Raw genomic sequence first — 105,202 nt, 5'->3', positions numbered from 1 at the left:
ATATAGAGGATCGGAATACTGAATGAAGAAATTTTGGCAACACACACACACTCTTAAAGGGTCTGCTGGCCCCTGGCTCTTTCTCAAGCCTCCCTTCTCTCCCGGCCTGCCCAGACTATTGAAAGCAGCAAGTTAACAGTAAGCAGCCAGCCCATTCCGGGGCCTGGATCTGCCTCTTCAAGCAGACACTGCCAGAGAGCTGGGGGTACTTGGAAATTTGAGTTTAGGCGATGGAAGGTGATTCACCCAGAGGCGAGATCCTAGCCCCGGGTCCAGGCGCCGGGGGGCAGTAGAGATGAAGCCCTGGATGCTACGGGTGCTAGTACACCAAGGGAGCCCTGGTGGGACACGACCCTGGCGGGACTAGGACAGGGGGCGGGGTGGAGATGGAGCGCGGCCAAGTCCAGGACAGGGGGCGGGGCCGAGGCTGGCGGGGGCGGGGCCGAGGCGGGGCGGGGCGGGGCTCCACGTGGGAGGTCCCCGAGCCCCGCCTCTCGAGTCCCGCGCCCCGGCCTCTGTGCCTCTCGCGGGAGCGCGCGGTTCCTGGGTGCAAGGCTAGGGCGCAGGCCGTCATGGCGCTGCGTGCGGCCGTGTTCGACCTGGACGGGGTCCTGGCGCTGCCCTCGGTCGCCAGGGCCTGGGCCCGCACCACGGAGGAGCTGGCGCTGCCCAGGTAAGGGTGCCGGCGCCCGGCCCGGTGGGTCCCTGTGGCAGGGGCGCGACCCCTCCGTGAAGTTGCCTTTCAGGGCTCCCAGCCCTGCTTTCAGATTGCTGTATTGCGAGAGCGCTGGGAGAAAGGTTAAAACAATTACCCGGCCCCAAAATACCAGTGTGTGTAAGTAGATCCATTGTCTTTCTAAATGCCGAGTAATTAAATCTCTCTAAGGACTCCAGAATTGCCCTTTGTACTGAAAGCTTTTCCTGAAGTAAGAGAAATTACTCGCTGAGCTTTCTGCTGCCCGCTGAATTCTGTGTAGTGGAACGGGTTTGAAAGACCAGCGCTAAGGTTTCTAGAGGAAAAAATTCCTGTGCGTGGAAGAAGTATACCACAGCATCCCTGGGATTATTAATCCCGGATGGGATTATGAATGATTTTCTTTTCTACTTTTTTGTATTTTCCAGTTTTGCACTTATGAACATGTGTTGCTGTTAAAGTCAGAAGGAAGGAAAGCATATTTATTTCCAAAGTTATCAAAGAAAGAAAGATCAGCCCTGGCAACACCCAAGAAAGAGTAAATTCTAAAAGCTACTGTCAAGGTTAAGGTGCAGGGTGGAAGCTTTAAGAGTTGTGAGAATTCTACCCATGTAAGGAGTTCTAGAATTCTAATGATACCAAAGAGAAGCAGGGCTTTTTGACCTGTTATGCTGTCGAAATCACAAAAGTCTGGTGTCTGCCAGCATGCCAAGTCAAAATGGGCCCAGCCTCTGGAGGGAGCCTCACTTTTCCAGATGCAGAAACTGAGGCCTCCAGAGTTGGGTTAACTTGCTCCAGATAATGCAGTGGTTATGTTAAAGCAGTCAGATAGCTAGATATGAGCAGAGAAAGGTGGGCACAGGCCAAATGGCAGGAAATCACATGTCTTGCAAACAATGGAGGTCCTTGGGCCAACAACAAAAAGCAGAAACCTTTGGACTGATAAGAAACCATACATTTTGGGTTGACAAGTGTCCTGGAAGGCAGACAAAGAAAGGTGGGAAAAGGCAGGAATCTGCAGAGTTCGAATGTAACCTTTTGCTCATTATGCCCACATTACAATAAAATTAACTTTGCAGACAAGAAGTACCCATCATGTACCAATGCCAGGACAATTCTTATCAAGGCCAAATAAGGACAAAAATTCCTCCTCCCCTAGGGAAGATGGAACTGGGATGAAAATCAGGAAATATGACCCTGAATCCCTCCCTCCCCAATGAATATTTTGCCCATTTGTTTTTATGCCTCATATAATCAGCTTGCCAAAGAAACTCAGAGAAGCTACTCACCTGAGTCTGCCCACTCTTCCCTTGAGCGTTCACTGTCACCTTGTATTAAATCCTCACTTTACTTTCTTGTCTTGTCTCTGAATTCTTTCTATGATAAGACAAGACTACTCTCTGGTAACAATTAGACGTGAGCAGCTATGGAACTCATTTTTCTGCCTCCCAGTTTAGGATTCCTGTTCTGGAAAAGATGTCAATCTGTAGAAAGTGAGTAAATGCATCAATAATAAATATGTCAGTAGTAAATTGATATCCATAAACCAGCCTCTGTAGTAAATATATCAATAGTTGTTTGTTGTCAATAAACAATAGTAAGATGGCTCCAAAGTCCCCAATCAGAATAACTACATGTGGGTAATTAGGATTTAACCAAGACATGGAAACAAGCTAAATGTCCTTCAACAGATGACTGGATAAAGAAGCTGTGGTATATTTATACAATGGAATAGTACTCAGCCATAAAAGAGAATAAAATAATGCCCTTTGCAACAACATGGATGGACCTGGAGATTGTCTTTCTAAGTGAAGTAAGCCAGAAAGAGAAAAAAAAATACAATATGATATCACTCATCTGTGGAATCTTAAAAAAAAATAAAGACAAATGAGCTTATTTACAAAACAAAAGCAGACTCACAGACATAGAAAACAAACTTATGGTTACCAGGGGGAAGGGGGCAGGAAGGCATAAATTGAGAGTTCGAGATTTGCAGATACTAGCTACTATATATAAAATAAACAAAAAGCTCCTACTATACAGCACAGGGAACTATATTCAATATCTTGTAGTAACCTATAATGAAAAAGATATGAAAACGGATATATGTATGTTTATGTATGACTGAAGCATTGTGCTGTACATCAGAAACTGACACAACATTGTAAACTGACTATAATTCAATTTAAAAAAAGACATAAAAGGAGAGTAAGCTATGAGGTATGTTTGTTCCAGTGACGTCATCAATGTGGGAGTGAACATGACTTGTGAATATACTTGAGAGTATAATTGTGAGTAGACAAGTCACAAGTATACAAGTGTGCAAGTGTGGGGAATTTCAAAGAACTCTGGTCTCCGAGTCAGACCCAGGTTAAAAGTCTCAGTTCTCACACTTAGTACTGGGTGAATGTATGTCTTTACCTATCTCAGTTTTCCTCAACTCAACTGAGACCTTAGTTGTAGTCTTAATATAAGAAAATACCTCCCCTAGGAATTTTTGTGAGGATCAAATTAGATGACACAGAAAATGGTAGGCTGCTGTGTTCCTGATACGCTTCTATATTTCCAAAAGTCTCACGCACATGCAAATTAATGTCTTGGGCATATTCTGTTCAGCTAGAGTTTCACGGACTCACACACTCTCTGTGACCACAAAGGATTGTTCCCAGAAGCCATAAAACAGGTTCTAGCAAAGCTAGAACCAGGAGGTCGGAGTCCATGACTTTGACTTTATTAGCCTATGCAATCTGTGGCGGTATTAATTCAGAAGGTGAGCCTGAGAGCCTGCCTTGCACCGGGCATGTCCAACATGCTTGGTATCTGGTATGAAAGCTCAGACATCCACAGATAGCCGAAGTTCAAGATGAAGGCAGTGCCAGAGGAGGTAAAAAGTTCTTAGGTGGTTCAAAAGAGGGAGAGATTAGGGCTGATGGGGGAGTCAGGAAAGCCTTAATGGAGGCAGACCCTGAGAAGATCAACAGGATGCTGATGGGGAGAGATGTGAAGGGAGATCTTTCCAGGTGAGGGAACAGCATGAGCAAAGGCTGGGAGGGGAAAAGCATGGAATGTGCACAAATGCACTGGATAGTCCAGCCTAGCCAGACAGGAGGGGAGGCATGAGAGGGAAGTGGGGAAGCTGGCCAGGCCTGCACTGTAGTGCAGCATGAAAGTCAGGCCAAGCATGTACCTCATTTGATAGCCAGTGACTCGGAGGGGTTTTGGGCTGCATGGAGAGGGAGTAAAATAATTGGTGCCCACCATCAACTGCGGTGATGGGTCAAGTATCTTGGTAAAAGGAAAGGGGCGCCACTCCAAGTAAGATTCGAGAGTTCGGCAGCTTCGAGAGGAAGCAGTGTGGAGTGATGGGTGAAGCCTGGTGGAGATCTGAGTTGAAGCAATTTCTTGAGCTAGGAGTTTGCAAGGTCATTGGCGTGGAAGATGGGGATGAAGATGAAGCTGAGGAACCCAGGCTGCGGGGCTCAGTGAAGGACAAAGGAGGCTGGTGAGCCTGGTGCGGCAGCTGAGAGCAGATTTGGGGTGAGGTCCCTGGACATCTGTAAATACCTGCCTGAGGGCAAGATGATGGGGGAGCCAGTGGCTGTCATGAACTCCAGAAGTGGAGAGACTGTTGAATAGCTTGGGGGAAACAGGGAGGTGCAGGTTCTTCCAGGATCATACAGGGGACGGAGGGAAAGCGATGCTCCGCTCTCATTTGTGATCATCCAGACCACCACAGTCTGCTGAGGGTGAGCATGCTGGAGATGATGGTACCTTGGCAACGACGCTGACGTGACCTGGTGGAGCCAGGATGGTCTCTGGAGATCTAGACCTGACACACGTACAGTCATTGTGTGCTTCATTTGTATTTTCTCACACAGCCTCGTTGTGGAGGGTCTGCCTGGCACCAGTGGACTGAACATTTGGGATGGCTAAAGTGTCAATATCTTTCAAAAATGTGTACTCTAGAACCCGAGGTGCTTGCTATATGTAACGCTCAGTAAATGGGTCCTGAACAGGAGAAACAAGTGATCAGCAGTAAAGAAAGAGGATTTGAAACCTAGGACATCTTACTCGTATCCTGTGTACTATTTCTGGAAGGATATATTGGCTGCTTCTAGGAGTTTCTGGGGCAGTTCCCAGATTTGTGGCTGCTTTTTGCACCTCTGAGCTTTTCTCTACTCTCTGAAGCACATTTCTTCATTTTTAACTTTGCATATGGGTTCTAAGTATGCAACTAATACATAAATACATTCTTATTATGAACATATTCAAATGAACAGAATGCTCTACCACTGAGTTATTTACCCTCCGCCTCCCAGTTTCAAGAGTTTGGTTGGGTAAAAATCATTAATAGAGACTATAGTAGATTAAATTTCATATGTAGTTAATATTTAGTGAAAGATTGAGGAGGTTACAAAATGTATGCCATATAGTCTGATTTTAAGTGATGACTGAAGAAGGAACGGGGAGTTATTGTGTAACAGGTACAGATTTTGATGACATGTAGTCGTAATTTAATAAAGCTGTTAAAAATAAGACAACTGATGGCAAAGACGTACCAAAGGCATTGCTGATGCTGGAAAGTTGAGACAGGCTAAAAATAGTATGGATTTTTTTTTTTGTATTTTGTCTAATGTTGATCATTATTAGCTGCAAGAAGGTTAATCGAGTAAAATGTTGACTTATCAGATATGAAACTCCCAGATATTTGTCCTCTTAGCATGGGGATGGTAAATAACTTCTAACTGGCTTGCCAAACTCAGTCCATTGTAAATATTTGCCTGGAACACTGTACTTTTTTTAATTTTTATTTTTTATTGAGGTATAGTTGATTTACAATATTTCAGGTGTATAGCAAAGTGATTCAGTTATGTACATATATATAAATGTGTATTCCTTTTCAGATTCTTTTCCATTATAGGTTATGACAAAATATTGAATATAGTTCCCTGTGCCCTACAGTAGGTCCTTGTTGTTTGTCTGTTTTATATATTTTAGTGTGTATCTGTCAATCCCAAATTCCAAATTCGTCCCTCCCTTCTCCCTTTCCCCTTTGGTAACCATAAGTTTGTTTTCTATGTCTGTGAGTTTATTTCCGGTTTGTAAATAAGTTCGTTGGTATCTCTTTTAAATTCCACATATAAGTGTGTCCTATGATATTTCTCGTTTTTTGACTAACTTCATTTAGTATGATAACCTCTAGGTCCATCCATGTTGCTGCAAATGGCATTATTTCATTAGTTTTTATGGCTGAGTAATATTCCATTTGTTTGTTTCTTTGTGTCTTCCAGAGATTTTCTGAATGAAGCTTTCAAGGGAGGAGGCCCAGATGGTCCCAGTGCCCGTGTGATGAGGGGAGAGATCACGTTTTCCCAGGTGAGGTGACACCTCAGAGAACCCCTTGAGAAGGCCTTCTGTGCCTACACTCCCCCGCTGGCCTTAAGCTCTGTGAGGACACAGCCGTGTCTGCTTCACCCGTTTACCCCTGGTAACATTTGACTCACAGACCGGGCTGGAGGCCCGGAGACACACAGAGACATTCAAGACTGAGTTGTTATCTCTTTGAGCCAACCAGAGGGGCACATCTCAGGGACTGGGAAGTTTCCAAGCCCTCGAAGATCTATGCCAGGGAGTTACAACAGCCACACTAGCTTTTAAAAATTTTCTTCCTTAAGTTGTGGTAAAATACACATCACATAAAATTTACCACCTTGATCTTTTTTGAGTATACAGTTTGGTAGTGTTAAGTATATTCACATGGGGTAACCATCACCACCATCCATCTCCAGAACTTTTCATCTCACAAAACTGAAATGGGTATACCCATTAAATAACCACTCCCCATTCCTCCTTTCTCCCAGCCCCTGGCCACCATTAGTGACCTTCTAGTTTCCAAGTATTTAGCTACCTTAGATACTTTTATATAAGTGAATCATACAGTATTTGCCCTCTTGTGACTGGCTTATTTCACTTAGCGTGATGTCTTCAAGTTTCATCCATATTATAGCATGTGTCACAATCTCCTTCCTTTTTAAGGATGACTAATATTCCATTGTGTGGGTGCACTACATTTTGTTTCTCCATTCATCCATCAGTGGACATTTGGTTTGCTTCCTCCTTTTGGTTGTCACGAATAATGCTGCTGTGAACCTGGGCGTACAAATATCTGTTCAAGACCTTGCTTTCAGTTCCTCTGGGTATATATCCAGAAGCAGGATTGCTGGATCATATGGTAGTTCTGTTTTGAAGTTTTTGAAGAACCAGTACATTGTTTTCCAAAGCAGCTGCACTGTTTTGTATTTCCCAATAGTGCACAAGGTTTCAAATGTTTCCATATCCTTGCCAACCTGTTCTTTTGTGTTTTGTTTTTTTTTTTGCTAGTAGTCATCCTGAGAGTTGTTATTTTCAGACAGGGCCACTGGGTCAGGGGCGGTTTTGTTAATTAATAACTGGATGATGGATGGACTTTGGAGTCCAAGGTCAGGGTGTGAATCTTAGCTCCCACTTACAGACTGTGTACAGAAGTCATCACCCCTCAAAGTCTCAGTTTTGCCATCATAAAATAAGACCAATAACACTCTCCCTTTCATAGGTTATTATAAAGCTTGAAAAATGTTTAGCACAGTGTCTGACAGGTAGTAAGTGTTCAATCAAAAATGGTTAGCATTGTTACGAGAACCTCGGGGCTTTTTTTCAACCTCGATTATTTTTAAACAAAGTAATAAAAATCTAAAACCATTTGAATTCTCAGTTAGTGCCTCAAATAAGAAAGGCTACTGAGAATCTACTCTGTGAGCATACAAACAAGACAGTCTGTATTTTAAACAAGGTTTATGAATTACAGCCACTTATCAGTCCAACAGGGAACGCGGGGCCCACTGTAATAGAAGCAGACGCCCACCTTTCCTAGGAAGTGTGGCTTAGCGTGGGGAGGATAATGAATTGCAATCACTTTAAAACTCTCTCTCTCTCTCTCTCTCACACACACACACACACGCACACACACACACACACACACACTCTTTGGCAACTCATGGATGAAAACTGTAATGATATCATTGGGGAAAAAACTGAAGCTTGAAACAATAAAAAAAAGTTGCAGTAATATTGTCGGAAGGTAAGGAAAGAGGGAGGTGCTGTGTGTGTTCAGTGAACATAGGAATTCACCCAGAGTAAATTTCTAGCTATTACTCTGAAAACCCTGCACCCAGTCAGACCTCTTTAGTCTGTGTGCAGCTTCAGGGTTACTTTAATGGTCAGAGGAAGAGTCTGAAAACCCAAGCTCCACCACAATAAAGGCAGCTTAGATTCAGTTTGTCTTTTAAAATGCTGTACCTTGGGAATGAATGTCATCTTTTAACTTTCCATGTATGTATACCATATAAACAGAGAAAGTGTACGGCTTGGTGAATTTTCAGACTGAATACAGCCAGGGCACCAGCACCCAGATCAAGAAATAAAACAGTATCAGCGGTAGACACCCGACTTATGCCCTCGTAGACACCAGCCCTCCAAGAGTGACCTGCACCCTGGCCGTCGCCCTTACAGACAGGTCACTTTTGCCTCCTCGGTACTTTGTGTCAATGGAATCGTGCGGATGAACTCTTCTGCATCTGGTGTGTTTCCCTCCACAAGACATGTGTGAGACTCACAGCTGCTACCGTGTGCAGTTGTAGACAGTTTTAGTCTCATGGCTGCATGACATTCCATTGTGTGAACACACTCCAGTCTGTTTATCCAGTCTCCTTTTTTTTTTTTTTTCACCCTGAGTGAGATCGAAAGGCAGGGGGAGATTTTGAGCATTGAAGTGACATTATCTGACTTATATTTTTAAAACCTCACTCTGGCTGCTGGGTGAATAGACCAGAAGGGCAAGGATTAATTACTGTAGAGAGACTACTTAAGGAAGCTACTGGAAAATCCAGGTGAAGTGATGGTATCTTAGACTAAAATAATACTGGTGGAAGTGGTAAAAAGTGGTCTAATTGTGGGAACATTTTGACAGTAGACGCAACTGGTTTTCCTGATGGATTGAGTGTGAGGCATGGGAGAGGCATTAAGGGTGACTCAAAGGTTTCTGGCCAGAGCACACTGGAAGTGTGAGTCGCTGTTAATCGGTCTAGAGATGCCTGCTGTGGGGTTGGGGAATCAAGTGCTCAGTTTGGGATATTTTACTTTGAAATGCTTACTGATATCTAAGTAAAGTGTGAAATAGGCAGCTAGATGTACAAACCCAGAGTTCAAGGAAGAGGTCCAGGCTGAATAAACATATTCACGGCACATAGATGGATGGTATTTTTAATGCCAGTGTGTTCAATATGATCATGGATAAAGGGATATAAACAGAAGTGGCCAGTCCCCGATACGCTGATGTTCAAGGTCGGGTTGGTGAGGAGGACTCAGCAGTAAGAGATGGAGAATGAATCTCCACTGATAAGAGGAAGATCAGGAGAGCGTGGAGCCCTGAGGGCCGAGAAGTTACCAAGTTTCAGATGAAGAGAGTGATCGACTGTGCCAAGTGCAGCCGATAGGTCAAGTCAATGAAGACTAGAAGGGCCCATTCGATACAGCAACACAGCATGGTGGCCACTGGGGACCCTGACAAGAGAAGTCTCTGTGGAATGTAAAGGGGAAAGCCCAATGAGAGTGTGTTCAAGAAATAAAGGGAGGTGGTGGTTTGAAGACCGTGTGAAGTGTTGATGCAAAGTAGGGCAGAAAAATGGGGCAGTAGTGGAAGAGGATCAGGTCAAAAGAGGTTTTCTTTATGATACCAGCATGCTTGTGTGCTGATGGCAATGATGCAGTACGGAGGGAAATTGCTGATAGAGGAATACAGAGGGGAGAGTTGCTGGAGCATGTCTTTGAAGGTAACAAAGGATGAATCTAGTGCTCAGGTGGAAGGGTTGCTATAAAAAGAGCTGTGGACCATCGTCTCTTAATCAATGGCAAAAGAAAGGAAGGTATTCTTGGCCACACCTGGTGGGCAGATACTTGTGATGGTGGGAACTTGTGAAAATTCTGTTCTTATCATTCTCCCTTCCTCCAATCCAATCCATCCATGTCTCTCACTGCTTCTAGGATGGTCTTCGTAAAATGCAAATCTACTAATGTAATTCTTGCACTTAACTTTTTCTTTACTTGTATAATAGTCTAGGGCTGGAGGGTTTTTTTTTATTTTTATAGAAAGGTAAATTCTTTCATTATTTTTCTGACCTTATTAATGGTTTTAGGTGATTCACATTTAATATTTCATCTTGCATCAATTTTGGCATTTGTTTACTTTTTTCTTTTTACCTTTTGACTCCCCTTCACCTGTTTCTTCCATCCCCCACCAACCGCCTCTGGCAACCACCAATCTGTTTTCTGTATCTATGAGCTTGATTTTTTTGTTGTTTGTTTTTTTCTTTATTTAGATTCTACATATAAGAGAGATCATACAGTATTTGTCTTTCTCTGACTTATTTCACTTAGCATAATGCCCTCAAGATCTATCCATGTTGTCGCAAATGGCAAGATTTCATTTTTTGTGGCTGAATAATATTCCATTGTATGTCTGTGTACCACAATTCCACAATTTCTCTACCCATTCGTCCATCAATGGACGCTTAGGTTGTTTCCATGTCTTGACTATTGTAAATAACACTGCAGTGAATGCGAGGATGCATTTTTTTTTTAAGTTAGTGTTTTCTTTTTTTTGGATAAATACCAAGAAGTGGAATTGCTGGATCATAAGGTAGGTCTATTTTTAATTTTTTAAGAAACTTTTATACTGTTTTCCAAAGTGGCTACACCAATTTACATTCCCACCAACAGTGTACTAGGGTTCCTTTTTCTCCGCATTCTTGCCAACACTTGTTATCACGTATCTTTTTGATAATAGCTGTTCTAACAGATGTGAGGTAGTATCTCACTGTGGTTTTGATTTGTATTTCTCTGATGGTTAGTGATGTTGAGCATCTTTTCAGGTACCCGTTGGCCACCTGCATATCTTCCTTTGAAAAATGTCTATTCAGATCTTCTGCCCGTTTTTATAAATCATATTATTTGTTTGTTTGATATTGAGTTTCATGAGTTCTTTATATATTTTGGATACTAGCCCCTTCTCAGATATATGATTTGCAAATATTTTCTCCCATACAACATGTTGCCTTTTCGTTTTGTTGATGGTTTGTTTCTTTGGTGTGCGGAAGCTTTTTCTTTTGATGTTGTTTCACTTGTTTGTTTGTTTTTTTGCTTTTGTTGTCAAAGTCAAAAAATCATCTCCAAGACCTGTGCAAGGAGCTTATTACCTACATTTTCTTCTAGGAGTTTTATAGCTTCATGGCTTACATTCAAGTCTTTAATCCATTTTGAGTTAAATTCTGTGTATAGTGTAAGAGAGTGATCAAGTTTCATTCATTTGTGTGTGACTGTCCAGTTTTCCCAACACCATTTATTGAAGAGACTGTCCTTTCCTCATTGTATATTCTTGGCTCGTTTGACATAAATTAATTGACCATATACCTGTGGGTTTATTTCTGGACTCTCTACCATTCTGCTACTGATGGGTATTTGGGTAGTTTTCAGTTGGGACTATTACATATGAGATAAGAGTGCTGCTGTGTTAGTGTGTAAATGTACCACAGTCCGTTCTGTTGTTAATGGCCGTGTTGGTTTGCTAGGGTTGCCGTAACAAAATGCCACAGACTGGGTGGCTTAAACAACAAAAATCTATTCTCTCACAGCTCTGGAGGCTAGAAGCCCAAGATCAAGGTGTTGGCAGGCTTGATTTCTTCTGAGGCCTCTTTCCTTGGCTTATAGACGGCCGCCTTCTCCCTGTGTCCTCATAGTCTCTGCCTCTGTGTGGGTCTGTGTCCTGATGTCCTGTTTTTATAAAGACACCAGTCCTACTGGACTAGTGCCCATCTCATGACTTTATTTTATCTTACGTACCTCTTTAAAGACACGCCCTCCAAGGACAGTCACATTCTGAGGTCCTGGGGGTTAAGACCGCCATATGAACTTGGGGGAGACACAGTTCAGCCCATAAGAGGGGCATCTGGGTCGTTTCCCATTTGGGCCTCTGAGGAATAGTGCTGCTGTGAACATTTCTGTACACGTCTTCTGGTGAACACATGTGTAGACCTTTCCGTTACATAGGAGTCCAGGAGTAGAGCTGTTGGGGCACAGGGAATGCATGTGCCCAGATTTAGTAAATGCTGCCCAAGAGCTTTTCCAAGTGGTTGTGCCCGTTGACAGTCCCTCTTCAATTTACTTTCACAGTGGGTGCCGCTCATAGAAGAAGACTGCAGGAAATCCTCTGAGGACTCCGGGATCCGCCTGCCTCAGGATTTTTCCATAAGTCAGATCTTTGGCAAAGCACTTGCAGAAAGAAAGATCAACCACCCCATGCTTCAGGCAGCTCTCACTCTCAGAAAGAAAGGTAAGGACGCATTACTGGCCATTTTCTGACCCAGCTACATCAGAACCCTTGAGAGGGTCAGGTCAGCATACATTGAAATGTGCGTTGAGAGCACGAATCTTCTGGGCCTTGATGGAAAGCCATTCTTAAAACATAGTCTCAGAGTTGGGGGAAGGTATAGCTCAGCTGATAGAGTGTGTGCTTAGCATGCATGAGGTCCTGGGTTCAATCCCCAGTGCCTCCATTAAAAACAAAAGAAGTAAATAAACCTGATTACCTCCCATCAAACAACAACTACAATAAAAAAAAAAAACTAAAGTTTAAAAAAATTATTAAAAAAAACCCAAAAAACATAGTCTCAAAGTAAGTTTTATCAAATGGCAAAAATCAGCACTATCAGAATAGCTGAGAAAGTGAAATGATTGTATTTAATGAAGCAGTTTATGCTTCGTGAGCAAAATTTTCTCCCTCTCATGGTACTAGTAATGACCCGCATGACCCAACCTCTTGCCACAGGAATTAAAAAACAAGGCCTTTTAAACAATTGTGATTTTCTCAGCCTCTGGATATCAGAGTGGCTGAGCTATGAGCTGACTGACGTGGATTCAGATGGTGTCAAATGGTCTAGGACATGAGGTCATGTTCACTCAGTAGGCGTTTATTTAGTGTCAGAGCCCGGCTCTTTTTCACGGGCAGGTTTGAGATTACCCCACACGCTTAGCAGCAGCCTCACCGGCTGTGGTGAGCTGTCCCATGTCCATATTCCCCACAGGTGTTGCATGGAAGGGTCTCGCCATTGACTTACCTTCATCTTGTTTCTAGCATCTCCTGGTTCTTGCCCTGTCTAGTTAGGCAGAGAAAACCAGGGGATAATTTTGTCTCTATTTGCATTTCTCTAGTTTTGAAATGGGTGTGCAGTCTCTGACAGCCAAGGCAAATGTTCTGAAGTATATGGTCCAGAAGGGTTTGCAGGAACATAGACTGGGAGGAGGGGCAGAGTGACAGTGCAAAAACGGGATTCTGGGCATGGCCCAGCTCTGCCTGCACTGTGCGGCTCTGGACAGCTCGTAATTTGTCTGAGCTTCCATTTTCCCATTGGTAAATGTGAGATGATAAGATCTGCTCTGCCAGCCCCAAAGGTGTGAAAGTCAAGTGAGCTGACGAATATCACAGCCTCTTGTCTACAATTGTGAGGGATGAAGGGATGTAGTGTCGCCCTCTGAGAGCCCTGAGGGTGCAGCATTAGCTCGCTCTCCTGTCTGTGCCAAGGGGCTTAAGGGGAAAGGTGGTGCTTTTCTAACCTGTCAGTTTAGAAGCCAGGCATCAGAAGATTGCTGTAAGTGAGCAGAACCCTACTTGGCCCCATTTTTGGGGCACCCGCGTCTTCTTAGAGCAGTTCTGTGGCGGATCCACTCACTGGCGACTTTTCGCTCAGGATTTACGACCTGCATTCTCACCAACAACTGGCTGGATGACAGCAGACAGAGAGGCAGCATGGCCCAGCAGATGTGTGAGCTGAGGCCTCACTTTGACTTCCTGATAGAGTCGTGCAGGATCGGAGTGGCCAAGCCTGACCCCCAGGTCTACAAGTTTATGCTGGACACCTTGAAGGCCAGCCCCAGTGAGGTACGTAGACACTGGCTTTCAGTGGAAAAGAATGTTCTAGAGATATTGCCATCAAGAAAGATGAAGAGGGTGTGAGCAGATGGGGGACAGTTGGAGCCTGGCAGGGTGGTTCTATGTCCAGTGACAGAAGCCACTTCTCCCAGACTAGGACTTCTAGGGCTCTTACCCAGCCCTTCAGCCTAGAAAGTTCTACAGGAAGTGGGTATCTGACCCCTCTTGGTGGCTCTTACAGGACCTGGGTCAAAACAGGTATTGTCAAAAGCTGCCAGATCAGCTACCTCAATTTATCTATAAAGAAACATGGACCCTGCGAGTCTTTCCCAAAACTACAGGCCAGTCAGGGTCCCCTCCCAGCAAAGGCTGAGCAGGAACGGGCCCCAGGACCACAGAAGTCTCCTTATACGCAGCCCCGCACCCCTAAATTCTGTCTTCACACTGTCTCCAGACAGTCTAGTCTAAAATGCTGTTTTCGCTCGTTCCCTGTTCTGCTACCCTAATCTTCAACAAGGCTGGACCGAGATGGAAGTCCTTTCCCTGGCGTGTCTGACCCTTTCTTGTTAACCCCACCACCCACAAGCTGATCGAAGGAAGTTCACATCTGCTCAGTCCCAGAGCCTTTCCCTTCTCCTCTCAGACTTGGCTGCTGCTCTTCTCAGCCCCTGGATTAAGCGTCAAAACAGCGCTCTAAATTTTAGTATGCTTATAAATCAATTTTTTCATTTATGGCTTTTAGACTAGATGAGCTGCTTTGAAGTGTAGGCCGGTCCTAGGTTATGAATAACTGCCCCCAGGCTTTCTTCGACAACTTTAAGAATCTGGTTTTCTTTAGTTCTTTTAAAATTTAAATCTGTGATCCATTCAGACTTTCTTTTGGGGTAAGATGGGAAGGAAGGATCTACTTTTTTCCCCCAAACAGTTGAAATAATTAAATAATCTTCTTCGTTACAGATGGGATACAACACTTTTATTAGAAACTAAGTTCTCATTTATATTCGACTCTGTTTCTTGACTTTCTTGTGTTTCATTGATATATTTATTTCTTTTCTAGCGTCAAACTTTTTCTTTTACCTTTTGTGGCTTCATAATTTGTTTTATGATTGGTCCTTATTGCAGTTCTTTTCTAGACATTTTTTGGGGGGTCTTATTCATAAATGTTGATTTTTCTAGATGCATTTTAATGTCATTCTGATAAATTTATACCCTTCCTTAAGTCCTCTTACAGTTTCAGAATTCAGGGAGTATGTTTATATCCATTTTCTCATGTGTATGCTTACGTAATTAAATGTTTTAATTTTGAGAGTAAATAGTTACATGAAGAGAAAAATAATTCTTACTCTCTAATCAATTAATCTGAGCATGAGATTAATAATTCTTAATCTCAACCACTGTTTGCATTTTAATGTGTTTCTGGCTGGTGGCCCTCATGCGTGAGTTTTGCTTCGGTGGAAGGGATGCTAGTGTCCGTGTTATTTGCGTCCAGGTTGTCTTCTTGGATGACTTCGGGTCTAATCTGAAGCCGGCCCGTGACCTGGGAATGGTCACCATCCTGGTCCGCGACACTGAGACGGCCCTGAGGGAGCTGGAGAAAGTAACCGGGGTGCAGGTAACTTTCCATCTGCACCTAGTCAACTTTCCTGTTGCCCGTTGGGTTCAGACATGCAAGTCACAAAACAAATGAGGGGAGTTCATGGCTCCTGGCGTGGTCCCCTGGCGGTAGACCTCTTATGTGGGAGCCCATTAACCGTTGTGCAGTAAGCGTGATGTCTGTGAAGAACTTGTTTCCACCTCTGCAGTTAGTGAACAGGGGAACGGCGCTCCGAGAGCAAGAACCTCTGCAAGCCAGAGTCGGGGAACCCAGACTAGAGCAGGGACTTCAAAGCCACCCATTCAGAGTAAATACTGAGAATGTAGCTGCTGCGTCTGCCCCCAGGCAGGGGCGGGGAGGGTGGTCCTTCCCTGATCCACCTTGTCCTGCTGCTGGCGCTCAGGTAGTGGTTTGGTCCCACGTGGAGGGTGGAAGGCTGCACCCTCTTGGCAGTCAGAGGGAAGGCTCCTACGTAAACCTGTCTTGGGCAGGTGACTGGGACATCAGTAAGGAAGCGCCCCGGGGTCTGCCTGGGATAGCCTGCTCTGCCAGAGCTCAGGCACTGCTTGTTCTTCTGAGCTTACCCCAGGTCACCGGTCCCACTGAGTCTGGGAGGGGCAGTTTCGTAAGCCTTTTTCTGTAAGACTTTGCTTGAGTCAGAGTGATGGGCGAGGAGGTGGGGGAGCCGAAGCCTTGACTGAGCTGGATGTCAGAGGTGCCACAACTTTTCTCAGAGGGAACCACGTTCGTTTCTTAGGACTGAGGGGAAGGAGCACAGACTTGGTGTCTGAGACAGCAGTCTCGCTGGGAGGCTGGAAGTCCAAGATGAAGTTGTTAAGGGTTGATTTCTCCTGAAGCCTTCCTGCTGTGTCTTCACACGGTCTTCCCTTCTGTGTGTCTCTTCTTATAAAGACACCAGTGAGATCGGAGTCTGTCTCCAATGGGCGCACTCTGATGGCCTCGTTTAACCTTAATCACCTCTTTAAAGACCTTATCTCCAAACACAGTCACAACCTGAGGTCCTGGGGGTTAGGACTTCAGCAGATGAATTTAGAGGGGACATAATTACGCCCAGGTAACAGGAACGACTGACTTTTCATCTTTAACAAACACATGAAAATGTGTATCTAAGGACTTGGTAACCTTAAAGCGTCTCGCCCAAGCTTGATTTGTCCTTCTGCAAACCCGGAAGTCTCGTGCAGCGGAAAAGAAAGCAGCTCAGACCAGGAATCAGAGCATCCTCCTTCTCCTCCCACTTACCAAGTTCCTCCCCATGTCACATCTGAGCCACAGACACTTGTCCCGTAAAATTGGGAAAGTAAGCCACGCTGCACCCTCTTCTCCTCTGGGGCATGAGGAAGGTGTAAGGAAAATCACTCCAATTTAAACAGAAAAGTACCTCTTGTCTCTCAGGAAGGCTGCAGGAATCAGTCATGAATGGGCTTTGTAAATGGGACAAACACTGGGAGAACCATTAGAAAAGGAAACCCTGGAAGCTGGGGACATCCCCTGGTGTGTGACCTAGGAAGTCGGGGAAACATCAGAAGCAGGACCCCGAGGGACACTGGCCCTTGGTGGGTATCTTGGCTCCTTCCTCATCATCAGAGGCACCCAGCTGCCACATCCTGCATCCTCTCCAGATGCCACAGAGGTGGGGGGCCCAGCTGTGTCACCCTTTGCAGATGACCAGGCAGACTCTTCCAAGTTTAGAAGGAAGTGAATTTCATAGTGTCCTCCCTCCATTTTTGAGCTCAGAAAACGGGGTAGCAAGGAGAATTGCTTCTCTCTTAGGTCTCACCTTTGAGACTCAAGATGAGAAATCTAGCAGTGGCAGTTATAACGCTCCTCACGAAATGTGCACTTTCGTGTGCTCAGTGCCCTCTTCTTTGTCATTTCTGTCTCAAGGAGATGGACACCAATAAGTTACGGACCCTTTGTTCAGGATTTTCCTGTTTACTTAGCTGTCATACAAAGATGGGCTACCTGTCTCCCTGGGGCTCCAGAGGACAGAACTGGGGCCAGCAGACAGAAGGCTTGGTCATCAGCTGAATCATGTCCCCCACCACCACCAAATTCACATGAGGTCCTAACCCTCAGGACCTCAGAATGTGACTGTATTTAGAGAGAGAGTCTTTAAAGAGGTAATTAAGGTAAAATGACGTCATAAGGCTGGGCCCTAATCCAGTAGGACTGGTGTCCCTGTAAGAAGAGAAGATTAGGACAGACACCCAGAGGGAAGGCCATGTGAGGCCACAGGGAGAAGGCGGCCATCTGCAAGCCAAGCAGAGAGGCCTCAGGAGGAACCAGCCCTGCCGACATCTTCATCTCGGGTTTCCAGCCTCCAGAGCTGTGAGAAGATAAGTTTTGTTGTTGAAGCCCCCAAGTCTGTGGTGCGTTATTGTGACAGCCCGAGCTGACCGACAGAAGGCACAGAGAGTTTGATCTTGGCCGACTTGACGGAGAAGCCCTTCAGCGGAGCCATTCAATGGTGGGAGGGGTGCTTTGCGGACTTTGCCCTCCTGGCTGTGTCCAGCAGGGGCCTGGGTGATGCCCTGCCAAACTGTGGCAGAGAAGACTCACAGTCATTCAAGTCCCAAACCTCAGTGTTTGAGAGCGAGTGGTGTTTATGCCTCATTGATGGGAAGTTCAGTGGGTGGTGGCCAGGGGCTTGGCCTCCCTCCTCTGGGACCCAGGTTGATGGAGGACCCCTGTCTGCCACCTGTGGTTTCTGAGGTCGCACTGGACACCAGCTGAAAATGGGGCAAAAAGAGAGCATACAGACTCCTGTGGGCATTTTCATGGGCCTGGTGGTCAGGCCATGTGCTGTGGTCTGTACGCCATTGGGCACAGCTCAGTCACTGGACTCCACCCACCTGAGGGGAGGGGAGAGGGGAGGGGATGAGACCTGGCTGTCAGCCTGAGAGGAGGGGGAGCCTGGTTGGTCCATCACCAGTGGGACTCGGGAGGCCCCAAGGGTGACCCAGGGGATCTCTTCTGGTGAAGTTTTGTGCAGCCCCTCTGAGGACTTCTCCCGGAGCACGCAGAGCCGCCCCCTCACTGTGCCTCTTGCTTTCAGCTTCTTCAAACCGCAGCCCCTGAACCCATCCCGTGCTGTCCAAGCGACATGAGCCACGGGTACGTGCCGGTGAAGGTGAGTCGGCCCTGTCACTGAGCCCTCGCTGACCAATGTGGTCAGACTCCCACGGCACAGGAGCTTTACGGGGGCCCCGATGGAGCACGCGTTTCTTCCGCTCGTATGCCCTTGGCCACAGCTCAGTCACACAGCCACTAAAAGGGGGTCAGGGGGAGCTGGAAAACACCAGCAGGAGCCGAGGAGAAGAGAGGAAGGTGGATATCCAGCCCCACTGTCTCTGCCGCACCCACTGAGCCCAGAAAGGACCAGAAGTGTAGCAAAGCTTGCAAAAGATTTCATATTTAAGAGATAAACAGCTCCTAACAAAATAATCATGGTATTCAGCACCTTAACATGAATGTTATGCTCTGCACAAAATCAGCCCCCAGTTTAGAATATTGAAAACATGTCAAACAGCACCAGAAACTCTGCCAGGATAAGGACCTCTCAGGGAGGAAGGCAAAGTTGTTTTGTTTCATTTTCCAAAGTTATACTCATTTCAGGCTTCTTATGTTACAGTGAAACCACCTGTTTTCATTGCACAGTTTGGCCCCGTGTCCTTCTCAGACATTTTCTTCTAACGTTGAGGTCTTTAGCTGAGAAAGCTGGGCCAGGCGACATCTGGCAACATCCTGAAATGGCCCAGGGAGAGGTCTGCAGAAGAGATGCCTGCCCCGCAGCCTGGCACTGCAGTTACTCCCCGCTTACCCATCTCTTCTACAGCCTGGGGTGCGCTTGCATTTTGTGGAGCTGGGCTCTGGCCCGGCCGTGTGTCTCTGCCATGGGTTTCCTGAGAGCTGGTTCTCTTGGCGGTACCAGGTAAGGGATGTGGGGGAAAGGTACACCCTGCGCAGGGTGAGGGGAGAGAAGAGTTGAGATGCGTGACCCAGTCTGGATGTCACTGAGAAGCTGCCACCTTACCGTGGAGCATCATCTAAGTTATGTCCATGACACCTCAGAAACGTTGGGGCTGGAGGTCGCCTGTGAGCTCAGAGCTGTGCTAGTCCGTGTGCCACCAACGCAGACTTCCTCAGGATCCTTTATGCCACCTGCTGGGAAATCTCTGTAATGAACAGAGAAATAGGCAAGATCTTCGCTAGGAAAGGTGCTGTCCTAGGTGTGGCATTAGATGCAGTGCACAAGCCCTACCACCATCCACAGCAGCCCTGTCTCAGCGGGCTCATTCCAGCCCCACGGTGAGGATACCAGCTAGTGCCCTGTGGCACTTTGAACTGAGCCATTTTCCAGAACGGGGGCAGAAGGAAGCGAAGATGGAGTGTCAGCAGGAGACTGATGAGACCACTTGGAGCGGGTCTGAATTGTTTGTTTTCTAGATCCCTGCCCTGGCCCAGGCGGGCTTCCGGGTCCTAGCCGTGGACATGAAAGGCTACGGAGAGTCATCTAGCCCTGCTGGTGCGTGAGCTGTCTTACAGCGTCCTGTGCTGGTCATGCCTTCTGACTGTCTGAGCTCTCCAACTGCGCCATCTACCCCTGGCCCGGGTCGGAGCAGGCAGCCCTGCGAGGGGGCCTGACTTTGCCCCTCCCCTCCTTTCCCCTCCCCTGCATATCCCGTGTCTCTGCACTTTGGGCCTCAGATGTCTCTGCTCCTCATACTCTGAATGAAGAAAGCCAACGGCCTGTGCCCCAAGGGCGTCTCCTGCTAGTCAGTGAGGATGGAGGGTGGAGGAGGTACCATCCAGCTCCAGACCTTTTTTCATCTTGCAGAACTGGAACTCTGTTCCCATTAAACAGTGACTCCCCAGTCCCCCTCTCCTCTGCCCCAGCGGCACCCTTCTGCTGGCTGACTCTATACCGCTGACTAGTCTAGGTGCCTGATGTAAGTGGGTCATAAGGCATTTATCCTTCTGTGGCTGGCTTATTTCACTTGGCATGTCTTCAAGGTTCATCCATATTTAGTACGTGTCACAATTTCCGTCCTTTTTAAGGATGAGTGATAGTCCACTGTGTGTGTGTGAGACAGTGTGTCTATCCATTCATCTATTGATGGGCACTTGCGTTGCCTTCACCTTTTGGCTCTGGTGAACAGTGCTGCTGTGAACATGGGTGTACAAGTATGTTCGAATCCCTTCTGTCAATTCTCTGGGATCTATACCCAGAATTGGAATTGCTGGATCATGTGGTAATTTATAGGCCAGATTCTTAACCCAGTGTCTCTGGATCCTGGTGCGAGTCTATCCAAGGATGGGTGTCAGGGGTCTGTGGACCCCTGAGACCACATGTGGGTTTATGAGCATTTTCCTTGGGAAGAGCAGAGCCCATTGTTTTGGTCAGTTTCAGAGGGATCCCCAGCCCCAGACCTTTAAGAACCCCAGGCAGAGGCAGGAGCGGGAAGCAGCCAGGTGTGCACAGAGTCCCTGGTTCCTCCGGTGTCAGCGATGCTGTTGGCAGCAGTGGCTTAGGGAGCCAGGCCAGCAGCCCCGCGCCCTTTCTGAGCTACTTCCAGCACATTCACATCAAGCCTGCTGTGTCGAGTGTGAAGCCAGCTGACGTGGGCTGTGGCTCTCGGTCACTCGGGTGGCCACCACCAGGCCACTCAGCCTGTCATGGTAGGGCTGTGCTTCCACGGCTGTTCCCTAAATGTCACGGTGTCGACTCAGCGCCGCTTACTGCCTCTTGAACGACGTGGAGGCATTTTAGACAAGAGGAAGGGCTTCAGTGCAAATATTCAGGAAAGGCATCTGAAGTTTTTTTTTAATTTAATTATTAAAATGTTTATTTTTATTAAGCTGTACTGCAATCTTCCCTGAATTCCCTAGGCATACCTTAGTAATATAATTTATTGTTCAAACCAAAACACTACTGTAAGTAAAATAGAAACTATTAATGATAAACTAAAACTGTCCTGGACAAACTGGGGCTTACAGTCATACCCTAATTATAACTTTTTTTTTTAAGAAAAATATAATTTACATATTAAATATTGTTGAAGAGTATATTTAACATTAATTCTAAAGCCAAGGGCAATGATTTGGAATGCATGTATTTACATTTCAGATCATTTGTGTATAAATTTCAGATCATTAGGCAACAGATTTTAAGTAATAAATTATTTTCCGTTAAAATATTTCCTAACTTCCCTTGTTGCTACTTATCAGTCTGGTGCCATTCTGACCCACAAGCTTTTCTATGTTACCTTTTTTCCCCCTTACTCTTGTCACTTTTAGGATCTTTATCTGTCGTATTCTAAAATGCTATGATACTGTGCTATGATTTGGGTCTTTTTCCATCTACTTTGCTGGGTACATTTAACTTTCAGTTCTTGGAAATTTTCTTGGATTATTCCTTTGATAATTTTTTCTTTTGTTTTTCTTCCTTTTTTTTTTTTTTTTTTTTTTTGCTTTTGGGAATTGCTATTATTGGTCAAATGTCCATACCACTGGAAGTGCTCTACAGTTTCAGTGGGATCCCTGCCGAAATCCCAATGGTATTTTTTACAGAAATAGAAAAAACAATTCTGTGATTCACATGAATTCACAAAAGACCACCAACAATCAAAGGGATCTTAGGAAAGAGCAAAGCTGGAGGACTCATACATCCTGATTTCAAAATACATTACAAAGCTATAGTAATCAAAACAGTGTGGTATTGGTCTAAAGACAGACATAGAGACCAATGGAATAAAGAGCCCAGAAGTGAACCCTTGTGTATATGGTCAGATGACCTTCAACAATGGTGACAAGACCATTTAAAGGGGAAAGGACAGTCTCTTCAACAAATAGTGTTGGGAAACCTAAATATCCATATGCAAAATAATGAAACTGGACCCTCATCTTACACCATACACAAGAATCAACTCAAAATGGATTAAAGACTTAAAATTAAGAACTGACATTAAAATTCCTATAAGAAAACATGGTGGGAAAGCTTCACAACGTTGATCTTGGCAATGATTTCATGGATAAGACGCCAAAAGCACAGGCAACAATAACAAAAGTAAATAAGCATCAATCTAAGCATTTAATAAGATGTATTTTTTTGGCAAAGGGGCCCTTTTAGTTTGTTGGTAGTTTTCAATCATGCAAATTAAATTAAATGTATTTCTTTTACTTTTAATTGCAGAAATAGAAGAATATTCCATGGAAGTGTTATGCAAGGTAAGAAGGACCTTTGCGTAAAATCTGTAGCATCTTTTCCATCCTTGTATTTTCACTGATGTAAGATACAAGTGTGGATATTCTTTTAAATCCTAGGAAAGAAGGATTTCACAGCATCTGGGTAAAAATTCTTTCAGAAAGTTGAAATATTTCAAAATAATAGCCAACATATACTGTATATCGAGTATTTTCTGAGTAGTTGATGGAGAAAACTGAGTCACATGGAGGTCAAGTAATTACCTGAGGTCCATGGCATGTAGAGCCAGATTTAAACCCTGCATTAGCCCCCCATCCCTCCTCTTAACTCCACTATATTGCCTTTTCATCCTGAAAATTTTTTAAAATCACTTTATTTTGGTAAAGACGTTGGTTAGACCTAGGGAGCATGTGGATTGGTGACTGCAATGGTGTTCCTATCCTAAGACAGGCATAAGCACCGTCAGGGAGGGGGACTCTCATCTCAGAGCTTGCAGGGGAAGCCAGTCCATGAACCCCTGGCAGTGTATGCAGAATTGGAGGCAAAGGCATCCATGAGAATGTTCCTGGGAAAAGACCCATGGTTTCCATCAGATCCTTGGAGAGGTCTGAGGAGACTGTGGTTGGGGGAGAGGGGTGAGGGAGTATCAAGACATATCCTGTCCTCTCCTCTCTCTTAGAAAATTAAAGTTCCTGCGATCAGGGGTTTTGTCTATTTTGTTCATTGCTGCATCCCTAGTGCTTGCAGTATCTGACTCCCAGCGGGCTCTGTGTGAGTGCTAATTGTGAAGATAGATGTTGAAAGAGGGGAGCTTACTGGGTTGGCGATGGTGATGGAGGTACTTGGGAGGGAAGAGATGGACTTGCAGGTGCTTCCTGCTGTCAGAATGAGGGGACCTTGACGCGCCCAGATGTGACCCCACTTCTCTTGCCTGGCCCTGCGGCAAAGTGCCCTTAGTGAGCTTTCCAACAGACAGTTTGCCGGGTAGGCCCCTGGGAATGTCTGTGGACCCTGGCCCTGCTTTCTGGAAATGATTTCTCCAGGACCAGAGGTCTTTCCAGGAGCTGTGAGCATGAGGCTGCTTCTTGTTCAAATCAAAATGGTCCCAGAAGCAGTATGAGATTCTGGCTGCCTTGGAATATGTGACCTTGACTCCACTTTGGCCTGTAAGTGGCCTCTCTGGAAGCTGCTGAAAAGCACAGCTGAGCAGGGTTGCTCTGCAAACAGCAGCCGGTGCCCGGGCAAGTCTCAGGGGCCAGTTTGAGAACTGCGAAGTTAAAGGAACGATAATGAAAGTGGAAAGATGAATAAAACTTTAGTGCTGAGGGAGTGGTGTGAACCACAACATCACCTGGGTGTCCCTAGAAGGAGAAGGTGAAGGGGTCCCTGCATTTATTTCAGTCCCCACATTCCTCCTTAATTACTTCTTTCACTGATGGGGGACTCAGGTCATCACCCCAGTCCCTGTAGCTGGACCACGATTCTGTACCCCTCACCCCTTAGAGACCCTGCTACAACGGACAGTCTGTTGGCTCCTCATCAGGAACCTCATGTCTTCCCCTGTCTCCTTCTAGGGAAGAAGCCATGATTTCTGTCTTATAAAGATGATGGCCGGGTTGGGAATGTGTACTAACATAACCTGAGTAATTTGCTATGCGTGTTGGGAGTCTGCCTGGTTAGGAGAGGATGCTGGCAGGGGATGGGAGATTATTCAGAAACTAGGGTGAAATGATGGGACGTGGTGTTATTTCGCTGGGGCTGCAGTAAGAAAGCACCATTGCCTGGCTTAAACAACAGAAATTTCTCTCTTGGCATTCTGGAGGCTGAAAGTCTGAGGTCAAGGTGTCAGCAGGGTTTCATCTGAAGCTTGTAGAGGACCGTCTGCTACCTTTGTCTTCTCATGGTCGTCGTATGTGTCTGTGTCCAAATCTTCTGTTCTTATGTTGGATTAGGGGCCACCCTAATGATCCCCCTGTAACTTAATCCCCTCTTGAATGACTCTATCTCCAAATACAGTCACTTTCTGAAGTATCGGGGGTTAGGGCCTCAACCTATGAATTTGTGGGGTGGAGAGACACAATTCAGACTGTAACAAAGGCAAACACAGTCATTCTAATCTTGAAGCAGCTGAGGTAGATGGATGCAGTTCTGATTTTTTTGTGTGTTTTCTTTCTTAGGACATGGCAACCTTCCTGGATAAACTGGTAGGTCACTATTTAGAACTGATCTCTTTGGAGAATTCTGTTTGGGACTGGGCAATTAGAGAAAAGACGTAACCTTTGAAGGTGTGAGCTGTTGGAGCCCTGGGGGCCTGAGCAGGGAAAGGCAGGCTTTGGGGCAGTGGGAGGAGGGGTGGTTGGTCAGGAGGAACCACAAAGACAGAGAAGGTTTGGAGAATATAGAGATGAGTTTGTTTTGGGTTCTGTTTCGTGAAAAGCATTTTCTAGGGAATAAGATATCTCTGTTGGCTTTGAACCAGGGTGGAGAACCTTAGTGCCAGGTTAAGAAGTTTGGGAACTACCCCATAGGCTGATAGTTCACAACTTTTTAAAACATCCATCCCTTTTGAAATACCTGAAATCTAATGGCTTCATTTAACATTATTTGGAGTGTCAAACCCCAATGAAAGTAATCAACAGGGTCATCTGAGAACGTGCTTCTGCCGAGCACACACACATTCCTGAGACTGTGACTCAGGAAGGCCCTCCTCCCATCCTCCATCAGGTCACGTGGCAGAATGGAGACACCGCAGCTTGGTCGGGGGACTGAGGGGGAGGAGGGTTGGGCCAGAACACTGACAGTGCAGGCGGAGCTAAGAGAGGACCTCAAAGCAGCGGGATTTATCACCTGTTGATTGGATGTGAGTGTTGAGAGAAGATTCTGAGATGACTGAGAAGTTCCAGATCGACAGCAAGGCCTGGTGTAGGAAACGAGGTGAAGGTGTCATGTCCCCACCCTCTGCACAATCTCAGTCACATGGGACTGGCTTTGGAACTTTTGAGTCTGATGGAAGACAGCAAAGAGCTTGTAGCCCAGTGTGGCTGCCCCAGTCCTGACTTTATCTAGAAGATTTCCAGCTGGCTGGGAATGTCTCTTACTCAGTTTGTTGAAAAGGAGCCTCTGGTTGCTGGCCGGCTGGGTCAGGTGTCCACCCCTGGTCATGACAGGGACACATAGAAGGAGGCTGGGCCAGCCTGTGTGACCTGGATGACCAGATGAGGTGGTCATTGAAGCCACTGGAGTAAACGAGGTCCCCAAATGCAGGCCTGAAGGTTGAACCGTGGGATGGTCCCATGTGAGAGGTAGAGAGGGAATAGACCTCGGGAAGGAAGAAGAGTCTGGAAAGCGCAGTGTCACAGAAGCCCAGGGAAGAACGTTTCAAGGAAACGCCTGGTGCTGCAGAACTGTCAGAGGAGTGAGAACCAAGATGGGGAAAAAATGATTATTTGTGATGAATAGCCTTTGAAAGGCGAGTTTCAGTGGACTCGGGGTAGCAGGGAAGAAGCCAGGCTGGAGGGCCTTAAGAAAGTCATTCAGGAGGCAACTGGTGTAGGCCATTGTAAGACACGGGACAGCACAGAAGGAGACAGGATGAGGGCAGAGAGCTGAGTCAAGGGCCCACTTGTCCAGATGGTAGTGGGGCCGGGGAAGATCTGAAGGCCCTAATGTGGTCAGCTCGGGGGACAGATGAGAGAGCCCGATGTCAGGTTGGGAGACCTGGGTCTGATTGGTGGCTCCACCCTTCACCATCTGTGCAGACTTGGGCAAGTCACCTAACTGCCATGAGCCTGTCTTCCTGCTTGTAAAATGTATATTAGAAAGTTACTGGAAGATTCCAGATAACGGATGTAAGCACGACGCACGGGGCCTGGGACACAGTCGTTCCTTCCTGGAAGGGAGCAATTGCCATTCATGGTTATAGCAGCAGAGGAAAGGAAGGCATGGATGGCAATAGGGAGATAAAAGGTGCTTCTGAGGCTTTGAGGGAGAGAAGGTCCCAAAGGGATGGGAATAGAATAATATCACTCAATGAAAGATGAACATGGGAGAGGAGGTACGCCATAGTAACTGTAAGACAAAAGGGAGGAAGAGAGGTGAAACCAGTTTTGATTTGAGGGAAGGTAGTGAGGGAGAGGGAATTCGTGGGCAGCGGCCTCGGTCTTCTAAGAAAATTTAAAAGGCCAGTCATTTGTGTGGAGGGTCTGGGGGGCTCGTGTGTGGGAAGGGGGGCTTCAAGATGGCAGCCGTTGGGGGTGGAGGCGTCCCCAGGAAGTGAAGGAAAGAAGGGGCTGATGACTAAGGGTGGGGCCTCAGGCGCTCAGCACCCATCCCCCACCCCCCAGAAACCTGCCCACACCCGGCCCCCGTCTTTGTCCTCCTAGGGCATCTCTCAAGCTGTGTTCATCGGCCACGACTGGGGAGGCGCGCTGGTGTGGAACATGGCCCTCTTCTATCCTGAGAGAGTGAGGTAATGAGGCCCCGGGCATCAATGCTTTGGGAACACTGGATTTGGATTCCCATTAGCATCCTTCCTCAGATCTTGAATTCCAGCATACTTCTCAAAAACAACAGGTTGTCTGGGAGGTCACACCCACACTTCTTCGCTTGTTGACGCATCAGGAGGGAGGGCTTATGAGCTCATGTCTTAGGCGCAAGGCACCTAAGTCACCAGGACGAAGAATTCCTGTGTAGCCAGTGGCAATGAGGCAGGATGAGAGTGGACTTGGAGGGAAGTGGGTGAGGCAGCAGCGGGTGTCAGCTTCATAGAACTGACTACCAGGAGAGACTGCAGCCCTAGATAGAGTCAGCAAACGTGGCTTTCACATTTGCCCTGAACTGCCCAGTGACAGATCATTTCACCCGTTAGGCCTTGGTTTCTTCAACCACAAAGTGGTAATGGTAACTCATGCAGACTATTTAACCAGCCAAACGCTGGACAGACGTCGGGTTAGAATGGCATTTCACGATCACCATCGCATCACCGGTTATCATTCTCAGAATGGCCCCAGTGGGAGCTTTCAGATGATGGGTTTTGAATCTGGGAATCAGGGGGTCTTTGTGGCCACACCTCATCTGAGCTGGCAACTGCAGTTAAACCCACTGTCAGCCTCAGATCTTAGCAAATTAATGAAAACATCATCCCTAGCAGCCATCTCTGTTTCCCTAAGAGAACGATGAGTGTGTTGTTAAAACCAGAGAAAGATTGCTGAGTGCACGTATTCCAGTCAAGGTTGATATACATGTCGTGTGTGTGTGTGTGTGTCTTTGTCTAAGGCAAGTAGATAAGAAATGCTGCAGTTCAGTGGGAAACAAACCACGGTGCTGCAAGCCAGGAAGTGTGATCTCTGATGCATGTGAGATCTTGCATTTCGTGCTTTCCCGCTCTGAGCTTGGGTTTTGACATATAAGGTCCTTTCTGGTCCTTGCAGACTGTCTTCTTATGGGGTCTGTGTCTCAGTGCCTCTTCTTTCTGCAGGGCAGTGGCCAGTTTGAATACCCCCTTCAGGCCAGCAAATCCCAAGCTGTCTGCGATGGAGCTCATCAAAGCCAACCCCGTTTACGATTACCAGCTCTACTTCCAGGAACCGGTAGGTTTGGGGCCCTGCAAGCAACGATCCTGGCAAGATTTCCATTCCGCTTTCCCCTCCCTCTGTCCTTCTCCCTGTTGGTCTAATTTAGCTCTGTGCCCTTGAATATTCTGTGGCATCACTGGGAAATGAGTTCACAGAGGGGCTCAGGTGAAGCCGACCCCAGAGCTCGGCCAGTCCTTCCCAGGTGGTGGTGCATTTCCTTGTGTGTGTTTGGGGTGGTGAGCTGGATGAGAGGATGGGGATGGTACATGGGGCTCTCTTGCTTCTCCAAGGTTGTGATGTGGGAGACTTAGCACTGTCTTGGAGCTGCCTCCTGTTTGTTCTCTAACTGAGAGGCTGGTGAAACCTACCTCTTGTTGGTGACAGCTCCTGGCACCTGCCAGGGACCTGCCACCTCTGCTTACCGAGGAGTGACATTTGTGAGGACAGAGCAGCAGAGCCTAAGAGCCCTGCACCAGCCCCCTCCCTCCAGTGTCCTTTGAGAGATATTGGAGGTTTCTGGGTATCATCCATGTGCCACAAGCCCACGATGCCTTTCAGAAGTGCCCCCTGGAATTGGGTGCTGGGTGATGGGTGTGGCTGCTGCCTGTCACTGGATTCGCTGACAGCAGCATCAAGAGTCGGCATCGCCTGACCCGACTGCCCCCCACCTGGCAGCCGTCTTCATCGATGGGGGGCACCTGCTGTTCCCCCATCTGTTTGGGGGCTCTGAACCCCAATGCCCAGCTATGTCTGGGTAATTCCAAAGAGGATAAAAAATGTTTCCTAACACTCCAAAGAGAGACGAATGGATGGAATTAATTAACAAAGAACTCGGGAGCATCTCTCGTCACACCCTTGCCCGTCTGCTTCTCCTGGGAGGTACCATTTCCAGCGAGGGTCACAACCGTTTCCAGTTTTGATTTGGCGAGTAACTTTTCTCTAAGAACATTTTAAATTAATAAGATGGTGCCTTGAAAGAGGAACTTTGATGGAAGCAATAACCTGACTCATTCAGTTAAGACCCCAGAAGCCTCAGCAGCATCATAAAAAGATGCCTGAGTGTCACACCTCCCCAGAGGCCAGGGCCCCACCGCCACAGCCCGGAGCCTGGGAGCTTGTGAGCTTCCATGGCTTGAACTGCATCACAATGTCTTTAATTAGTTTGAAGTAACGTTGGTCTTGAGAGATAAAGATGGTTTAGACGATGTATGAGTCAGCTAAGGGCTGCCATAACAAAGTGCCACCGATAGGGGGCGCTTAGACAGCAGAAGTTTTATCTCACTGCTCTAGAGGTTGGAAGTCCAAGATCACCGTGTCTGCACAGCTGGTTTCTTCTAACGCCACTCTGCTTGGTTTGTGGACGGCCCCGTTCTCACTATCTTCTGTACGTGTGTCTCTGTCCAGATGTCCTCTTCTTACGAGGACACAATCATACTCGATCAGGCCCACTCTAATGACCTCATTTTACTTTAAAGACCTTGTCTCCGAACAGTCACATCCTGAGGTACTGGGATGAGAGCTTCATCGGAATTTGGGGGACACACAGTTCAGCCCATAACAGATGGCGACTATGAGGGTGAAGGGTGGGGACTGTGAGACACTGACCTGTTGGGAGTGAGACCTGGGCTTGTGGAACAGGCAGGAGGAGGCCCTTGTGAGAGGCCTGGAAAGCAGCCGAGTTTGTAGTTGATGCTGGAAGTAGTAAAGAATCGTAGTAGGTTCAGCGCCCCATCATAGATGGCTTCCTGAAAATTCTTTCAGCTGGACTAGAGGTCGGAATCCCAGGCTAGGGCGTGATGCACCGCCTGCCACCTTTTCCCAGGAATTTGCATCACCCAAGTGCATCTCACGCTGGAGAAGCATCTGGTGATGGGGAGAGAAACGAGGTGGTGGTGCTCGGTTCTTGAGTGGCAGCTACGTCAGCCTTTAGGAATTGGGAAGGGAACCGCCCCTACGGAAGAGCATGGAGATCCTATTTGGGTCCCTGTCACCTCTTATCTGACCCTTTTTCAGTCTCTGGCTCTGCTCGGCCCCCACCCCCTCCCTCTGCCCAGAAGACCACACCAGGCCCCTCCATCACTTCAGATGCCTCACCTCCACCCTCTTCCCCGGCCCAGCCCCCACGCCCTGGGCATGGGGTTAGGACAGGCTCTTTGCACTCTGGCCCCATGGCTGGGGCCCCCTATGGAGCATCTGGAGGGAGAGAAGGGTTTCATGCCCACTACTTTCTCTTCCACCTCTTTTTCCATTTTCTCTTTCTTATCCTTTTGAATTGGACATTCATGAGAAGGCTCGTATCTACTGTGAAACAGAGATGCCTGTTAAGTGGGTGAGGGCTTGAGCATGACAAGTGTGTGTAAATGTGAGAGATGTTTTGACAAGTGTGTCTCATGAAGAATCAGTTCATCTTGCAAATCCCTGGGCACCGTCTATCATGTGCCAGTGTCAGGGGGCATCGAGAGATGACTAACAACCTTGAGGGGCTTAAACAAGTCTTGGGGAGACAGGCAGGTAACCAGTCCCTGGGGAAAAAGGCAGCAGAAAGGACTGTAATGGAGGTACAGCTCACTCTCGGAGCCCACAAGAAAACATAGTTTATTTTTAGCAAAGGAGAAGGCATTTGAACTGGACCCAGGGATGCGAGTAGGATTTGGTTGGATGGGTGTGAGACAGAAGGGGCTGCCAGTCTCAGGGGAAAAATGACTCAAAATGCCTTCGAAACTCCTTAATTCAGGGATAAATGTCATGGAGACAGGAGCAAGAGTGCCTAACCAAAGATCCTTAAGCTGAAACTTAGAAGGTCTGGAACATCTGGAAATTGCCCACAGAGTTTAATTCGTGCATGCATTTTCCCAGGAAGAGACCCTCGCTTTCATCAGAACCTTCCCAATTCAGTAAAAGCTAAGAGATGCTGCACTGGATGGCTCTGGAGTTTCAGGTGAGGTACAGGGACGGGCAGCAGCATCAGTGTCTCCTGGGAGTTTGCTACAAGTGCAGACTCACGGGCCCCCTTTGCGATCCGCCCAACAAGCATATGCTTTTTAACGAGGTCCCCCAGGCAACCCCTGTGCACATCACCTCCCAGCTCTGACAGCTGCCTCCTGTGACACTCAGCCAATTTCTGTGATTCTCTAGCCCGATGATCCTCAAACGTCAGCGTGCTCAGAATCACCTGGAAGGCTAGTTACAACACAGAGCGCTGGACACCAGCCCCAGAGGTCCAGTTCAGTAGGTTTTGTTGGGTCCAAAGGATTCACATTTCTTTGGTGGTGCTGTTGCTACTGGTCCTGGAGCCACACCTTGTGAACCACAACTGTAGCCCCAGGAGGCGGGAAATCCAGCCATTTCCCAGGTAGTGGTGGGCAGACAGCCATCCTTCTTGGTGAACCAGAGACCTCTGCGCAGCTGGCTCCAGTCCAGGGTGGCTGGAATGGATGGCGCAGGGCGCAGACCGTCTTGCTAAGTTTCCCTTTATTCCAGTGATCCTCAGATTTTCTGACCCCAGGCCCCCTCTGCACTCTTCAAAAATGATTAGGGAACCTCAAAGAGCTTTAGTTAATGTAGGTTGTATCTCTTGGCGTTAACCATTCTCGATATTGAAATTTAAAAGTTAATTCACGTAAAAAAGTAATGTGCCCCTGTCGATGTAAATAACATTTTAATTTTTTTAAATCTTTATTTTCCTTAAAGATTTAGTGAGAATTATAGCATTGTTTTACATTTTTCAAACCTCTTTTATGTCTGGCTTAATACAGACAGATGGACCCTCCTATCTGCTTCTGCATTCAGTCTGTTGGGATGGTATGTGATGTGGGAGCCTCTGGAAAACTCCATAGCATGCTTATGAGAACAAAGAGGATAGATAACATGTCAGCATTGTTACGAAAGTGTTTTGTCATGGATCCCGTGAAAGGGCCTCAGGACCCCCCAGCGATCTGCAGACAATACTTTAAGAGTTACTGCTTTTTATTTTTTGAGTTGTTTTAATTATAGGAGATAGAAAAAGGGAAGTAATAGTTTCACTCTATATTGTTTTGATCAAACTCCATGTAGGGTATTTATCAACAGAAGTCAGCTCATTGAAAACTGTTTTTCTTTATTACTTTCAAAATGATGGTAAAATACATATGATGCAAAACTTACCGTCTTAACCAATTAAGGGTACCGTTCGGTGGCATTAAGTACATTCACATCGCTGTGCAGCCATCCCCGCCCGCCATCCATGCCTAAAACTCTTTTCATCTTGCAGAACTGAAACTCTGTCCCCATCAGACACTAACTCCACATTCTCCTCTCCCCCAGCCCCGGCAGCCACCCTTCTACCTTCTGTCTCTGTGAACTGACTGCTCTAGTGAACTCATATAAGTGGAATCATACAGTCTTTGTCCTTTTGTGTCTGGCTTATTTCACTTAGCAGAATGCCCTCCAGGCTTGTCCACGTTGTAGTCTGTGTCAGAATGCCCTGCCTTTTTAAGGCTGAATCCTATCCCATCGTATGTGTGGACACCACTTTGTGCATCTGTCCATCCCTCGATGGACACTTGGGTTGCAACTACTGCTTTTTTGAGCGCCTGCAAGCCGGATGGTTCTGCTCACAAGAGCACCGTGGCATTCTCTCCCGTCTTTTCAGCTGAACAAGCAGAGCCCCTGGGAGGTTCACTCACTGGCTTGAGACCAGGTACGTGACGGGGTCAGGATGTTGACCTAGTCTTGTTTGATTTCAAAGCCCACATGCCTCCTCTTAAGCCACACATGGAGGGATTTGGACTTTATTTGTGTGACCTCTGCATCCAAGCAGAGAGGGGAGGAGCAAACCAGGATACCCTCAGGGGAATGCTGACAAATTGCAGCCCTGGGACAGCAAAGGTTTTTAGTTTCAAAAGTTGTTAGAATTGTAAAAAAAAAAATAATAATCAGTAGCTTTATTGTTCCATTGTCGGCATTTGGGGATGGTTTTGTTCTTAAGAACAAAGCCTTCTGGCAGGGAAAGGTTATTCAAATTAGTGATCTGGCCACTAAAAGGCCCCGGGAACCAGGTTGGGTGAAGCCAGCAGCTGAGGTTGGTCAGGAAAGGCTCAGAGCTGGGTCTTAAGGAAAACCATTCACTGGGGACCTGCCAGCGTGCCTGCTACCGACTCATGAAGGAAACAGGCTGACCAAGTCCCTTCCTATCTCTGTCCCTCTGTTTTCTCATGTGAAAAAGGATGGTCTAGTTGCAGCTTAGACAAACTCCGGGTTAAGATCCAGCTCCCCAAGCTCTTAGCCAAAGTGTTGTCCCATCCTGTGAATTTGCCAAGTCCGGTGGAAAGGTGTGTTTTTCTTTCCTTCTCAGAGAAAGGATTATAGGCTTTGCATTTGTGTACTTAAGAAAGGGAGGAGGGGGAGGCAGCTCTGAACAGCAAAGATAGAATCAGCTGAGTAAGTTCAGTATGACCTGCTCCATTTCTTAAATCTTAGGATTCTCAACATCCTTACTGAGCCAGGGGACATCTCACAGCCCCTTTGCCCCCCAAATCGGGCCTGTCCAGCGTGTCTTGCTCACCTTGCCCTCTCTCCCACCCACAACCCTGGTTCCTCTTTACGTCTCCTTCACAGTGTGTTTGTATTTTTATTTCTTTGGGGAAGAGCGTATGGTGCACACAGGTGTGTGTGTGGAACCATAGGGGAAGCTATAGACATATTTCAAGCACCAAATCCCACATTTAAGTATTTAACCAGCTGAGAAACTAGGGGACAGAGAGAAAATGTGGGAGAGGAGATTACAGGCAGTGGTTTCGCCTGACGGAAGGGCGCCTCTGACATCTGCAAGTCATTTCTTCTCTTCCTTCACGGTGCTGAGTCTTCCTTAATTCTTGGAACACGGTAGTTCCTTCAGCTGGTGGTTTGTGACATCATTTTTTTTTAAGGAATTCGTGCTTGCTGCCTTAAAAAAAAAAAAAACTGAATTGTGTAAAAAGTCAAATCCCCCTTCATTCCTGTAGAACTATTCTAGCTACTGTGAATGGTTTAGTGAGTATTTCCCAGATATTTTTAAACTGTGCTTTTAAGTGTGTATGTGTACATGAGTGTGTGTACATGTGTGTATATATGTACACACATACATACATATTTTATTTATATATTTTTATATATTTTTTATTTATAATATATATATATATATATATATATAGTATTTAATATAAATGGAACCATGCCACTTTTTCATTTACTAGATCTTGGACAGATCTGCCTGTCGGTACATATAATTTACCTTGTTCTTGTTAATGGCTGCTAGGTGCTTCCTTGTACAGATGAACCAGGATTTACTTACCCAGTCTTCTACTGAGGAACATTATTTTGATTGTTTTTCACAGCTGAATACTACGTTTTAAAAGAAAGTGTCACCGTGTGCTAGCTTATTCACCAGCTCTTTAACCACCATGGTTTTAGCTTGTGTGCCTTCCATGGAAAACTCCTGGCATTTGCTTTTTGTTTTCTCGGATGGGTAGTATGGTGTTAGAGTGAAAAGAACCAAACACTGAGGGCTGTGAAGTCCGGAGTTCTCGTTTCCAGCTTGGCCATTTATAATCCTCCTGGCTTGGACAGAGGTCGCGTCTCTACCTGAGGGTCTGCCTCCGTAAGCCGGCCTTCCAACTCGGTGCTGCTGTGCAGAACCAAAGAGCTCACCCAGGGAACATGGCTTCACGCAGCCTCTCTGGGGCCGACACATCTCCCTCTTGTCTTTCCGGCCAAACTGCAGACGCTGCTAAACAGTTTTCTCTTTGTGCCCAGACTTCAGGTGACTTTACCCACTGGCATCTTCAACTGTAGGGACAACCACCCCAGCCAGGTTTTCTGACCTATTTTAGGAGAACTCTGCCCCCAGAGTTTTAGAGGAATTCAGGTAATTGTTATTGAGGTAGACAGAGCAGGAAGCAGAGCTGCTGGCTGCAGCCCTTAGATTAAAGGGATGCTCTGAGCCTTTGCTCGGAGACAGCGTCTTGTGCTGTGAGCTATAGAGGGATGGATGCTGCCTGAGCTCGTGCTTTGCAGGAGCTGTTATTTAATTTAAGTGGCTGTCTCCACTGTCTGAGCAATGAAACAATAGACCCAATTAAGTGCACCTTCTGATGCAGACCTGATCTACCTCTTGGAGAGAACAGCTGTAGGAACCTCCCCCGCAAATGAGGTTGTGGAATTCTCCACCCCCGCCAGCGCTGTGGGTGAGAAGTCTGGCAGAACTGGTCTTCCCCACTGTGCCTTCCCTTTCTGGGGCTCCTCTGCCGTGAGCTGAACAGGTGCCCGGGGAGTCACTGAGGTGGGGGGAGGAGAAGCCAGGGCGCTTTGGTGCTGGGAATCTCCGGATGTCCCACCCGTGTCCGCACACCTGTCACCCGGCTGCCAGGTGGGTGCCCGGCCCCACTGAACCCAGAGGTGATGTGGACCCTTATTCCTTTCCCTCCTCGCCCACCCCTTCCATCAAGAGACTTCTTGAAGTGATGAGTTATTGGCCTAGGGCTGCCATAACAAATTACGACAAACTCGGTTTAAAACAACAAAGATTTATTCTCACAGTTCTGGAGGCGAAAAGTCTGAAATCAGGGTGTTACCAGGGTTGGTTCCCTCCGGGGGCTCTGAGGGAGCCCCCATTCCATTCCCCTCTCCTAGCTTCTGGTAGTTGCCAGAAATCCTTGGCCCACCTAGATTTGTAGGATCATTCCTCATCTAGAGACCCTAACTCCGTTACATCACAAAGACCCTGTTCCCAAATAAGGGCACATTCACAGCTGCTGTGCATTTGGTCTTGGACATATCTTTTCGGGGTCTTCTGTTCAGCTCACTATGGTGGATTACGATGCTGGAGTATGACTGAAAAACATATGCCGTCAAAAACTACATTATTAATTTTTACTGTTAATTTTAATGATCACATTGGAAAGTGCAACCAGATGTGCGTAGGGACATTTTATCAGGCAGTTGGAAATATTGGAGTTGGAGTCAGGGCAAAGCTATAGAGAGGCTCTGTCTGGAAGCCATGGAAACAAAGGAAAAGAGAAATAGAAGTTTCCTTCTAGCTATGAGCTTCTGTAATTTCAAGCTTAAAGAGGAGGGGGCAGGTTAGTAGGAGAGGCCAAGAGATTCTGATGACTCTCCAAGGTCGGTGTCTTATACCTCACGTCCTTGCTCTAAGTTGACTCTTAGGCAGTCTTTATCCTTCAACAGCCTCAGAGTACCCTGAGACTAAGCTCCAGGATGCCTGGAGTTCCAAACGCTTTGTTCTAGGAGTGTTTCTTAAAACCTAGAGTGGTCTTCAGTAGCTTTTGGGTAACAGTAGAGCAGATTCCTTCATTTGCCATCGTTCCACAGGTTTCCTGCTTCCCTCGACCTCAAGCTGGAGGTGAATTACCTTTGTTGATGAAAAAAATCAGTCGATTTAAGTAAGAAAGAGATGGAAAATTTTATTCGAGCCAAATTGGGGATTATAACCTGGGAAAAGCCTCTCAGAAAGTTCCGAGAACTGTTCTGCCCATTAGAGCTTAAAACACAGTTATATTTTTTGAGACAGAGGGCTGTACATTACAATGACATATTGTTGACAGTTTATACAATCCAGCGCGTAGGGAGTGATGGGCCATCGTGGGCCCTTATAAGATTAAGAAGGAATATTATCTTTGAAGGAGTTGTCCTGTTGATGCTAAGAGAAGGTTGCCCTTTATGGTTGAGCAGGAATTTCTACTCTTGGGGATGTTCGGTCAGTGCATAATGCAGATACACAAAAGCACAGGTTGAGGAGGGGATGGGGAAGAAGCCAAAGGGCAAAGAAAATCATTTTATGTTTACATTTTTCTTGTCCTTCCATAAAATATGAATTTATTTCACACCTTTGGTGAAAATGAGCTTGCAGTGAAGAGCAGACAAAGAAAAGCCACAGTCCGAGTGGTCATCTAGAAGATGCTCCCACCAAAGTCTTTATCTCACGTTCTTCCTTCCTTTTTCCCTCTCTTCTTCCCTTTCTTCTTCCCATCCTTCTAGCCTTTGTTGGGTACCTACTATTATGATGCTACCTCGGTGGGAATAAAAATATGATTAAGATACAGTGTGTGTCCCTAAGAAATTCACAGCCTTGTGAGGGGATCCAATCCAAAAATACACAATTCTGATGCAGCTAGATAACTCTCATGATGGAGATAATAACAGTAACAATAATCACCATTTACCAGCATCTCTTTTCTGTATCAGGCATTGTAGGAAACAGGCATTATCTCCTATAATCCTTACAAAACTCCCATGTTACAGGTGACGAAACTGAGAATCTGCAAGATGAAGTTGTCCAGTTAATAAGTGTTAGTAGTGGGGCCTGAAACCTTGTGTGTTGGATTCCAAAGTTCATCCTTTAATTCCTATGATCAGGAGAACCAAGGGAGGAGCCCCATTCATTTGGACAGACGGGAGGCTTGTCATTGGTCTGTGGGACTTAAAAATAGGGTCTCACCTTTTATAAATTACAGAGAGTCCGACGTGTCACCAGGGCACAGGACCAGAGTTCAGAGGCTCTTATCTTCTCTGCTTTCCAGCCCTCACCTTTGTCCTCATCACCCCTGTTGCTCTGAAATGCTTTCATGTGGGTGGACGGACTTATTTGCCTTTGGGCTCTCTTTGATCTTTTATTGACTCTTGTCAACATTCGTTTGCTCTTTTAAGGACTGTTTGAGGCCGGCAGCCCATTTAGACCTCTGGACTCGGAGAGTCCTCCACACACACAGACACATCCCAAACTCGTGAAAAGCAGCTGCTTCTGGGATGGGGACTGCTCTCAAAAAATAGGACTGGTGACCCAAGGCAACACGCAGGGCTGAGCAGGGCATTGATCGATCGCTTAAAATGGACTGCCTGTCATGGCTGTCTCTTGCCTTGGCATTCATCACATGGCAGAAGGCCATGATTGATTCTCTGTTGTAATTGAATCTTACAGATGTAAGGGGATTGTAATTAACACACTGACATTGCTGTCATCAGAAAATCTCCAGCCGCAGATTCAGCACTGTTTGGTGATAAATACTTCCTTGCCTGCAGCACTGCCGTCCCTCGGATCCAGAGCTCTCGCGCCGGGCAGTGTGCAGAACAAATGAGTGCATCGTAGAGGGACCTCTTAAAGTGGGCAGGGTCTGAGAGCTGCTGGCGTTTAGAATGCCATACGGACGTGGCTTGCAGGACCCTTCTTTCTGGGAACATTACTAGGAGGAGAGGGATGAACATCTCTTCAGCCTCTACTCCATCCAGGACCAATCACAGATGCTCCTGGGAGTACGATGCGTGGATGCTCCTCTGCTCTCAGGGTGGTCCCAGGAGAGCACATTCAAGGCTCTGTGGGATCCAAGGAGAGTAATTTTATCACAACAGGGGAAGGTGGGACTTCATGGAGAAAGCAGTGTTTGGGACAGGTGTTGAAGGCTTCTTGAAGGCCAAACTGAGGGAAATAGGTGTTCTTGGTGATGGTTACAATGTGTTAAACCAGGAGGGTGAGAAGGTAAGACACTCATTCAGAAAGCATCCTGCAACTCAGTTTAGCTGGTGCTTGAGTTCGTTCAGGTGAGCAGCTGGAAAGGAGGAGACAAAAAGTAGGCTCGCACTGTGCTCTAGACGGAATGTTTGTGTCACCCCCTGCCCCGAACCAATTCATATATTGAAATCCTAACCCTGGATGTGATGGCTTTAGGAGTGGACTCTCTGGGAGATGATTAGGGCTTGAGGGTGGAGCCCTCATGGATGGCATTAGTGCCCTTACAGACGAGACCTCGGAGAGCTCCTTCACCTCTTCTGCTGTGAGGACACAGTGAGAAGATGGTCATCTTTGAACTGGGCAACAAACTCTCACCAGACACCAAATCTGCTGGCACCTTAATCTTGGACTTCCCAGTCTCCAGATTGTGAGAAATAAATGTCTGTGTCTGTAAGCCACCCAATCTGTGGTGTTGTGTTAAAGCAGCCCAAATGGACCAAGATACACAGCCATACTCTTACTCAGTGTCTTCCGATGACACTGGTCCCCTCAGGGATTATGTTGGATGGATCTTTATTATTTCTGAGCAGTTGTCCCCGGGGGATCCCTGCCTGGGGGACTTTTAACTGTCTCTCTTCGCACTGTTTCTGAAACAGCTTTCAGGTTCAAGGGCTGTCAGTTTCCAGAAAAGAAAGACTGGATACAAATTTTCCTTTTATGCCCGAAAACACCATGGACCCAGCAGACCCAGACTGTAGATTAGGGTCCACTGATGGGTGTTGAAGCCCCTTGCCACCTGCCCCCTCCACCCCCAGTTCTTAGTGTCTGGAAACACTCCTGGATGGGGGGTTTGGGTAAGAAGGAGGTGGATGGGGAGAGGACAGGTACAGACCCTGAGTTTCCAGTGAGAATCTCTTCCCCAGCCCCCATGACATAACAGTAACTTTACTTCGGGCCACGCAACCCTGGCCTCACCCTCAGGACCAGAGTATGTTGCTCTCTTAGTGATGAAGCCAGTTCAAGTCAGAACTGTCCAGTCGTGCACAAGCCAGAGACCTGGAAAGGGCCAAAGAATCGGGTGTAGATTAAGCAATTAAATGTAGCAACATGAGCTCCTGTGAAGGGGAAAGACCTGAGAGCACAAAGGATGTGTGCCCCAGCTCCTTAACCAAAGAAACCTTACTGCCCTTTCCTCGGGGAGACAAGTTAGGCCCAAATCAAAGGAGTTGGTTTTGTTTTATTTTGTTTATTGAAGTATAGTCAGTTTACAATGTTGTGTTAATTTCTGGTATACAGCAGTGTGATTCACTTATATACACACACACAGACGTATATGTATGTGTGTATATATATATACATGTGTGTATATATATCCTTTTCATATTATTTTTCATTAGAGGCTATTGTAATAGGCATTGAATATAGTTCCCTGTGCTATACAGTGGGACCTTGCTGTTTATCTATTTTACATATAGTCGTTAGTATCTGCAGTTCCCGAACTCCTAATTTATCCCTTCCTACCCCCTTTCCCCTCTGGTAACCATAAATTTGTTTTCTATGTCTGTGAGTCTGTTTCTGTTTTATAAATAAGTTTGTCATTTTTTTTTAGATTCCACATATAAGTGATATCACGTGGTATTTTTCTTTCTCTTTCTGGCTTACTTCACTTAGTATGACAATATCCAGGTCCATCCATGTTGCTCCAAATGGCATTAGTTTGTTCTTTTTATGGCTGAGTAGTATTCCATTGAATATTACCACAGCAACATAAGATGCATAAATGGAACTACCTTGGCTTCTAGGAATCCTTGGAACCTTCCTCCACTCCTCCCCTACCCTTCAGCCCCCAAACTCCTCATTCCTCCACCAGCCCTTCCCCTGTTCCCTTAAAAGAATTACTGTAAGTAAACATTCTTATTGTAGGAATTCTGAAAAGCAGAAAAGAAAAGAAAGCCACTTTCATTAACCCACCTCACAGGTGCTGGGAGGGGTGGGGGGACCACTGTCAGCATCTCATATTGTGTTTGAACCTTTAAAAAAAAAGTGTTTCAATATGAAAATTCAAACTCATGCACTTCTAATGAAACTTGGCCTGGATGGGACAGAGGTTGGGGACGTACTGCTTTTGGTCAGATCGGTTTTCAAGATCTCCACCAAGCCCTTCATTTTTCTTCCTTGGTTGTTTTAGGGAGTGGCTGAGGCTGAGCTGGAGCAGAACCTGAATCGGACTTTCAGAAGCTTCTTCAGAACACATGATGAGGTAAGGGGCATGTGGGGAGCGGTGGGGGGACCCCAGATTGCTTCCCTGGGAGGATGTAGGGGGTTGGTTGGTGTCAGGGTCTGGGAATGAGCAACTTGCCTTCTTCCCTTTGACTTCTCTAGTCAGGGCAATTGGGGTCCTCACTCCACCAGTCCCTTCATTAATGGGGAAAGGTCACACCTTCACTGTCACACACCAGTAGGGCTTTGCAACTTAAGGAAAGATCATGGCGGCAGTTTAGAAATTCTACTGTTTTACCATTACCCTTTTCATAGGCATCATTGTCTATCAAAGTCCAGAATTAATTGCTGTCTCAAACCCTTTTCTTAAACAACCACTGCTAGACTGCTTTAACACAGTAACCCACCCTCCTGTCGCACGTGTTGGGAGTCACTGCCACTGGAGTTGCTTTACTTCCCAATTTTTGCCAGGTGCTTTGCTGACCACTTCTGGCATCTCACTCTTTTATACTGAGTTCAGTTTCTTTCTTCCTGAAGTATCTCCTTTGGTAGTACTCTCAACTAGCAGTAAACTCATAAATTTTTGGCCTGAAAATATCTTTATTTTGCTTTCACTCTTGAAGAACAGTTTATCTGAGTATTGCATTCTAGGTTGACAATTGTTTTCTTCTAGAAGCTTCTATCATTGCTTATAAGAAATCAGCCTGAGGGCTAACTTCTTGGGGATTATTTGTCTTTTAGTCGCAGCTGATCAGTAGTTTAACTCATCTCTGAGGTTTTCTTTTTAATTTCAGAGAACAGATTTTTTGTTGTTGTTTGATTTTTTTTTTAGGTTTATTTATTTATATTTTGGAGGAGGTACTGGGGATTGAGCCCAAGACCTTGTGCATGCTAAGCATGTGCTCTACCACTTGAGCTATACCCTCCCCACTGTTGTTTAATTTTTGGAAGTTGTATTTGGTTCTTTTTCAAATCATTCTTACCTCTAAGTCTTGTTCTAAGCTTGTTCAGTTCCTTCTTTTTGTCTTTAACCGTTTTAAGCATACTCATTTTTCATTCTCTCTCTCTCTATCTTCCTCTTCAAGTTCTATTATTTGGTGTTCTTGGAGCGTCTTGTTTTATTGTTTGCTGTGTTTTCTGTCCCTTGTAATGGGGCCTTGTGTTGGGGGGTGGGGGAGGGAATTTTGTAATTTTGGTTTGTGGGCTCATCTTCAGCATCACTTAATCCTTACCAACCTGCTTCAGCTGGGATGGAGGAAATAGCCCTCCTGTGTGGTTTAGCATTTGTTTCTTCTGCCAGGCATCCTGCCAGCATGACCCGCCCAGGCTCACTTTGGCTGTTGCTATTTACTTCACTTACTGGTGGTTTCCAGATCTCACAGATAGTATCAGTTCAAACTCAAACATGTGCAAAGGCAGGCTTGTGGCTATGAATTCCTAAGGAAGCTTTTTTTGTTTTCATTTTTTTGTTTGTTTGTTTGTTTGTTTTTTTGGTACCAAACTGAATGGACCAAATCCTTTGACATCTCTTTGTCATGATAAGTGGGTTTTTCTCTAGTCCACCCTTTAACTGACAGCCCAGATTGACTGAATTCACTGTGAAGGGGCAGAGAGGCTCTCATGTTTAGCTTCCCACCTGCCTTAGACCTAAGGTCTCATCTCTTGTTCCATTGGTTGATACCCCCGCGTCCTTAACATTATCTGCAAGCACCCAGGAGCAGCCTTGGCCTGGAACTTGGTTGTGAGCTGCCTCAGCTTTGATGCTGAGGACCTGCCTCGCCCTTGGGCATTTAGCATGTTTGTATAGTTTGCTGGTACTCATAGGGTTTTTAGATGACCTGTTCTTGCATATTTCCTTTGCTTCATCCATGACATCTTTTCTAACTTTTCTCCCTCCAGACTTTCCTCACCGTGAACAAAGTCCGTGAAGTGGGTAAGAGACATTCTTAGGAGGGAAGGGTGGCAGGAGGGCCACGGAAGGAACCAGCTGAGTGTTAAATGAGTGTTTCTCCATCTGACGGCTGTGGGCAGAAGCAGCTGCCTGCCGCCCCTTAACTATGACTTGCTTAATAAAGGTTCCTGCTGGTGGTTTGCGCTCACCCCGACCCTGGGCTGACCACACAGCCCCGGGTTTTTTTCCCCCCACGGAGTTTTGGATTGAAGATCTTAAAAAGTAAGAGTTTAGAGGAATCTCACCCTCTGCTGATTAGAACCGAGGCCCAGGATAGGAACTGACCGCTGCAAAGTCACCTGGTGCAGGCAGAGCAGAAATCAGGCTAGACCCTCAGCCGGGGCTCCTCTGTCATAGTGCCCTTGCCTTCCCTCCATCAGAGTCAGTTTTGTTCTGTGAAGACAGCCCTGTTCTCACTCCTGGCTTGGATATAAGTGAGGAGCCAGGGCCGGGAGGAGACTGGAGCTCCTGAATTGGTCAGTGTTTGGCCCCGACTCTGGCTTCGCCATCACCCCTTGTATTTTTATTAACCATGATCACTGCCACTTGTAGGAGTACCTCCTGTGTACATCAAACACTGGACCAGCCCCCTTTAAATAAATGACTTATAACCCTTGTGACATGGCCCAAACTCCCACTGGTGTCTCTATCCCGCAGGGGAGGAAAATGGGTCTCAGAAGAGCCACAGAATCTGTCCAAAGTGGCCAGGCTGGGGTTAAACTCTGCTGAGCCTAACGGCTTCTCTCGCTGGTCAGGGACAGCTCTCCATTCCCTCCCTCCACTCCTCACTCATTTACATAGTCACTTGTTCATTCCTTCATTCCTCAAACATTCTGAGTGCATGCTTGGTGTGAGGCAGGCGCAGGTACCCATATGTACGAGGCAGAATCCTTGCCCTCAGGGAGCCCCAGTCTCTTAAGGAAGCAGAAAGCAGTAATAAAGGGAGAGCTGGGGGGGGTCCCAGAAGCCTGGGCAGCAGCAGCCAGGACACCTGCCTAGGGGGATGGTGGGCAAGGGAGGAACCCTGATCATATACCCCTTTGATGTATCTCCTGAGCACCTGTACCACCAGCGAGGCTCTGAGAGCTTAGAAATAGTGCATCAGTCCCATTCATGCACCAGCGTTAATACCCATGGGGCTGTTGCCCAGGAAAAGGCACTGGTCCCTGGACTGTCAGTCACCATCACGAGCTGCCCTCCCCACAGGGCCTGGGGGCTTCAGGGACACCATGTAGCCTCTGAAAAGAAGATAGGATTTCATATCAAGGGTCCATGAGCCTGCAGAGAGCAGTAGCGTGCTTTCTTCCTTGTCCTGGATTTTCCTCTAGACTAAGATGAAAATCAGAGCATGGACTTTGAAAACTCCAAGAATCTCAGTGGAGATATTGAAAGAAGAACATAACTGTTAAACTATTTAGAAAAGGTGTCATCTAGGGGAGAGGATGGCTGGAGGCTGACAGGGCCCAGAAATGGAAAAGGGTGTGTCATCCTTGAACTGCGCTGCGTTCAAAGGAGAGGAGGGGTAGGTTTCATCCTAGAAGTTACGGCCTGTGTGTGTGATACCCTCGGGTTCCAGGATGACAGTAAGAGCAAGGACTTGGAGCTCAAGACTGGGTGGGTCATCGTGGGAAAGAGAGCACAAATGAAGGAGCGTGAGGAGAGTTCAGACAGAATGGGAGAGGCAGTTAGGTGCCTGACCTCAAGTGGGAACGCTGGCATTAGAACCCAGACACTTGCTCCTGGGCTATGGGAGAGGAAAGGCGTGGCTTTTTGCAGGAGGACTCTTTGTGAACACCCCAGAGGAGCCCAGCCTCAGCAGGATGGTCACCGAGGGGGACATCCAGTTCTACGTGCAGCAGTTCAAGAAGTCCGGTTTCAGGTAAAGAGAACAGTGCCCCAAACACCAAAGAGAGACTGTTAGCAGAGAGGGTGCTCAGCTGTCATGGTACAGGGTGAGGTCCAGTGCCCCTCCGGCTCAGCCCCCGTGAATTTCTGGCCAGCTCCTGCTTGAATGCCTCCAGTGTCGGGAGGCTCACTATCTGATGATACTCAGCCTGCTGTAGTTTGGAGAGTTCTGTGTGTTATCCCTTATGCGGCCCCCTCGGAGCAGATGTTTTTCACCTTTTTTCAGTCGTGACCTCTGTGAGCATCAGAGGACAGCTCTGAGCTCTTCAGAAAAACACAAAAACCCACAGAAACTCAAAAATTGCATACATGTTGGGGGAGGAGGGCAGGTTAGAGACCTCTCCTATTTATACATATAACAGCTTTCCTGAGCTCTAACTCACAAAGCATAGAATTCACCCACTGAAAGAGTACAATTCAGCAATTTTTCATCTTTCCATGGAGCTCTGCCATCATCGTCACGATCCATTTTAGACTGTTTTCATCACCCAAAAAGCAGCTCTGTTCCCTTTTGCAGTCACCCCCACCCACCTCGGTCCCCTAGTCCTGGGCACTCACCAGTCTGCTCTCCGGCCCCCGGACCTGCCTATTCTGGTCATTTCACACAAATGGAATCTTGCACCATGTGGTCCCTGGTGCCTGGCATCCTTCGTTCAGAATGTTCTCGGGTTTGTCCATGTTGTGGTCTGTGCCAGGACTTCATTCCTTTTTCTCAGGTCTGTTTTCATGCTGTGGTTCTGGGCCCTGCCCTGGAACCACTAAGAATCACTCTAACAGCCCCTTTGCCTCATCGTCCTTCAAATACTTGGATATCACGAATCTTTGAAGCTCACAAGTCCCTCGAGGGCACTCCTGAGTTTCCGTCCTCCTCCTCTCCCTGTGCATCTCTCTTCACACCCCATCCTTCATTTAGACCCAGGGGTGCAGAAGGAGCCCCACAGCCGCCCCAGCTTCATCAGCCCTGCCTGTAAGTTCACAGCGTGGCAGCCTTGGCCGTGAACACTCATGGTGGCCCTTTCGGCCCAGTGTCTTCTGCACCACAATTGCAACTCTTCCTTAAGTTTCTCTCTTTTTTTTTTTTTTTTAACATAGGTGACAATTTAAGAGTCTCAGACTTGGGAACAGATGTGCTCGGGAAGGGAGTGGAGAAGTAATCAGATCTGGCCCTTCCATGTACAGGAGGGAAAACTAGAAGTCCCAGAAGGGCACGTGGCTCGTTCAAGGCCCTCTTTTTCACTGGGGAAACCTCAAGGGCTGGACGGCCCCAACCCCCACCAAGCCTGAGGATGGGGGGAGTGTTCTAGGTACAGCCTTGGAGCCACCCCGCCTGTCCTGAGGCGGCACCTCTGCATCACCCATTAGGTGGAAGGGACTCCCAGTGTCCCTTTGTCCCTTTTCTGTGGGTTCCCTGGGGCAGGGGAATGGCTGTGGCTGCTCAAGCTCCCCACCCTCCTTCAAGACAGCCTTGGGAGGAAGTGGAGGGTCTGGTCGGGCTGGCGTCTGGGTGTTGCTGGATGCCGGCTACAGAGACTGTCAGCCCTCCGCCCGGCCCTGTGCCTGCTCTGGGCCGTGATGGATAAAGCCCAGCGAGCGCGCGGGGCAACAGGGCATGATCCTGGGCTCTGTTCTCTTCCCGCTGCAGGAGCCTTTGCTCTTCCCGGGAAGACCGGCTCTGTGCAGCTGGTTGCCGGTGGGGTCTGTAGCTCAAGCTTTCCTCTTTTTCTTCCCTGATCTGCCCCTCCCAGGGGTCCTCTAAACTGGTACCGGAACATGGAAAGGAACTGGCAGTGGGGCTGCAAAGCCTTGGGAAGGAAGGTGAGTCTGGTGATCTTCCCTCCCCCATAAACCTTACCCTAGGGGCTTCCGGGGGTCATTTTGGAAGTGCCTCCACTCCGGGGATCCTTTAGGACCTCTTTTGCTGATGCTTCTCTTGCAGTGGCAGAGGGTGGCTTTGGGGACAGAACGAGGGTCTTTTCGGGTGACTACAGCATCGGTCTGGAAGGTCCAGGTCTCCCAGTGATGCCCTGGCTCAGAGCACAGGTGGCCCGGGGTAACTTCTGGAAAGAGCATTAGGTGCTGTCAGAGAGACAGGGCTTTAGTCTCTGGCTGCGTCACCTTGACCAAGTCAGTGTGAGTCTCAGCTCCCTCACTGGTCAAGCAGAGATGGGTTTCCAATTTCTGGGTCTGCAAGGGGAGTAAACAGGGGCCCCCTGTTTTCACTTAAAATATTAAAAACCTAAGGGAAATTGTGTTTTCACGTTCCTCGGCTCACTTGGCAGCCCTGGTCACTTCCTTGATTCAGTCAAATGTATGAACACCGTCTCTGTGCCGGGAACCGTGCCAGACCTTAGGAATACCGGGCAAATGAAACAGGTGAGGGCCTGACCTCATGGGGTTAGGTCTTGAGGAAGCAGAGCATAAAACATAGCGGTTAAGAGCAGGCTGGGCAGCCAGTCAGCCTGGGAGCTAACCTCTGTGTGACTCTGGGGAAGGCACCTAATCACTCTGTTCTCCGTTGCCACTTCTGTGATATGGAAAGGCAAGAATGGCCTACCTCTGGAGCTGCTTAAAGATAAAATGGGTTGACACCAATAAAATGCTTAGCTAGAACACATCCTGACATATAGTAGTGGTTCAATTAATGCTTTTTTGCCTTCTCACCACTCTAATCTGGGATGGATGAAAATGACAAAACCTCAGTTTGATTGGCAAACTCGCTCCAAGCATGAGAGATGAGGTCAGGTCTTTGGGGAAGTGAACCCCGATGGTGGTAAGGATGGGAACGTCTTCTTCTGTGGTTTCCTTCCATCGGCTGAGGTCTGGGAGGGTCCCCAGAGGGCTACCCCCTCTCCCACCTCCTCCCATGCCTCCACCACCACTTTGCATTTTGACTTAGAACATTCTAGAGTCTACACACCCCCACAGCTGTCTCAGGATTTATTTCAACCATAAAATCACTTCTGAACATCCCCTGGTTCTTCACCCCTTGGAGGAGGTGAGCAGTGAGGGTTATATGGCTCTGCAGGGAGGTGAAAAATGGTGCACATTCCTTAACCAGCGACACTGAATGCTGTTGGGCAATTGTAATGGGAGCGTGAGAACAGAGAGTAAAGGGAGGCGCTCTCGACCTTGACCTTTTGGTGTTCCATTTATCAGCAGATAAAAGTGAAGCCTTTTTTGCTGCCTCTAATGTCACACTGATAACGGTGTGGTCAGCCCAGTCACACGCCAGCTGCTCTTGTCAGGCATCCCCTTCATTCAAAGAAAAGGAATGTTAATCTCCATCCAAGGGCATCTTTCCTCCTTTCTGGAGCTGTCTGGTCCCACGAACATCAGTCACACAGAGCGGGCCACACACATGCTCTTACTTACACGCGCACACACACAATCTGTGCTCACTTCACGGCTGAATCTGTCCCCGTGAGAAAACCCAGTCCTTTCTTTTGTGTGCCTCCTTTACTTTCATACAAAACACTGGCCTTCTGACACTCCTTGTCCCAAGTGTGTGTGGGGTTTCCCACACCACCAGGCAATTCTCTGCGACACTAGCTGGGTGCCCTACAGCGTAACTCAGTTCTGACAGTATCTGGTGACAGCGCCAGATCCCACAGGCTAAGGTCTCAGTCCTGCAGGACTGCGCTCCAATTCAGATGCCAGTCCCAAGTCCAGGTTGTTACGTGCACCTCCAACCGATTGGCTATAACTCTGAGGTTCCCAGGACCCCCTCCTTGGGTCCGTTAATTTGCTAGGGCAGCTCACAGAATTCGGAAACACTTATGTTTACCAGCTTATTAAACATGAACCACCAGATGAGGAGACACATCGGGTGAGGTCTGGGAGGGTCCCCGGCACGGGAGCTTCTGTCCCCACGCAGCTGGGGTGTGCTCCCCTCCTGGTGTGGATGAGTTCACCAACTGGAAGCTCTCCGAGCTCCAACCTACTGAAATTGTATGAATTTTTATGGAGACTCGATCAATTATTAACTCCATTTCCAGCCCTTTTCCCCTCTCCTCTTCCAAGGCGGGGGAGGGGTGGCTGAAAATTCCAAGCTTATAACCGTGGCTTGGGCTTTCTGGCCGCCAGCGCCCATCCAGGAGCCCCACGGCATCACCTCGTTAGAACAAAAGATGCTCTTAATGCTCTTACCACTTAGGAGCTTACAAGGGCTTCAGGAACTCTGTGCTGGGAACTGGGGACAGAGACCAAGATAGACATTTTCTAATCTCTCACACCATCATTTTATTTAAAAAGTTTTTTTTAAATCTGTTAGCATTTTTTTCTTTCTTTTTATTGAAGTATAGTTGCTGTACAATATATAAGTCACAGGGGTACAATTTAGTGGTTCACAATTTTTAAAGGTTATGCTCCACTTACGGTTATTATAAAATCTTGGCTATAATCCCCATGTGGTACAATAAGTCCTTGTAGCTTATTTCATACCTGACAGTTTGTACCTCTTAATCTCCCCAGCCCTTTAGATCTTCAGTAATACTGATGCCTCCTCTGTACAAAGCATGATGGAAACAAAGCCAGACCACCGGGGTGCTGTGGGGGTCTTTTGAGGGACAGTTAATAGTGAAGGAAGACACCCGGTGGGCGTGAACATAAAGAATGTCCCCTTGCCCGGGTGAGGGAGGGCCCGGGTGCCGAGGGCTCGAGAAGAGACCGTCTCTTCCCTCTTCCGGCTGCTCCTACTCCCATTATCCTTCCCCAGATCCTGATTCCGGCCCTGATGGTCACCGCGGAGAAGGATTTCGTGCTTGTTCCTGAGCTGTCCAAGCATATGGAGGACTGGGTAAGGGAGTGGTCCTGCCCCGGGGTCATCAGTGCTTCCTGGAAGAGGACACCGGTGCCCGTGAGGATGCAGAGTGGGAGTTTGGGTTGGGCCACTTGCCTGAGATGAGTTGGGTCAGTGCTGTGTACCAGGGAGGTGATACGGTACAGACCCCGCCCCACAGGAGCTCGCCGTCCAGCAGTTAACACCATAGGCAGGAGGGTGGTGCAGACGAGGGCACGGCTGGGAGCGAGGGCGTCACAGAGGTGCTGGCCACTGCCCCTGGCCTGGATAAACTCCCAAGTCGTGCCTGGCAGAGAGAGAGACAGGATGAGGAAAAGCAGGGATGGATGAGAGAGCTCAGAGGACACAGGACGCTGATGCAGCTGGGAGGCTTTGCTGAGCCTGCTGGGCCGGCCTGAGCTGTGTGGACCCATGGGCGTGGGGGCTGTCGAAGGGAAGTGTGACAGGTATCAGACCTGCGGGTTGAAAGCTCATTCGACGGAAAGCATGGAGGTTGGTAGGGATGGAGAGGCCTGCAAGTGGATGCTGGGAGCATCCATCTGCCCTTGACCGTGGCTTTGTAGCCTCATCTGGCGTGGCAGAGAGTGCGTTTCCAGGGATGCTGCCAAGGACAGCTGCAGAGCCAGTCAAAGAAGGACTGTGACCCACTTGGGGGATTTAGGTTCCAAAAGGGAGGCCGGACAGCCTGGCACACGGACCAGGAGGAGGGAGGCAGCCCAGGAAGGGGACGGGCAGTGAATGGGCGGAGTCCTAATGGTTCTGAAGGGAGGCAGTCCGTTGTGATGAGTACGGGTCAGCCCAGATTTGAATCTTAGCTCAGCCCTTCTGTGTGGCCTTGGGCTAGTTACCGAACCTCTCTGAGCCTTCATATTACTCACAGGGTCCTGATCAAGGTGAAATAAGGCAACGCATGTGGGGCGCCCAGCACATAGGAGCTCAGTCGGTGGTCATTCCTTTCCTAAATAATGCAGCATTTCTAGGGGACTGGCCCAGGGGGAGCAGAGAAGAAGGGGCCTGCTCACAGGGGTCTCCGTCACACTAGTAACCTGAAACCAGGCCATTTGTCTTCTGCCATTTACCTTTCTGGGTGGTGTTTTCTTCCAGATCCCCCATCTGAAAAGGGGACACATTAATGATTGTGGACACTGGACACAGATGGAGAAGTAAGGAGATGGGGGGTCCCTGCGGGGGGGACATCAGGAGCCCCCATTCACCTCCAATAAGCCGCTTGCTTGGCCACCTCTGCCTTTGCGTGAGTGAGGTGAGTGGGTCTAGACAGGTGTGAATCGCCTTCTATTCCCTTTCCAGGCCCACCGAGTTAAATCGGATCCTCATTGAGTGGCTGGAGACTGACGCCAGGGACCCACCGGTGGTCTCAAAGCTGTAGGGTGTGGCTTGTGTCAGCCCCCAGCCCCCAGCAGGTGCTCCAGCCGCTTCACCTGCTGGGACGCTGCTCTGGTACCCGGATGAGGCCTTCCCGCATCTCATAACCAGCAGCGTTGTTCTGAAGGAGTTTGCAGCAAAGAGTGATTTTCTTTCAATGAAATGAGTCAAATTTGACATAATTTGAGACACACGGAAAGTCACGTGTGATTAATTTTCTGGGTATGAATGCATTGCTTTATCTCTAAAAGTGATTAGTGATCTGTGGGGGACGGAATGGGATGGCCAGGGGGTGATTTTTCTTTGACTAATCAGTTTATCGATTTGATGATGCAAAATCAGCAATTTGGGAGCATTTCAGCAGACTGGGACTCCTTTATTCAATAAAGTTAACAACTGTGATACTGTCGTTTGTGTCCTTGGGAGGAAAGCAGGTGATTGTTCTAAGAAAGTGTCCCGTCTAAATGAGCACGTTTCCCTCTGTTCTGGAGTCTACAAGGCTCTGCATGGCCTAGATCAGAGCTGTCCGGTGGAACTTTCTGGTCTGCTTTGTGCTGTTGGGCAGAGTGGCCACTAGCCACGTGTGGCCACGCGCCCTGTCTGCCTGCTCCCTTCACGTGGTGCGCCCGTGGACATACGCTCGCCTCCCTCGCTGCACGTTCTGCAGAGAAAGCTTGTGGGCGAGGTGGTGTCTCCAGGCTGAATTCTGAATTATGATGAGTGTAAATCAACCAAGCAAAATATTACATAACTCCAAGTGTGTGCAGAAAGCAAGGGGCAGGTTAGAAATGTTAGCTGCTCTCATTATTAAATGCCTCTGTGTGCCTGGAGCCCTACACGCACCATGTCTTATCCTTCCCATTTAACAGGTGGGAAAACTGAGGTTCAGATAATTTGCCCAGGTCACTTGGCCAGCTGGGGGAAGAGTCTAGGTTCAGACACGTGCTGTCTGGTTCCACAGGCCAAGCCCCTTCTTCCAAATCTCTTTTCCTTTTTGAATCTGGAGTCAAACCACCCAGGCCAAACCCCTGCTCCACCGCTCACCATGGGGTGACCTCAAGAAAGGGTTTCCTAGGCCTCAGTTCCCTTTCCTATAAAACAGGGACATGACTAGCACCGAACTCATGGGTGATTGTGAGTATGAAATGAGTGTTGAGGGAATGCAGACGGGGCCCGAGGATGGAGCCTGGTGCAGACCGTGTGCTCCGCAAGTTCTGGCCGTAAGATTTCTCCCAGGATGGGGCCTCGGAGGATGTTACACTCGCAGCCACCCCACCACCACCTCCTGCCTTGTGGATCTGAAAATGAAAGGGCTCATTTGAAAAATAAATGTGTGTCCCGGGGAAATGGCTACACAAGCCAGACAACATAATTTTGCTAACAACGCCCAGGCTTATCTGTATAGGAGCGGTTGGAAGAAAGGAAAGAAGAATCTTAGAACATCTTCCATCAGAAAAAGCACAAGGAAACAGACCTACTCGGCCTGCCTCAGTTTCCAAGATTCCACCCAGTAATCTCCCTAACCCATTCAAATGCTCAGAAATGCTACTCTTCTGGCCAGTAAGTGCCGGTGAACCAAGTTCATAGCATCACAACAAAAATATCACCAGTCACACAAGATTGAAGGTCATAAAAAAACACTCGACTGGAAAAGGCCTTTTAATAGGTCATTCCCCGAAAATACTTTTCAGATGCCATTTCAAGTACAACTTGTTTAAAGTAAGTTCAAGTTGATTTGATTTCAAAATGTTTTTTTATTTCAGGACTACAAAGGGTATAAATAACATATGTGTTACCTCTGCCCAGGGAAATAGCCGTTTTTTAAAAGAGGTGTGGCTGACCCCACACTCACTCACACCCGCACACCCGTGGGGAACCTGTGCGACTGTCTGGCGTACGTCAGCATTCAGAAGACAACAGTTCTTTGTTGATGCAAGTCAAAGCGAGCAAATTCCAGAGAACGCCCCCAAACGGTGATCTTCGCTGCCACTGAGGAGACGGATTCGGTCAGTGTCCCCATCCATTATCCTGGACTCGGATGGAAAAAGAACTCCGAGAGGCGGGAGGTGTTTCAGTCAGTGTCACCCCCTCTGAATGAACTTATGCCCTACATCAGCTGTTTTTAAAGAGAATGAGCTGGCTGAGTGGGACAAGGAAGTGGTATCTGCAGATCAGAAATCATTAAACATTAAAATCCAATGTTCACAGTGTTTCCAGGCAATGTGTTAAGTTACCACGTACAAATTGTATATTAAGGACTCATTTCCACTGATTAACAAGCACAGAAAGGGAAGAGATAGAAAAGCTTCTGTGACCACTGAGATGCTAACATTAGCGTCCCTTGCCAACAAATGCTTGAAAAAGTTACGACTCAGCAATCATCCAACAAGCGGAGTCCTTCAGACAGGAAGAAATAAGCAGTAAACCATTGACCTCAGACCACGAGAGGGTGGCAGTGCAGACTGGATTAACTGATAAACACCATTTTTGCTGATTTTTGTATTTCTCTTCATGCCATTTTACTTCTTTTCAATAAAGGCAATTTATAGAATTGATGTGACTGCCTTGGAGGTGAGGGAGGAGGTGCTCCCTGCAAGGGCAGTAGCATGGGGTGAGGGAAGGAAGCCCGGTGTGGGACCCCAGGCTCCGGGAGGGAAGGGAGCCCCTGGCAGTTCTGGGGCACAGCCCAGGCTCACCCACGCCCACCGCGCCCGGCTTCTGCAATGTCCTGGCTCCAAATGCATTCCCCCAAAGGGGAAGACTTGGCTTCTGCTGTAGTTAAAGGGGCATTTCTGGGTGGGAGCAGGATATGCTTTGCCAGAAGTTGTGGGGACGGGGCTTGGGGGTGAGAGGGAAACAGGTTATTTCTTTGGAGTGACATCAGGTGGTCCCTCGGCACTGCCCCCGCTCCTTGCCGTGGGCCTCTGTGCTCTCCTGGCTTGATGCTCACTCCACCCCGTCTGGTGGCCCCAGCCCCTGGGCCCCCTTCCAGGGTGGAGAAGGGACAGTGGCCAACCTGATCAGTGTTTTCTCCATCCCCCAGCCTGCCCTCCCTCTCCCAGGCAGGGAGCCCGAGGTTCTACAGGGAGGTGGCCCAGGTCTCTCCCCCCGGGGAATGGAGCTGGCAGCCTTGGGGGGCACGGGCCCTGATGCCCAACAGGGACGGCCCCAGGGAAACAGCGGCCAGAGGCCTTGCCCTTCTCTCTCACAAGGGCCCCAGTGGAGACCCCAGCGCAGGGCCTTGCAGACACTGTGCTCGGGTGGCCACAACACAGAACCACAGACTGAGTGGCTTCAACAACAGACCTTTGTTTTCTCGCAACTCCGGAGGCTGGAAGTCCGAAACCAAGCAGGCGGCAGGCAGGCTTGGCTTCTCCTGCGGCCCCTCTCTGTCTGGCTTGTAGATGGCCATCTTCCCCCCGGGTCTACATGGCTTTCCGTCTAGGTGTCTGTCCTAATCTCTTCTCGTCCAGACACGGTCATATTGGGTCAGGGCCCGTCCTAATGACTTTATTTTAACTTTATTACCTCTAAAAACCCATCTCCAAATACAGTCACGTTCTGAGGTCATGGGGTTTAGGGCTTCAACACAGGAACTTGGTGGGGGAGGGGGGGGCATAAGTCAGCCTGTAATGTGGGTGCCAGCCCCTCTCCTGGCCCTGCTCTGCAGAGTCCTCGCCCGTCCCTGGGACTCACCTCTCAGCTGATGAGCTGTTGCTACATGGTCACGAACAGCACTGTCCGCTGGCTGGGATTCCCCTGTGGGGAGCACGCGGCCGCCACCCGCCTCAGCATGAATGTTTGCGGCTGGGGGCTATGATCCTGCACACACGCACACACGCGCACGTATGCACCTGGCAGCTGGTGGAGATCCTGGCTTGGGGGACACAGGTGTAACCCAGACCCCCCACCCCCATTCCAGGACGTCTCACGTGTGTATCTGACCCCAAGCTCCACTCCTCCAGCTCAGCCTTTCCTCCAAAACTCCAGAGTTTTTGCTCACACTTCCCACTAGACGCCGGCTCTCGGCTCACAGAGATCTGATAAGTCAAGATGCTCAGTGATTTATTAGCCTGTTTGTTGCACAAATGTGCCTTGGTGGCCAGCTCTGTGCCAGGCATTGAGCCAAAAGGTGGAGACGTGGACAGAAATGTCCCAAGGAACCTGCCACCGCGAGCTCGAAGCTGGGGGCGGATACAAGAGCTTGATACCATTTCAAGCTCTGACTGTGTCCCGGTGTGTCTCGTGTGTCTGCTCTAACCTTTATGTCCACCCAGAGAATTAGTGCCCCCACTTTCTGGAAGGGAAAACTGAGGTTCACAGAAGTTAACCCTCAAAGCATGGAAGAGGAACCCCGGTCTGTCTACCCTAAGGCCTGGGAACAAGAAGACCTCAGCTAGAAGACTCTGCCTGGGCTGAGTGTCACTTGTCCCCCGACCTGTGCTGTAGCCACCAGCATCCTGTTCCGTCTCCTTGTAGCAGCGGGCAGCTGGTGTATTCAGCCCCCAGCTCTGACTCCCCTGACCTACAGTGAAGGACCCAGTGTCGAGATCAGGGGTCCCTTGGCTCCAGGATGCCTTGACTTGGGGTCAGAACTCAATAGTTTTCAGGAAGACAGCAGCCACCCTGCAAACACTGCCTGTCCACCTTTCTGCCTAAGAGGGGCTGGGGGCAGGGGGCAGGCCTGAGCTGCTGTTTGTCTGGGTGGAGCCTGTCGTCACACTGTTTACTCACCTCTGCTGAGGCCCAAAGCCCCTCCGTGTGGCTGCTGCGGACTCAGCCCTGAGCTTCTGCAGTCACCGTCACCGTGTGGTCAGCTCCAGTCCCGCTGCCCTGTGCCCTGTTCCCGGAGGAAGCCGGAGTCAGCCAAGGCCACTGACCCACCACTGGAGCCATGGTAGGGCCACATGGCACGGCTGGTCAGCCATGCGGGTCTGCATCCAAGCTGGGCCAGTGAACCTGGACTGGGAGGGCAAAATTAGGGCAGGTCTGGGGCCACGGGGAGGCCGCGGGAAAGCTCTTGAATTGGGCTCGTGGCTCTGGGGGAGGCACTGGGGGTGTTGGGGAAGGCATGGGGGAGGGAGACCTGGGTTAGACTCTTGCATCTTTGCTTGGTTGCTGTGTGAGCTTGGGGAAGTTACTTCACCTCTCGGGGCTTCCATTTCTACTCCTGAAAATGAGAGCAGTATTACTGATTTCACGGTATTGTTATAAGGCCTAAATAGGGTATGAATGTGGAGGACCCCAGAACAGTGCCCGGGACACAGCAGTGCCCCACAAACAGGAGTGTTTTCCCAGGGCTCCGCGCTGTGGCCTTGGTGCCAGGAAAGGCTGCCACGGAGTCTCCCAGCCGTGCCCCTTCCCTGCAGGAGAAGCCTGCTGGGAGAGCTGAAGGCCAGTTCTGCTCCTTCTTGGCCCACCAGCCCATGCAGCCCATTCCCCACTCGTCCTACTCAGCCAGGAACACCTTCCGCTGGATCCCTCAGACGGGGGGCAGGAGCCCCAGTCCTGTATCCTGTGGCTGCACCCTCTTCCCAACACTAGTGGAGTTTTCTGTGTGATCTGCCCCCTGACCTCAAGGCGGAGGGAGATTGTAGCAGGAATCCCCATACGTGGCCACGAGTTCCCAATGCGTGTTTACCCATCCTAGGGGCCCTGAGAGGTGATGAGGGCAGAGCAGGAGCCTAGCTCAGGACCATGGCCCTGGCCTCCCATCTCTACAACAGTGGGACAGCGGGATGGGGTCGAGGCAGCCAGAGGCTGCATCCGGTGGTGACTCAGCTTTGTCCTATCACAGGTCCATGGGTACAAAGGAGTCAAATTCCAAAACTGGGCGAGGACCTATGGCTGTTGCCCAGAGATGTACTATCAGCCCACGTCCGTGGAGGAGCTCAGAGAGGTGAGTGTCCCGCTCAGCACAGCGCCCGATGGGCCAGCCACAGGACCTCCAGATCTATCCAGGCCCTGTGGACCAGGCTTGCCCCAGAGAGGAGGCTGGGAGGTGGGCCAGCCCCAGAACAGCTGGCCGGGTGACAGCCCCATGAGGTCGGCTCCAGCTGGACGCCATTGCCACGTGACCATGTGCGGTGCCACCAACAACTACCAGATTCTCATTTCTGGCTCAGATCTCCTCTCTGAGCTGCAGGTTCACATCTGACATTTTTCGCTGTGTCTCAAAGACATCACAGACTTGTATGCTCCAAAGTACGTTTTCGATGTTTGTTCATTCGCTTGCCTTCAGCCTGTTCTATTGCTGTCTTCCCTGTCTCTGCACCAACCATGCAGTGGCTCAAACTAGAAGCCAGGTCCCTGTCCCTTCATTACCCTTCTCTGCCTTCAGCAAGTCCTGCCTCAGAAGTTTCCAGAACCCACCTCCTTCTCTCCAGTACCATTGTCACTATCTGAGCCCAGGCCACCATCTCTTCCTCACCTGCTGTGGCCTGTGATGGCCTCACCTCCCTGACTCTAAGGCCGTGCATCCTCTGAGCCTGTCTCTCCGGCCTCCCTAAGGTCCCTCTCTGCCTGGCTCACTGCCTCCCAGCCATGTGGCTCTTCCTTTTGATCACAGGAGAAACCAAGCCTTTTCCTACCTCTGCGCCTTGGCACTTGCTGTTCCCACTGCCCAGGATGCCTATCCCTTCGCTTTTCACGGGACCAATTCCATTTCAACCTTTAGGTCTCAGGGTAAATCACCTCCTGGAGTCTTCCTGGACCACCTTATCCGAGAAGGTCCCCATCTTCTGCATCTCAGCCCCTCACTTATGTCTTTCATTGCATATTTAAAACCTGCAGTTATTTTGTTGACATGAACATTTTCATGCTTTTGTCTCTCTCTTTACGTCCAAGGACATAAGACTATGCTTGTCCTGTTTTCCATTGTATCCTCAGCACCCAGCCCTGTGCCTGGCACACAGAAAGCACTAATTAACATTTGTTGAATGAATGAATGAGTGAGTGAGTGAATGAATGAATGAATGAATGGACAAACCCAACCTCCGCCCTTAAAAAGCTCGCCCCTAAGACAGGCTGCATACGACTAAATCCAGGGAAACAGATGTGGTTTCACAGAGTAGCAGAGCACAGAGGAGGGAGAAATTCACTCTGAGTGTGTGGGTGCGTGTGTGCCAGTACGTGCGCGGTGTGTGTGTTGGGAGGCACTCGGAGGAGAGCAGAGTGAGTGACACCGTCACCTCTAAGTGATCAGCACCACCTGCTTCCTATCTATGGCCTCATCCGTCCCCACCGCCCCTGTGGGGTAGTGATTTTTAGCCCCACTTTACAGATGAGCAGAGGCTCAGAGAGGCTTTGTCATTTTCCCATATCACTAAGTGTCAAAGGTGGGATTCAAACCAAGATTCAAAGCCCCTAACTTGTCGTTCTGGAGAATGAAAGAAAGAAGTCATTGAGTCGTCGGGCCCAGGAGGATGAGTAGGAGCGCGAACAGGGAGCTGGGGAAGGGTGGTGCCAGCGAAAGGAGGTGAGGAGGACACCTGGAGAGTCGTCAGACCGCTGGGGAGGAGGCGTTGAGGGGAGCGAGGAAGAGGAGGGCTGGGAGGCCTTGAACGCAGGCTTCCTTCGGAGCTGGGGAAAGCAGATGGAGGCGGGCTGACATCCTGTGTGCCAGGGCCGTTCCTAATTCCTGCTGGCCGTCACGGTTGTGAATTAGGAACAGGAAGCGGCCACTGCAGGCCCATGTTTCCCTGGGGGGCTGGTCGGGTCAGGGGAAAATGAAAATAGTTGTGTGGTCAAGGGCGGGCGAGGAAGATGGTATTGAACAGCTGTCTCCGCGGTAGAAGCCGTAGCTGTAAGCCTGCCTCACGCATGGGGGATGGGGCAGGGGAGACAAGCCCTACGGAGCATTGCCCGGTCTTACTTGGCCTTACTTGGCCTTGGAACCCCGTGTGGTATAAATCCTAAGACCCATGTTCCATGTCCAGAGGGTGTTTGGGAAGGGACGTGAGGGCGAAAGGAAAGGGATTCTTTTAAGTGCCATCGGACATTCATTTATTTATTCATTCACAGTCACTGTCAGGGGCAGGGGGGGCGCTAACTCGTGCAGGGCCTGGGGTGGACGTAGGGGTACTAACCCAAATTAAGCCACCATCCCTGCCCCCGGGAGGCTTCATTCCAGCCTGGGAGGCAGCTGAGGCTGGCGGGGGCCGACATGAGGACCCTGGACCTTATTCTGAAGGCCCTGGGTGCCCCTGAAAGGTTTTGCCCTGGAGGACACAATCCGGGTCTCCAGCTGCATCGGGGAGCGTGCTCAGGGCGGGAGGCCCCCTTTAGGGTGTTTCCTGTGTTCTCCACCCTCCTGGCTTCCCGGCCCTTCTCTCTGGCTCTTACCTGGGGTGGTCTACACAGCAGGCACCCTCCAGCCAGGGAGGGGCTTGGAGGCCGGGTGGGGGTGGGGGTTGTGCAGAGCCTGGGCAGCCCGGCTGCCTCACAGAGAAAGGCCTGCCTGGGGCTGACCCTGGTCTTGCCCGGCAGGTGCTGGCCCTGGCGAGGCAGCAGAACAAGCGAGTGAAGGTGGTGGGCGGCGGCCACTCGCCCTCGGACATCGCCTGCACGGACGGCTTCATGATCCACATGGGCAAGATGAACCGGGTCCTCAAGGTACTCAGAGCCCCAGGCTCCCCGCCTCTGCTGGGCCCCAAGCCACGCAGGCTCGGCCTCCATCTCAGACTCCGGTGGGAATTTCTTAGCCTTTCTCCACAGGCTTGATCCCCTCTCTGCCCCTGAGTCCCAAAGTGACACCTTAATTCCTGGCCAGCTGATGATCTGCCTCCAGCCCCCAGGACCCTCCCTGGGCTTGCTCAGGCCTTCTGTTTGGTTGTGCGCCCCCTTGTGGCCACGGGGAGGATGTCCACCCACCCTCAGGCCAGAGCCTCCTCCCCACTTCTCTAGAGCAAGAACGGCAAGACAGGCCTCCAAAGGTGGACTCACAATGACAAATCCCGAAGGGTTTGCATCTAACTTATTTTACACATGGGGGCACTGAAAATCAGAGGGGGAAGTGATTTGCCTAAGGTCGCACAGCTGATCAGCAGCCGAGCTGGCTGCAGACCCAGAAGTCTGACCCCAGCCCTGGGCCGGGATACTGTCTATGCAATTCAGCCACACCTGGGTGCCTGCCAGGGCGTGAGAGTGCCGGACAGGTGTGCTGCAGGTTAGGGGCTCCTGTTCTCACCTGATGGGGCCAGCTCCCCTGAGCTGCAATTTTTGCCAGGTACCCTCCCCTCCACCTAGCAGAAGCTCTGGGTTTCTTCCTCCGATTTAATTCCTTATTTGCTCAGGCGGACAGTCTCCGCCTCATAGAAAATGTTCTGGTCAAGACATCAGTCATGGTGGTAATTAACTCTGATCGCTAATTAGTGAGAATGGGCTCCAGCAATTGATTTGGTCAGGCTCTGTGCTCGGGTTCAGTGGAATGAGCCTGTGCGTTGGAGTCACACAGATGTGGATTCTCATCTCAGTTCCGTCACCGCTGATGTTTGTGTGACCTTGGGCCAGTGACTTAAAGTCCCGGAGTTCTGTCTCCTAGCTGTGAAATGGAGAGAGACAGCTCCTCCCTCCCAGGGTGGTGGTGGGCATCTCAGGACAGAACATCCTTCTCCCACAGGGCAGGAACCTAATAGATGGGACCTCTCCCCCCTACTCTTCCAGTTCCCAGTCTTTGCCCAAGTCCCCCCAGGGGGAGAGTAAGTGGAGAACGTGAACTCCGTTTGCAGGGTCAAGACCCTATAGGAGTAGCGTCTCCTTAGTTGGAAGTAACTGCACCCCCCTAGTCTAGGTGGGGAGCGTTAGTGCCAGCCCTGCAGTGACCTTGGGCAAATTCCTTCACTCCCTTGCTCCTTATTTCCTTCCCCTGTGAAAAGAAGGGTTTCACAGAGTGTTCCCAAGCCCCTAGGGCTCTGCCCACAGCCCCTGCAGTGAGAGGAGGCCCAGGCTGGCCACAGACTGGGAGAGACTTTCTTGTTTTCCTCAGGGATCATGGCTGCAGGAAGAGGGTTAGGCGAGGGCCTAGCTCATCCCAGCTTGTGCTGGTCTCTTGCAGGTGGACACGGAGAAGAAGCAGGTAACTGTGGAGGCCGGCATCCTCCTGGCTGATCTTCACCCACAGCTGGACAAGCATGGCCTGGCCTTGTCCAAGTAAGAGCCACCCTACCCCCCATTCCTGGGTGGGCCAGTGATGGCCACCGCTCCCTGCCCTGGCCTCAGCTGGACACTCAAGGATCTGGCAGGAGCCAGATAGGAACACTTCCTAGGGTGCACCTCCTTTCTCTGGACCCCTGTCCCTCCCCTAGATGGTGCCTATCTCCCCATTCCCCAGGGATTCAGGAGCTATTGTATGAGAAGAGGAAGGAAGCAGTCTAGCATTAATAAACAGTCTTGTACAAGGCTGGGAAAACCATGGATTATTTAAAACTTGCAACAAAACTCTATTGATCCAAACAGAAGGATATGCAAAGTAGCACTCAGAGGAACTGAAGAGCGTGGTGTTTGAGACACAGGGCTTCCTGGCATAGCTATATGTGGCTTCAGTTGTCTCTCCACCTAAACATGCTATCGGTGAATGCTCAAATTTACTATCAAGGGTTTTCCATTGAAATAGGAGTCAAAAATAGCCAAAGGAGTGAATGTCTAACTGTGGGGTTTTCAATCATCAGAAACAAGTGACAGAAGTATTTTGGATATTGGGGTAGCAATCTCTTCACAGCTGGAAATTCCAACAGTAGAAGCCTGTGGGTGGTCCACTCACCCCGCTTTCTTACTGCAGGTCCTGAGGCATCACTATACATTTTCAACCTATAAACCATTCTGCTTCTGCCTTCCCAAGGGTCATGGCAACTCAAACATTTATGGAGTGTCTACCATGTGGAGGCTTTGTTCAGGCCCAGAAAAGGCCAGAATGAATGAAACCCAGACCCACTCACAAGGAGCTCACAGCAAGGGGGCAGAGGGACCCACGAAGTGACGAGCATGGTGCAGAGCAGTGGGGTCAACGTCAGACAAGTATTCAGGGCACCGTAGGGCTCTAAGGGGGCCCAGGTTCAGCCTTGGCAGGCAAGGGAGTGTGCGAGGGGATGGCAATCAGGGCAGGCTCCCTGCAGGAGGGGGCCCGGGGTTGAGCCCTAAAATCTGACTAAGTGTGAACCAGAAAAAGGAGAGGAGAGAAGAGATTCAGGCAGACGGAGCAGCATGAGCCAAAATCTAGGAGAGGGAAGGTGTGTGGGGCATGCCGGGGCCGAGGAGCAGGCAGTGCGACACCGTCCACGACCAACAACTACAGGAGGAGGCGTTTCTGTTCATTACAGGCCTAGTTTCTGGGCCCTGGGGCAGCTCTGTGCCCTGTTCATGAAGTGCCTGTGTCCTCCCTGTGGACCCAGTCCTCCTCAAGTAGCTGCCTGCACAGGCTCATCTCAAAGGGAGTTAAGGTGTCCTGTCCAGTGTATCTCCGGGGCCACCTGGGTCTGCAGCTCCAAGGATGCTGTGGGGACCTCAGGAGTGGCTGTGGCTGGGGGGGAAGCACAGAGCTGTGATGTGTTGGACTGCATGCTGGGGGCTTGAAGCCCACACTCATCAAATCATCAGCCCTGAAAGGAAGGAACAGAAGCAAGGTCTGGGGCAAAGAGGCTTCCCGGGGTCATGCAGCTGGAAAGCTCTGGAGTGCCCTGCTGTGGTGAGCCAGAGAGGGCAGGACACAGGCGCCGTTCCTAAGAGGCAGGACAGTGGCGTGGTAAGGTCCCCAGCCCCTGCAGCAGGTGGCCTGGTTGCAAATCCTGATCCTGCCTCTTTCCAGCTGTGAGTCAAGTTCCTTGGTCCATCTGAACCTCAGAGTTCTCAACCAGAAAATGGGGGTATAAAATAGGGGCACTCAGAGGCATGGATGAATCAAAGGTGCCCCACAGAGTAAGTCAGTTCACCTTCGTTTTCCGGGCTCTGGTAAACTGGGATGAGATACCAGGCAGGAGATGAATCAATTCTTCTTTTCTGAGGGGCCTCGCACCACAACCTGGGTGCAGGGGTGGCGTTGTCCCAGGAAGCCTAACTGGTCCCCATGTCCCTCCCTAACCCCCTCCTGCCATGCCCAGCCTGGGAGCCTGTGTCAGACGTGACTGCTGGCGGCGTCATCGGGTCCGGAACGCACAACACGGGGATCAAGCACGGCATCCTGGCCACCCAGGTGAGTCCACCTGCTTCCTGGCACACCACTGAGTGCGGGGACGGGGGCGGTCAGACGGAGCCCCTCCTCACTGTGGCTCCGGGACAACCAGGCACTCTTTGGGCAGTGTTGGTACAGCTCTTTGGGGGCCTCAAACACAGCCCAGGTCTCCCCTCTGACTTGGCAGGTGCCCTCCAGGAACATGGTCTTCTCGAAACCTCATCCACCCCCAACAGACACAAGTGACGAAGGGGTCCTTGTACACAGTTGATGCACCCCCACCTCTCAGGAGCCTCCTGGCCACCCTGTAGAAAAGGACAAGTAGAGCAAAGGGTTCCATCTCCATTGGGCGAGGGGACTTCCAACGTTAGCAAGTCAGGAAGGGGCTAGGAAGGATCCCAGCACATGTGGACCTGGGATCTGCACCTGACCTTCACCAAGAAGTATTTCTTAAAACTTCACTTGACTCCAGTTTGGGGCACAGATTTTGGACTCAGACCTGGGCCCCAAACTTGTCCCGGCGTGCACTGGGTGTGCGCAGGTGGGTGGTTTGTTTACCTCATCTGGACATCCCTGTATCCAGCTGTCACCTGGGGAGAAGACCCCTTGACTCAGGAGGGGTCAACGAGACAGTATGTGTTAAATGCGTGGGGGCCCGGGGACAGTTCATGACGCCTGCGTCAGGAGCCACCCTCTACAGGGCCAACTCCTTTGACTCAGTGGTGGGAGGGGCTTCTAATGGGCCAGGCTGTGGCGCCAGGAGCAGGCTGCTGGGGTGTGCCCAATGAGGCCAGCCACTCCCCCTCAGCGGGGAGAGACCCCCATGCTGGGTCAGCGCGCTGTAGCTTGCCACGTGTTTCCCCTGCAAAAGTTCGTCTACACTGGGAACCATGTGGCCTCCCAGCTGAGTCTCGGGCTTGATTTTGCATCCCAGCGCTCCCCCCCATTGTCTCTGTGACGGGGAGGGGGCAGGTCTCTTTACCTCGGGCTGCCTCCGTGCGCTTCCCTGGAGGATGGAGATGATCACAACAGCAATGCATGCGGGGTGCTTGGACAAGTGCACACAGTTAGTGCTCAGTAAATGTCTGTGTTGGGTTTTGTGTCTAAGACAGGCCCTTGCCAGAGCCCACACTCTGTGCACTCTGTGCTGTCCAAGAAGTTTCCGCATTGCCAGGGGGCTGACCACACTGATGACTTACGTGTCCCTGGAACAGGGCTCCCCAGCATTCAGTTCTGAGGAAGACAGACACCCCAGCCAGCGCTGTCTGAATGTGGCTTCTGAGACCTGGGTCCCCCGTGCTCCAGCTCAGAGCAGCGCTGGGATCAAAAGAAAACAGCCAGTTGCAGTTTCTAAGGATTCACTTTGTTTTCTCACACGCACACCAGAAATCTACTTCAGTTACTGTTCCTTAAATCCACACTCTGCTTCCTCACAGCCTCAGGCACTCACGTGGGTGGCTCCTGTCCTTTCCCCCTCCCTCTCTCAACCACAAAATCCTCCGAGAGTCACCAGGCAGGGGAGGGGCACCCTGAGGGGATGCAGTGATTCAGGGGAGGGGGAGATTGAGGACACCCCGCCCCTCCCGTAGGTAAGAGCTGTTGCAGCGAAGCGTGGTAGGTTCTGTGCGACCTGATTCCCAGGTACCTGGAGCCCCCTTGGTCCTGGCATTACCCTCTCAAAGCGGGACTCACTGCCCAAGAGAGCCCAGTGCTAACTGGGGGTGAAAGGCCATAAACCCAGCCACCCACAAGATCTGGCCACAGTCCTAGGCTTCTATTGAGAGGGGTGAGGTCAAGCTGGTTGCCTCAGATTCTCCAAAATGATGATCAGGGTATGGGAAAGAATGGTCAAAAGAGTGGTCACAAATCAAAATGTGTATGAGATTTACTGGCCACTTCTCTTAGGAAGCCCATCTGAGCTGGGCCAGCCCCTGCAAGCAGTGGGAGATCTGCTCTGTTTAATTTTGCATGTTATGCCCATGGCAGGGAGCATGAGGGGAGACCGACATCTTTTTCTTCTTTTTTTCTTTTTGTATTATTTAATTATTTTATTTTGGTAGGGTTGGGGGGTAGGTAATTCGGTTTATTTATTTTTACAGGAGGTGCTGGGGATTGAACCCAGGACCTTGTGCATGCTGAGCATGCGCTCTACCACTGAGCCACCCTTGCCCCCGTGACATGTGTAATATCTACTGTACACCAGGTGCCTAGCCGGGGGCTTCCATACGCTCTCTGATATTCTCATCATTTCACAGATGAGGAAACAGAGGGGTTAAGTCACATACCCAAGGTCACACAGCTCATGAATCAGGGCCCCGCTTTGTTGTTGGAGTGTTTCACTGGCCAGCTTGCATGCTCTGCTCCGGATCCCAGACCAAGTCTGGTTTTTATAAAAATCATTCTGACGCCCTCACTCCCACGGAGGGCCACCATGCCCCATTTCTGCCAGTTTTTCCTCTCTGGTCTTCATCCCTGTTAATCGGAATTAGTTCAGCTTTATCTGTTCTCTCACCCTGAGCAGCCAGCCACCGACTACACATGTCAAAACAATTTCCATCCAAATCAGCAGGTAGCAGGGTGTGGAGAGGTACTCGAACAGGCAATGAAAGAGGATGCTTCTGGCAATGGGGAACAAGGGCCAGGGTACTGAAGTTCCTCACCTGTCCCCAAGCAGGCATCCTTTGCAGAGACTAGAGATTTCTGGTTGCTGGGTGGCCAAGCAGGAGAATCCAGTACATGAGGCGGGTGGGTCCCGAAGGAGAAGATGGACTCAGCTTGGCTGAGATGGTGCAGCGGAGGGAAACAGGGGGAGAGAGCTCCCAGGGGACCCTGGACCCCTCCACCTGTACTTTGGGACAGTGGGACCAGCTCTCCCCCAGATGCACACATCCTCCCTCTGCCTTCACACAGCGCCTCCACCCAGGTCCTTGGGGCTCTTTGGAGCGTGTCTGATCTCAGACCTCTTCTGGGCAGAGGACATGATCGCTGCATCCAGACAGTGAAATCCACATAAGGAACAAAGCAGCGGCAGGAAGATGAGCCACTGGGGCCCCGTGGAACCGCAGGCGGTGGATGGACCCCTCCCTGCTGAGGGCTGATGGTGCCCAGACACCCCCCCTTTCCCCAGAGCCCCTTTCTCCCTCCTCAAGACTGAGGCTCCCTCAGGATGTGACTGTAGACCCAGGTGGGGAAGTCCCCTGTGACCAGACGGTGGTCTTCTGGGAACAGGAGACACCTGGCCTCACTTCCAAGGACAAACGGGAGTGAGGCTTCCCCCAAAGGCTACAGATAGTGCCTGCCGGGGTTCTGAGTCTGGCTCTCTCCACTGCCAGGTGGTGGCACTGACCCTGCTGACGGCCGACGGGACGGTTCTCCAGTGCTCTGAGGCCAGCAATGCAGACGTTTTCCAGGCTGTGCGGGTGCACCTGGGCTGCCTTGGGGTCATCCTCACCGTCACCCTGCAGTGTGTGCCCCAGTTCCACTTGCAGGAGACCTCCTTCCCCTCAACCTTGAGAGAGGTACTGTCTCCTGTTTGCCACCGCTCAGCCTCTGAAAATAAATGGAGGACATGAACAAGGGTCAGTCTCCACTGAGAGCCCCGCGGTCTGCAGGCCCCCTGAATGGGGGAGTGCGCTGACCTCACCAGCCCTTCCTGGTCCTAGTATCCCTTTGTAAGTAGGTCAGTGGAGCTCAGAGGGACTGGATGATGGGGAGCAGAAAGGATAGCTGCTGACTGATAGAATGTTTTTTGAATGAATGAAAACCCAAGTTGGTTAGCTGAATGAATGGATGGACAGACAGATGGATGGATGCATGGATGGATGGATGGGTGGGTAGATACAAGAATGGATGGATGAATGGATGCATGGATGGATGATGCATGGATGGGTGAATACATGCATGGATGGATGACGGGTGACTGGATGGGTGGATGAATGGGTGCAAGGATGAGTGATGGATGAATGAGTGAGATGGATGGATGAATGGCTGGCTGGCTGAAATGCCTGGCAAGCCCGGATCTATCCCTTGTAATCTCTAAGCTGTAAGACTCAAATCTATGGTTCCAAGCTCCTTGGCATTTGAGTTCCTCCATAGCCACCTTACAACACTCAATACAAGATGGGATTGGCATTGATGCGAACACTGCTGACCCCACATGGTTATGGTGGGATTTGGGATCAAATTATCTGGCCTTGAATGCTGGCAGAACCACTTCCAAGCTGTGAACTTGAGCCAGTCACTTAACCTTGCTGAGCCTCAGGGTCACAGCTGGGAACTCCGGGAGGAGTAGGCCTGGTGCCCTAGACATGCACTCGCACTGCTCAGATTCAGAACCAGAACTGTCCATGGGGCCCATGCCACGAGGCAGGCCCTCTACTTAGGAGCTTCCACGCAGATGATCTCACTTTATCTGCACTAGTGCCCACGTGATAGTGATGGGAAACCCAAGGCTCAGGGGACACGGCTCCTCCCCGGTCATGCAGCCCCTAAGTTGCAGAACCAGGACTTGATTCCAGAGCTTAACTCTGAGACCAGCGCTCCTCCTCTGCCCACCAGCTGCCTGTCAAACCGCTAATCTGCCTGTGCTTTGGCTCAGAACTTGTCCGGGATCAGCTGGATGGGCGTTCAGGGAGACGTGATTTGCTTCTGTGATGTTATCTCCACGTGGGCAATGACAGGCACATGAGAGCAGGATTCTCTTGTTCATTTTATTAAAGACCTCTGACGTGTCAGGCATTGCAGGGACAACAATGACAATGTAAGGGTAATAGCGGTATCAGCCGCTTACACCTGTACAGGGCTTCCCACGCTCATGACACCATATTGAGCACTTTCTAGGCATTCAGTGCATTTAATCTTCATAACAGTCTTGACATAGGTACTGTTATTAATCCCATTTTACAGAGGAGTAAACTGAGGCACTTGCCCAAACTTATGTAGCTAATAATTGTTCAAGTCAGGACAAAGAAGAAATTATTTTTTTCTACTAAGTTACTCAAGGAAGTCAACCTGTAAGCGGACTGTTTTAATGTCCAGCCTATTATAAGACACATTCCATGCTATTTGGCAGTGTTTGGACAATTTTAGGCATTTTATTTTTCTTTTGATGGGGAGAAACGGAGGCACCACAGGGCCCTGACCTCCAGGACCACCCCCTCACCCCCATTATCATCCTGGGACCAACACGGTGTCTCCTCCTTCCTCCTGCCGAGGGCAGGTCCTGGACAACCTGGACAGCCACCTGAAGAAATCCGAGTACTTCCGCTTCCTCTGGTTCCCGCACAGCGAGAATGTCAGCGTCATCTACCAGGACCACACCAACAAGGTAGCCGCGGGGCCCTTCCCCGTCCCCACACTCCCTGCTCCCAGGGCGGTGACACCAGTTATCATGCAGCTGGTCAGTGAGAGGTGAGAAGAAAAGCAAGCCGAGCATCGCTGAGCATCAGGAGAGAAGCACAAAGGCCAGAGGGTGGGAGGAGGAAGGAGGGAGGGCCCAGCAACAGCCTGGATGTGGGGGAGGAAGCAGAGGACAGAGGAGTGGGCAGGACAGCAGAGGATGGAGTCCTAGCAGCTGGGCTGGACCTCAGAGGCCATCTGATACATCCCACCCTCCCTCCAGCACCCCCACCTTTTCCACCCCCAACTGTGCAGGTGGAGAAACCCATAATTTTTTCTCCCCTGACCTATATCCTTAGCGAACAGGCTGCTTCTCAGCGGAAGAAAACCAAGCCATCACTTAGGATGGATGTTGATCAGACAAGTCAGGCAAAGGCCATGACACCTACTGTGTGTCCGGGGGTAATGGCGGTGACTGCCGGACACCCGGCTCATGAATTCTAAAGAGGAGGGACATATGCATATCTTTATCTTTGCAAAATACATACATGCAAAAGTACACACATAAGCATAAAACAAAAGGGGAGAGGGCACGGGAATCAGCTGTGCCACCAAGAAGTGAGGCTTCGATCGTCCTGGCGGGTGGCTCGCCCCTCCCCACTGACACACACAGCCACTCCCGGGACACATCTCCCTCTGAGGGGACACTCAGCTCTGGCCCTAAACTGATTCTAGATTCTGCTTCCCAGCCTCCCTCCTCTGCAGCCAGCTGGTTCTGGGATTATGCTATTGGATTCTATTTACTGGAGTTCCTGCTCTGGATCAGGTAGGAATGCATCTGTGTCTTTCCCCAGCGTCGGCCACACCCTGCGGAGGACGTGCCCATCAGAACCACGGCTGACTATTACATGTGCACGCTGGGTCTGTCTCCTGGGTCCAGAGCGGTGGTTTTCCCCGCTGCCTGCACGGTTGAGTCGCCTGGGAAGCTTTTTTTAAAAACAATACGAATGCCCAGGCCCCACTCCTTGGCTCACAGGTGATACAGATCTCCATGTTTCCCGTTCCCCCTCCCCGGCCTCAAGTCTGGGCTCCTGCTCAGGCTCCATCCCTGCCACCGAACGTGTGACTCTGAGTGATGGGGAAGGTTTCATGGGATCTCGATGGTGACTTTGTTTCCAGCCAAGCCATGGGATGGCATCGTATACAATTTTTGAACTATTTCTTATATACAAAATAATATAGGCAGCTTGTATTTAAAGTATATAAAGAATAATGTAATAAACACCATGTAGTTACCAGCCTTGTAAGAAATGTAACAAGTTCCACTGCAGTCCTCTTTGTAGATGCCCGCTCACAGCACCTGCCCTGAGAGGTAAGCACCATCCCAACTTTTATGCTTATCATTCTCTTGGTTTTATTTATACTATAGTTTTCTGAATTCTGAATTAATAGATTTGATAATTCAGCTCTGACAGTGATATTTATCCATGTTGATATCGAGAGCTGTGATGAATCGTTTTCCACTGTGTGTGGTTACCACGATGGCTACATCCACGCTCTCGTCCATGGAAATCTGAGTTGTTTTCAGGAATTTTTTTTTTTTTTCCGTTACAAACAACGTTGCTGCGAGCATTCTGGAGCATTGCTCCTGGTGTCCTGAGTATATATTCATGAGTGGGATTCCTGGGTCACCAAGTAGGAGCTTCTTTAGTTTAATCAGATCAAACTGTTCTCCTCAGTAGTCACACCAAGTTCACTGCCAACCACCAGTAAGCTCCATAAGCTGGACGAAATCGGAACTGTCAGGCTTTTCAATGTTGTGTGATCAGTGGTGTCTCATTATAGTTTTCAATTCTCGTTTCCCTGATTATTAACAAGGTCATACAGCTTTTCAGTTTACTGATCTGTCAGATTTCTCTTCTGTGAAATGCCTGTTTATGTATTTTGCCCCTTTTAAAAATTGGGGTTTTTTTCCCTTTAAAACTGGCTTTTTTCTTAGTGTTTTGTAGGGGGTTTTTATAGGTATTTTGAGCACTAGTCCTTTGCTTGTTGTGTGTGTTGCACCGTCTTCTCCCTGTTGGTGTCTCGCCTTTCATTTCTATGGTGTTTTATGGTGTGGAGACGTATTTAATTTTATAGTCAGATGTGTCCGTCTAGTCTTTTATCTTTGGGACTTTGATGTCTTATTAAAGGCCATCACTCCATCAGATTATGGGTCGGGGGTGAGGATGGGAAATGCCCAGGCAGGCTTCTCTCCAGCTGCCATAATAGCAGTCCAGGCAGCTCTGTGTGTGTATGTCTGTGGAGTCTGAGCCCAGTGAGCATCCAAATACATTGGACCCTAAATCGCAGCTGCCGCAGCCCAGCCGGGCAGATGCTCCGAGGGAGCCCCGCGGGCGCTGAGCCCAGCCCACGGGGCTCCAGCTCAGGGGCTCCCGGAAACTGCATCCCTCATCCCAGCCTCATCCCTACAGCTCTGGGCCACTTGCCCAGCAGTGTGCCCAAAAGTACAGGAATGAAAACTAAACCATGGGTTGGGTGACTGGTGACTTGATGGCTGCTTTGTGGTAAAACTCACTATACCCCTGTGAGGGCAGGGACCCTGCCTGTCCTGTTACTCTCAATCTTCAGAGCCCCAAACAATGCCTGGCACGTAGAGGAGGCTCATGGTATTGGTGTAAGAGATGCTAAATGAAAAGCTTGGACATAGCCCTGGAGGTGTTCACCAGCAGTCAACTGCAGAGGTGATGGAGGTGGCCATGACTGAGCAGGACGGAGATCCCAGGATCCCTCAGGAACAGAGCCCAGGGCCAGGCCCAAGCACACAGCCCTCCCTTTGCAATTCCTTGGGTAGCTCATTTCCAAAGACAAGAATCCATGAGGCGAGATCCCATGCTAGGACACTGCTCCCCACTGGCCACCTACAATGAGCTTTCCCAGGATGGCCAGGTGTGGAAGGAGGGTGAATGACCACACTCCTTATATAAATGTACCTGGAAGCCACCTGCTGAAATTAAAACTCTACCTGCCCTTGTCCCCCCAATATAAGTACAAGGACATTTATAGTGTGGCATGTGGGGGTACAAAACTGCAAACAACAGGTGCTGGTCAGGATGTAGAAAAACTGGATTACTGTGCACTGTGGGTGGAAAGGTAAAATTCTGCAGCCACTGTGGAGAACAGTATGGCGGTTTCTCAAAAAGTTAAGAATAGAATTTCCGTATGACCCAGCAATTCCACTCCTGAGTCTATAAAAGAAAGAATTGAAAGCACGGTTTCAAAGAGATATTTGCACACTCATGTTCACAGCAGCCTTATTTACAACAGCCAAAAGGTAGAAGCCACGTAAGTGTCCCAAGGATGAATGGATAAGCACAGCGGAATTTATTCATACCATGGAATATTAGTCAGCCTTAAAAAAGGAAGGAGATTCTGACACAAGCTACAATGTAGACGAATTTTAAAAACGCTGTGCTAAGTGAAATAAGCCAGACACATAAAAGGACAAATACTGTGTGATTCCACTTACGCAAGGTTCCTCAAGGACTCAAATTCATAGAGACAGAAAGTAGAATGGTGGTTGCCAGGGGCTGGAAGGAGGGCAAAGAGGGGAATTGTTGTTCAGCGGGGACAGAGTTTCATTTTTGCAAGATTCTGGAGATCCACTGCACAATGATGTCGAATATGTTTAACACTACCAAACTGTACACTTAAAAAAATGGTTAAGATGGTAATTTTTATGTTACATGGAGTTTTTAAAATCACAATTACGAAAATGACCCAGACACTGAAAACAGCCCGGTCATTAAAGGGGGAGAGTGGGATGGGATGTGGGGTAAAATCCATCAGTGGGCCGCCGCACCTCTGCGGAGAGCCGTTCAGGGCGCTGCTCGATTCTGGGAGGGACTCCCCAGCCGTGGGTGCGCGTCCACGGCCGAGCACGTAGGGAATGAGGCCCCGGTTTGCAAAGGGCTCAGCCCAGCACCCGGCCGCCCTCCCTCACTGCTGGGTGATGGCCCCTCTGCCCTGCCCTCCAGCACCTTCCTGCCGGGCCTCGTGGGCTGGATCAATCGCTTTTTCTTCTGGCTGCTGTTCACCGGGAAGAGGGAGAGCTGCAACCTGAGCCACCAGATCTTCACCTACGAGTGCCGCTTCAAGCAGCATGTCCAGGACTGGGCCATCCCCAGGTAGGTGCCGGGCCGGCCGCCAGCAGCGGGGTCAGGGCCGAGACAGCCCCTTGGCGCTCCCCGCAGCCCTGGAAGGCAGCCGGCCAACCAGACACCCCGTCCTGCCCAGTAGTCGTGGGGGGCAAACTGGAGGCTCAGAATCCCCATGCACTGCCCATGCACCACTGTGCCTCTGCGGGGAGACCGGCCATGGGATCCCCTCCCCTCTCCAGCCGCAAGGCCGGGTAACGGCAGGCTTGGGCTTGGAGTGTGGCGCTTCCTGGCCGCTTCTGGTTTTCCTGAAAGACAGTCCTGTGTGTTCGGTCCCTTGGGCGGCAGAGCCCATAGGGCAGCCCAGGGGCCAGAACTCCGAGGTGGGAGGGACCTGGAAAGACTGAGGCTAGGTCTGCCCCCCGGCTCACTGCAGCTTTCTCTCTGAACTGCCACCCCCGTCTTTGTCCCTCTCCAGGAAAAAGGGGGAGATGGTGACCATGCCTTAAGGGATGCCTCTGGTACTGTGTCCAGGGGCTGCAGCCACCAGACTCTCTGGGCAGGACTATTAGATAAAATAGAAATCTTGGAATCAGAGTGAATTGACTCTCTCTGAAGAAGAGGAGGCGGGCTGTGGGACAGCCGTGGCCCAACACCCGAGGGAGGCCCCTGATTTGGTGGGGGCCCTGGGGGTTGAACTCGGACCAGGAAGTAAATCTCTGCTTCCATGATGAGGGCTTGGAGAGCAGCATGAGGGGAGCCCCGAGGCTGCCTCTGCTGGGGGGCCATGCAGAGCCTCAGGGGATGGCTTCCGGACGCCCCATCCTGAAGTCTGGTTCCATCCCCTCGGGCTGGGTGCAGAGAGAAGACCAAGGAGGCCCTGCTGGAGCTGAAGGCCATGCTGGAGGCGCACCCCAAAGTGGTGGCCCACTACCCCGTGGAGGTGCGCTTTCGCGCGGGGGGACAACATCCTGCTGAGCCCCTGCTTCCAGAGAGACAGCTGCTACGTGAACATCATCATGTACAGGTGACTGGCTCACAGGGAGGGCCAGTGGGGCGAGCCAGCCCCTCCAAGTCCAAAGGGCCCCCCTCCCCATCTTTCAAGGCCGGTTCAAATACCACCTCCTCCAGGGAGACCTCCCTGATCCCAGCAGCAGAAAAGAGTCTCTCTCTCTCCTTGGAGTTCCTATAACTACCATTTCTAGTCCATATTCTGTTAATACACTAATTAATATTAATTAATGAGTAATGGTAATTTGCATAGCCACCATTTGTGAAGCTGACATTATGGGATGACAAACTTATGCTATCTGAAGTGCCCACCCTAGTCAATGATTCCGAGAGCCTGGAATGCTGTGTTGAGAAGGACTATGAGGACGGGTTTAAGTCCAGTAGAAAAGAGATTGAAGCACGCTTGATGTGACGCGTCTATGTGGGTGCACCTGCCCATTCTGACCAGCCCGCCAGGCCCGGAGCTTGCCTGCCACTCATGACAGCGTTTTCTTTTCCCTAGTTACGTACGCAGCAGGCTCCAGTCTAAAACTTACGGACATACGTAGTTTAAGAACCTCATCTTTTCTAAAACTTCCTGCTTAAGATGCGTCTTCCTTCTTTCCTGCCCCTCACTTATAATAGCCCTCCTCTGACTTTGCAGAAGAACAAGATACTTCTTGCTTAGCCTGACTTTTCTCCAGCTTGTAAGAAACACCAAACTTAGAGGCTCTCAAGGGACACTTCAAGAATGTACTAAAACACACACTGAATGGGAGGCAGCTTCTTAAACATAGGGACAAACTTGTGGCAAGGGTCAGTCCTCCTCTGTCTGTCTGTCTGTCTGTCTGTCTGTTCATTTTCTCTCTGCCTGAGAATGAAAATTCAGAACTGGGGAAGTTACCATGGGGCTGCATCAGAACATTTGAATTTTTAAAAGTTCTGACTTGGGCTTTTTCTCTCAGTAAGTCTGACTTCACAGCAAGGACAGATCAGCTAGGTTACATGGTCATGGTTTCAACCATAGAATGAAGTCATTCTGATATAAATATTTATATATTTATTTTTTAAAGATAAGTATGTGTGCATATATAGCTTTAAAATAATTATACATTAAAATTTTTAGTTTGCATTTTAAAATACTTAGATTTAAAATTCAAATCTTTATACTAAATGAGTATATATATGTATATATATATACACACACACACACACATATATATATCTCCACACAAATCTTTGAAATTATTTAAATTCGTGATAGCTCTCAGTTGCCAGTTAAAGAATATGCAAGAGGATGCAAACTTTTTCCAAATCTTTCCGAGCAAAAGCCCCCAAGGTGCTGGGTCACTCTGGTCCGTGTCTCGTGGGCAGCACCACGCACGTCCCGGTCTCCGCGTCACAGGCCAAGTGCGGGGCGCCGCATGGAGCCGGTGCCTGATGACGGCAGGTGGGCGGCACAGGGCGCACACAGGCCTCACCCACTTCTGCCCCCTCCCCAGGCCCTACGGCAAGGACGTGCCGCGGCTGGACTACTGGCTGGCTTATGAGACCATCATGAAGAAGGTGGGGGGCAGACCCCACTGGGCCAAGGTAGGATTTGCGGGTCAGAGCCTCACCCGGGGTGTCAACTGGGCAGCTGCTGGGGCTTCCACCAGAGGGCGCCGCTCTCCCCTGTTTCCATGCCTGCCCGAGGCTCGAGTGTCGGAAACACGGGCTGAGCACAGCGCGGGAAGGAGGGCTTCAACCACCCTGCCCAGACCATCTCCCGTCTGCATTCATGTTCCAACAGCCCAGTGATTGTCGTTCCCTCGGCGTTTTCAGAGAAAGTCCTCATCTTTCATTTCATTTGATTCTCACAGAGACTCTCAAGCAGGATAAGGCAGTGGTCCATTTAACAGACAGGACACTGGGAGGTGACGAAACTTGGGACTTACAATTAGCAGAATTACCAGAACCCTCTCCACTGGCACACTGTCTGGTGGCAAAGGGAATAGGGGGCTTAATGCTGCATTTTAACAACTTCCTTCTTTACTTTCCAAGAACTTCCTCCTCCTCCTGTTTGGGTCTCTGCATTACAGGTGAATGCATGCATGTCTGTGCGTGTGTGCGTGTGCCTGGGGGTGGCAGTGTCCCAGATGGGGACACACAGACTCGAGTGCCTGCTTGCAGCCCCACTGAAATGCCAGCACCGGGGAACAAAGCCTGTTGTATCTGGTTGTTTCCCCAGGCCCACAACTGCACCCGGAAGGACTTCGAGAAAATGTACCCTGCCTTTCCGAAGTTCTGTGCCATCCGAGAAAAGCTGGACCCCACTGGGATGTTCCTGAACGCATATCTGGAGAAGGTGTTCTACTGAAGCAGAAACAGAAAACAAGTCGAGCTCACCCCATCCGCTCCCCCAGGGCCACCTCCAATGAGGCTGGAGGCTCAGTGTCCCACTGGCCTCATAGGGAACAGACCTCTCCCCCGGCCACCCTCAGCCACGGCGCCCACAGCTGCTCCGACCCTCAGCAGTGAGCCTGGGCAGCCCCCTCACGTCCTTTGTCCCCACAGAAAGGGAGAGGGCCAAGTCTGCCTTTACATCTTTAGCCACACCCTTTTCACCCAAGCCTACAATCACATTCTGTTTTCCCAAGAGACAGAGAAACCCGCAAATGTTCCCTTTGGCCAGGCGGTCAGGACTCAGCCATCCACAGATTTCACCTGCCCGCGGAGTGTCTGGAGCTCCAGGGGTCATAGGGAGGGGCCCCACCAGCATGTGTTTGGGCACCGAGGTCGTGTGTGCTGTGCTCTGCTTTCTTTCACTCTTGAGGGCCTTTCAGATGCTCAGATGAATGTCCCCTGCCCAGGGACTGCCCCCTCCCAGAGGACGTCTGACGTCCCGAAGCCCGACCGGCAGCGATTCTCTTCCAGAGGATATTTGGGGCGTGGGACTCTCCTTGCTTTGTTTTTAATAAAGGTCAAGAATTGATTCATCCTCTGCTCCCTCCTCTTCAGCCCCAAGGTAATCCTTTGGGAGCAGGAGGCTCCCTGACTCCCCAGCTTCCCTCCAGAGGTTATGGGTCTTAGCCTTGCTGGAGAATGGTCTTCATATTTCTTTTGCAAATTTAGTTTCAATTTGCCTCTGACCTCCCACACTTTGCAGCTACTCTTTCACGGAGCTTTTGATGAACATCTTCTAGGTGCCAAGTGCTCTGGGAGAATTGCAAGAACCTTAGGACAGGTTCCTGGCATCCGTCAAGAAATGTTTCAGCCAGAGTATGTCTTGAAGCCCTATATTTTTGCGAGCTTGAATTTAGTCTTTTAAAACTATAAATTTTGCATTCTATCCCACTATGTAATTATGTGTTAAACTTTCGAGTGATGTTTTCTTTTGCAAATCTCTAAATGACACCTCTGCTCCAAGAAGGCATGCCCTGTCTGTTCCGTGGTCTGCTGGCGCCTCCCACACATCTACCCTGGGAGAGAAGTATAAACAAGGAACACACAGTGCGATGGCCTGTGTCCAAAACCTTGAGATTCAGTAAAACTTCAACTTTTTGGAATGCTGGGCCAAAAGAATGTTCTAGAAATCGGTTTTTCTGATTACCAGAGAAACTGGGTGCCCTTTCTTCATTTGATTTGGGATCTCTTGATGTCTGAAGGTCATCCTTTCCCCTAAGTTCTCATTGCAGAGTCCTTTTGATACCAAGTGTGTACCAAGGCCATAAATTGGGCTTCTGAAAGCATCGCGGATCCAGATCCACTTTTTCTCTCCTCCCTCGCCTCCTCCTGGCCACTGCTGGACCAGGTTCCCCTGGTTTTTCTTCTCTCCCGGCGCTGCCCTCAGGTCCAAGCCTCAGGTAGTGGAAGCCCCAGTGGCAAACACTCTCCTCATCTCAGAGTACTTGGAAACCTGAGTGTGCTGAGTGTTGGGGCCTGTACCTTTAACAGCGGACAGGGATGGCCAGCAGCATCTGAGCAATAGGATGGAAGGATGAAGAATGGGGTCCCGCCAGGTCAGTGTGAAAGTAAATCGTAGTACAGCATCGGGGCTGCTAGATGAGTGACTCTCAAAGTTGAACTCTAGGGTAAGAGTCACGTGCCGAAAGGAAACCTGCAAATCTCACCAAGTGGAGTGCGTGGACTGCGGGCAGCTCTCCGCTCAGGGAAACCGCCTGGCGCCTGCATCCCGCAGGTGCACAGCTGAGATTGGGCAGGGTCTGGGTGAGCTCTGAGGGGCCCAGAAGGATGCACGACCACTCAGAAAGCCTCCCAAAGTGCAAAGATGTGGGACAATTTAAAAGCTCAAGACAGATGCCCCTCTACTTCACTTGCAGATGTCTCCGCATGGGGATAACCCCAAATCAGCCAAGTCAACGTGGCCACCTGCACGGGCCAGGCCCTGAGGAGGTGAGGGGAGGTGGGTGGGTCAGCTGACTTGGGGAGGGGTCGGCGCAGCCCAGCATCAGTGGAGCCACAGCCCAGCTCTGCTCCTTCTCTCAAGGTCAGTCCTCCCGGGAACAGGGATTCACCGCGCCCTCTGGCGGCACCTGTTGGGACCCAGCGAGGTACTTGCGGAGGAGGAACAGCCTCAATGCTGGAGGCTGACTAGTCCCAAACTGTGAAGTGGCCAGGAAGGCCCCAGAGAAGGGAGCAAACCCCGAAGGGCGCCCTGGAGGAGGGGCAACCGAGAGGGAAGAGTTCTCTCCGCAAAGTAGGTTTCAAATTCATAAGGATGTCTCTGGGTCTCCTTCTTTCTTAAGTAAGGAAGAGCTTACCCGTAGGTCTCCAGTCTAAAATGAAGCCACAGGCAAGGAGCTAGCGTGAGGATGGGAGAGCAGAAGCAGGAAAATAGCGACGAAAATTGACTACGAAAAATAGGTTCCTTGAAGAGTCAGTGAACTGAAGGGGAAAGAACACAGGCAATCTCTGAATGCCCTTCTGAGGTCAAGAGAGGCCCAGACATTTCCAGAAAGCTCCCCAAAAGAATGATCAAAAATTCGGTTTGTTTCGATTTTTGACAACCACGCATGGATGCTTTTATACACACGGAGCAAGACAGGGCCACGCTGGGCCGCAGGTGACAACAGTATATTGCTTTAAAGAAAGAGGCCCTTGTGCGCTCAGGGCAGGTGGCCTGGCGAGGCGGCGCAGGCTTGAACTTGGAGGATGAGCACCTTCCTTTGATGGCGTGGGTGCATCTCTGATTTTGTGACCATACAGGACGTCCTTCATAGAGAGGACAAAAGTCTCTTTATGGCTGTGAGGCTGGAGCAAATGGTCCACCCGCCACCCCCGCCGCGGGGATGTGCCTGCTTGGCAGGAAGGCTGGGTCAGGTGCTAGTTTTTATTGACTTGGGCGTCGGACAGACTGGGGGTCAAGAGAAGTTTGCAGGAGAACAACGGGTACCAGTTGAAGGTCACCGTCTTTGTTCCCCCGGTTGCTGGAGGCAACAAATGAGGGCAGGCAGGAAATGTGACCTCTCTCCATCACCTTTCCCAGCCCAAGTGAGTCCCCCTCCCCGACGTGAGAGTGGACTTGAGCCAGCTGAAGGCAACTGTTGATGGTGAGTGAGTGAGACCCCAGAGCAGCGGGGGCGGGGCGCGAGGAGCTGGACAGACTGCTGTCACCCACCGCCCACCCCACACTGAGCAACGTCACCATCTAGCAGGATTCTGCCCCAACGGTGGAGATGTCTCAGAGGCAAACAAAGGGTTCATTATTAACCAGGTAAATGTGTTCCTCGTGGCCCAGCATTTCCTGCTATCGTGTTGACTGATCTAGTAATCGGCGGTGCTGTTAACAAACTCTGCAGACCCGAGTTTTTCTCCAGTTGTCTCTAGAACTATTTAATATTTCCTGGGTTTGCCAAGCTATTCTGACACAGCTAGAAGACACCAGGCAAAGGCTGGGTCTGGAGAGGGTACTGAGGTGGGAGCCTGGGCAGCTAAAATTGGCAGCCAGGGACCCACGGACCCTGGGATGAGACCAGGGCTTGACCCCTAACTCCACCTGACTGCAGATAAATGGCCCTTATTATTATTTCTACACCCTAACTTGCATTTACCTCTCTCCTGTACGCTTCCTGTGGGAACCTCATGCTTAACTCATGTGACTCCTGGAATCCGTTTATGTGGAGTTTCAATTCGTTTGGAGGCAAAAGCATGAAACAGTTTTATTCATTCTGAGCACTCTTCCCAGTGCTTGATAACAGCCCAAGCAGATGGTTTTACTTCCTGAAAAGGTCACGGTTAATAAAGCGATCAGTTTACTTTGGAATGTCGCCCTCCTATCCAAAGCAAGACCCTTCCTCTCGCCCATCAAGGGAGAAGGGGAGAGGAGGTGAGGGGCACACAGGCTGCTCCCTCATCCTCCTCCCATTCAGAGAACAAAGATCAGAGTAGGGAGGGCCGTGGTTCCGAGCTGGACCCCCTGGTCCTCCTCTCCCCTGACCAAGTTTCTCTGAGGTTATGTGAGGTGGGCAGCGTCCTGCTCGATCTGTTGAACTGGACACTGGCTACTGCTAGACAAGTGGATGGTGTCCTTGGGCTGGCCGCGAATTGGCTCGGGCACCTGTGTCCACCCTAGTCTAGGCCTCCAGCCCCCTTGGGGTGGGACAAAGCTACTGCTACGCGGTGAGCACTTTCCTTCAGTCCTGACAGTGTGACTCCGTGACCGTGTAACCCTCGGGGGATGCTGCCAGAAGCCACACTGGAGGCCCTGGGAGAGCAAAGCCCAAGCTGAATGCCCCCCTACCCCCACCCCCAGCACTCAGTGGCGAGCTCTGCATGGCACACTGCTGGGCGGCTTCCTGGCTCCAACCCCTCCCCTAGTCCCTGCCACTTCCCAGTGTAGGATCCCCAGCCCAGGGGCCCCTTGATTAGCCTCTGTGGGCCACAGGGTACTGGGGTCGGGTCTTCTCCCTTCTAGGCCTTCCCAGTCACACATCTCTAATGAGGGCCACTCCTGGAAGCCTTTGTTCTTTGGGGGGCAATAGCCTTGCCTTGAGGGAAATTGTGGGGACCTGATGGGAGGACACAAAGTAATTGACCCGGGTGTTAGAGCGCTGCAGTTGGCCCAGGGCTGCTGGTTACCGTTACCCAAGCTGCACACTGCACAACTCTGGTGTCATTTCACCTCGCAGTCATCAGAGATGCTATCCAATTACAATTTTCTGGCAGAGGGCCGTCAGGTATCAACAGAGAAGCTAACAGGGTGGTTGGTGCCACACCCCCTTGCCAGGCGGCAGACGCCAAGCCTTGTCTTCTCAGAACATCAGGCCCTGCTCCTGCCCTGCCACCAGCTTCCTAGAAGCCAGAAACTGAAGGCTCATTATCCACAGTCCCCCAGCCAGGGTGACCAACATCTCATCCTTGCGCCTTGGTGACCTCCTGTCCTGACTCAAATTTTCTAGGGCCTAAGGCTGGAACTTCTGTCAGGGAGGGAAGGACCTCCAAGGACCCTCAAACCAGGTGACTGTGCAAAGTGGGAAAAAGGATGGCAAGAAGGGGTCCCAGTGAAACTCAGGGTCAGCTGGAGGCTCAGTCTTTCAAGGGGCTAGTCTGGGAGGGTTTAAAGGAAGTTGCATAAAAAGAAGCAACAACTGGTTAGACGGACTCCCAGCATCATCATGGGACACAGAAAACAACTTTTGAAACATAATGTGTGATATGAATGTAATATATAATTTAAAATTGTGGTCATTGTAGCAAATGCCTTCTGAACCTGTAGCCCTACTTAATGTACACCTTTACGTGAGTCATACTAACTTGACTCTGAATTCCCTTGGCAGCAACCCTAAGGTGCTAGCATCTGTGGACATAAGCTAAGCCCTGGGGTTTATGGCTTGTGTGGCAAAGGTGCTTACAACTTAGAAGGAGAGAAAAGGAATGGTAAGCTAAGAATATTCCCAGCTTTTAATTTACATATGGACTCTGCTACAAATGCGGGATGCATCCAGATGGTCTTTACTTCCATTTGAAGTATATTGGATGAACAAAATTCTGTAGAGAATATTCAAAACGGGAAGGCTTCATAATTTAATGTTAAAATAAGGATCACGGTTAGTCAGGTCCACCTGCTGGCAGAATTTGGTACTGCAGGCCAGTTATATTTTGGACTGAGGGGTGAGTCTTCATCAAGAAAAAAGCCAGGCAGAGGGGAAATTCCTGGGGTCGAGGGAAAGATAGCAAGGTTGTGTAGACTGACAGTGGGCAAACAATGCCACAGTCAGGAAGGTGCCACAGGGATTCCAAGCTCTTTTTTTGAAAAAGAAAAGTTCCTCATTTTGTGTTTGGGGGACATTTTCCATAAGAGAACTATCAACTACGTGTTAAAGTAACTGGTGTGCCTTAGTTTTACTCTTTCTTCACCCTGATTTTCAGTGTATTCCCTTAGGAGGTCACTCCCACCCCAGTCAGAAGAGGTATCTGCTTTATAATGAAATGGAAGAGATTCACTTTTCAGAAACGGATTTTAATTGGCTTTTGGGACACATCACTCTTCCTAAAAGCAAGAAACTGGGTCAGCTTCATCATCCCACTCTTTCTGTTCTCAACCATATGATGCTCTCTGTACCATCTGAGCCATTGCTTTTTCTTTTCTCCTTCTTTTGTTTTTCCATATCAAAAATGAAAGTGTGTGGGAGGTTAAAAAAAAAACAGCATAAAGAGGACGCACCAGAGCATTCAGATTACAAGGCGGTTTATTGAGTTAATGGCATGCAGGGAAGCTCTTCCCGTGATCAGCGAATGCGGGCATTAGGGTGTGGAGTCCAGAGGGAGGAGAGGCTGGGGCCGGGGGTGGGGATGGGGTGGGGGAGTCAGGAGGGCCTCTAGCCCGGGGCCTGGTCACGTGGTGATGTGCAGCGATCTCTCTAGGGGCCTGTGGCTCATCTCGGGGGCAGCGGGACTCAGATGCCCCCATATGTGGAAAAGCAGCGTTCACATCTCACTCTTCCCTGGAGAAAAAGGGTTGAGGAGGGGATAGTCACTGAGAAGTAGCAACAAACACTCCCATTCTTACCAACCCAGAAAGAACAGCGTCCAAAAGGAAGAGAAAATGCCCAGACGTGTTGGCTTCCCGCTGGGCTCTGGCTGCTGGAGCGGGGATCCGCCCTCTTTTTTCCGGCCCCCTCCAGGGACCTGCTGGGCCGGGAGGGGCCGCCAGCGAGGCCCGCACACTCACCGGTGCTTTTGGCGATATTTCTGCAGCGCTTTCTCCACCACGCTTTCCATAAACTTAGGATTGGAGACTTCTTCCGGGACCGTCACAGTGATGGGCTGGGAATCAAACAGATTCACAACCACCTTGGTGAGGCCGGAGGGAACGCTGGGGTCGGAGTTGTGGGAACTCACCTAGGAGAGAAGGCAAGAGAGGGGCGGAAACCGCGGTCAGCAGAGACTCATCTGGCAGCTCACGTCAGGCTTACTTCTGAGCAGCTGACCCCTTTGCTTTTTTTCACTAATCTCGACGTCTGTACCACTCTGTGAACAGAAATGCCCTAATTCTGAGACACGCGTTTGTGGGTGTGAATTCCATCTGTGAATGACCAGCCCAGGGGGAGCCCCCACTGAGTAAAACGTGGTTTCCAAGCCACCATGTCTCCTTTGGGCAGCCACTGGGCAGGCAGTGGTAGGAAAGGAATCCAGGGAAGGGAAAAAAAAAGTTCCCAGCACTAGAGAGAAGCTTCTTAACTCTGGGCGAGAACAGTGGGCCAATTCATGAGCCATCTGCAACGTGGGATGGGGCAGCAAGAAGCTCTGTGAAAAGGGCCCTGGCCCTGCAGCCAGGCGGTCAGGGGCAGAGGCCCAGGTGATCACCCCTCGGTTATCTGACCTCAGTTTCCTCATCTGGAAAATGGGATCATGAGGCTTCCATGCACCACTGTACCTGAAGGTTTTGTTTCCTGCCATACGATAAATGCTTAGCCAAAACCAGAAGTGGCCCCTTTTGGCATCTTCATCCCATTTTACCCACAGGGAAGGAACACGTTGCCGCTAGACCACACCTAGGGCCCAACTTCTGTGTGCGGTCAGGACAGACTCACCGTAGTGACCTGGAAATACTGCTGGCCTTCGCCCTGCGTGAGGTTGGCCAGCCGGGACACCCAGCTGAACTGCTCGTTCAGCTGCGCCAGCAGAGAGGATGTGTTGAGCATCTTCTGCTGATAGGACTGCAGCAGCTGGTCGTACAGCTTGCTGAACTTCTCGGCCAGCTGGAGGGACGTGTTCAGCTCCTGGCGCAGCTGCATCTGAGCGGGGTTGTTGGTTGAACAGTCTGCCCAGAGATGGAAAAAATAACAAAACAAAACAGTAGAAATGTGAAGGGAGGGCTAAAAAAGGATGAAAACACTAACAGCCACCAGTTCGCACAGCCGGGACCTGAGGAAGGGCTACTCTAAGTGACCGCTGTCAGGACGAAATCGGGAGCTTGCCCAGGAATGTAAGTCAGCCCGCGCTTCCTTCATCCAGAAGGTCCGGTCCTGGAAGACGCTGTCAGTGAGACTAAACAGTGTCTCAGTGACATCACTGATTTTCCTTTGGGTGCATTTTTCTCTTCTTAATTTTTTCGGAAGTATCACGAGGAGAGCACATCAAACCCAAGCAACTCAGGGGAAAGGAGGAAGTCTTTGTACACTTCACAGTGGTGGCTGTAATCATTTCTATTCAAATAAAAGAAAATGTCAGGTGGGGCAAGACACAGAATTACTAACAGGAAGCCTGGCTGAAAAAAATATGTAATGCATAACCTTAATTCTTCTTACCAGGGAATCACTGAAAAATCAGGACAGTCACTGAGAACCTAGTCTGGAACAGTGGCTCTCGCCTGGGGCAGTGTCACCCAGGGGTATTTGATAAGGTCTGAAAACATTTTTGGTTGTCACAACAGGGGTGGGGGGTGGTTACTGGCATCCAGCGGATGGGGCCAGGGATGCTGTTAAGCACCCTCCAGCGCACAGGGCAGCCCCCACAGCAAAGAATGATCTGGTCCAAAATGTCTGGAGGTCCCAGCAGCTCACACTCACATGCTTGCAAGCACCTTAGAGAAGAGGTCATAAATCTTCCTCAATGCAGAACAGAAAACAACTGTTTCAGGAAGCCGTGACTGGTGATCGCTAAGCTCAGTGCCAGGGGCACCGATCTGAGTCTGGGCACCTGCACGTCTCCTCCTCTGGCCCTAACGTGGCTTTGACTGTGAGGTGCCGTGAAATCGATGCTCTTCCAGCCCTGCTGTTTTACGAGGTGAGCACATCAGCCTCTTACCGCACTTGTATTCATTCTGCAGCGGCTTCCAAAGTCACAGGAATGAGGCTAGGAATATTTAACTAGGTTCTGAAGGCCTAGCCCGGAAGGGTTAAGGAAGAGCAAAGCCACAAGATTGATCCACTACGTACAAGGGAAACAGTTAACTCTTTCTGTGCATAGATGATTGTGAGCCGGGAAGGGTTATCTCCAAGTAGGAAGAATTTAGCCCCTCTAATAAAACAGAGGCAGAAGGGAGGCATTTCCTTTGTTTCAGGGACCAACCAACCAAAGGGAGTGCTGTGTCATTGTTGGGAAACTAAGGTACCACGAAGCGAGACCCACGTGCTCAGGGGAGAGAACACAGCAGCCCTGGCTGAGAACACATCCCAGACACCCTCGGGAAGGGGCGTCGTGTGATCCTGGGCGGGTGACTGAACCTTTCTCTGAGTTTCCTCCTCTGTAAGAGAGGGACCATAACTGTAGCCACCTCGGTTATACTGGAGAAAAGAGTAAAGGTTTGCAAGTGTTTAGAACACTGTTTAGTAACAAACACATGGCCACAGTTTGTTGAACAGAATCCACGCTGTCTAGAATTTCAACTGCAGCCAAAAAAAATAAATAAATAAGCATTTCTACTAGGTTTGTGCCCCTCCCACCCAACCCACATGAACAGACCAACTGGGGGACATCCAAGGATGACAGCTTTTTTGACAATAACAGAGGCCCCACCTGCAGACAGCCTGCTGGCCACGCGCCAGAGGACATGGTAGGCACTGTGTATTCTGCCTCCTGTCGGTGGGGCAACCCTGCATCTTAGCCCCCAACCAGAGATGAGGGCCCAGGTGGAGCAAAGGACTTGCCCCAGGGCTGCAGCTGGAAGGCAGCAGAGCTGGCTTTCCAACTCCCATCCGTCTGACCTCACAAAGGCAGCCCCAGGGGACGACGGGCCCCCGACTCACCCACAGACAAGATCTCCCGGCACTTGTCGCACTGGTCCTTCATCCGCAGGCATCCCGTGGAGTTGTGGCGGATCTCCTTGCACACGGTGCGGTTATCGTTTTCTGGAAACACATGGTGGAGGGGGGGTTCATGCTGAGGGGCCACTCAGAGCCACGCTGGGACTGGGCCACCCCCATCCCTCTGAGCCCTTCCACACTACGGTTCGGCCCTTTGAGATGGTTCTGCGGGCAGAGCAGGTTGGAATCTGGTTATTTGCCCGCAGACACAAGGGTGTGCTCAGGGCTCCCTGCAGTGGGACCAGGAGGTAGTTCTCAGGGCTCCTGGAGCTGAGTGTGGCCTCCCTCCCACCCTCTCCACCTGGCGACACCTGTCCCGTCTCCACACTCCCTTTGCTGTTTGTACTTCTCCTTGGCATCCTAGCCCCATTTTCCTCTGCATTCTGTCTGGCTCATTTCTCTCCCCCTGGCAGGTCGGCAGGCCCCCTGGAGGTGGGAACACGGTCCTCATTAGAACCTTCTTACAACACAGGGCTCCCTGCTTGTGGATATGCAGTAAACCCTCGTTCAGTTCCATACCCTCCTGTATTTCCAATCCATTTCAAGCCAAATCCCAGTGCTAGTCAGACTGAAGCATTTAAGAGATGGGGTTGGCCAACAAGTGTCTATTGGTTCAATGAAAGAAATCACTTCTAAACGTTTGGGCTTTTCATGTCCGTGTCAGAGTTCATCCACTCAAAAAAATATTCACTGTGTGCCCATCCTCTACCAGGCCCCTAAGGTTAGAGACACAAACAGCTTTCTTGACTGTAGCATGAGCTGATTATGTAACTTGTTCCCTGTTTATCCATGGCGTGCACATAGAGCCCCTAAGTTCTCAGAGGAAGGGGTCTGGTTCTTGAGAGGGAGAACTGATGTCGTGCCCACCAGCTGCTGGAAGGAACTTGGTAAACTTGAAAGACCACAGATTCCAAGTCCCGCAGGACTAGATTGGACTGGGTCCTAATTGTTCAGCTGTGAGACCTGGGACACCCTCCTTTAGCACCCTGTCGTGGTTTTCTCTCCATCAAATAGGGATGGCACCGCCCTCACAAGGGCGCTGGGGGGAAACTGAGATGGCATGCCAAAGCCTGGGCACGATTCTCAGCATCTAATGGGTCCCACCCCTCTTTCTAACCTCCTGGGAACTCCGCCGTCGGGAAGTGATAGGGCATCCTATGGAGGTGGACATCCATGGCCTGCTGGGCCCGGTGTATCATGTCAAAGAAGGGCTGGAACGTGTTGTGGAAGCTCGGGGGTTCGAACATGGGGAAAGGCATTAAGTTTCGGGCGAAGCGGGACTTGGGATTGAAGAAGAGGGATCTCCTCTGGGACGGGCCGAAGGGTGAGTAGAAGAAAGTGTCCTGGGGCCCCCGGCTGAAGAAGCGGTCCTGGAAGAGCTCGTCCATGATGCTGGACATGCGGGCGAAGCTGTCCTGCATGACGTCCATCACGTGGCTCTGCTGCCGGTCGTTCTCCAGCAGGGAGTCGATGCGGTCCCCGTTGATCCAGAAGTAGAAAGGGGAGCTCTGGTTCAGGAACTCCTCGAGCTGCGACAGCAGATGGGCAACCGTCAGGGGGAGCTCCCCGCCATCTCAGCCTCCAGCGCCTCCCCCTTGTCAAGATGGGCCAGGCCTGGCCCCTTACTGGCTGCACCCGGACCTGGGTCAACTCAGTGTCACACCAGGTGGCGGGCAGGAGGCCCATCTGGGACTGGCTGCCCATTGCTGAACTGTTCAGGCCAATGCCCTTCCACCCACTGACCCCAGCAGGAAAGAGCTTAGGAAGACCTGTGAGGCTAAGAGAGTCACGAGGCCCATCACATGAGACTAGTCTGCTGTCCTCTTTGGCCACCAGGGATCCCCACCCCTGCTCAGCCAAGGGCCAACTCAAATGATTTTAGGGAAGGGCCTGCAGGGGAAGGTGGGATCGATATTAATGGACCAAACATTCTTAATTCAGTCTGGACACAGGGCACTGCCACACCATGGAGCCATTTGTTACGTTACGCAGCTCATAATTGCCGGAGAAGAGTCTCCTAAGGCGGCAATACCTGGCACGTGTGCTCTTCATGACTCCACATTACTGCGCTCACGGCAGACATTAACAATTGATCGTGGCCCACATGCAGCCAGAACTAATTAATTGCATCCGTGATGTGCAATGAAGCTATGATACTGTGATGTATAACAAGAAATATATATTTAGTCTTTGTCTGCTTCCAGACAAAGAGGTCCTAAAACCCCTGAAATTTCCTGTGACAAGAGCAATAAAGGTGTCTTTTGTTAGGCGAGTGAGGTGACTCTGGGAAAGCACCTAAGGGTGGGGGCTGGCTGCCAGGGATGCCAATCAGGAGACTACAGGGTAGGACTTTTCAGCCCCAACCCCTGATTTCCAGGGAGGGGAGAGGGGAAGGAGGTCTGGTTAATGGCCACTGACCAATGGCCAACAAGTTGAGCAATCATCCCTATGCAATGAAGCCTCCGTAAAACCCCAAAGGATGGGCTTGTGGAGTTTGAGGTGGTGAACATACGAGCCGGTGAGGAGCTGGAGGGTGCCGTGCAGGGAGGGGGCATGGAAGATCCCCTCTTTCCCCATCCCTTGCCCGTGTGCATGTCTTCCATCTTCCATCTGGTTGTTCTTGAGTTCTATCCTTTTATAACAAACTGATAAATCTAGTATGGAAAATGTTCCTCTGTGAGCTGCCATAGCAAAGTGGTGTTGGACCCAAGGAGGATGTTTCTAGTAAGTTTTAAATGTTATATCAACTCAACGAGGAGGTTATGGGAGCCTCTAACCTATATAGACTGTTGGTCAGAAGTGCAGGTAACCACCCGGACTTGTGATTGGCAGCTGGAGTTGCGGGGCGGGTAGGACTTCTGGGGGGCTGAGCCCTTCTTAACCTGTGAGGTCTGATGCGGTCCCCAGGCAGACAGCGTTCTAATTGAGTTGAACTGGAGGACACTCAGCTGGTGTGGGAGAATCGCTTGGTGGGGAAACCCCCACCCTTGGACTTGGGTGCAGAATCAAAGAAGCCTGTATCCTTCGGGTCTCCTCACTCCGTGCCCTGAGCCTCGGCTTCCCTTTTCACCTGCTGGCCCACCAGTCCCGAGCCGCTCCTGCAGACACGCGCGTAGAACTTCATGCAGGTCTGCTTCAGACAGGGCTTGCATTCCTCCCACAGGGCCGTCATGGTCTCGTTGCACAGCCCCTCGGATGCCTTCAGCTTTGCTTCGGAATCCTTGGTCTCACTTAGGGCATCCTGCAGGAGGGCAGAGGCGGGGTTAGCCACAGAAACCGCAGGTTTCCCCTTCCCAAAGCTGGCACGGTGGTGCCGGCCCCCACCACCCAGCCAGGTCTTCTGGCCACACGGGGTGCTTTTTTCCACCCCCACGCTCCGGCTCAATGCAGCAGGAATAGGCAAGCTTCCGAAATCAAAGTCACAAACTACTATTAACTAAAGCTCTCTAACATGACCGTGACATTTGGCACAATAAGTCTACAAGAAGCTACCCCAAGGAATTCTTGCAGTAAAGGAAAAATCCATATGCCTGAAGAGATTTGTTACAATATCTGTTTACGGCAAAAAAAAAAAAAAAAAAGCTGCAATCAATCTGTATGCTCAAAACTAGGGGACAAGTTAAGCAGATTGTGGTATCTACAAAAAGCAGAGAAGGACAGCATTACAACAGATGTTTGTAGTAAGTTTTAAAATTCTAGTAAGCACTTTTTTATGTTAAAAATTCACAATTTTGAGTATAGCCACTGTCAATAAAATACAGAGGAGGAAAAGCAGTAAAGAAATTTTAAAAATAAAAATAATTAATTAATTAATTAATTAATTAATTAATTAAAAGTAGTGAGAAACAGATCAAATGTTAAGTAACTGTAAAAGAGTTATGGGAAAACTTCCTCTTCTGCTTTTTTTTTACATTTTTTTTTATTGAGTAATAGTCATTTTACAATGTTGTGTCAAATCCAGTGTGGAGCACAATTTTTCAGTTACATATGAACATACATATATTCATTGTCACATTTTTTTTTCGCTGTGAGCTACCACAAGATCTTGTATATATTTCCCTGTGCTTTAAGTATAATCTTGTTTATCTGTTCTACATTTTGAAATCCCAGTCCTCTTCTGCTTTTTGATATTATAATCTTCATAGGTGAGAGTATTACTCTTCAAAGAAGAATTGGGTAGACCATCCACACCCCAAAGCAAAGCTGCACTATGACAATCTGACCAGGAGAAGGTTGAGTTACGTGAGATCTCCCGCCTGCTCTGTGCCCCCTGCTCCCCTGCGGGGAAGGCCACCATCCCTCCTACTGGGCCAGTGCACGGCTATCAGCCACACTGCCCACTTCCTCTCTTTCCAGTTCACGAGCTCCTCAATTAACACGTAATGGTGGTGGAGGTGTAGCTCAAGTGGTAGAGGACATGCGCAGCATGCACGAGGTCCTGGGTTCAATTCCCAGCGCCTCCTCTGAAAGTAAATAAGTAAATAAATCTAATTACCTCCCCACCCACCCCCAAAAAACCTAAATAAGTTACTCTTCAAAAACAATTTTTTTTAAAAAGCCCACAGTCTGTTCCTGGATGTGGTGGGATACAGATGAGACCAAAAAAAAAAAAAAAAAAAAAAAAAGAAGAAGAAGAAGAAAAAGAAGGATTAATGAAGTCATCTCCCCAACTTGACGGGCTCTATCATAGAACCTGGATTCTCAGATCTCAGACTCCAGTGAGAACCACAAAAATTCAAGAGCAAGAATTGCTGCTTCTGCGTGGGCTCCAGGAGGAGTCTTACGATATGGCGAGAACTAACACTGATGCCCAGAAAGGGCATTGCATTCCAAAGAAAGTTAGAGCCGCATCCAGGCCAACATTTCCTTCAGTGGTTTCTATGGAATTGTGCTAAAAGCTATCCGTGAAAAAAATAAGTAAATAAATGGATTCGCTAGTCAATTCGATTTGGGAAGCACTTGGGTGAAATGAAGTCACAGGTGCTTCTTTACCGCAGAACTTCTCCAAGTCTTTCGAATGCTTTTGCTCCATGCGTTGTGGGTCGTGAAAGTGGCAGCGGGAGTAGGATCTTAAGATACTCTCAGGGAGACTGTTGATTTTTTAAATAAGCCGTGTTTTGTATGTTCAGTCCTAGGCCCAAGTATCCCTTTATGAAGTAGTCCAGAGCTCCACAAAGGCGTGGGCAATGCAGTGTGGCCTGTTGTACCCCCAAAGGTATCGCCCCGCCTAGATAAAGCTTCCTGAAGGTAGAATGCCATCCCCTTCCTAACCCCTGACAGTGACAGCCCCCACCCAAAGACTGCCTTGGAGCTTGCTCATAGTTGGGGTTTAGAAATATCTGTTGATGTGAATCTGGGCAGCAGGTCCTGGGCCAGGCTTGTAACAAAACCAGATCCAAGATCTCACCCCTTGAAGCTTTCAAAAGCAAATAAACCTTTCCTATTTGTTAACCACAGCCCCAGTATCAGCTGACACAGCCTGGAAGGACTGCAGGTCACCATGGCAACCCGGCAGGGCACGGGGAGGAGCGATGGCCACTCCCTCCCCTGCAGCAGCGGGTCAAGGTCGGGGCCACCCTTACCTCTTTCTTCTTCTTAGCTTCCTCTAAGGTGCCAAGCAGTGTTTTGCGCTCTTCATTTGTCTCCTCTATTAGGGTCTTTATCTGTTTCACCTCCTTGAGGGCATTTTTAATTTCCTTATTAATGTACTTATTTCCCTCGGTGGACATTTCTGCAAGAGAAGGGCAGGGAGGTAGATGAGGCAAGAGGAAAGGATGCCATTGAGGATATAACCCTGGGACTAGCCAGAAGGGTCGGGAAGGCCAGTGGGTCTAGGGGCTGCCAAGGCCGGGAGCCGCCCTGGCAGGCAGCCTTTGGGCCCCAGCTTTGCCCTGACACAGGTCCATCACAGGGCTCATGCAGACCCAGGGACCGAGAATCCATACACCCACCCCGCTGCTCAGAAATGCAAACCATCGGTGCAGACCCACACCAGAGGAGGGACAACCCAGTCGTCCCCTGGGGCTCTGGAGAAGGAACCCACCCAGCTGCAGATGGAAGTTTTCAAGGAAAAAAATCCTGAAAGTATAGCTGAGCATCAAAAGATAAAATATTATTCTTGTGGATACAAGTCTTTCTGGAATTCAGTTTAACCAAACATCTGAACTTCTCTGTCAGGTGATGGGGACACAAAGATGAATTACCAGCACCACGTCTCAAGGAGACTTGATCAGACACAACCCTGTGCAATGAGACAATGTCACCAAAGTGCTGACAGAGTAACAGCCGGCACTTCCCTGGTGCTTATCCTGGGCCAAGCGCAGAGCCGGACACCCCACGTACAGTTTTTTTTAATGCTCCAGCACCATCTTCATGCCATTGTACAAATGAGGATAACAGAGTCTCAAAGAAATGGAGACACTCATACAGCGGCGGAGGCAGAGCCAGACTCACACCCAGGTCTGATCTCAACGTTTGGATTTTTAACTGCCACCCAACTGGTCAGCTGGGAGGACAAGAGTGGAGCTGAGGGAGGACAGGTCTCAGAAAAGGCCTGGCAGCAGAGGGACCGCCGGCTGGCCGCTAAAGAGGACAAGCGCTCGTGGGGAATGACACTTCCCCTTTCCTGAACTGGAGGACTGGTTTTCCAGGTGGAAAGGTGGCGGGTACAGCTCGCAAGGGCTATGGAAACTCAAGAAGGGCAGATCCACAAAGGCCCCAATGGTCCAGGCTTGGTGGACCTTCCTGGAGAAGGTGTGGGCTCTGGGCCTGAGATGCAGTGGCCAGAAAGGGCTTGGGACCCACCTGAAACTGCCTAGAAGCCCACCTGACCACAGAGAGCCTAGGCCAGGGAGCCGGCGAGAGAGGGCTCAGAGAGGGGTCCGAGCAGTGCAAACCAGATCCGATGCACAGGATGAAGATGGTCTCTAACCCTGACCAAGGCGACGTGTGCTAGGACACCTGGTCACTTACCCTGGAGCTCTTTGTCTGAGATGGCCTTGTCACCCAGCACCTGTCCATTCTGCCAGGTCAGCAGCAGCCCCACCAACAGCAGTAGAGTCTTCATTCTGTCTCCTTCTCCAGTTCTGGAATCCTAGCACGCCTCTGTTTGTAGAGAACAGGGGACTGTCATGGTAACAGCTAGACAGCCCGCTGGTTTCTGGCCCAGCCTGCTGCCTGCAGTGGCCTCCCAGGAGCCCTGCGGAGACCTCGCCCCTGGCTACCCCCTCGGCTGGCATCACTTTAATCCTGGAGAAGTGACAAGAAAGGATCAGACTGGCCACTGGGCACCTTCAAAGGAAAGCAGAGACAATGGGTACAGGGAGGAACCACAGGACAGCAGCCTAAAACAAAAGAAACAGGAACTCTAGAGTCAGGGCCACCAGACTCCAGTCCAAGCTGCCCTCTCCCTCCTCCTCCTCCCTTCCACTTCCCCCAACAGCTGACCATGCCTGAAAAAGGCACACGTGATTTCTGCCTCCAGAAAGGGCATTATCTGATGATACCTGCTCACATCAAACAAACCCTGAGAACAGCTCTCTTGGGTCACTCAGCTGGCCTCTCCTGTTCCCCTAAAGTGGGGGCTGCAGCCCAGAGGGCAGCCAGCCAGCTGCTGTGTGCATCACCAACCCTGCCCACATCAGGCATCACCAATCAATCACAGCGCTGTCCACACCAAGCCCCAACACCACCTGAAACTGCTTTTCAAGGGTCTAAGGCAGTGACGGCTCAGACCCTTTGGGTCTGTACAGGGAAATAAATCCATTTCCCATCCCTAGCCTGTGACTTGAGGCAGGATGCATGGATGGGAGTCCAGCAAGGAGGGGAGGACAACTGTCTTCAGGGAGCAGAGAGAGTGGAGAAAGCCAAAGGATTAACTCGGGGGGGGGGGGGGGTAGGCAAGGAGCCTCCCCAGGAGAAGTCCCTCTGGGAGAACGTGCCCCTCTGCTCTGCCAGGTCCCTTTCACGCAGCTGGCCCCTCCAAGCCCGCGGCAGGGTGTCTGCCAAGGTCCTCCCGCAGACACCCGGCTGGCAGCCCTGAGCCCTGGACCAGCTGGTCTTAAACAATGGACCCTTTCCCAGAAGCCGAAGTTGTTGCAAAATAGAAACCCTCCCCCTGCACCTCCTCCCCCAATTGCTCATCTGAATTCACCCATTTTCCATAACAGAATGGTAAGCGGGTCTCCCCTTCCGGAAATTGTGCACATCCACAGGCTGCTCTCAGCTAAGTGGGCCCAGCTGGACCCTTGGTAGAACATGAATAAGGAAAGCCTCTCCTTAGCTGGGTTCCCGAGCAGCGTAGGAGAGGCGAGCTGGGTCACTGCCTTCCCCAGAGACGGGGTGGGCAGCGGAGCCAGGGCGCTATTTCAGGCCCGCCAGAAAGTTTCTTAGGCTCTGCCCCAGCTGCTCACTGAGGCCTAAAACGCCTCAAGCAGGGACAGAGCCTTTGTCACGCCAGAGAGAGAGCCAGCAAGAAACACCCCTCCAACAGAGGCCCCCCGATAGTGAAGACTTCTGAGAAATTCATACAGGAGATTCTGAAAGAGGTTCAGACCAGAAGACAGGGCACTGGGTCCTGAGGAAAAGAGAGGCAGGGAGGCCAAAGGCCAGAGCACTGGATGAGGAGTCTGGAAATTCAGCAGTCAGTATGAGATCTTCCACCAGGAGCCCAGGGGCCGTGGGAACCATGGAGCTCAGAGCTGGAAGAGATCAGTCTCCTGCCCAGTCCCTCCACCTCAGATGGGAGGCTGAACCAGAGACAGGATGGGGCTCCCCAAGGTCTGCAGCACACTCACAGCAACCCTAGGATGGGAACCCAGGCCTCCCAACCCCTAGTCCAGTGTTTTTTCCTTGACATCAAGTCACTTAAATCTCTGAGTCTCAGTTTCTTCATCTGTGAAATGGACCTAATATGGACCTCAGAGATGGGAATGTATTCTGTAAACACAAGGGTCTTATGTAATCATAAGACATTCTGACTCCTTCAAAATTTGATGTAGAACCAATCATGGGCGTTGGCAATATCTATCGGGGAAGTGGGAGGAGGTGGCATGTTTGGAAAAGGACAGAGGAACTAAAGTGGGCACACAGAGGCCACCTATGATCCCCCCTGACTGCGTGGCTTTGCCTTAGTGAAAAGATTGGCTCCTTTAAAGCACCTATGAATTACCTGGGAGTCTTGTTATAATGTTGATTCTGATTCAGAGTCCGCTTTTCTAACAATCTTGGAGGTGATATTGACACTAGTCCAAGGACAATAGAACAGCAGCTGTGCAGCCAAACTGCCTTCCCTTTGCACTGACTCACCTCCCCTCCCATCTCCATCTCTGTCTCCTGGCGGGGGTGCCTGGCTGCCAACTGCTCTGATTGAACAAGCCATCCCAAGGCCCTCCTTCCCCCAGCACTAGGGGACAGCATCTTCGCCCCCACACAAGGAGCCATGGGGGGTACTTGGTCACGCAGCTAGTAAGCTGGGGTTTAGAGCCCAAAGCCCAAGCTCCTTTCCTCCTGCCTTCCCAAAGGTCGAACACTCACAAAAAAGAAAAATGAGAAAATCATTCACCTGTAATTCACACCATCAAGAGGCAAACATTAACACCGTGGTGTATTTCCTTCTATTTCTATGCATTTTTATACAATCAGACTCTTTGCTTTCAAGCACACTTTTGTGTCTGTGTAATAGTCCTTTTTCTGATGGACTTTATTTTGCCATCCCGCAAGGCTGGGCATTTAAATTGTCTGTAATTTCCCACGATTATTATAATGAACACTCTCGCAAGCATCCTTTTATAATATATGTATTTACTTTTAAATTCCTAACCTCACTCTTAAATGAATAACAATAATCAGCTTCTTCTTCTCCTTCTTCTTCTTCTTTTTTAAGTCCAGAAATTCTGGAAGGTCAAGGCTTTGGTTCTAATCCCAATTCTGACACCAATTTGACATTTATCTTTAGAGCTGGTCCTAAACCTCTTTAGGTTTCAGATTATCATCTACACAATGAAACAGTGGAATCGGATGTCTGAAGTCTGATGGAGGTTGTGTGACGTTTCTCTGAGGTGCCCTGGTGCATTAGGAAGCAGAAAGAGTAGGATTTAAGGAGTGGCAACATGTATTTAAATCAAAACATCATACTCATAAGCATCCAGAGAACCAGAGTATGCCGGAGCAAACAAGATGACTCATGCGCGCAGGCTGACAACCACCACTGGAGATCAGTACCTTCCCAAGGAAGATGCTGCAGGAAGGCTCTAAGCGCAGGCGGGCTCTGCTCACTAGCCTGGGCCTCCGGCAATAGCGTCAGTCCTTCAGTGTCACTTTCCACATCTTTACAAAAGGAGGATCGTCACACCTGTACTGTTCACCCCACAGAATTGTGCTTGGAACTAATGAAAAAAAGGGCCCCTTGAGTCCCTGCCTGTGCGCTGACCCCAGCAATTCGGCTCGGCTGCGTGGCGATGGCGCTCCAGCCATCTCCCTTCCCTGGACACCCGGACTCCATCCAAAGCGCCCCTCTGACAGCCCTGTGACTACCGGCGGTCGTCCTCTTCTCGCCCGGCTGCCACCCCCGCCCGCCCGCCCGCCCATCGGTCCCGCGGGGCTCTGCGCAGGGGCAGGGAAGGTGGGGACAGCTCACCGGTCAGCGGTGCCCGGTGCCTGCGCGCTCCTCCTAGCGACGCCGCGTGCGGAGCGCCGTGAGGCGCCTGCATTTATAACGCTCTGCCCGGGATCCACCCACTGTGGGGCTGGCTGCAAACCTGCATGACTCACGCCCGAAGAATGCCGTGGAAAGCACCGGGAGCTTTCTGGAAGCTGGCGCGGGAGGGGCTGCGGAGGTGCGGAGGGGGCGAGGAGGCGGGGGGCGGGGTCCGGTGCAGCAACCGGCGGGGGGCGCGGGGGGGCGCATGGGCACCGCGAAAGGCTCCAGCGGAGACAGACCCTGCAGTGCCGGCGCGTCCCGCGCCCCGCTCGCCGCTCCGTGGGGGCTCAGAGCTGGGGCACGGCGCCCCCAGGAGGCGAGAGCCCGAGTTAGCCTGCACCGGGGCTCCCCGCTCCGCAGGGGTGGAGGGATGTACTGCGCCCCTGGCTGGTGCCTAGTCCCAAATAAAATCTCACGGTTCTGCTGCCCAGTCGAACGTTAATCTTTCGCATTAAACATGCGCCACCCCTCTGGTTGCGTTTAAGTAGAACAGCTTCAGGATTAATGAGGGTGTGATGGAGAGGCATGTTGTGTTGGAGAGGAAAACATGGGAAGCATGAAATGCCAGCTTCTAGAACCACCACAGTGACCGGGTGGTCCCTTGGCAGACCTGCTGACAGGGAGGAAACAGAGATGCATTTTGGGGAGATGAACAGAGCATCCATTTTGGGGAACTAGAAGGCCTCCCTGGCTCCTTCCTTCCTGGACTTTAAACAGGTATTGTCTCAATCCACTTGGGACCCAGGCAAGCAGGCTGGGCTTCTTGAGTTGGGACCTCGAAACCCCACACTTGGTTTGATGCGCTCTGCCCAGGTCCTGAAATTCTTAATAGTTTTTGAACAAGGGGCCCCGTGTTTTCATTTTGCACGGAGCCTCGCAAATTATGCTGCTGGTCCTGTTTGCAAGGGGGCTCGTTGGTCTCCCAGTTTCCTCTACTGGCAGAAGGAGGCTTGTTTCTGGACTCCCTTTCGTAGGGGACTTTGCTGTGTCAAAGGGATGGAAGCTGTCACACCGCCCTCTGGCAGGGAGCGCCCCAGCCCAGAAGCCCCTCAGATATGGCTACTTCTTGGGGAAAAAGCAGAGTTTCACATTCTGACCCTGAGGATGTTTGAGCTCCAGGAGAAAGGTCAAGGGGTTGGAAGGTGGTTCTTGGGTTTGGGTTTGGGTTTGGGTTTGGGTTTGGGTTTGGGTTTGGGTGGCCGGCTGAAAACCAATGAAATGAAGGGCTTAGAGCTTATACAGCCAGGGGCTGAGTTTCTCTGCTCACAACTTTCGAGATGCAGCCTAAGGCCCAGATCCTGGTTGCCCAAAGTCCAGGGGCAACTAGGACCCCACCCTTTTCAGGAAGGAACACAGAGGGGGCTCCCAGGCTTGTGAAGGTTGGGGGTAGGGGGTTGGGGGGACCGGAGATTGCAGCGTGGAGTTCTGACTACATGCTCTGCCGGGAGGCTCTGGTGACCTTGGTTGGACCAATGACTTTAACCCCCACCTCCACCCCCGGTGCTCGGTTCTCAGTTTCTTCTTTCTGGACAATGAGGAATCTGGACTGTATCGTCTTCAACCTAACGTGAGTCAACACCAACTGTGAGAAGATCATCAACCCAGAAGGAAAAAAAATCCAGGGAGAATTTGGAACAATATTTCTCCCCTAAGCCTTCACTTTATCTTCCTTAAAATGTCTATTTATCAGTAACAGCTACATTTTTTCTGGAAACTGCCTCCTCCTTAACATCCTATCAATGCTCGAGGCCAGAAGAATTCTTTTTGAGCATAATAGTCCTTGCAACTTTTCTGTTCTGTGGCTCCCCCATCATTCTGCACAAGAGGCATCAATCTGTGATAATTATATTTTTAAAAATTAGATTTTGGAGGATGGACAAGGAGATCTGCCTTAATTGGCTGAAGTAGGGGAAAGGAGGAGAGGCAGGAGGGGTTGGAAGAAAATAACATGATTGCCAGCCATGACTGTGGTGGTCCTCTGGGAATGATGTCTTGATCACTCCAGCTGGCCGATAAGCAAACAAGTTTCAGAAGACTAAAATTTAAGGAAGAGCATGCCATAAAGTCATCACTGGATTTTGAATAGTCTAAGTAGGTCTCGGAGGCCAGTGGGTGCAGCCCTCACACAACACTTGATTCTTAATTCCCCTCCCCCACCATTGCTACATTCCCACAAGGTGGTCGTCTTGCCTCTGTTTGACTGCCCTCGATAATGGAGACCTCACTACCTCTTACAAGCAGTTGTCTAGTAAAGCTGTCAGTAGAGTTAGCAGTCCATAGAGTCTGTGGAGTCAAAGTCTGGCTCCTGCAAGGAACAGCTCCAAGCCCAGCTCTGTCCTCTGGAACCACATAGAGAAAACCCAACCCACCTCCCCCCTGCTAGCCCTTCAGATATCTGAAGGCAGCTCGTCACTCCTCTCAGTGATTCCCCAGGCTTATCGCGGTCAGCTCTGGCATTGTCTGCAAGAGATCCCCCCGGCCCTTTGGCCTTGTGGACCTTGCCTCTCTTGAACCCTGAGCCTGCCAATACCAGGGGGACTGACCACAGAGCAGAGCAGGACCACCTGTTCCCTTCGCCCAAACACTCAAGATAAGCTTTTATTTAGCTGCTGAGTCACTTGGCTGATTCATAGACTTCATCATCTTTTTGGCAGACACTGCTGTTTAATCATTTTTCTCCCATCATGGACTTAGGCAGTCGGGTTTGGGGTTTTTAAGCTTGATTTTTTTCTCTTGGAGTGGGGCACCATCAGGGAGGGAGAAGGGGGAAAGAAAAGAGCTTTGCATTGATCTCTTCATCTCTTTATGCTTCGCCCACTGTCTCTCCCCTCCTGTATGATATCTTTGTTCTGCACCACCCCCACCCCCACCCCCACCACAGTCCAGCTCAGCACCACCAACGTGGCATCTTAACCACCACTGATAGAAGGGGAACAAGCTAGAAATGGACAAGAGCAGTAAGTACCTCATGGCCTGTAATTAAGAACCACTCTCCAGGCTCTAATTATTATTTGGATATATTTTGTCAATTATAGGCTGATGAAAAAATCATGAATAGAATTATACACAATAAAATTAGCTTACAGCTAATGCAGAGGCATTCTGACTGCTTGTCCAAGGCCTTCCTAAAGTCCAGAAACATTCACTCCATCAACTGTGTTTCCCTTACCTTCCCAAATAGGATCTCTTTGGGGAAAGATACAAAGCTAGCCTCCCCTGAGTTGCTTATCATGGACCTATAAAGAGGCAAATGTTACTTAAACCATCTTCGCTGTTAATCATGCTGTTGATTGCCTGTGTGGTCTATGCAGTCGTCCCTCGGTATCCATTGGGGATTGGTTCCAGGACCCCCGCAGATACCAAAATCCAAGGATGCTCAAATCCCTTACAGAAAATGGCATAAAACCTACTCACATCTGTATACTCTAGGTCATCTCTAGATTGTTTCTAACATGTAATACATTGTAAGTGATATGTAAATACTTGTAAATGCAACGTAAATACTATGTAAATAGTTGCCAGGATCTTAGTAAATTCAAGCTGTGCTCTTTGAAATGTTCTGGATTTTTTTTTTTTTTTTTTTTTTTTTTTTTTGGTTCTGTGGTTGGTTGAATTCACAGATTTGGAATCTGCAGATACTGAGGGCTGACTGCATCTCACTCCAGAGGTGGTCAACTCTAACCTTTAGCTCTCGTTCTCAGACTAATTTTTTTTTTTAATTGGCCCCCAGATCTGTCTCAGGTCAAATCTACTTTTCCCACAACCACCTGGAATCCAACGAATAATTATTTTGGTCAGTGGTTCTCAGTGGAACTGTACAATGGAATTACCTGATTTAAAACTTACCCATGCCTGAATCCCACCTCCAGAGGTCATGATTGAGGTGATCTGGGGTGCAGGTAGAGAGAGCACCAGGATTTCTTAAACCCTCCAAGTAGTTGTAATGCACGGCCAATGTTGAGGACCACAACCTTCCAGTTTCTGAATTCCTAGCTTACACTTTGCCCTATCTGATGCTTACTGCATCTCTATGTCATTGTTAGAGAATGTGGTATTACTCTCACTTTGTAGAAGAGAAAACTGGGGTCAAGGGAATCTTAACAGGGTTTTGTTTACACTGAGCTGAAATCTGCTTTTTTATAACTTATTTGTCCTCTGTGAGACAGTTCCTCAAGCATTTGAAAACAAAGATTCCATCTCAACTTAAATGCGTTTCCTTCACACAGAGTGAGCTCATCCCTGCCCCTAGGTGCTCCATTTCATCATTGTCCCTCTAGCGTGGCTTTAGGAACAAACACAAGACATCAGCTTTGGCTGGCCAGGTGGGAGGGCAGTGAGACAGTCACCACATGTGATTTGATATGAAACTCCCCGCACCCCCAAGGCAACCTCTGCTGACTTTTATATTATGTTGTAACAAACTGTGCTTCTCAAATTGGTTTGCACTGACCCAGGGGCAGGCTATGGTGTGCTGGCTATACACAAAGACACGGAAGCAACGGGCTCTAGTTTTACTCAAAGATGTACACAGAAAAGTTAATATTTAGTGAGAAATCAATGTTCCTTCTCTCTCTCTTCCTTTCATTTTTTTTCTTCCTGTCTTTTTTCAGTTCCTTTCTAAATCTTATGCTTCTGAAGAGTGTCTATTTATATGTACATTTGTATTTAGAATGTATGTGTACATTACATATGCATAATAATATTACCTATATATGAGATTTTTCTTTTTCTTTTCTCTTTAAAATAAATATAAACTCAGATTATATCTATTACTTTGCAACATGCTCTTTTCCATTTAATAAACTATTATGGATAGCCCTCCAAGTCAACGCATAGACAGATCTTTTCAATAGCTACATGTTTTATTTGGCCGTTCTCCTTTTTCCAGCTTTTTCTGTTACTAAAGCTGTGCCACAACGAACAGCCTTCTGCCTGTATCCTAATATGTTGGTGCCTTTATTGGTATGGGAGATTCTCAAATTGGGATTAAAAGAGTGTCGGCTTAAGGGTAATATACACAGCCTGATGATTTCCCCAAAAGGTAGCAGCAACTCCCGCTGTCTCTGAGAATACCCATTTCCCACATGACCACCAGCTGGGACTGTTGTCCTTTTGAATTGCTGCCACTCAGTGGGTGGAACTGGCATTTTGTTGCCTTAATCTCTATCTGTTTATTTTCAGCTATTCATTTTTTAAATTTCTGTTTATTTATGTATTTGTTTTACAATATCATATTTTTTCAATTGAAATATAGTGGATGTACAATCAACCATTCATTTTTAAAGTTTCCTCTTCTGTGACTTGCCTGTTTATATCGTTTGTTCATTTTATTGAGTTATTCATCCTTCTTTTCCTACCAATGTATAGGAGTTCTTTAAATAAATTAAGTAATCCTACGTGTGTTGCAAATGTTTTTACCAAGTTATCGGGGGTGCCTTTTATATTTGATTATGGAGGCTCTTAAAATTTTTAATGTAGTGAAATTTGTCTATCTTTTTCTTTATAGTTTCTAGGTCTCCTGTCTTGCTAAAGAATGTCTTCCTCTCACTAAAATATAGATAGTTAAAAATACTGTATCACTATGCTGTACACCTGAAGCTAACATAATATTGTAAATCAACTATACTTCAATAGAAAATTTAAATTTAAAACAGCATTAGGTAGATGACTATCATATATTGCCCAAATATTGCATGGTGTATATAGGGTATAGTTAGATATGGATAGATGTTAGATAAATAGATAGATAGGTAGATAGATAAATAGATAGATGATAGACAGATACAGAGTTAGAGATAAGTAGGTGGACAGATATAGAAGATGACAGAACAGATGACAGTTTGGAGAGAGAGACAGCGAGCGAGCCTTATCCTCAATGGAATGATAATGTGATGGGGAAAGAAAAGCAAAAATATAATATCAATGGAAATATTTAAAGCTGTATAATAATATTAGGAAGTGATACTTTCATTAGCACTCTTTCAAAAGACACTATTTAAAAAATTTTTAACCTAGATATAAGTGCATCTAATGCACCACAATAGACAGTTGTGAAAGCAAGTATGAAGCTCTGCAAATTTCTAATTAGAAGCATATGTCTCGAAGTCATTTAAACTATTATTTTTATTCCTAAATAAATTTTCTTTTTATTTTAAACTATTTTATTTATTTATTTATTTATTGGGGGAGTCCTTAATTTAAAAAAAATTTTAATTAAAAAAATGTTTAATAGAGACGCTGGGAATTGAACCCAGGACCTCATGCATGCTAAGCATGCGCTCTACCACTGAGCTATAACCTCCACCACCATAACAAATGAATTTTTCTTCATCAAAGTATTTTTTGCATGTATTTTTAAAATGTCAAACAGTACAAAGAAAAAAATGTAGAAAACAAAAAGAAAAAAAAAATCAAACAGGACAAAAAGTACCAGTGCAGAGTTCTCTGCCACATTCCTCACCATTCCTCCAGCTGGTCAGTGCCCCACCCCTAATCCAGGAAAGCTGTTATTTTTATATTCAAACAAATATTATTTCATTGTGCTATGGCATGCAACTTGTATATCGTTTTATAAATAAAAGGAAAGACTTCAAAGATATTTTTGCTACTCTGTGTTTATGGCAATGGAAAAGAGAGAAATCCTGACTGAGCAAACGATACCAAGATTGATCAGATTATAGTTCAAGTGTTTCCCCTATTTTATTCAGCTTCAGGCTCCCATTCTCTAAAACGTGGCCCAGCATGCAGTGGGTGCTTAATAAACATTTGGTAAATTACGTGAATTAATATTTCAATGAGCACAATTTAAGATTCCCTCTTTTTTTTTTTTTAGCAGTCTTACCCTATTTTTGATGCTTTTCAAAACTGTAACATTCATGAGGAAAGCGAACCCATTCTGGCACTAACACAGCTCCTGGCTACGTGTTCAAAATAGATTTGCTTAAGAAATAAATGAAAGCCATGCATAGCCAAAGGCCAACTAGATCTTTTTTTCTGAATCACTAAGTTTCATCCATTGTTTGTGCAACTGATGGCAAAACTACTGGAGTTTTATCTCTTAAATGCATTGTAGACATCTGTCAAGATTGTTCTAAATTTTGTTCCTTCCAGTTTTGAATGAGAAACAAAGAAATAATCCTCTAGGTCTCCATCCAGAGTGTAGCTAGAACGGTCATTAGGACTCTTCTTATTACTTAAAAAACCCAGCCTTCTGCAGGCCTGCTCTAAGGAGATTCCTATGCACCAATCTTTTGGAGAACATCTTCCTCTAAAGCAGTTATGCCCCACCGGCTCTCAGCTTTCCATTTCAGTCTGTGTATTTCTTCACCACCTTGATGCCAGGATTTTTCCAATCCTATTGGCAGTCATCTAAATTGTGGGATTTCGGCAGGGATCCCTGTCTGCTTTCTGTTGTCTAGTGGATGGTTTGGCTAAAAGAGGCCACTTCTTAGAAATAATTAAGGCTCCTTCAATTTTCATCTACATCCAGCTCCAAATGAAGTCAGTCACTCTCTTCCTGAATTTATAACTGATTCAGATGAATAATCTAAGTAATCGGTCTTCGCCAAGTCTTTATTAATGTGGAAGTTTTGTCCAAGCTCTGAAGCATCCTTTGTAATTGAATTGCTTTTCTCAGAACTTCACCCTTACAGAGTTCACAAAAGAAGGTATTGGTTTGACAATATGGAGTCTCTTTTAAAGATTTCTCAGGTTATAAGAGTTCGTATTCTATAGCATCTCCCACTTGTAAAGAGTGTCATTGCAAGGCACTCTTGCTCCAAAATGCCAGAGTTGGTAAATGTAAAGTGAGGCAAGAATTCACAAACATGGGAGAAATCTTAGGGGAATTCCTAGGAGGAAGCAAAAAAAAAATAGGAAACTTAAAAATCATGAAGTGCTCACAGAGTTCAGAGAATGGGGCAAAAAAGGCCAACTTAATGCTTCTCTGGACAAGTCTTCAACTGAGAACTGTTGATGGTTTCCCCATTCCTCCACCACCAGGAAATTCTATTTCTTATTTTAAATTGAAGCCAATAGAAAAATGGGATTTAGATTTTCCCTTATGGCCAACTTTGCTGGAACACTCCTATGAAATATCTTGGACTAGCTCTCTCGTCTTTTCAAAAATACTTTAATCCTGTGCAGTATTGGTGCTATGGTGGTGATCTTGAAAAAGAGCAAACACCAACTGCTTCTAGATCTCAAACAGCAGAAAATAATACCAGAAGGCTTCTCCGCAGCAAAGATGCATGAAAACCTAGCCTTGATGAAAAGGTCAGATGAAGGATGTGACCTTCTCAGTCAAGTGTTGTAGCCTCAAGGCCGCCTGCCCTTTGAGAGGCAGAGAGAGGCACAGGGGAGAGTGAACAAAGAAATCGAGCCAGTTTGGGAACTATGTCTAGGAAAAAACTCTGGGTGTGGTCACTTTGCTAAAACTGAAGGACTTCCAGGGCAAACAAACAAACCAATACCAAGAACTTTATCTTTCATCTTGACTGTTGGACCTGAAACACAATCTTTCTCCAGGAGGCAATGGGCTGCCCCCCAGGAAAGGCTCATCCCCCAGCATCTGCTTGAGATGTGTCCCAGGAGGGTGGGAGGCACAAAGAACCTCCTAAAGGACACAGCCTGGAGTATAATGGACAAGGGTGTCCTGAATGGGCATTGCCATTGTGATTATCTGATCCAGGTGCCGCCATTTGAGACTGGAGCCACTTCCAGACCTGATGGGAGACAGAATCAGAGGGAGAGCCTGGACTCTGAGCTC

The 105,202-nt window shown here is 49.3% G+C and overlaps 3 protein-coding genes across 3 annotated transcripts; 2 read left to right on the top strand and 1 right to left on the bottom strand.

Annotated features, from left to right (window-relative positions):
- Positions 1-503: 503 nt before the first annotated feature.
- Positions 504-51,243, top strand: EPHX2 (epoxide hydrolase 2). Its single transcript, XM_032471115.1, has 19 exons — positions 504-673; positions 5,986-6,070; positions 11,957-12,116; positions 13,531-13,721; positions 15,202-15,324; positions 18,383-18,457; positions 19,163-19,258; positions 19,774-19,852; positions 22,520-22,554; positions 24,709-24,735; positions 26,914-26,999; positions 28,008-28,119; positions 40,773-40,844; positions 42,704-42,737; positions 44,532-44,634; positions 46,406-46,475; positions 49,375-49,455; positions 50,563-50,621; positions 50,767-51,243. Exons 1-19 carry the CDS (start codon positions 573-575, stop codon positions 50,843-50,845), a joined length of 1,668 nt encoding a protein of 555 aa, XP_032327006.1. The 5' UTR covers positions 504-572; the 3' UTR covers positions 50,846-51,243.
- A 4,323-nt stretch (positions 51,244-55,566) lies between these two features.
- On the top strand, positions 55,567-76,466 carry LOC102517517 (L-gulonolactone oxidase). The gene is given in 14 exon segments (XM_032471116.1): positions 55,567-55,738; positions 56,639-56,740; positions 59,329-59,454; positions 60,896-60,990; positions 61,833-61,839; positions 62,942-63,025; positions 66,337-66,522; positions 68,223-68,330; positions 69,091-69,167; positions 72,379-72,528; positions 73,360-73,447; positions 73,449-73,525; positions 74,991-75,081; positions 75,719-76,466. Coding segments are annotated over 14 exon segments (1,323 nt in total). The 5' UTR covers positions 55,567-55,735; the 3' UTR covers positions 75,848-76,466.
- Positions 76,467-82,160: 5,694 nt separating this feature from the next.
- CLU (clusterin) lies at positions 82,161-96,530 on the bottom strand. Its single transcript, XM_032470942.1, has 9 exons — positions 96,373-96,530; positions 92,709-92,840; positions 91,319-91,467; positions 88,807-88,977; positions 86,854-87,265; positions 85,680-85,781; positions 83,523-83,752; positions 82,661-82,830; positions 82,161-82,433 (listed from the first exon to the last, which is right to left on the bottom strand). The coding sequence occupies exons 2-9, from the start codon at positions 92,800-92,802 to the stop codon at positions 82,424-82,426; spliced, it is 1,338 nt and encodes a 445-aa protein (XP_032326833.1). The 5' UTR covers positions 92,803-92,840; positions 96,373-96,530; the 3' UTR covers positions 82,161-82,423.
- Between the last annotated feature and the right edge of the window lie 8,672 nt (positions 96,531-105,202).

The sequence above is a fragment of the Camelus ferus genome, chromosome 31 (assembly GCF_009834535.1).
Source record: "Camelus ferus isolate YT-003-E chromosome 31, BCGSAC_Cfer_1.0, whole genome shotgun sequence".
Taxonomy (NCBI): Eukaryota; Metazoa; Chordata; class Mammalia; order Artiodactyla; family Camelidae; genus Camelus; species Camelus ferus.
The sequence above is the reverse complement of the archived record's forward strand: the minus strand, read 5'-3'. Positions and strand labels throughout refer to the sequence as shown.

Bases quoted from the DNA above. Each gene is read 5' to 3' on its own strand.
- CLU (XM_032470942.1), bottom strand. From the start codon at position 92,802: ATGAAGACTCTACTGCTGTTGGTGGGGCTGCTGCTGACCTGGCAGAAT. The intron at 85,782-86,853 runs GTTAGAAAGAGG...ATGTGTTTCCAG, and splicing joins GACGGCGGAGTTCCCAGGAG to AAAACGATAACCGCACCGTG. The intron at 83,753-85,679 runs GTGAGTCGGGGG...ATCTCTGGGCAG, and splicing joins CCGGGAGATCTTGTCTGTGG to ACTGTTCAACCAACAACCCC.
- EPHX2 (XM_032471115.1), top strand. From the start codon at position 573: ATGGCGCTGCGTGCGGCCGTGTTCGACCTGGACGGGGTCCTGGCGCTG. The intron at 24,736-26,913 runs GTAGGTCACTAT...TTGTCCTCCTAG, and splicing joins CAACCTTCCTGGATAAACTG to GGCATCTCTCAAGCTGTGTT. The intron at 42,738-44,531 runs GTAAGAGACATT...GGCTTTTTGCAG, and splicing joins GAACAAAGTCCGTGAAGTGG to GAGGACTCTTTGTGAACACC.